The 121,677-nt window shown below is 39.1% G+C and overlaps 2 protein-coding genes and 2 long non-coding RNA genes across 10 annotated transcripts; 2 read left to right on the forward strand and 2 right to left on the reverse strand.

The window, feature by feature from the left end:
- Positions 1-12,124: 12,124 nt before the first annotated feature.
- LOC148848042 (heat stress transcription factor A-2b-like) lies at positions 12,125-14,842 on the reverse strand. Of its 5 annotated transcripts, none has more exons than XM_088948238.1 (5): positions 13,782-14,791; positions 13,537-13,590; positions 12,531-13,409; positions 12,400-12,432; positions 12,125-12,252 (listed from the first exon to the last, which is right to left on the reverse strand). In XM_088948238.1, exons 1-3 carry the CDS (start codon positions 14,076-14,078, stop codon positions 12,654-12,656), a joined length of 1,107 nt encoding a protein of 368 aa, XP_088804364.1. In that variant the 5' UTR covers positions 14,079-14,791; the 3' UTR covers positions 12,125-12,252; positions 12,400-12,432; positions 12,531-12,653. The 5 variants fall into 5 exon arrangements, with proteins under 5 accessions (XP_088804364.1, XP_088804363.1, XP_088804367.1 ...); XM_088948237.1 differs by having other exon boundaries at positions 12,125-12,432; positions 13,782-14,165; positions 14,321-14,612; XM_088948241.1 differs by lacking the exon at positions 13,537-13,590 and having other exon boundaries at positions 13,782-14,842.
- Positions 14,843-23,753: 8,911 nt separating this feature from the next.
- Positions 23,754-25,265, forward strand: LOC148848043 (uncharacterized). Its single transcript, XR_016101216.1, has 2 exons — positions 23,754-24,016; positions 24,447-25,265. It is a non-coding gene; the product is annotated as an uncharacterized LOC148848043 (long non-coding RNA).
- A 5,786-nt stretch (positions 25,266-31,051) lies between these two features.
- Positions 31,052-32,366, reverse strand: LOC148848044 (uncharacterized). Its single transcript, XR_016101349.1, has 2 exons — positions 31,513-32,366; positions 31,052-31,422 (listed from the first exon to the last, which is right to left on the reverse strand). It is a non-coding gene; the product is annotated as an uncharacterized LOC148848044 (long non-coding RNA).
- Positions 32,367-37,719: 5,353 nt separating this feature from the next.
- ATJ1 (DNAJ heat shock family protein) lies at positions 37,720-120,014 on the forward strand. 3 transcript variants are annotated; one of them, XM_088951983.1, is made up of 20 exons: positions 37,752-38,035; positions 38,137-38,233; positions 38,450-38,519; positions 45,229-45,321; positions 45,421-45,512; positions 62,690-62,773; positions 62,914-62,952; positions 77,411-77,521; positions 77,624-77,665; positions 77,768-77,855; positions 84,265-84,329; positions 84,472-84,534; positions 84,631-84,703; positions 85,074-85,165; positions 88,546-88,617; positions 94,935-94,991; positions 97,119-97,167; positions 97,271-97,340; positions 98,009-98,098; positions 119,502-120,014. In XM_088951983.1, the coding sequence occupies exons 4-20, from the start codon at positions 45,297-45,299 to the stop codon at positions 119,599-119,601; spliced, it is 1,212 nt and encodes a 403-aa protein (XP_088808109.1). In that variant the 5' UTR covers positions 37,752-38,035; positions 38,137-38,233; positions 38,450-38,519; positions 45,229-45,296; the 3' UTR covers positions 119,602-120,014. The 3 variants fall into 3 exon arrangements, with proteins under 3 accessions (XP_088808108.1, XP_088808107.1, XP_088808109.1); XM_088951982.1 differs by lacking the exon at positions 38,450-38,519 and having other exon boundaries at positions 37,720-38,035; positions 119,467-120,014; XM_088951981.1 differs by lacking the exon at positions 38,450-38,519 and having other exon boundaries at positions 37,720-38,035.
- The last annotated feature ends 1,663 nt before the right edge of the window (positions 120,015-121,677 follow it).

Consider the following 121,677-nt stretch of genomic DNA (forward strand, 5'->3'; position numbering starts at 1 on the left):
CTCTATAGAGTCGAATACCCAGTATATAGGAGGCTTCTCCAAGATCTTTCATGGAGAATTGCTGTGATAACCATACTTTCACCGTAGTTAACATACCGACATCATTCCCAATGAGTAGAATGTCATCTACATACAGAACCAAGAAGGTATCCTTATCTCCACTGTACTTCCTGTACACACAGGGTTCATCTGGATTCTGCTCGAAGTCAAACGATTTGACGGCAGAGTCAAAACGGATGTTCCAACTTCTAGAAGCTTGCTTAAGTCCATAAATGGATCTATTAAGTTTACATACCATGTTTTCCTGACCTGCAGCAATGAAGCTTTGCGGCTGCTGCATATATATATCTTCAGTAAGATCTCCATTCAGGAATGCAGTTTTGACATCCATTTGCCAAATCTCATAATCATGGTATGCTGCTACAGCTAACAGGATCCTAATGGATTTAAGCATGGCCACAGGCGAAAAGGTTTCCTCATAATCGATGCCCTCTTTCTGAGTGTACCCTTTCGCCACCAGACGAGCCTTGAAGGTCTCAACCTTACCATCGGGGCCCTTCTTTCTCTTGTAAATCCATTTGCAACCGATTGATTTTACCCCAAAGGGCAGATCTACTAGAGTCCAGACTCCATTGGTCTCCATTGAGTCCATCTCAGCTCTCATGGCCTCCACCCACTTCTGGGAATCTATGTCCAACATAGCTTCCGTGTAAGTCATGGGATCCTCCTCACTAGTCAAGGTTTCCACCAAGTAACTATCCTGGTCATAATCATAACGGACTGGTGGCCTGGATACCCGAGTGGATCTTCTAGGTTGGTCACTACCTGGAACTTGTGGGACATCTCCCACTGCTCCTGAGCTCTCCTCATCAAGAACAACTTCCTGACGATGGGTGTCCAGGATATAGTCGGTTTCCAAGAATTGCGCATTACGACTGCAGAACACTTTCTGCTCACTTGGGTCATAGAATAGGTAACCTACAGAGCCTTTTGGGTAGCCTACAAATAGGCAACGACTGGTCTTGGATTCCAACTTGTCTGCACTCGTTCTCTTAACGTGTGCTGGACAACCCCAAATCTTCAAGTGTCTGACACTTGGTTTCTTTCCGGTCCAAAGTTCATATGGAGTATTCGGAACCAATTTGGTTGGAACCCGATTCAGCACATAAATCGTAGTCTCTAATGCGTAACCCCAAAAGGATGTGGGTAACTCTGAGTGTATGAGAAGCGACCGGACCATATCCAATAAGGTTCTATTCCTCCTCTCCGAAACACCGTTAAGTTGTGGTGTAGCAGGAGGAGCTAATTGTGATACCATCCCATTGTCCTTTAAGTAGTCCCTGAATTCGTCAGAGAGATACTCGCCACCTCGATCTGATCGAAGGGCCTTAATTTCTCTCCCTAACTATTTCTCGACCTCTTGTCTAAACTCTTTGAACTTTTCAAAGGATTCAGACTTGTGTCTCATTAGGTACACGTAACCGTATCGTGAAAAATCATCTGTGAAGGTGATGAAATACACGTGTTGATTTCGTGTCCTAACACTCAGGGGACCACATACATCAGTATGTATTAGGTCAAATGTGACCGTACATCTTTCAGGCTTACCGTTAAATGGTCGTTTCGTCATCTTGCCTTGTAGGCAAGGCTCACAAGTGGGAAGATCTTCTACAGTTAGAAAATCCAAAAGACCATCCTTTACCAACCTTGTGATTCGGTCAACACCGATGTGGCCAAGTCGATAATGCCACAGACACGTGGGATTAACTGTATCACGAGCTCTCTTCTTAGGGATTTCAGCCGACGTAGTTTCGGTTATGTTAGTTTCTAGAGAAGGATGTAGAACATAGAGACTGTTCTCCAGTTCCCCGTATGCGATGAATCTGTTGTTTCTTTTAACAGTAATCGTATTACTAAAAAAGACAGAATAACCATCTGCACAGAGTTTTGAGACAGAAATCAAATTTCTCCTTAAATTTTGTACATAAAGACAGTCTTTCAGTACAATTATTCCTTCTCTAAAAATTAATTCCACTGCTCCTATGGCCGCGGATGCAACAGTTGCAGTAGTCCCCAAGAAGAGTGTGACTTCTCCTTCACTCAGACTTCTGCTTACCTTGAACCCCTACAGTGAGTTACAAGCATGAGTCGAAGCCCCAGAGTCAATACACCATGAAGCAGAAGCTACCAACAAATTGGTTTCTATAACACAAGTTTCGAATTTACCTTTCTTGGATTCCAGGTAGGTAGGACAATTCCTTTTCCAGTGGCCGGTCTTCTTGCAGAAGTGACAGGCATCCGATGCTTTGTCTTTCTTCTGCTTCTTGCTCTTAGTGGCTTTCTTCTGAGGCTTCTTTGCCTTCCTCTTTCTCTTGCCTGTCTTGCCAGCTTCGACAAGCATGGCTACAGGCTCATCCTTTCTAATCAGTTCCTCAGCTCTTTGCAACATATTGCTGAGCTCTTGTAAGCTGACATTCAGCTTGTTCATGTTATAGTTAATGATGAACGGATTAAAGGAAGAAGGCAAAGAGTTAAGGATAACATCTATCTGGGTAGCAAGGTTCAGCCCGGATCCACGAGCCTCCAGTTCGTTGATGTATCCCATCATCCGAAGACAATGGTCGTGAACTTGTTGACCCTTGGACATTTGTGCGGTCATGAACTGTTTCAAGACCTTTTGTCGAGTAGAACGATTCTGCTCTTCATACATTGTCCTGAGACTATCCAATATGTCTTTAGCAAGTTCGATCTGATCGAACTGCCTCTGTATCGGGTTGTCTAAGGAGGCAATGATGTAACACCGGGCAAGGGAGTTTTTCTCCTCCCATTCTTGATAGTCTCTCCTTCGGGCCTCAGAAGACCTATCACCCGGACGCTCCGGGGCAAGATTATTTGCCACTTTGTCCAGCTTTTCAGAAGCTAGGACCAGCATAAGGTTCCTGTACCAATCAGCATAGTTTGGGCCCTTCAACTTGTTGTCATCAAGTAGTTTTGCAAAAGATCCATTTGCCATTTTCTGATAAAAGAGCAAACATCAGTCCACAACCTAATTTGATTCATGTTCATTTCATAGATATGGATTTTAATCTATGATCCATTTCCATTTATTCGTCTCTGAGATTTCCCTCATCTCTCAGTGACGGAGACTACGGGTTGTCTCTGGAAATGTGGGAAATCACATAGGGTGCATGGAGCCAACTGTTTCACCTGCATAACCCCACCACCTTTCTGTGAAGGATCACATCCACTCATCATATGAGTTTTCCCTTTGGCCTCTGTCAGACAAGGTTCAAAGCCGTTTTCAGGTAAACCTTTCTGTCCAGTGAGTGCTTACCCATCATATTCGTGAACGCCAAGGTACCGTGAGAGAGTTCTCATTTTCTGGTGAAGCCCTCCCACATCGGTCTATGACGCCCCTATCATCTTATGAACAACTCAGACAATTCCAACAGCAAATGGATAGCCCATTTTCTGGTGCGTTTCCTCAATACTGAAGGATCCATCCTCATGCTAATGATGGAAGGCCTTTAGAGAGTTCATCATATGAATCTCCCTATCACACACACTCATATTAGCTGGAGGGAACAAAATTACGCCCTAGTTTGATTTAAGTCAAACCAAAGTGGCTCCCACTGACTTTCATAAAGCCAGATTTCGGTGGGCCTTAAATCAGTTAGGGTTCCGCACGCAACCTCTTGATGAGGTGTGGGGCCCACCACTGAGGGAAGTCATCCAATGACCAAAAGGGACACCATGGCAATGATGTGCATTCAGTCATGGTGTGCGCAAGAGCCACTATCGAATGAGCATGGGCCAAGTACTTATGGCCCATGTACGCAGCACATTACACATCCATACATCACATGCAGGGATAAATTGATCCAATCAATTAATTATCTGTAAGGCCCGTTGGAAGCCCGTTAAAATTCCATAATATTAACCATTAATATTATCTAGGTATATGGGCTGAATTAGGGCTACCCAGTTCGGCCCATATAGCTTTATCCTTTGAAATGGGCTTTTGCAGTTTAAACTATTTAAAACTGGGCCTTTACAGGTTGGGCCGAATTAACCATTTAATTAAATATCAATCCTTAGGCCCATTAGTGGAAAATTAGGGCTGACATTCAGCCTTGATTAAACCCTAGAATTGGTCCAAACAGTTTTGAACCAATCTTGGTTTGAATGGGTCTACTGTTTGATTTTTAATTAAATCCTTAATTCAAGAAAATAATCTGAAATTAAATACTGATAAAAGGAAAAACAATAATCAGTCAAACAGGGCTGTTCGCACAATCCTTCCTGCAAAACAGAGGTTAGATCACAGAATGCAGTTTCATAAACTGCAAATCGCAGATAGCATTTCTCTTATCTGCGAAATCTCCTTCTCTGCGCCGCCATCTTCGATCCAAAATAAAATAAATAGAAATCCTATTTCTATTAATAATTACATCAGATCGAATACCTATACATTGAGTCTAGAAGGAAAAAAAAATTAGTTACAGACCCAAAATAAGTCAAGAACTGCAAAATCGCAGATTCCCTGCGCAAACCAAGAATTCGATCTCCTCTTGTACAAACATCCCATAAATCAAGAAAATTATAAAGAATAATTCTAAATAATAATCAGATTTATTTAAAATTAATTTCAGATTATTTGCCCAACTGTTTTGGGAACAAATTTCCCAAAACCAAATCTGCGCAAATTGGGTAGAACGCCTTCTCCCTAATTGCGCAGGTTCAGATCTGAAACAGAATGGTTCAAGATTTGAACCTGTGGCTCTGATACCACTGAAGGGTTGAGAGATCCATCACATGGACGCCCAAAGATTGCGGAATAAGGGACGAATTTCAAAAATTTTTCTCTCCCTTCAACTGGAAATCACATTCCCTATTTAGAAAATCATATTTTCAAGGATCAATCTTGAACCTTAAACTGAACCAGATCTGAACCAAAAGGAATGGGAGAGAGTAATACCTGATACGGAGAAATAATATCTCCCAACGAAGGTGTTTACGCCCAAAGAAGGGTCCAAAAACTGCTCCCACTGAAAATGGCACAGTGCAGGATGGAGAAGAATCAGTAGTGTTCTTCCCAAGAACTCTGTACTTCACAAGAAACAGCAGGATGGAACGTGAGCACAGCTTCCCTTTTCAGTCCTTTCTCAAAGAACTGATGTCAAGATCCAATCTTGACTTCTCCCACAGCTGGAGATCGAACTGGCAAACAGGGCGGCAAGAGCAGGGAGGCGGCAAGAGAGTAATCGCAGGGTGCAGAATTCTCTCTTCTTGATTTCAGCACTAAAGAGGATCTGATGTGTTTCTTGGTCTCTCTCAAGGCTGCCGCCCCCTCCTTCCTTTTGTTAACTTGAAAAGATCAGCTCCTAATCCCATTAGGAGGTGCTTATCCAAATCATATTTGGATCAGCCTTCTCTTCTAATGATAAGGATAAACCCTTATCTTATCTACAGATTAGATTAACTTTATCCTAATCTTATTAGAAGGTTTTTAGATCTGAATCACATTCAGATCTAGACTCTCTGAGTGGATAGGATTAAGACCCTATCCTAACTACTAATCCATCTCAGAATTCGCCCCTTTAATTAACTAAATTAATAGCCCAATTCGAAATGGGCTTTAGGCCCATTAAGCTTATGTGCTCACTTAACCTTCCTAACTGCTGCCCAGTTGGGCTTCCTTGTATGGCGTGGGACCCAAGCATTGATCTACACATCAGCCACATGGGTTCGGCCCAGCCTTTGTTATAAGGCCTGGTCGAATACACTGTTAAAGACAGTGCACCCCCTGAAACCCATCAAATGGGCTCTATGGGCCCAACACTTACCCTAAGTGGTCCCTGGGCCAAGCCACCTTGTAACACCCAGGGACTGTGGGCAGATGCAAGATTAGCCCATCAGGTATTATCCTCAATGGTCTTACACTTAACCTCTCAGCCCATAATGATCATACACTGCCCGACAAGAGAGGACCTCTCCCTCGGCTGCAAGGAACAGTATTGCACTCTCCACTTATATGGATCCCAGGAATTAAAACATTTTGCAAACATTTTAGAAACCATAATGTATATACTTTTATATCTCATATAAAATATATTTTGCAAAACAAATTTCAACGGTTGAAATCGGCTGCCGGCAGTCTTGGTTTCCAACAGTGAGAGTGCATCCCCGATCATTACCTTTGTCCGACAAAGGGGCTGATCCTGTCACTATGATCACCAACTCAGATGAATTCTCAGATTGTCCCAACATACCTAGGTTTTGACCCCCGCTAAGGATCTCACTGATTGGTACATCAAAGGCAGCCCGATCCGACACCTAGTGTAGTATCATAACCGAGTTTAGGGGTCGGGTGTAATTTTCCAGTTTTGCCCATCAACCTCCAAGGTCCAGGGCAATACTAGAAATCTGGTCCAGTTCAAAGATTCAATTAATCCCACACTGTATGTGCCTAAGGTCTCACCCCGGTAGCTAAGACAAGCCACCCAACCGACTTGGTGGCACCACAGTGTCAGCCTTGTCAGGATAGGTCTCTTTAGACCGACCCACTGGCTGTGAACATTCAAAACTAACACGAGTCTCAATAAGTGTCCAGTTTAAGGGTAATACACAGAAACATACCAAGGGAACATGAATCAAATATGCACTTTTATTCATTTACAATAAACTCATAAAGTACATCAATTTTGATTGAAGCTAAGGGCATACAAAACTGTCTAACAGGTCTCATATCTAAGATGGCCTTTATTTTTTCCAGGTTGGTTTCGATGCCACGTTGGTTGACTATATAACCCAAAAATTTACCCGACGTGACCTTTAAGACACACTTGTTGGGATTTAATTTCTTATTATGTTTTCGTAAAATTTGAAAAACACTTTGCAAATCATCTAACAAAAAGTTTGAATATTGGATCTTCACGACCATGTCATAAACATAGCATTCGACTTTATTGCCGATTAACGGCTCAAAAATTTTGTTTACAAGTCTTTGAAAGATTGCCCTGACATTTTTTAGTCTGAAGGGCTTGACCTTGTAGCAATACAACCTGAGCTCAATTATAAAGTTAGTTTTTCGTCATTGGCGGGTGGTCCATCCTAATCTGGTTGTAACCAGAATAGGCGTCTAGGAAGCTCAACAACTCATGCCCTAAGGTTGCGTCCACTAGACGGTCGATCTTGGGCAGCGGGAAGCAGTCTTTCAAACTGGCTTTATTCAAGTCGGTGTAATCGACGCACATACACCACTTGTCGTTGGTCTTTTTTACCAGAACTGGATTAGCTACCCAGCTCGGGTAATGGACTTCCGTGATGAAGTCTGACGTTAGGAGCTTCCCGACCTCTTCATCGACTACCCTCCAGCGTTCTGGGGCGAGGTTGTGCTTTTTTTGTCTAACTGGCTTGACTAAGGGATCAGTATTAAATTTATGAGTTAGAATCTTGAAATCTATTCCGGGCATCTCTACCGCTAACCAAGCAAATATATCTAAATTTTGTAGTAAGAAGCTTGCCAGCTGAGAGTGAAGTGGCTCCTCGATTGAAGCGTCGATCTGGAGAGTCTTGGCTAGGTCATCGGTTGAGACCGCGATGTGGACCATCTCCTCTGTTGGGGCAACTCGATCGTCGGCATACTCTGTTGGTCGCTTGAGCTCGATGCCAGCCGCTAGTTTTTCTTTTCTCTTGAGGGTAGCTACTTAGAACTTGCGAGATTCGAGTTGGTCACCTCGCACAAATCCTACTCCATAGTCCGTTGGGAACTTCATTGCCAGGTAGTAGGTGGATACTATGCACGTAGGACGTGCGTAATGGGGCGACCTACTATGGCATTATAAGGAGAGAGAGTTGTGACCACCAGAAACATGGGCTCGAACCTTGCGATATTCGGCCACGTGCCGGCCTCTACCGGTACTGAGACTCGCCCGAGAGGTCTAACCTCCTCGCCGCTAAAGCCTACCAATGGAGTGTTTGTCGCCTTTAAGTCGTTATTCTGGAGTTGCAGCTTGTTGAAGGTGTCCTTGAACAGTATGTCTGCCGATCTACCCGAGTCCACCAGGATGTGCTTGACTTTGAAGTTGTAGAGCCTCAGTTTTATCACCAGAGCATCATCGTGAGGATACTAGATCTCACACGCATCGTCCTCCGTGATGTAAATTGGTTCTTCAAGTCGAGGTCGCTTTCGTCGGTTCTCCTCTTCGTTTTCTAGTTTGCGGATTGAGGTTCGTCTAGTTGCTGAAGTACACCCTGCAATGATGGACCCACCAGTATTCATATTGATTGCCCCACGGATCGGTCTCTCCTCGGGCAACTGCCGTGGCGGCTGCTCATTCTACCTGCTGCTGGTCTCGGGGGCAATCCTTCTCTAGTCCCCTATCAGTCTGATTTCCGATCTGCTTGGCTTCTTTCTTCTCGTTGTACAAAGTTTTTCAAGTACCCAGAGCGGATGAGCTCCTCAATCTCGTCGCGGAGGTTCCTACGGTTCTCCGTACTATGCCCATGGTCTCTATAGAAGTGACAGTAGACGTTTCGGTTTCTTGTTGTAGGATCTCCCCTCAACCTAGGAGGCCACTTGACAAAGGAGGAGCCCTTGATGGCCATTAGAATTTCTCCTCGCTTAGCGTTGAGGGGTGTGTAGTTCGTTCTTTCAACAAGTGGGGTCCTAGAGCGCCAACCTGACTTGCGAGATCGCGAAGTAGATCGACTTCCAAATTTGTTTCCTCCCCTGCTCGGGGACTTGCTCTTTCTTCTTTTATGTCCGTCATTACCTGTGTTGTCATTGTCTCTTTTTCTTTTTTTTGTCGGGTTGTCAGACTTTTGGTTCATTTCCTCTTCGGTTCTGATGAATTGGTTAGCTAGCTTAAGGAATTCTGTGATGTCTTTTGATTTATTGGCCACCACATGCCATTTGAACTCTCTGTGAGTTATTCCTTTCTTGGCTGCCGTGAGTCTTACCGTCGGGTCTAAGTCGGGGATCTGCAGGCAAGTGTCGTTGAAGCGCTTGATGTAGCTTATAATCGACTCCCCTTCTCTCTGAACCACGTTGAGGAGGCTCTCTTGCAACCTCAGGCACTTCTTGCTGATGATGAAATGCAAGGTAAACAACTCTGCAAACTGCGCCTAGCTCTTGACCGATCTCGGTGCGAGGTTCCGGTACCATGTTTGAACTACCCCCTTGAAAGTGGTGGAGAAAGCCACGCACATGCAAAACTCGTCAGCCCCAGTTAGGTGCATCTGGGACTGGAAGGAGTCCACATGATCATTAGGATCAAAAGACCCATCATACTTGTCCATGGGAGGCATCTTGAAATCTTTGGGCATTGGGGTCGCCAAGAGCTCAAGAGATAGGGGAGACGACCAGGAAAGTAGGGGAGGAGCGGCCTTTGTAGCTATCGAGCTTGCTTCCTCCTTACCTTTAACATGTCCTTCTTGGTTCGGTCTCGTTGGTTGGTTGTTCTAAACTGAAGTACGGCGTGCCTTGTGACACCTCCATTGTTGCTTCTTTATCAGCTCGGCATTGGTGTTGCTGATTTCGATATGCTCCGGTACCATTCTGTTGCGAGGTAGCTCCTAGTTCCTTGTGGGATCCTGGGGTTGGCTATCACAGACAGAGTGGCCCTGCCTTGAGTTCGCACCCAGAACCCTGAACTGGTTACCTGCAAGTGACCCGTCTTGCTGCGAACGCCGAGGAAGATTGGCCATGTTAGGCTGAGTATCCCCAAATTTGTTTCTGAGGTTCCCTTGCGAATAGGGCTGTTCATAAGAATGCCCAACCTGACCAAACCGACCAACCCGAGTCAGTCGGGTTTTCATCCGTACCAGTCGGTTTTGGGTTGGGCACATACATAAACCGAAATCTCGGGTCAGTTTCAGTTTTCTTGCATGAAAATGAAAACCAACCCGACCCGAACCAAACTAGTATTCTACTGGTTTGGTAGTTCCTACTTCCTAGTTTGAGTAGTTTCATAATTCCTAATAGTCTTCTACTTTTAGACTTCTACTAGAACTAGATCTCTAGAAGGTTTCTAAATTTTTATTTTATTGATTTACCTACCTAGATTTACCTAGTTTTTTACTCTAGAAGGCCCATTATTGACACTTGTTTTTACATGAAGAATTTATGGATTTTATCTTTTATCTGGATTAAATTTAGATTTATGTTGGACTCTTGAATATCAAATTATCAACTAATTCAGATTTTATTTGGCTTTGTACAGGAGCAAAACCGAAACCGACCCAAACTGACCCAACCTGACTCAAACTGACAAGGTCGATTTGGCCTATCAGTGAGTTGGTTTCGGTTCCCACCTTAGCTAACCCGAACAGGTCGGTCGGTTGGGAAAATCTCAAGAAACCAACCCAACCCGACCCGTGAACACCCCTACTTGCGAAGCAGGTGGAGTGATATGATCGTCTCTCCTCCCGTGGGGTGATACCTGACTCTTGGGAGGAACTAGGACTTGGGAAGTCTCTTCGCCTCGGTGGGGAGATTGAGTGATGTCTTGGTTCACGCGAGGTCGATTCTGTTTCTACTGGGCCCCTGGGTGCCAAGGTGGAACTGGTTGTTGGCTCTGCGGTAGTGGGGGGAACTGCTGCTGCTACTGATGGTAGGATAAGTACTGCTAGTACTGCTGGAATTGCTGAACCTACTGCATTTGGACATGAATGGCCCGCACACACTGCACCAGGTCGTCAAACTGGGACTATCCAACTCCGAGGGGAACCACAGAAAGCTTAGAAAAGGTTGCGCCTACCACTGGGGGAAATGGGGCGTTCACCTGTGTGGTGTTTGGTGGCATGGTCAGTGTTGGAACCCCAGCCGCAGTAAGTGGTGGTCGATGCTCACTGAAGGAAGTTGGGGTTGTCCCCCGGAGACATTCATCTCACTACTTTGTCTAGCGTGACTGGAAGATGCCATTGATTCGAAAGAAGATTGACTGTAAAGAATATGACTTTCGATCGCTTTCTCACAGACGGTGCCAATTGATGTAGTGCGATCTAACTACTCCCTGTTGGAGGATGATCTGGCTTCTAATCGAGCAGCGAGCTAGGTGAATCTGCAAGACAACGAATTAGAGAACCTGATGTGGCTAACTCGGCGAGGTCGCTCCGATGCTTAAGTCAGTAAACTATGATGCGAGCTGAAAAGTTTTGAGAGCTAGAGAGATAGAGAGTAGAAAAATCACGCGTACCTTGTGTCATTGGGGTTGGTGCCTTTATATAGTTGAGCCCTCGCGGGTTTTGCGGATCGGTTCTAGGATCTTCATCCTGATGGGTTCCGTTTCCGCTTTAATTGGGGGTAGCGTTATCAATTAATAAAGATTATCAATTCCGCCCGATCCAGGCGGGGAGAAGATTAGGCCTGCCATTATGCGGCGTGATCTCGTGAGTTTCAGAGTCTATTGGAGAGACTTTCGGGATCGTTACGTGGTGATCCAGGTTAGTATCCTCGATCTGATACTTCAATCTTTTAGTTTCGAATTGGACTGAATGCCGAGATGACCCTGTGCCGAGGTAATTGAATACCCGAGCTCAATGGTTGCAAACTAGACATGCCATACTAAGCTATCATCTCTTAGTCAGTTCGTGTCTACATGTCGGACCAAATCATGCTTCATCATTTTTATTTGTGATTTTGTATCTTCCCAACGTTGAATCGGATTGACTCGCTTAACGGGGGCATTAATCAAACTTAACATTAAAGGAATTGTTAGATTTGAAAAGGGCGGCATGCCTCCCATTGGTAGGTGCACGCACCCCGTGAACGGACGGGCTCACTGGATTCGAGCTCCTACATTATACATTGTAGAGATACACGATAAATAAATAAAGGTTTTTAAACCAATTCAAACAATGAACCGGTCAGGGGTCCGCTTTCTGGTTTGAATGGTTTGATCGTTTGATTCAAACGGATGGTCCGTTCTAACAAAAAATAAAGAAAAAAATGGTCAAAATCATTAAACGATTCAAATGGTTAAATCACCCAAACCAGCAATCTGCTGATCAAATCAATGTTTTTGGCAACATCCGGTTTTGGGGAAAACTGGAACTAATCACATGACCGGTTTTGTTTTTTCCGGTCCGGTCCGATTTTGAAACCATGATTAACAGTATGGACATTGAAGCAATCAGATTGCATGAAAAATAGGAATGGAGAAAAACATGGGACAACCTTTGTGGCAAATCAGGATGGTGCGAAAAAATCTTTCTGGTTCCCAATCAATGAGCCAATATCCCTGCAATCTGCTTAGAGGGGGAGGAGAAACAACAAAAGGAAATTTTAACAAAGATAATTATGATAAAGAGAACCCACACAGAAGAGTCCAACCCAAAAAACAAAAATGAAGAATCATGAGTAGGGCAAACGTTTCTTCCAAGAATATACACCACCTGCTTGAAGCCAATCCCTGTCGTGGTTTTCTCCTGTAGAAAGCAGGAAGGAGGCAATGTAAAAGACCAAAGTCATCGAAAGAAACCAACACTAAACATTTGAACAGCCATGAAGGATAAGGATCTCCTACCAGAAGGCTTTGATCATGGAAGCAATAAAATCGAATCCAAGAACCAATTGTTATCAGATCAGACATTTCAGCTTCCCTACTTTGGGCTGGAACCCAAGTAACCGAGTCGATTGGCGAGGACATTCACATCTCCATTCTCTCTTCTCTCGACCTAATGCGCCCTTGTTTGTTCAAAAGACTTTCACTAAACAATTCTTCCCAAAATCCATCGTCAAGTGATTTGCTTCCATTCTCAAATTCTTGTTCTCGCTCTGCATCCTCCTCTTCTTCAGGCTCCTCTCTAGCTTTATTAAATCCCCGCATCTCTAATGCAATTATCTCCAGCTCCGACCCTTCGTACCCATACAGCTCCCCATATTCTTTTTGTTCGGCTTTAATGGGGTTTTCTTCTTCACCACTTTGAATTGCCTCATGATCAGCAACTCCAACATCGCTGGGGCCTTGATCAATTCGCCGTCTCCTTTTCTTGGTAACCACTTCTTCTAGTTCCCTTCTCCTTTCTTTCTGTTGGATCAGCTGCTTGATAAAAGATGGGTTCTGTAGTGCTCTAGCTAAGAAAGTCATCATCTGTTGCTGCTTTAGCTCTGTTCTTTGTAGCCTGCTTTCCATAGCTTGAAGTTGGGTACGAGTATGCTGCTGTTGCTGTCTCAGCTTCACTAGTTCTAACAGTAGAACCTGCTTGTCACGCCTCAATCGATCGATTTCTCCATCTAATCCAAATCGTCCTACTTCGACACAAGGGCCTCCTGGGGATTGCTGCAGAGATGAAGGGTGTGGAGGTGCTTTCCTCCTCTTGATGTTCTTCAGGAGATGCTTCTGCCCTCTGAGAAATCCTTCATTTGCAAATTCCCATTTATCTGGATCAACTTTCCTAAATCCCTGTAAAAAAACATATTCCCCATTAAATATTCAAAGTTGAAGGACCGGACCCAGAGGATAAAAAAATAATTGAAAACATTTTCAATTATAAAGTCTTAAAAATCTTGAAAAAAAAGGAGAAATTTACCAAGAAAAGAGACTCGAGCCGACCCAGTATTCCAGTAGCACCGTTTGCATTTTTCTAATATAATATATAACATATTAATTGTTTTAAATCATTAAGAGTATATGACCGAGAGACACAAATCACCCACTTTCAGGAAAAAAAAATCATTGAATACAAAAATGAGAAAAAAAAACGATGTGCCATGGAAGAATTCAATCTGTTCAAAATTGTAGAGAAGTAAATAATTTACTTAAGAAGACACTTACGTAAGTGTTAAGCTGCCTAACAAAGCTTGAGAAGTTGTTGTGCTTGAAGTATCTAGGGAGGAGACTCATGGAGAAAGTATGAGAATCCCAGACAATAAAAGTGTTGCCGTCTCTGCTCCAAGAAACTATGCCGTCGGTGCTTGGATCGTCCACCATGTCGAAGGTTTTCGTCAGGAAAGGTGGAGGGCCTAACTCATGGAGGCCCTCCATTGGCTGTGGAGGAGCCATGGGCGGATCACTGGAGTAGGATGGAGTGGCTTCTGGAAACTCTTCCTTGACTGGGCTTATAGGATTCATGATTGGAAGTTGGAACTATCAAAATAACTCGTACCTTAATTTGGTTTTGCTCTTCTTCTTTTTTAGTATTTGGTTGAAGAATTCAATCTGATGATAGAATCAGAGAAATGGATCTATAATGAGTGTGCAGGAGTAACAAGAAAATGCAGCTAAATGAGTAATTGCTTTAACCAACTGGATAAAGAGAAATAAAAAAACTCAGGTTTTTATGGAAGCTGGGAAAATTGAGAGAAGATCCTTACAGAGTGGAACCTGAAGAAAAACTGAGTAATGGTGGAAATAAAAACAGAATAATTAATTACAGAAGGGGAAGAAAAAGTTAGATTAGACTACACAGAGAAAGGAAAAGATGAAAATTTTGCAGAAGAGATCAAGTGAGGAAAAAAAATGGAGGGGAATTAGGAGAGGGAGAAGTTGAGCGTACGGCAAATGGATTTCAGTCTTACAAACAAGTGAATGCAAAAGAAGGAAAATGGAATCTGAAAATCCTTCTTCCCCAAGAACTTGTTCTTTTGGAAAGGTTGTTTAGACTTTACAACCTTGCTGGTCACAGATGATGAAGCTTAGGTTGAAAATGGATCGGTTCATAACTGAAAGTTCTAGAGAGTAGAGACCATTGGCCATTTTTTGTCTTTGCAATGAATTCTCCTGTCTCCTGCCTTTCTGTTTTTGGCAATAGAGAGAGGGAAAGAGAGAGCAGAAAGTTCTGGAATTTGCATGGTAGAGGAGAAGATGAATTTTGGGTTTGGGAAGAAGGAAGGGAGGCCCAGGTGGTTACGGTTTAACCCAATTTGTCTACGGTAACCGGAGGATACTGGGCCAATTACGACGCATCACGTATCCTGATGCGTGGAATTCACGTGTACGCAGCAGACATAAACTGATATGTGGGACCCGCGTATAAGTTGCTGATGTGGGTTATTGTGATTGGTCAGGTGTCATAAATGAGACGACCTGTAGAGGATCCGAACGAATTGGGACCTACGCCTTACACCAACATCACTGGCACATCTCACCAATGCATGGTAAAATATAATTGTGAGATTGGTGGCGCCTTGTGTGAGAAGTAGATCCGGTATCAATTCGAACTCGTTGTTGGTACTTGGTGGCTTGGACGTGGGCGTGGGCGTGGTGTCGTATGAAATTAGCTGCGGTGGGTTCAAATGGTTCTGGATCCACTAAATTAATGCTTTTTATACCCTCGCACTAATTCAGGAGATCCGGACTGATGAAGGAAAAGTGGTATATGGTCAACATAGTTCCAAAATACAAGATCAATCATTGCACACCACGTCATATTTATAAGGCCCACGTGTTAACCTGACGTGGCGTATAATTGGCCAGTTTTGGGCAACAAAATACGTTTTCCCACCCTATTAATTTGATCTGACACCGTATAGTATATATCTCCTCTCCTCACCCTAATATCTCATCTTGATATCAGGACCCACTGACCCACTGTAAAATTAGTACTCGTCAATCGTCATGTATGATACGCGTGGTGTTCTTGATAGGGGTTTGAACGTGCTTTGTTGGCAGGAGTCTTAACTCGTTGAATGGTGTTCCGAGTTCACGTATAATTCGGATGGGGAAGATTTGGTGCAGCTGAGAATTTGTGAGGTGGTTGTGAGTTGTCCTCAATGATCTCAATTCTTAGATTTGCTTGGTAGGTGGGGAAGTACAAATACCTCCCCTCAAATTTCTGACAATTATAAAAATCTTCTATATAGTTTCATTTTAATAAATATCTTTTTTGAATTTTTGAGAAATTCAACAAAAAATTTCTGTTTAAATTAATGCATCATTTTTTCTAAATTATATATCAAAATACTGAAATAACCATGTTTTAACTTGATAAAAACCTCCTTTAATGATTATCTTTAATGTTTTTTGTTGAATTAAAGTAAGATTATTTCAATATTTTATATATAAAATAATTTATAAAAGAGTAAAATAGTTATTTAGAAAAACTAATACATTAATCTAATGTTTTTCGTTAAGGAAGATAATGAAAGAGAGGTTTTTATTGAGTTTCTCAAAAATTTAAATTCAGGAGAAGTATTTATTAAAATAAAACTACAAGAGAATTTTTTATGATTGTAAGGAACTTCACGATTATTACCAAAAAAAACAATGAGATGGGCCCCGCTCCCGCATGATGCCTTCGGGTTTCACCGTTTCAATTTTCACCTTTCAATGATGGAACCTAACCATTCAATCTACTGTGTACGTTTATCACCAAAAAAAAAAAAACTACTGTGCACGAAATCAATCAAAACTTCAGCTACGCAATTTGGGCCGAGTTCGCATCAGCCCCACAAGTGGGCGCTTCACAACGTTCTACGGCATATCCCAACGGTGTATTGCGAACATCTCTCTATGATACAAGTACAACAAATGATAAAACATTATCGGTAGATATTCTCGATACATAATTGAAATGTGGGATGCCCCTTGCAGGGGTTGATTTGAACTCATTTGGGACCTGCAAAATAAATAGTCACCAATACAATGATCAGAATGGATGAATTAGTGGGGCTTGGTGCGTACATCTTAAAATGGTATTCCACGGGGATTCTAATCCCAAAATTTTTAGTTAACAATACTTTTTGAAAATAAATTTATTTAAAATAAATAAAAATTTTATTCAAAAATTCAGATCGCATAGATTCTCGTGCCTTACTTTGATAACATTTCAGTATTTCATCCGCCATTGTATTTATGAGTAATGGGGCAATGTTTTCTTAGGAAGTAGGGAAATGCATTACTTGAGTAACACAAAATAAACGAGGCTAGTGTAGATATAGGTTCAATAATAATTATTCCCTTTAGCCTTTGTTTGCTTCTACATAAACTCAATTAAAAGCAGTATTTTCATTATAAAAGAATATATATATATTAAAATTGGGCCTCATGTAGGTAGACCTCTACATTCTCTCCTACCATTTATTTATTTTGTGATTTTTTGAATTTTTATTTTTAAAATTAAACGAAATAATTCAAGGTAACCAATCAACTTTAAGTCTACAACACTTTCATCTCTCCTCAATACACTCACCATAACCATTTCTTCTCTCTCATTAACTTCATTGATTATCTCTCCTCATTAATCATTCTATTAACTCTCTCCTCTAATAACTTAGGCTATGTTTGGGAGTGCTTTTATTAAAAATAAGTGTTTATTGAATAAGTGCTTATAAACAAGTGAATAAGCACTTTTTTGTATTTGGCACCCAACTTTTTCAAGTCCTTATATAAAAAATAAGCACTTATTTCATATTGGACATTTTGCAGCCTTTTTCTCCAATAAGTACTTAAATAAGCATTTGTGGCTATTTTGTTATTCATTTTCTTTCAAATTTTATAAAAATACTTTTATGAAAACACTTTTATAAAAATATTTTTACAAAAACACTTTTCCAAAAGTACTTTTATAAAATTCAATTAGGGATAGTTTTATAAGTGGTATTTTAAAATTCAACTAGGGATAATTTTGGAAGAAAATTTTTGAATAAGTGCTTATTGTATAAATACTTAAAAAAAACTAGAAATTTGAACTTAAAAAATAATCACTTATTTCAGGCTTATTTTTCAAACACCAATGAGTGGATAATGGTGTAGTCTTGACCTAAATAAGCACTTATTTTGAGCACTCCAAAATGTGGCCTTAGTCCACTAATTATCTCTCTTCTCAATTACTCCATTATATTACTTAAAATTTATTTAATCTTCTTTTCCTTCTTTTCATTTTATTTTATTCTCTCCTATCCTCATTCATCTAATAAACCAAAAGCAATAGTCTAACTTTGGTCCAAACCCACATTAGCTTGCAAATTTTAGGGGCAAGCTTAAGCCTAATACTTTAAGGCCAACGTTGGCCCAGCTTAGCCCGTGAACAAATATTGGTTTAAAAGTTAGCTAATAAAAATATCATAAATAATTAAATCACCTAAAAAAAATAATGAGAGAGGGGGGATTCCATTTATTTCTATAGGTGTCTTCCCTTATTAGACCATTTTAGCATATTTTTATAGGCCTCTTCCATAGTCCTATTATTAGCCTATTATATTCTACACACACACACAAAGAGAGAGAGGGAGAGAGAGAATTTTACTCTCATCCAAATTCCATTTATTTGTTTTATAATCAAATTTATTTAATTTGTTATTGGTTAATTGTTAGAAAATTACAATTTGAACCTAATAAAAAGTTAAAATATCAAATTTTAGCAAGTTTTTTATCTATCAACTATTAAAAATTAAGAAATTAATAAAAATTAGTAGTTCATAAATTATAAATTAAAATACATTTAAAATCTATTTAAAAATAACTAACATTAATAGGATAATTAAAGTTAACCAAACTATAACTACAAATTTTTGGGCTCAAACAACTATTTTCTTCCAAGCTAGGTTTGGCTCAAATATGCACCAAGCCTACACATAATGTGGATAGTATGACTATAAGTGGATTGAATTTAGATCGGACCTAGTTGCATCTGCATCCACATCCAATTATTATATTGGATTTCAGATCAAATACGAATTAATATGCAACCACCTTATTGTGTTTAAAATGACCAAATTTTAAAAAGTTTAAACAACTAATTATTTAAAGTATGTATGTATAATAAAAACGTATAAATATAAATGTTACTTTTATCAATTATAAATGTTATATAATTATACATAATATCTATATGTATACATAAGTTATATTACATATATACATAAAATAGTAATTTTTATTGGACTCAAATTTTAATCATGTTAAATAGGGTCAAATTCACATCTAATCTGATTATTAATCCGACGCAAGTTCTAACATCCAAGTCTAAGATAATCATATTTAGAGTTAACTTCGGTATTGGGCTTTTAGAGTTTATTGACGGTCTTAGTTGGTAGGGCCCAAATTTGCCTGTATTTTTTGCTGTCAGGACATGTCGTCTATTCAAACCAGACGATTGAACCATTGACCTGAAAACTAGTGGCAGATAAGATATATCATAGTTTTCAAAACTGGACCGAACTGAACACTCAGACTAAAAAACTGGGAACCGATCATCTGACCGGTTCCGTTTTTCTCCAAACCCTCTTTCCCCCTCAAAAACATTGATTTTGGTTAGCAAACCGTTGAACCGGCTAGTTAATCGTTCGAACCGTTTTTCAAATTTGTAAATTTTTGTTTTTTTTTTTGTCAGAACAGACCGAACGTTCGAGTGAACTGGTAACTGGACCCTTACCAGTTCGGTTATATATATATATATATAGAGAGAGAGATGATAACACTAAATTAATTTGCTTTATGTATCTATATGAATAAAATTATTAAATATATTGTTGTATAGTTATCAGTCCCTGCAACTCCGCTAGTATTAGGGAGAAACAATCAGTCAACGGATCACTAATCAACAAGAAGATAAACGGTGAAAGCGAAATGCTTGTGGTCAGAATCGTCCACGTATTTGGTGGTGGTCGGTTGAAGGAAAAAAAGCCTGCATCTGCAAGTGGGTGATTTTTGTGGCAACCAACCAACCACAAACAGTACCATCTTGATTCTTGACTTGACACGCCAAACCGACCAAAGCTGTAGTGAGAGGGTCCACACGCACCCCTCTCCTCCACGCCACAGCACAGGAAAATGAGAAATCTTAGTACATTTTATTTAATTTAAGGTTGTGTTTGGTGTTTGGACTTTCGATTAGACGAAACTTTGGGATGATTTGATTCCCCCTTTCCGGGCGGTGCCAAATATCTGCTTTATCTTATTGTTTCCATTTCTGTATGCTGATTCAAAATCCAAACACAACCTTATAACGTCAAGAAGACAGAACATTTGGTGCTGCAGAAGGATTGGGGAAAGCAAAAATGGCCACATTCCTGAATGACAAGGATGGGATTGGAATAAAAATAGAATGGAGTTGTGGCGTTGACAGATGATTCAATTGTTTGAGTGATTGATAAACACCCTTTCAATGGGGCAAAGGGGCAAAGGGTCAGTAGAGGAGGACCAAACAAGAACAAAGCAGGAGGGCTTGACTCAAATAACATTCTCACCCTTTACTTTTTCATTTGTCGAATAAATGCTTCGGGATTAAAAACATGCACCTTACTTTGTCCCTCCTTAATAAATAACATACTTTCCTACGTACAAAACAAATAAAGTTCGAATCATATATATTATAACTTATCGAGCCTCAAATTCTAAGTTAAAAGTTGAATGTATGAATTACTTATATAGTAAATTAAATGTTAAATGAATACTTACCATCTCATTAGATTTATGAATTTCAGAAACCCAAATCAAACCAGAAAATTACGATATGAGGACTTCTTATATCAAATTGGACCGTTTTTAAGGTTAGATAAGGCAAAACTTCCAATTTCAGTTTGGTGTTCTCAGTCATATAATGAACACCCCTATTGTTGATTGGAACAGATCTATAATGGTTTAGTTTCAGCCCTAACCATTTTTTTTCTCAAAACCATTGGGTTTTTCAATGTCCCATTAACTTAGGTTATGTTTGATTTGAATGAAAAGGTAGGGAAAGGTAAGAAAATGTATATAAAGTTTGTAAAGATTTTTTTTTATCTTTTCCTTCTGTTATCTACTTCTTTCTTCAAACCAAACACAGCCTTAGCTGGTTGAACTGTCAATCTGCTCAACTTAGAAAATGGTTTTGAGCAATTTTTATTTTTGAAATTTTTAAAACATCACTGGTTTGGACGTTAACTGCCCAATTCCGGATTGATTTTTTAAACATTGGTCTCAACTCGTCATTCGCCTATATTTTCGAATTATGTAATAACAAAAACAAATTAAAAGCCAAATAGGTAAATTTCAATTGAGGTCCATCAAAATTTCAATACAGCCTTTAATTAGCTTTATTTAAAAAAAGAAAAAGAAAGAAATAATGATAATGATAAAAAGTTAAAAACAAAACAATCTCTTGAGCTAATAATTACACTTAAGAGATTCCCCCCCCCCCCCTCTCCCACTCTTCCCTTGAACGTTCAGCCTCTTATTAATCATTTCTTCAGAGAAATTCTGATTTTAACAGATCTTTTACTTTATCCTATTTAGAGGCCCAGCTAATGTGTTCAGATCAACCAAGCTTGAAATACTTTTGGTTAATCGTTATGTTCTATGGACTACCATAAATACAATATCATGTAGGCAATTCGAATGAGTCTGATCTCTTGCCCACACAAATTCTGCCCACGCTGTCATATATACAGGCATGATATTCTGCAGAGGGAGATGTTTCTTATTTTTAAGGGTTGTGTGCTGTGGATAGACGTGGTCTGGAGATCCAGACCCGAATTCCACAAGGTCATTTGTCTTGTGGAAAGCTGAGATTCATCCTGCTGGTTATCTGTGTAGAAAAAACCTTACTCAGAATTTGTTGGGACCAAATAATAACTTTTGTCTCTTGTAATAATTTGAGGAGGCACATGTTTTGATGGTTTGTAAATAATATTATATTATATTTTAGAGTAAAAGATAAAAACCCCTTTAAAGTTTTTGACAATCATAAAAAGGTCCCATTTAGTTTTACTTTAATAAAAATCTCCCTTAATCTTCTAAAAAATTTGACAAAAACCTCTCTTTCGTCATTGGCCCAGTCAGAAAGTATTAAACCAATGCATCAATATTTTCAAATACCCATTTTACCCCTTTGTAATTCTCTCTCTCTAGGAGTCAAGTGATGTTTCTTTACGCTTTCATTCGTTCTCTCCCTAGCTTCAAAAGTCACGCTCCCTAGTCCCCCACTTCTCTCTCAAATGCCCCTTCTTCCTTACATTATGAAATCTCTGGTAAGCCTATGTATCAGCGTTACTTACGACCGATCCGGCATCTAGAAATTGCTCGATAGTGCCAAAAGTAGAGAAATTTTATTTGTTACAGTAGGTTTTGCACCAACCAGAGCGCCACTGATGACTTACAAATGCTTAAATCAGGGTTCAGCAGATGGGTTCCCATCGTTTCAGGGTTTCATTCACCCTCTACTGTTGCTGCCGCTGAAACAACCAAATGATCGCAGCGTTGAAGCAGAAAATAGAGGACCAATAGTCTTAAGTCAGGATTTTCAAATACTTGAACTGGTAGCACATAAAAATGGCTCTGGCAATCTTTTCTCCTTTTCAAAATAGAAATTCCCCCTCATGAGTGTGTCCCTATTCCCATCTGTTCCTCCCCTCTCTCCATTATTATTTTCTGGTTGAGATTTCAAAAATTAGAACAGAGAATCCTCCCGTTCTCCCTCCATGAAATTAAAAATGAAAATTATAAAAAACACAATTTCATTTTCTCCTCCAAAAAGAAGCCAAAAAAGTATCCAATATCCACCACTACATATATCTCTCCCTCCCTCCTTGTTTCATCATCTCTCCCGCTCTCTCGTTTTGCCCGCAATAGCAATGAATGCCATCTCCCTCCATGAATAAAACAACAAAGAGAACATTCCTCCTTCTTTGCCAACTAGATTAGCCCAATTCATACAATCAATCCCTTTTTCACCGATAAAAAATGAGGAGGATCGAAAGGCCTCTCGAGAACATTACTCATCTCATTTATCCATTAGTTTGATGCAATTCAGTTGTTGATGTTGATATTCTTTTCTGGGTAATACCGATGCTAAGGCTTACCGGAGATTTCATGATGGCGAGGGAGATGGGGCATTTGAAAGCTCAGAGAGAGAGAGGGGGGAAGGAGGGAGGGTGAAGTGGGGGGGATGGTTGTGGCTTTTGAAGCTGGAGCGTTGTCACTTGACTCCCAGAGAGATAGAGTAATTTACATGTATATAAACTAATTTATAAAAGGGTAAAATGAGTATTTGAAAAATATGGATGCATGAATCTTAACGTTTTTCGTCTGGATGAATGACGGAAGGGTGGTTTTTGTTAAAGTAAAACTAAATGAGAGATTTTTATGATTGTCAAAAATTTTAGGAGAGATTTTTGTATTTTACGACCCAATCCAAAGTCAAACCCGAGTTTCTAAACCCGGGCCCAACCTAACATAACTTGGCCGAACTCAGGCTTATGTTGGATTAAGTTGTTGGGTTGGGTAAGGGCAGGCTGGTCAGGTGAAAATGAATTTATGAATATATTTTTTAGATTTTTGGATATGATATTTTCTGAATTTTGCAAAAAAAGAAAAGATCAATTTCGACCCTAAAGAATTAAAATAGTTATTTTGGACACTAAAGGCTAACATTAGCCAAACACACACAAGAAATATTATTCATAAATCCGTTAAATAATAAATAAAATAATAAGAAATATTAATATGACATTATTCAACTCAAAAATAAATAAAAAATTAGAAGTGGTTAAATCTCACACATTATTAAGAATAAAATAAAAAGTATTTAATGTATAAATTAATAAATATTGAAAATAATATATAAATGAATCCCAGTTGAAATTTCCTGTTTTACCATAAAAAATAAGTGAGTATGTCTTGGGGTATAACCACAAACCTCTCACTGATCGTGAAGTCGTGCATCATGATGGGTCGCAGTCGGTGGTTACAGACGTGGGAACCTCTTCATCGAAGGACGATATGGCAGGTGGAGTGGCGGAAGCCAAGAGAAACAAGTTGGTATTTTTCGAGGGCGGGAAAGGAAGTGTCGGTACTTCATATAAAGCGGATGTAGAGGAAGGGAAGATCGTGGTAGTGAAGAGACTCAAGGATGTACTAGTTCAAAAGAATGAATTCGAGATGTAGATGGAGTTGTTGGGGAAGATTAAGCACGAAAATGCGGTTCCTCTGAGGGCTCTTTACTACTCAAAGGACAAGAAGTTACTTGTCTATGATTACATGCCGCCATAAGCTCATCTTCTCTTCTGCAGGATACAATTTTTTTTAAGTCGGATTCCTTCTATTTCTCTCGCTTATCTCTAGCGAACGGTGTGGAAGCTTGAGCTATTGCAGTAATGGAAATTCCTCTTTCATTTTTTAATTTGCAGCATTTTGAAGGTTGAAACTATAAAGAATCTCTCTAACCAGCGCAAAGTGCGTAGATATCATCCAAAACTTTTTTCCGAATAAAAGTCGAAGTATTCTTGCTTGATTCGAACCTCCGTACCATAGAATAGTGCCAAGAAAATTCGCACTCCGACGTACGCTTTGCAATGTGCCATTGTGCTCTCAATTTGGAGAAAGAATTGACCTGATTTCCTTGTTTTTACCTTTATACCTTTTTTGCAACTCACACACACCGCGACTTGAAAATCCACCGACGAACATACAAATGCTCTCTACTTGATTGTTTTTTATTGCTCATTTCCTGTTTTACCTCTAGAAAATGGCAATTCTGAAATTTTGTATTGTATTTGTCTATTTTGGTGATGATTTCACAAGAAATAGAGATTCGGGTCGTACGCCACTGGACTGGGACAACTGGATGAAGATAGCGCTAAATGCCGGGCGTGGGCTTGCTCACCTACACATGTCGGGAAAAATAGTGCATTGCAACATCAAGGCGTCCAACCTGGGCGCATGTGTCGGTGTCACCGACTTTGGACTGAATCTAGTATTCAGGGGTTCCACGACTCCTAACCGAGTGGCGGGCTACCGTGCGTCAGAGGTGGTGAAAACCCGAAAGGTGATGTTGTTTAAGTCGGATGTGAATAGCTTCGGTGTATTGTTACAAGAGTTGTTGACAGGGAAGGCCCTGAATCAGGCGTCGTTTAGGCAGGAAGGGATTGATTTGCTTAGGTGGGTCCAGTCGGTGCTGAAAGAGAGAGGAGAATGGATGGTTGAGGTATTCGATGTGGAGCTGACGAGATATCAGAATATAGAGGAAGAGATGGTGCAGTTGCTGCAAATAGCCATGGTGTGTGTCGATTGTGCCTGATCAACAGCCTGATATTCAAGTAGTAGTGCGAATGATAGAGGATATTGATGGGATGGAGATGAATGATGGTTTACGTTAATCATATGATGACCCGTCAAACGGATCAGACGCCAGACTCCTTCTATGGAGTCATGGAGTCCTCCGGTTGCAGCCACTGTAAGTTGAATGATCCGCCATGATTTTTTTTTTTTGTTTGTTTGTTTAGGCTGCATTTGGAGTCATTGTAAATCGAAAATGGTGTAAAACTTTACATCGTTTCGTTTTTGTTCGCGTTTGAAATGAGAGTGAAATCATCATCAATGTAAAATTTCACTTTGGTTCAATTTTGTGTAGGTTTGGATGTAAAACTTATCAAAGACACTCTTCACCCATCACATTTTTTAAAAAAACAACGGTCACTTTTACAGTTTAGTGTAAGTGTACTTTTAGACCGATGATGTTTTACACTTAAGTACAGAAATGATATTTTTACACCGACTCCAAACGTATGCTTAATTAATTGTTTTGTGATTTTCATAGAATTTGAATGAATTATATTCGTGGATGGGAGTTGACCAACTTGATGGAATTAAGTTTCTTTTATATAAAAGATTTTTCTTCGTAATAATGGGGATTTAAAATAAAAAATCTTTGTTATTTGTTAAATGTGCAGAGTTTAATCAAAATTTAAAATTGATATAACAGTTAGTGATTGGTGGGGTTCATTTCTCTCGAGACATAGACTGCTGATAGTGTCATTTCAATGAACCTCGATTGCATGCATACGAAATGTTTTTATTTGCTTATTTGTTATAAGTACTTAGATAATAAATGTCGATGTCTTTGACTCCGTTTTATCTAAACATTGAAATTTTTGTATCAGCTAATTGTTAGCCTTATTGGATTTGTAACATTTTGTAACCATGATTATGTTTCGAATTTGTTGGCTGTTTTTTTCATAAAAACCAACTCGGAGATCGAAGTGTTTACATGAAAATCGGACTGCATCGATTGGGTCAATAATCTGAATAATGTGTTTTCGTAATTGGATCAGATTACGAAATGTTACAAATTGAATTCGAATTTTACTCCGCCTGATTCGATTAAAACCTGAATGTGATTATATTATATTATAGTATTTATGGATTTTAACATATAAAATATATATATATATAATTATATTTAAAATAATAAAAAAAATTATATATTATATTATATGCTAAATATATACAAAATAAATTTTAATATACTATATCTAAATTAATTTATTATATATAAATATTATACTTGATGATTATCTCTTTAAATTTGCATGGGCATTGCTTATTACACCATTTCCAAATATTTAATTAATTTCTTTCTAAAACGTATTTCTGCAATCCTTGATTAATCGATCACTATTTCTGTGACACCCCTTACCATTGTCATCGTAAACTACGAAGGTGGGGTCTGGGGTGTCTTCATGATGGTCCAACAATTAACATAACTTTACCTTCAACCAACTCGTAGCCCCTCCAAAGCAGAAAATCACATACATTTTAAGAATTGTTTTTCTACACTCATTAGCCCCTACAAGTATGGGCCACCCTGCGAGTTTAGACAAAATTAATAAGTACATCCCATTTTAAACTATAAGTCTCTCTTCTTCTTCTTCTTCAACACCGGCATGTTCATTGTCGTTCTTGTTTAAATTCTGGAAAAAATGTTGGAAGGTCAATCCTGTCTAATTTCAAGGGCGTTTTCGAGCTTGTGTGAGCAAGAGAGTGAGTGGATTTACATGACTTATCGTCTAATTGAGATGTCAAATGTAAGCGCCATTTAGAAGATAATGGGGATGATGAAGTCATCCTAGCGACTTGATGTTCTTGACAAAAGAGTAATTGTAGGATCTTTCCTCGTCTCTCGCAGATGAATCCAGTAACAAGGGTAACCATTTGGATCAATCATATTTAAATTCCCTTATACAACCCATTGGACGAGATATATCAATCAATTGTTTGCTTCGCTGTTCAAGGTCTGATTATAGTCTCATTGCCTCTCTTAATCGGAGCTTCCGGTCTCTAGTTCGAACTTCGAAGTGGGGATCTCTATAGGCTGAAAGGTAGTGTGATCGAACGTTGGGTCTATTTTGCACGCCATATCCTTGAGTGGGAAGCCTTTATCCCATTTGCAATCGTTGGATGCATTTGCCAAGGATGCCTACAAATGAATGCTTCATGTGTTTTGATAAGGAATCCCTGGTCGTGGGAACGAAGCTTCACGTGTTTACGAAGGAGTAAACTATTTTGACAAATTCTTGGTTAGTCAGCATGAGAATGAACGTGCCTAGTAGACTTGTTCATGGGCCGGGCAGCCCAAGCCTGAATCCAGTTTGACCATTGGGCCTAGATCTTGAGTCTAAGCCCGACTCTTATATAAAGCCTGAAGTCCAGTGCCCGATTTGTATATAATATGTCTTATTTTTCAATGTATTTTTATAAATTAATATCATATTAATTTAGTAAGAATTTAATAAATTAATAAACTAATTTGTATTTCTAAATAGTAAATTAATATTTATTAATCACTTAAGAAATAAATATATATTATATATTTATTATATATAACATAAATATTTTTTTATTATATATAATAGTATCGGGTCGGGCTTATTTGAGAAAGCTTAAGGCCAGCCCGAAAATGATCGGGCCTGGTATTTAAAGCCTAAACTCGAGCCCGTGGGCCTGAAATTTTTTTCAAGCACGAAAGATAATAGGATGGGCTGTCAAGCTACCCGGCCCATGAACATGTCTAGTGCTTAGATGCTTGTTCAGGTCTGCCAGAGGTCTCTATTCTTGAAGGAGGTTGTGATTCAAAAGCAAACATCTTGAGTTCAGCTAAGCTTTATAATTCCGATATTGGAACTTAGGTAACTCTCCCAAGCATGAATAAGCCAAGGAAAGGTCTCAAAACTCTCAACCTTAAACAGCAATGAACATGACAACCTCTATGAAGAAGAATAAGATGGAGAAGGATAAGAGAGAGATGGGTACTAATAATTTCAAGTGGAATCCACTTATATATTTTTTTCAGTATTTATTAATTTGTAATTAAATAATTTTTTTTTTATTCTTGATTAAGTGTGGAATTTAACATGCTATAGTTTTAATGGGACCCACTTGTCATTTTTAATTTTTTTAGTTGAATAGTGCCACATTACACTTCTTATTATTTTATTCATTAATTAATGGATTTGTCAATAATATTTTTAACGTCCTGTGTTTTTTTGGCTAGTATTGGCCTTTTTTTAGTTTAATTTAAGGTCAAAATGGCTCTTTTAATTCTTTATGATCAAAATTGGCATTTTCTCCAAATTCATGGGTTGTTAGAGCCAAAATTTCATATTTTTTTCAATCATCTTTTACTGGACTTTGTAACCCAATTTAGGAGTAGAATGGATTGAAAATATGTATGAATTTCATTAACAAATGTACATATGCATATTTTATACATAGATATGTGTATGTATAATTGGAAAAAGATGTTCTTATATAAATAAAATTCATATTGTATGTATTTTTTTGGTCAGACTCTAGTTACCTAAGGCCTCAATCAAAGCCCAAAACTCACAGCCAGCCTAACCTACAAAAGCTTAGGTCTGATTGGGCCTATCTAATCGGGGTGCAAATGGATTGGTTCATGATCCAATCCGATCATATTTGGTTGAATTCGGATTATCCCTGGTCGGATCCTATGATTCAATCAGAAATAAGATCGGATTTGGATCACCTCCTATTCGATCCATGAAGATCTAATTCAATGTGTTATATATTTATAAATAAATAAATATATATATATATATTATTTATATATAATACATATATATGTTATTTATTTATGAATATATTATTTATATTGTATTTTTATAAATTTGTTATATTATTTATTTTTTTATAGAAACATGTATATATAATGAAAATAATTAAAAAATACTTATATTTTTTTGTTTTCTCTTTATTTAAATTGGTATATTTTATTTTTTCATTTAATAACTTATTATTTTTTAAAGAAAACAAGTCAGATCAAATCAGATCCAAAGATCCGATAGGATTCGAATTCATATCGAGCCCTATTAGATCCAGTTGGATGTTTGAATTGGATCAGATCCAACATGACGGGTTTGAATATATCCTAATTCAAATCTGATTCGATCCATTTGCATCCATACTACCCAAGTTGCAACCCTACCGTACAAGGCCACAACTAATTCCTTATGAATTCAGAATATAAATGAAATATTTTATTGTTGACCATTGTGATATACTGATAACTATTCAAAACTTATTTGACACATTACATTGATAATTATTCAAAATTTATTTGGCACCTTGTTATCCCTTAAAAGAATCAATGACTTTTTTGAACTTGTTATTCATTATTTAGTTATATTATTATTCTTATGTTAAATTCATTTTGTAAGGCTCGTGTGTGGATTGATGCATTTGTTATATTCTAATAATATATGACTACGTCATCATTGGGAATGAATACAATATCCTCATGGGCTAACCCATTTTGGATTTAGTTCCTTGTCACAAGGCATATACGCAATCCCTTATCACTGGTCATAGTCCATTGTGAAATTGCTATGTAACTCTGAATTTGAATATACTGGCATTAATCCGAGACATGGTTCCATTCAGCTTGTTCTTATGATTCTGTAAACTATTTGAAAGTTTGAGTATGTGATTATTCTTCTCAATGATGCATTAAGTAGTTTTGAAACTTATCTTCTAAGTAATATGTGGATTTTATGAATTATTATAATAATAATAATAATTATTATTATTATTATTCCTCATGCTTAGTCCAATTTGGGAGATAAAATGCTAATTACCGAGGGTTGTACTCATTATTCTTGATTCTCTTGCCTTTTAGATGCTAAAGAAGAATAACTATTGTACGGAATTGCTTGAGAGAGAATGCTAGTACAAATTTATTTACATTGGAACTTTGTAAGCCTTTATTCTTTAGATTTTGGATTTATTAGGTATTTGTAAACAATAATTTGGATTTTGACATTAAACAAGTAAAGCCTTACATAAGCATGTGGCATTGTCTCATGCCTAAACTTGGTTGGGGTGTGACAAAAACAACTACCACATCAGCTAGAAAATGTATCATTATTAGACAATGGTTTTTTAAGGGGTATTTGCCAATGTGTCTTTTTTGTTGAAATTCCAAATACAAAACAAAACTATGTGGTTTGAAAAAAATGAATTGGATGTTATAACATAAACATAGTAAACATGTTATTGATTAGACATGTATTTTTTCGTTTTCAAAACTAAAACAAAATACGTTATTGAATTTACAGTTTTTAGGGGGTATTTGCTAATGTGTCTTTTTTGTTGAAGTTTCAAATACAAAATAAAACCAGATGGTTTGAAAAAAAATTGAATTGGATGTTATAACATAAACATAGTATGAGTGTCGAGAAACCAGCTCACTTCAACTGAAATGGAATCACCACCATCAGTTAAGGAAATGAATGTGATGGGACCCTCAAAAATAACATCAAAATTATTTTTTTATCGAATAATGACTCCAATGGCCCAAAGCATTGATTAAACCAGTCTAGATAAGACTTGGATGGGAGAGAGAAAAGGTTAGACACCCCTCTCCTGGGTCCAATAGGTAGGGACCACATAGGATCCCAAATGAGCATAAATGAGAACAAAGCATAAGAATAAATCGAGTTCGGCTTCAGTCAGGGCAAAGCCCATCCAAACAGCCTTTGTTGCCTTGCATTGAGAATATCTCATGTTTTATTTCATGGGGAGATATTCCCAATGCAAGGTTAGGAAAGGTTGTTAGATTGGTGTGGGCACAGATTTGCCCTAACGGAAGCCGATCTCGAATAAATCAGCATAAAAATAAATCCTCCCTAACTACATATCATTATTTTTTATTTTATTATTTTTTAAGAGGATGTACTCATAGGTTCCGATGTGCTTAACTTACTCTGAACTACAAAAATTGAAAATCTCACACTACTCCACCATTCTATTTCATGGTCAATAACCCATGTGATTCAACCCATTAGAAACAAATACCATAACTGAACATCACTAGCTTAAGACAAAGGATATATTGTAATAAATAAATCTTAATCATATAGCAGCCAAAATGAATTATCAGAACTGAGAAGATCAAACTGGTATACAAGGATTTATTGGCTTTTTAAAGAACACCCTATTCAAGATAAGCCTAAATTTCAATCTATTAAAAAAAAAAACATAAGAGAAGAAATAACCAACACCAACTCATTATTCTAAGAAAAAGAAAAACCATGCAATCATTAAAACTAAGAGGAACTAATTCAACTTCTAAAACACCCAATCAACTCAAAATCTACACAATTATTTGAATCTTAAGATAACAACGATTTCATATTTGGATCGAGATGAGAGCTTACAAGAGCCAAACCAGCTTCGTTAGCTTTCTCCTCTCCCTCAAATCCTAGTCGTGACAAGCATTTAAGGGAGATGGATCTTAAGAAAATGAAACAACAAAGAAACAGACTGCAAGGGGAGAAATAATGGGACTTACCTGATACGATTTTGGCTCTAGGATCGAACGATGCTAAAGGGCAGGTTTCGGCTGGGGTTTTGATTTGGAGTAGAATGTTGTAGTAGGGGAAATGTGAGTCTTTAGTTTATTCCCAACTTTCTTCGTAAAGTATGATAGGGACTGGTGTTGTAACAAAGAGCTTTACCAAGAAGAACCAATATTCTAGGTGGGGTTTCATTTGATACCAAGAAGAAGACAGCAACAAGCTACGGATATCGCCACTGCTACAACTCCTTTCCTTTATTTCCATCAAGAGGATGATGAACATTGGGCAGAGATATGGTTTCGGTAGACTATAAAAGAAGGAAGATGGCAATAAAGGGTAAAAATGAAGGAGAAAATGATAATGAGAGAGAATAAGAGGAGAGATTAAGAGAAAGAGTAGATCGCATAAGAGACGGAGAAGACAACTGCCGGTGCTGAAAATTGCAACAGCGGTGGCGGGTAGGGGCGATAACAGGGGAAGGAGAAAGAGATGGATGGTCAAGAGAGGATGATAGAGTGAGTGATGAGGAGAGTGAGAGACCAAAGAAACAAGTGATAGAGGTCGGATCAGGTTTCCTCGCTCTGGTTCGCTTCGAACGCTAAGGAAGATGAACAGTAGCGGTGAAGTGAAAAATTGGAAGAAGAAGATGATGATGATGAGAGCGATAGCAAGATTGTAAGCGAAGGAAATTTGTTGCTGCAACTTTGTTTTTTTGTTCGAATGGGAAAGAAGACGAATAGTGTATCCGGGTGGAAAAAATTTAGAAGAAGAAGAAGAAGAATGAGGGAGAGAAGCCGGTGGTGGAGAACGGAGTAGGTTTCGTCGCTGTCGTTGCAAGAAGCGATTAACTGTTCTGAATAGTGAATTAGCCAGAATTAGGAACATTAAGTTATATTTATAGGTAGGGTGAATGACAATTTTGTAATTTTGGGGGGTTTCAAAATTTATTTATAGGTAGGGTCAAACCAGGTCTAAGGGTGGATAAACCGGAGTTATTTGATGGAAGGCTAGGATTTCTGGCCTTCTTGGTTAAAATGTGAAGGGTTGAGATGGGTTTGACTGCATAAAAGGGTTTTGTGCGCACGGGCTAGTAAGATTGAACGAAACAAGATCTTTTTAAGTTGATGGATAAACATGGGTGCTTTTTGGTTGAAGTTTCACGAGGTGGGTTTTTTGAGCATTTTGGGTTGAATGGTGGGGTCATATTGGGCCGAATAGACCAGGATTGGGCAGATCTAGAAAGGGCTTGATCTGATTAATCTAGAGCTTTGAAATTAAATCTTGTTGCGATAAAGGGGTAAACAAGGGTGTTTTGGGCTGAAATTTTACAGGTAGGTATTTTTAGGGCATCGGGGATCTAGTGATAATGTTTAGGCATGTGTTTTGGTGTGTCTAGGGGTCAACCTTATGGTCTTATTGGCTCATATGTGTTTGAATCAAAGGGATCTCGGTTGTGGGTGTTTTAGGCTAACGATAAGGGCCAAAATGGAATATTTGTTTGATAGGAGGGTAAACAGAAGAGTTTTGACTTGAGATTTGCTAGGTAGGTATTTTCAAAGGTCTTTAGTTTGATGGTTGTGTATGATCTAATGATTGAGGTGCAAATGGGGGTTGATCAGGGGCCATCGGATTGGTATCGGTAGGGGTGAGAAAAAATAAAAAAATCGAACCAATCAATTCGGTTTCAGCTCGATATTCTTAAAAAATGACAGTTAACCGAACCGATCGACATATATATATATATATATATATATATATATATATATATATATATATATATATATATATATATATATATTATTTTTTATTTTTCAAAAAGGTTTGACAGTCTGCTAGAGTGTCAGACTGCCACTACCAGTCTCACTCTCTTCGAAACTCTCAATCTTCCACTGCTAGACTCTCTTCGAAACTCGGAACGACTCAAGAGTCAAGCTTTTTTTCTCTTATTAGCTTCTCTCACTCTCTGTCTCTTCCAAGTCTCTCTAGTCTCTCCCTTCTCTTCTCATTTTCTCAGTCTCTTTAGTCTCTCCGTTCTTTTCTCAGATTGCCACACGGCCCACACCAATCACTGCCTCACCGGCAAGCAGGCACCAACACCATTCATTGTTGTTGGTAGTGTTGAAGGCTTGAAGCATTTGTCGACTACCGGTGGGTAGTGGTTTTGAAGCATCTGGGATCCTTTTCTCTCTCTCTCTCTCTCTCTCTCTCTCTCTCTCTCTCTCTCTCTCTCCTCTCCGCGACTTTGCCAGCAACCACCGACACCAACCAATTTGAGACGATGACAACCATTGACAATATTAGTTTTTTTTTATATACTTTAAGTGCATAAAAAACCGAACCGCAATTAACCGATTAACTAATTGCATTGGTTCGACTTCAATTTGAATATTTAAAAAACCAACTAGGTTAGTTTGGTTTGAAAAAATACCCCATGGTTGGGTTAACCCTAGGTATCGGGTAGATTTATCCGTGAATTTTAGGGATTTTGGGCTGAAATTCGGGTTCTTGGGTTTTTAGGTGTTTTAGAAGGATCATAAGGGTCTGATCAGGAATTTGGGGTGAATTGGGGGTTCAAACGACGGACCTAGCAAAAATCGGGTGCTAACACATAGTAAACATGTTCTTGATTAGACATGCATTTTTCTTTTCCAAAACTAAAACAAAATACATTATTGAATCTCTAGTTTTATGATCATTTTTTATCAACTATTTAAAATGAAATATTATTTTGATGGAAAGATTTAAAATGAAATATTGTTTGATGGAAGGGTAAACATGGGAATCTTGGATTGAAACTTTATAGGCATGTGTTTTGGTGTGTCTAGGGCTCAACCGTATGGTCTAATTGGCTCATATATGTATGAATCAAAGGGATCTAGGTTGTGGGTGTTTTAGTTTAATAATAAGGGCCAAAATGGAATCTTTGTTTGATGAGAGGGTAAACAGAGGAATTTTGAGTTGAGATTTGCTAGGTAGGTATTTTCGAAGGTCTTTAGTTTGATGGTGGTGTATGATCTAATGATTGAGGTGTAAATGGGGGTTGACCAGGGGCCATCGGATTGGTATCGGTAGGGGTGAGAAAAAATAAAAAAATCGAACCGAAAAATCGATTAACCGAACCAATCAGTTCGGTTTTGATTCGATATTCTTAAAAAAATGACAGTTTTGGTTAGGTTTTGGTTAACCATTTAAAAAACGAGTAGTTAACCAAACCGATCGATATATATATATATATATATATATATATATATATATATATATATATATATATATATATTTATAATATTATATGTATATATTATATTATATTTTTTATTTTTCAAAAAGGTTTGGCAGTCTGCCAAAGTGCCAGACTACCACTACTGACTCTCTTCGAAACTTGGAACAACTCAAGAGTCAAGCCTTTTTTCTCTTACCAGCTTCTCTCTCTCTATCTCTTCCAAGTCTCTCTAGTCTCTCCCTTATCTTCTCACTTTCTCAGTCTCTTTAGTCTCTCCATTCTATTCTAAGACTATCGCATGACCCACGCCAACCACCAGCACCAAGCGGCAACGCTAACCACTGCTTCACCGGCAAGCAGGCACCAATGCCATTCAGTGTCGTTGGTAGTGTTGAAGGCTTGAAGCATCTGTCGACTATTGGTGGGCAGTGGTTTTGAAGCATCTGGGATCCTTCTCTTTCTCTCTCTCTCTCTCTCACCTCTCCTCTCTGCGACTCCACCAGCAACCACCGACACCAACCAATTCAGCATGACAACCATTGACAATATTAGTTTTTTTTTTATATATTTTAAGTGCACAAAAAACCAAACCGCGGTTTAACCGATTAATTGATTGTGTCGGTTCAGTTTCAGTTTGAATATTTAAAAAACTAAATAGGTCAGTTCGGTTAAAAAAAAAAACCCATGGTTGGGTTAACCCTAGGTATCGGGTAGATTTATCCATGGATTTTAGGGATTTTGGGCTGAAATTCGGGTTTGTTGGGTTTTTAGGTGTTTTAGAAGGATCATAAGGGTCTGATAAGGAATTTGGGGTTTAAGTGACAGGCCAAGCAAAAATCGGGTGCTAACACATAGTAAACATGTTATTGAATAGACATGCATTTTTCTTTTCCAAAACTAAAACAAAATACATTATTGAATCTCTAGTTTCATGATCATTTTTTATCAACTATTTAAAACCATGTTCCACAATCCACATAGTTTCTATAATTTGAAATTTGTTTTAGCTTTGTCATCTTCCTAATAATAATGTAATCTAAGGATTTCTATCCACCAATAGTCATTTTTTTTCCTAAAATTCTCACATGCCTTATATCACTAGAGTCCTTGGTCTTAACATGAGTTTTAAACAAGTGTCTCATTTTGTTAACTTGCCTAGTAGTAATTAAAAGCGTCTCTTTTATTGTTTTTATGTGTGTGTGTGTGTGAGAAATTCTTCAATGGTTTTAGTTTTAATTTGTCACCCAACATTGGTTTTTGATTACTAATAAGTTGTTTTCTTTGGTTTTGATTTAGTAGGCATGAATTTTCTTTCATTTTTTTTATTTTTTTATTTTTTGGGTAAGTGGTTGGTCCAGACATATTATATAAGGATTTTTATGACAAAAGATGATTTATCATGCGCTCCATGTTTTGATCAATATAAGGCCCAATTGAATATTACTTTCCAATTAATAATGGAGAAAAACTTTTTTTTTAAAAAGAATTGAAGGAACAATCCTTTTACAAGTGGATAATATGCCACGGCTTCGATGTTTTGAAAATTTTTAAATGATAATATGGGATGGCATGGCTTTGACATCCATTGTGAAATAAAGAGCATTCCCTCTTTAAAAAAATAGTATAAAGAAAGTAGGAGATGAAAAGCCTTTTTGTTCTAGTTATTTTTTATGTAATCTCTCTATAATATCTTCCATAAGTAGTAAAACACCAAAGAATTGTTGGGGTCTTACAACATTCACTCACAGGATAAAACCCAAAGTATTTGAAATATCAATTAAGAAAAAATCTAATAGTAACAAAATAATGAAGTCCAAGTAAAGACAATTGAAAACAAGCACCACCAAGGACACAAAGGATTTATGTGGTTCGGCTTGGCCGTCTACGTTTATGGGAAAGATAAAACTTGTTATTTACTATGAAAAAAAAGAGAAACAATATAAGTACTATGTATTTTGCAACTCAAATTAACCCTTAACCCTCGTACACCCGTCATTCCTTTTCCTCTCTTAACTTGAATAATAAAAATAATACGAAACCCCACTCTTACACTAAGAGCACCCTCTTTATCTCTTACTCTGTTTTTTCCTCTCTAAGAATAAAAAGAACATTTTTTTTTTCACTTGTCTAAAACTTGGCATACAAATAAAAACTTTTATATGTAAAACCCTCTTTAACTTAAAGAAAGAGCACATCAAATGTTAGATTAAAAATAATCCAATTGTGGAAAAATAAGACAACCCCAAAAATCTTTATGTTAACTTATTTTTCAACCACCTTGGAGATATACCATTTGAGCCTTCATCTATTCGCAAATATCACAAACCTTTAATGGCCTTGTAAAACACCACTGGATAACATAACCTGAACCACTCAAGTCCTGACTCTACATGATTCAAACAAAATGGCCAATGCACTTGTGTAATTGCACCTAAGCTAACAGTACTAATTAGCCCTAGAGAGGGACTTCAATCGTTCTTTTCCTCCTACAGGAACATTCCTCTAACCATCATCTTCGTATGGTTACATCACCTTATGCATTCAATTTCTAGCATTCAATCGAGGTCTTAGGAACCATTGTACTCCTAATTAGATGATATAATCATTTGCATTTTTCTTCATTCATCAGAACTATATCATTAATGCGTGTAATTTTCATGACTCCACCTATAACAAAGACCTTATAATGCTTAGAATTCAACTGGGTAAATCATATTAAATTCCTACACATTTTTTGAATATACACAACACTACCCAAATTATGAACCATTATATCAAACATTTTGATTTTCATTATTAACACCTATAGAATTGCTCAAAAGTGTTTGAATGTTTGGCAAGAGTAATAGAATTGGCCTAGCCCATTAACCAACCAAAAAAAAAAGGAAAAAGAATAGGGCCGGAGGCCCAAAAATTTTAGGCCCTAGCCCATTGCCCTATTCCTCTATTTGGTATCTATTTTCCTATATCCACTATCCAAAAAACTGCCCTCGGCCCGGTCCAGCCCGTTCTGTCCAAGGCTTCTTGTCCATTGCGCGCCCCTTCCGATGATAGATCGATAGCTGATGGAATGTTCCTCTCATTTCTTGCGCATCACAGTTTATGTTTTGGTAGAGAGACACTCGACTCCTGGGAGCTCCGAACCAATTTTTTCCCGGGTCGATAGACCCTTCCTTGGTTTCCGATCACTGACGCAGAGGAATCCCGGTTGAGATCTACAGTGTTGAATAGGCTGCAGAATGAGCAGATTCAATCGGTTAGGTTTTGGCCAGAAATCCCTCTTCCGGGCTCGACGGGTAAATGTTCAAAACTTCAATGTCCATTCGTTTACGCCATATTGTTTCTCCACTACCGATTATTACCACTCACGTTATCTCCATTTCGTTGTTTTTTCTAGCATTTGCTTTCTTCGGCGTCCAATGCATCACCTGTCTATCACGGGGTTCGATTCGGCGGAGCTTCGGTTTTTCAACAAGTTCTATTTTTCGCTCGGAGTAAATTTTCTTCGCATATTTTGTTATACCTTGTTGTTCTGTAAGAGCCAATGATGCTATTTTAATTGGTTGAGGTCGTCTTCCTGATTTTATGTACTCGGTGACTTCATTCATTTGGATTTTGTGAATGCTGTTACACAAGAGAATTTCTATCTTATCATGTTCGTATTACGAATTATCTCGAGTTCTTGACTAGATTTCTTTGGCGAAAAAAAGGTCATCAACGATAAAAGGCATAGGAGCTTGAAGGAACGCCTCTTTTCTATACGAGGAACCATTTCTTGAGGTTGGGAGTGATACTCAACATGAAGAACTTTCACGCATTATGCTCATTGAATTTCACTCCAATCCGAGTTATTTTATATGCATAGTTGCATACTAACGTTATTTGGCGAGCCGAGCTTGAGCAACGTGCTTGCAGTTAGGCCCAGCTTAAGCTTGTTTATTGTCCAGACTCAGACTCACAATCTTCTACTTTAACTTAGTCCTGGCCATAACCATCTGGCCTATAAACTCGGTTATCTATCTTGCTCATTTTTTTTATCAGCAACACAGAAAATATTTCATTAATTATGAGAGAAACATGATTACAATACAACAAGAGGTTGCGAAATGAACCAGCTATAGAAGCTGTCCCAATTCAGTACTACATTTGAGATCAAAACATATGTGTTCTATGTACCCCTTGCTTGGCTAAGCTGTCTGCCAAGGTATTAACAGTCCTCCTCACCCATTTCACTTGGATTAACATATCCTGTCATCCCGTGACAGCCATTTGAATTTTCTGAAATCATTCCTCAAATGCCATGCCACCCCTCCCCTTTAATCAATCACTTAACCACAGTTTTAGAGTCTCCCTCAATAATCAACCAACTAATACCCTGTTCCTTTGCCTTCTCAACCCCAAAAACTGCAACCAAAATCTTTGATCTTGCCACATCACCTTGCTCCACAGGGTCAGAGTATAAAGTGTTGAAGATTAATTAGTTTTATGATGTTTTTCTGAGTAGATGTTTTATGTTAGTTGTTAAATAGGAGGTGGGGACCACAATAGTTATGTGAGTCCAAATTTTATTATAATTTTGAGTGTTATATATGCTGTTTTATGTTTTGCTACCATTCTTTGTACTGTTCTATTATTTTAGTATAAATAATAAGTGAAGGGGGCGGTTAGATTATTGCTCTCTTTTCTTTTCAACTTATCTTCTTCTCCTTCTCTCTTCAAGAAACTACTTTCTTTCATTATTTTTTAATTTAGCAGATTCATACTTGGTATTAGAGCATCGACTAGAGTTTCTTGAAGCATTCTCATGCATCCCTAGATCAGCCGACTGCATGTAGTAAAGGGCTGATCGATCTGCTATAAATTGCCCAGTTCTTGGAGTTTTTGGTGGGATCTAGACATCAGGAAGGTGACCTACTGTTCGACATCAAAATCAGGAAGAACTGGAGTACGGGGAATAGTCTTAGAAAAGTTGGACTCTTTGTTTTTGATCTGATCTTGGGCGCCCAGGTATTGCTAGTTTTCTTTTGATTTCCTAAAGAGGGCGGTTTGGTTTATGAAATTTTCTAGGCCTCCCGGAGTGATCAATTAACTTTTCTCTTTATTGGGAGGCGTGAGGAGAGAGATTTCCCTTCAACTAGGGTTTTCTTCTTCCGAAAGGGTTGGTTTTTGTGTTTGTGATATTAAAATTTTTTTGAAGGTTTCCAATCTATTTTTTTTCTTACTGTTGAACTGTTTGAAGTAAAATGGAGAGCTGGAATATCGAGATGAAATTTACTGGTACTGTGGGACTGGGTGTTAGAGGTAGTAGTGATATTTTTGGGTTTGGGATCATTACTCCAGTAAAACTTGATGGTACAAATTATTTGGAGTGGGTACAATAAGCTCAGATGGCTATTGGTGCCCGTGGAAAATTAGGGTATCTCACTGGAGAGGAGAAGAAACCTGATACAAACTCTTCTCGATGGGTGCAAGAGAATTACATAGTAATCTCTTGGTTGTGTAATTCTATGTTACCTCATATTATAAAAAATTTCTTATGGGCTAATACTGCTAAGGAGATTTGGGATGGAGAGACTGAAACTTACTCTTAGAAGCAAAATGAAGCCAAAGCCTATCAGTTAAGAAATCGGGTGATAAGTATGAAACAGGGAGAAAAACCTCTTGCTGTATATTTCTCCATGCTGAAAACCCTATGACAGGAAATAAATCACTTAGAAACTGTGGTATGGGAAAGTGTAAATGATGCAACAACTTATCACAGACTGGTAGATAGGAATAGAGTTTTTGAGATCTTGGCAGGGTTGAACCCTGAATTTGACATTGCTAGGCAGCATATTCTTTCTAGGGAGGGTGTGACACTCTCATAGGCCTATGCTTTTGTCTCCTGAGAGGAGAGTAGGAGGAATGTAATGCTGAGACAGCTTGGGATTGACCAGTCGGCTATGGTTGATACAACAAAACGTAAGCCGAATGGAGACAGGGAGAGTAGTGAGACTAAAAGGGAAGATAAAAATGATTTTGTGTGTGATTATTGCAAGAAGCCTAAGCATACCAGGAACACTTGTTGGAAGTTTCATCCAAATCTTATGCCTGCTCGGATAAGAAACAAGAAGGGAAATGCAAATGTAGCCACTACAGGAGACTCTTCAGCCCCTTTCTCCCAAACTGATTGGGAATCCATTATAGTAGTAGTAGTGAGAATAGAATTGGAGAGGTTTGGACAGTTTATGAATAAGAAAGATTCACCCAGCTCTAGCCTTTCAGATGGACAACAGAATGCAGGAGCCAACTACACCACATCCTTTGCACATATAGGTAGTTCATATGCAACTGCAAATCTTGCATCCACTTCAGGTAAGGAGGGACCTCCCTGGATTATAGACTTGGGAGCATTTGAGCATATGACTAATGCCCCTACTATTTTCAGTTCCTATCAGTTGTGCTTTGGCAGAGACAAAGTCTCTACAGCAGATGGTTCACATATGCCCATTGCTGGGAAGGGGAAAGTTAGAGTGACCAATGATATAAATCTATCTTTTGTTTTACATGTCCTTGGACTTCATACCAACCTACTGTCTGTTAGTTCTTTGATAAAAAAATTGAATTGTTTTGTGACCTTTCTTCTTGGTAATTGTGTTTTGCAGGATCTGGAGTCAAAGAAGATGATTGGGAGTGGTCGTGAGGTGAATGGAATCTACCTTATGGATGAGATTCCGAGACATCAGGGCCATCATGTTAGTAGCAGCAATAGTAGTGGGTCAGAGTCAGTGAACCAGATTATGCTTTGGCACAATCGCTTGGGACATATTTCTTTTAGTTTTTTGAAATGTCTTTTTCCAAAGTTGTTTGAGTCTGTTCAATTATCTACTTTGGAGTATGAGAGTTGTCAGTTAGGAAAGCGTTGTAGACAGTCTTTTAAACCAAATAATAAAATAAGTACTTTTGCTTTTAATATTGTTCACACTGATGTATGGGGGCCATATCAAATCCCTTCCATCGGAGGATTCCGTTACTTTCTCTTGTTTGTGGATAATTATACACGATATTCTTAGATATATTTGATTAGATCATGTGATGAGGTTCCTAACTTAGTACAACAATTTCACCAGATGGTTCTCACACAATTTGGAGTGAGAACTGAGGCTTTTAGATCAAATAATGCCAGAGAGTACTTTGAGAAGGACCTAACCACATATCTCTTAGAACATGGTGTAGTTCATCAGAGCAGTTGTGCATATACACTACAACAGAATGGAGTTGATGAGAGGAAAAATAGACACATTGTGGAGGTGGCAAGGAGTCTTATGGTGTGTGCTTCAGTTACTGTTTAGTTCTGGGGAGATGGAATTCTTACAGCCATACATGTGATTAACCACGTTCCTTCCCGGACTTTGGAGTTTAAGGTGCCATTTATCCTTCTTTTTCCAGATGGAGAGATATTTCATATACCTCCGAAGGTTTTTGGTTGTGTTTCTTTTGTTCACATTCTTGGTCGTCATCGCAAGAAATTGGATCCTAAGGCCAAGAAATGTGTTTTGATTGGGTATGCTCATAACCAAAAGGGGTATTGCCGTTATGACCTAGTGTTGAGGAGCAAATTTGTCACTATGGATGTTACCTTTTTTGAATCCACATTTTTCTTCTCGAGTGGTTCTCCTCAGGGAGAGAGTTTTGGGGAGAAGAACTCACAATCTGTTCCTCTTCCTATTTCTGTGGTGCTTCCATTAGTTCAACCAGCATCTACATCAGTTCAGCCACCACCTGCACCATCAGTTCAACCAACATCAGTTCCACCAGCACCTGCACCTCCAGTTTCATTACCTGAGCCACTACGGGCAACCTCACAGCAATATCAGCGCCAGCAGATGATGGTTGGCTCTACACATCCTCAACCCACACCACTCTCTATCAGTCCTTCTGAAACTCTAGATTCGGCAGATACAGTTCCAGGTATTCCTCTTGAGCCTGAGCCTGTTATGTTTTCTAATGATAATGTTTTTGTCCCTAACACCATTGTTGCAGTTGATCCCACTGACCTTGATCTTCCCATTGCACTTCGTAAGGGGAAGAGAAAGTGTACAACCCACTTCATTTCACACCATCTTTCCTACAGTGCCTTATCACCCTCCTACCATGTTTTTCTTTCTTCCTTGGATTTTGTGTCTATATCTAGGAATGTTACTGTGGCTCTCTCCAAACCTGAGTGGAAAACAACCATGCAATATGAGATGGATACTTTGGTCAAAAACCAAACTTGGGAAATAGTTGATCTCCCCCTAGACAAGGAGGTAGTCGGATGTCGATGGGTATTCACAATGAAGTATAAGGCCGATGGAAAGATAGAGAGGTAGAAGGCAATGTTGGTAGCAAAAGGGTATGCTCAGACCTATGGTGTTGATTATCTAGAAACCTTTGCACCAGTAGCTAAGATGAGTTCAGTTCATATTTTTTTAGCTCTAGCAGCCACCTATTCATGGCCCTTGTTCTAGCTTGATGTCAAAAATGCTTTCCTCAATGGTGATTTACAGGATAGGTTATATATGGACATTCCAATAGGTTTTTATGAAAATGTTGGTAAAGGAAAGGTGTGCAGACTTAGAAAATCTTTGTATGGACTGAAACTGTCACCTAGGGCTTGGTTTGACAGGTTCAGAGGGGCACTCATCCGTTTTGGATACACACAGACACAGTTTGATCACACCCTCTTTGTGAAGATGAGAGATGCTTTGGTGTCAATTCTGTTTGTGTATGTGGATGATATAATGGTGACAGGAAATGATTTGGAGGAGATTGATGATCTCAAAAAATCATTGCAGCAAGAATTTGAGATCAAAGATCGTGGTGAGCTCAAATACTTCTTAGGGATTGAAGTTGCAAGATTCAAGCCTGGGATCTTCATTTCATAGAGAAAGTATGTACTTGACCTACTGCGAGAGACTGGGAAGCTGGGGACCAAACCAATAGACACTCCTATTGATCCAAATCATAGAATTAATGGTGTGGATGGTGAATTGGTAAAGGATATGGGGAAATATCAAAGAATGGTGGGCCGACTGCTGTATTTGTGTATGACACGACCAGATATTTTTTATGCTGTCAGTGTTATGAGTCAGTACATGCATGCACCTCGGGTTCAAAACTGGGAAGCTATTGAGAGAATATTTGCATATTTGAAAAAGCACCATGGTGGAGGCATTCTTTTCTCAAATCATCAGAATTTGAAGCTAGAATCCTATACAGATGTAGACTAGGCATGATGCTTAGATGACAAGAGGTCTACATCAGGAGTGTGTACCTTTGTAGGTGGAAACTTGATCTCCTGTAAGAGTAAGAAGCAAGCAATTGTGGCAAGGTCAAGTGCAGAGGTTGAGTATAGATCCATGGCTCATGGTGTCTCAGACTTCTTTGGGTTAGATCTCTTTTGAGTGAGATTGGGGTGAAAGCAGAGGAACCTATGATGTTATACTGTGACAATCAGGCTGCAATCAATATTGCCCACAATCCAATTCAGCATGATAGGACAAAACACATTGAAGTTGATAGACACTTTGTAAGAGAAAGGGTAACAACTGAAGAAGTTTGTTTGCCTTATGTTTCTTCAGAGTTGCAGCTGGTAGATGTTCTCACTAAAGGGGTGGCAAGGAACAAGCTTGAACATGATCTATGCAAGTTGGGAATGTGTGACATTTACTCCCAACTTGAGGGGGAGTGTTGAAGATTAATTAGTTTTATGATGCTTTTCTGAGTAGATGTTTTATGTTAGTTGTTAGATAGGATGTGGGGACCACAGTAGTTATGTGAGTCCAAATTTTATTATGTTTTTGAGTGATATATATGTTGTTTTATGTTTTGTCGCCTTGTAAGGGGGCGGCCAGATTATTGCTTTCTTTTCTTTTCAACTTCTCTTCTTCTTCTTCTCTTCTTCTCCTTCTCTCTTCAAGAAACTACTTTCTTTCATATATATATATATATATTTTTAAATTCAGCAGATTCCTACTTAGAGCAATTTTGTTCCCCTCTTCATCCCTAATGACTTCCCCAATACTTGAGGGGCCTGGGTTACCCAAACAGCTTCCATCAAAATTTAGTTTCTTCCAACCATTTATTGGGGGAGACCAAACCTCAACATATCCTTATCTTGTAGTTGAGGATGCAGCAATGGTACCCAAAGCTCGGAAGAAGTCTTCAACCTTGAAATCTAGAAACAACTTCAAACTTTTTGCCCAATGTGCTACTCTGAATGTTATAGTTTCAACCAAGGCTTCCTTGCTTATTTACAACTATATTCTTAATCGTTTACTGTCTTGTGAACTCTTAAGAGAATATTACCCTTTTTTCTCCTTTTTGAATGATCTGCCCCTATCAAGATGCTTTTGTCTGGATGTTTTTGACTTTTTTCTATTGTTTATTTTCTAATGATGCTAATACTAATGAAGTTATGATATCATAAATACATATTGATTCTCCCGATCTTTTTTTTTGTTATCAGATATTTATAGTTGCAGTTTGGAGGTTAGTAGAAGACCTGATCGTTTCTCAACTGTAGAAATTCGTTTGATGAACAGAAATTTTCATGCTACAGGTACTTAACATAAAATAGTGTGTGTATGTATCTATATCTATCTATCGATGTTTGAACTTTCAACTACAATTTTGTTCCTTATTACTTGCCTTCTTCTAGGTGTATGCTACTCGATAGAACTAGACTTCTATGAAATCCTTGGTGTTCCTAAAGATGCTAGCCAAGATGAAATCAAGAAAGCTTTTCATGTGGTATGTCTTAGGCTGACCCTATATGGGGAATGACTCTTGCATATTGCATCTTTTAGTTTTTAAAAACCTTTGTAATTTTATCAGTACGTTGCAATGCTATTATACTTTTCAGCCTTATTTCTTTATTAGATTCTATTATTTGGTTTTATACTTCATTTTTACCATTTGCATGCTTATGCCAGCTTTGAGGATTAACATAATGTTTTGAAAATTGTAATTGTATTGTAAATTACAAGGGGTTTGAATTGAATTGTATTGCAAATTGTAAGCTTTTCTTATTCATAAAAAAAAATTGTAAGATTTTCTAGAGGTGGTTAAAAAAATGTTGGTCTGAAAAATAAGTGATTTTGCACTATACCAACTTTCATCCTATAGACATCATATAAGTAGGTATTAATGGCGATTATACCACTTGCACAATAACCAATATTCAATAGATAATATGATCAAGTTCAACTTTAATTTTTTGAAGCCAACTGAGGGGTGGCTTAGTTGGTATGTTAGCTGGTTTGCTCCAGCATAGACGTGGATTCGATTCCCACAACCACCGACTTTGGGGAAGGGTGGGGGGAGGAGTTATTAGTGGTGCATATCACCAAATGCCAAAAAAACTTTAATTATTTGAAGAGCTATAATTGCTAAATTATTGAAAGGCATACATATTATAGAGTTGTAGGCAACCAAGATAATATGCATGCAAGAGTTGAATAATTCAAAGTACACATTAGTACAGTACCAATTGTAGCTATAATTAAAAAAAAAATCAAATTCTGAGATCATGCATAGTTTTAAAATTTAAACATTGCAATTCATGTATGTTAGAGCTAGCTGAATAAGGGTAAATTAGTCATTTTATTTCTGTTAAGTTATGTGCTTATGTTGCAGTTTTAATAGAGACTTCCTGTCCCATACTTAAAGTGGAGGCAATTTAGTCTTTGTACTACTAATTAGAGGCTAATCCATATTAAGGGTCGACTGATAGGGTTTAGTCTATTAGGTTCGAATGTTATCTTCTTTTTCTTCTTCTTCTTCTGCTCTTCTCCTGGTTCGAACTACTGTCGCTACAAGACAAACATGGTATCAGAGCAGGACGTTGCTCTCTAAATTTCCTCACCTGCTCCTCCTGTTCGTGACCTCATTTTTTTTCTTTCTTCTTTATGGTTTGAAAAATGGAGAACACAGATTCGACCTATGTCTGAGAACACTTCAGTCCTTCCTCTACGCAGAACTTGGTTGTTTTTCAAGAAAAAAAAACAACCTCAGAAGTGGATGGTCGACTGAAGCTCTCCATCGAAGGTTGGTTACCTTTTTTTTGTACTGTTGGTATTTCTGGGTTGAAAGCCTTCAAAATCTCCTTGGACTGATCAGAACCTAGAGAACTAGGTTGTTTGTAGCCTTGGTTCTTGGAAAAAGGTCCAAGAACAGGCTTTGTTTACAGTGGCCGAATGGTGTAAGGGTATGCTTGCCCTTTATGTTGGTTTGTAGTTGTTTTGAAGGCTTTGTTGGTCACAAGTGACCTGAATTGAATGATAGGTTACTGTAGTTGCAGTAGTTGATGTTTTCTTTGGACTTGTAGTGCCCTCTGAAAAGGTCAGATAGATCTGTACCATGTGTGAAGCTATGGTTGTGTGATGGTGCTTGTGATGTTCAATCTCTATTGAGTAGCTTTAAGAGGGCTTGTATGTGGTCAGTGAGTTGCTGCATTAATGTCAATTTGATTCATGGTTTTGTGAAATCAGTAGTGGTGTGAACAAGAACAAAAGTTTGTGTACCTATCAACTGTGTTTGGGGACTGATTGATTGTGACTGGTTGTAAGCCTATCATCTGTATTTGGGGACTGTTGTAGTGTCTGGAACATCAAACTCCTGACAATAGTACTTAGTTGGCGACTAGGAATTCAGATTAGAAGTAGTATTGGAAGAGCATCATGGCAGCAATTGGAGATGGTTGTAGTGATAAGAAACCTAGTGTTGTGATTCCCTCTGACTATCTGGGTGTGCAGATGACTTCAATTAAACTTAATGGTGAGAACTATGTACCATGAGCCAAGTTAGTGGAAGTTTTTCTCAAGGCAAAGAGGAAAGTGAAGCATGTGAAGGAAGATAAACCACCAGCTGACTCTTCAGGGTTTGATGACTGGGAACAGGAAGATGCCCAAATCATGACATGGTTATGGAATAGTATGGAACCCAAAATAAGTGCCAACTTTATGTTCATAGATACAACTAAGGACATATGGGAACATGCCAAGAAGCTTTATTCTGGGCAGGATAATATTACAAGGGTATATCAACTCTATCAGGAGTATTTCGATCTACAGTAAGGGAATAAAACCCTAAAAGAGTACTATGCTAGTATGAAGAACCTCAGAAATGAATTCAATGTCTGTCATCCCTTCACTCCAGATGTTAAGGTTCAACAACAACAGGGGGAACAACTAGATGTCACTAGGTTCTTAGTGGGGTTGAAATCAGAATATGAACCAGTTAGGGCCCAAATATTGGGAGGCTCCACTCTTCCTACACTTAGGAAGTTTTTGCACGGCTTCGTAGGATTTCTTTGAGACATATAGAGAATCCCACACAGTCTGATAGATCAACATTTGTGATAGCTAGAGGAGGTGGATGTGGTACTAGAGGGGGAGGACATGCCTCCCGAGGAGGTCGTGGTGGTTCCGTATTTGGCCGTGGTAGTGGTCGTGACTTAGGGGGAGGCCGTGGTAAAGGAAAAAGTAACTCTACAAGGAAGTGTACCCATTGTGGCAGAGACAGACATTCGGTGAATTTCTTTTATGATCTCCATGGCCCTCCTACATGGGCCAATCATGCAGTAGCTAGTGGGGTTGATGTCAGTGATAACCAACAGGTAGATCTAACACCTTACACATCTACATCTATTTCCGGGAAGGAGATGGTGAGTGTACCGTGTGATGAGTATGAGAGATTCCTTCAGGTTACTTCACAACATACTACAACCACCCTTGTCCACTCAGATATAGTTTGTCTGGCATCCAAACCCTCTCCCTGAATTATTGACTCTAGAGCCTCTGATTACATGACTGGGACTTTAGGTGTGTTCTCCTCCCTCTTTGAAACTTTCACATCTCAAACTGTTACCCTTGCCAACGATTCCTCTTCTCCCGTCTGTGGTGTTGGTAATGTTGACACGGCTTCTCTTTCTTTATCATCTGTTCTATATGCCCTAAGTTTCTATTTAATCTTATGTCTGTTAGTAAATTAACCAAGATTCTTAATTGCTCTATTACATTTTCCCTTCCTTTTGTGTTTTTCAGGATCTCAAGACAGGGAAGAAGATTTGTGGGGGGCATGAGGCTGGTGGATTGTATTACCTTGATGGTGGTGGATCGTCAGTTGCACTTCAGACTTCACTCGCTCCTCTATAGTGGCATTGTCGACTGGGACATCCATCTCTCAAGGCACTCAAGGTACTAGTTCCGTCATTGAGTCATTTGTTGTCTTTACAGTGTGAGTCATGTCAGTATGGGAAACATTGTCGTGTTCCCTTCAGTCCTAGAGTTTCAGTTGCACTTCAGACTTCACTCACTCCTCTACAGTGGCATTGTCGACTGGGACATCCATCTCTCAAGGCACTCAAGGTACTAGTTCCGTCATTGAGTCATTTGTTGTCTTTACAGTGTGAGTCATGTCAGTATGGGAAACATTGTCGTGTTCCCTTCAGTCCTAGAGTTGATAGTCGTATGTTGAGTCCTTTTGCTTTAGTTCATTCTGATGTTTGGGGTTCGATTAAAATAAAGTCTTATAATTGTTGCAAGTATTTTGTCACTTTTATTAATGATTGTTGAAGGATGACATGGATTTATTTAATGAAAGAAAGGAGTGAATTATTTTCCAATTTTCAAAAATTCCATGCTAAATTACGTACACAATTTGGTGTTTCAATCAAAGTTCTTCGTTCAGATAATGGTCGTGAATACTTTCTTACTTCCTTTCAACAGTATTTAGAACAACATGGCATCATTCATCAAACTTCATGTGCATCCACTTCTCAACAAAATGGAGTGGCTGAGCGAAAGAACCGTCATTTCCTTGAAATTGCTCGGTCTATTCTTCATCATATGAGTGTTCCTAAACGATTTTGGAGTGATGCTGTACTTACAGCGTGTTTCCTTATTAATTGGATCCCCTTCATTCTTCATGATCGGTCTCCCTTCTCTATTTTGTTCCTCACCTTGTCTCCCTTTCCATTATCACCCCGTATATTTGGCTGTGCGTGTTTTGTTTACAATCTGAGTCATGGGATAGACAAGCTGGATGCACGCTCTATTAAGTGTGTCTTTCTTGGCTACTCTCGGACTCAAAAAGGGTACAAGTGTTATAATCCCATTACTTGAAAGTGCTATGTCTATCTTGATGTCACATTGTTTTATTTCTTTTCAACAGTATTTAGAACAACATGGCATCATTCATCAAATTTCATGTGCATCCACTCCTCAACAAAATGGGGTGGCTGAACGAAAGAACCGTCATCTCCTTGAAACTGCTCGGTCTATTCTTCATCATATGGGTGTTCCTAAACGATTTTGGAGTGATGCTGTACTTACAACGTGTTTCCTTATTAATTGGATGCCCTCCTTCATTTTTCATGATCGGTCTCCCTTCTCTATTTTGTTCCCCACCTTGTCTCCCTTTCCATTATCACCCCGTATCTTTGGCTGTGTGTGCTTTGTTTACAATTTGAGTTCTGGGATAGACAAGCTGGATGCACGCTCTATTAAGTGTGTCTTTTTTGGCTATTCTCGAACTCAAAAAGGGTACAAGTGTTACAATCCCATTACTCGGAAGTGCTATGTCTGTCTTGATGTCACATTTTTTGAGTCTGTCCCCTTCTTTTCGGGACCTGAAGCATCGGTGTTTCCACCTTTGCTTCCTCTTCCTCTTCCAGTCAGTGATCCCGTTCTGGGTGTTCTAGTTGGGGTTGACCCTTCACCTCCTTCAGTGTAGATCCCTACTGAACGACCACCGATCTGGCATGTGTATACTCATTGACAGACATCGGCTCCTCCTCCAGCTTTTACCTCGTCTGCGGATCTTGTTGTTGCTCCTATCCCAGAACCTTCAGGACTTGATCTTCTCATTGCTTTACGGAAAGGTAAATGTAGTTGTACCCTCCATTCAATTTCCAATTTTGTTTCAGTCTCTTGCCTTTCCGCTTCACATCGCCGGCTTGTTTCACTGTTGTCATCTATTTTTGTACCTAAGGATGTTCAATATGCTCTTAGCTCACCTGGATGGCGGCATGCGATGGAGGAGGAACTCTCTGCCCTTCGGCATGCTCAAACGTGGGAGCTCACTACTCTTTCTCCTGGTAAGCATGTTGTGGGTTGTAAATGGGTGTATGCTATTAAATACTTGTCGGATGGTAGTGTGGAGCATCTGAAGGCCAGACTTGTTGCTAAAGGTTATTCACAGTTGTATGGGGTGGACTATATGGAGACCTTCTCTCTAGTGGCTAAGATTGGCTCTGTCCGTGTCTTAATTTCCCTGGCAGTTATGTATGATTGGCCCTTGTTTCAACTTGACATTAAAAATGCCTTCCTTCATGGTGACCTTATGGAGGAGGTATATATGGAGCATCCACCTGAGTTTGTTGCTCAAAGGGAGGATGGTAAGGTGTGTAGATTGAAAAAGGCAATTTATGGGTTGAAACAATCACCTCTTGCTTGGTTTGGGAAGTTAGTGAAGTGGTGAAGAATTTTGGAATGAAACAATGCCAGGTTGACCATGTTGGTTCGGCTGCCTTAATTTGTTTGTTTTATCTTTGTTGTGTTTTAAGACATTAGTTATTGGGCCTAATCTTATTTAGTGTTTTATTTGACTAGGTGTCCCATCACTAATCAGGGGCATTCTAGTCTATTTATGTAACATTATGTAATGCTCTTATATATAATAGATTAGGGCTGGTTGAGAGTGATATTGCCGCCCTTCTCATATCTTCTCCTTCTTCTTCTTCTTCTTCTCTTCTCATTCAACAGCCTTATTCCAGCAAACATGGTATCAGAGCTCTAATCTTTCGCCTGGTTACAACAACCATTTCTTCTTCTACTTGCATATACCTGTCTCTCTTTTTCTTTTCTATCTTGGTTGCTGTAAAGAAGCCCTAGGGTTGGTCGTAGAACAAAGTAGGACCTACATCTAAGGTTTCCCTTGGTTGTAGGGCCCAAGGGGAGTTAGACCCAGAAGCTGATGCCCTAATAGGCACAATACAACAAATTGTAGCCATTCGGCTAAGAGGGATCTGTGTAGAACAGATCTAGGAGGGAGGACTGATCTCTGCAGTCCCTAGAACTGTTCGTGGGTGAGGTTATTGCCTGCGATAGCAGTGATTAGCACACAGTAGAAGCCAACACAGCAAGTTGCAGGCTGCGACAACAGTGATTAGAACACAACAGAGGGTCGCACAACAGATTATAGTCTGTGACAACAGTAATTAGGGCACAGTGCAGCAGCATAGTACTCGGTGTTTTAGCTCTGTGATGGGTTCTCAGGACTGAGTTTCAGTGCAACAGGTTCCGTAAGTTTGAAACAGTTCTCTATATATTGTGTTTACAGTCTTGACATTTACAAGTAGGAGAAGATGTCTTTCATATCCGGGGAAGTGTCTTCTAGAGATGTTAGGGCTTGTGGGAGGTCTCCTAATCTGGAGAATCCAAATCTGCACTGCTTATAGATCACAAATGTGTTGTTGGATGAGTACAACTTTAGAGAATAGTCTGTTTCAGCCATGCTCTTCATCACATCCCGGGAACTCATTGGTTACTTGGACGGGCAGAAGAAGGAACTCGAAGTGGGGAGTGCTGAATATGCAGCTTGGCGCAAGGAGAATGCTACAATTATGTCCTGGCTACTTGCTTCAATGACTCCAAGGGTAGCTAGGACTGTTCAACATTGCTGCCTTGAGGCAAGGAGATATGAGTGTGGCAACATATTTTGCTACACTAGAAGGACTATGGGAAGAGCTAGATCATCACCTTATTATTGATTGGGAGAATGCCAGAGACGAGGAAAAGCATGACAAACAGGTTGAAGATGGTAGAGCATTTAATTTTTGGCTGGCCTAGATCCAATATATGAGAGCATAAGGTCCCAAATTTTGGGAAGGGATGAAATGCCTGACTTACATCATGTCTACTACGTTGTGAGGAATGAAGAGGTGAGAAGAAAAGAGATGCAGGTTGATACTCAAACTAAACTAGCTGAACAGTCTGTGGAACATTTGGCCCTAATCTCTACAAATCAAAAAGGGAACAAGTACTCGGACAAGAGACATCTGAAGTGCACCCACTGTGGAGGAGAAAGGCATGTGAAAGAGAAATGTTGGGTTTTCTATCCGCATCTGGAGCCAGCTGCATTGAGGAAAGATAAGAAGCATCAGAAAGGTCAACCTACAAGTGGGAATCTGCCTGCGAGTCACAGTGATGAGGGTTCAAAACACTCATCCACAGTTACTTCCTCTTCCATGGGACAGACTACTAATTCCCCTGGAATCGGGTCCTTGGGTTTTACTGCTGATGAGGTAGAGGTACTTAGCTAGGCCCTAGCCTGTCTAAGGTCCAATTCTCTTGCTTCCACCTCCCTTGCCAGATCAGGTACTGTTGTCTTTGCCTCTAGTGCAACTAGTACTATTGATTCTACCTCTTGGATTATTGATTCTGGTGCAACTGACCACATGACACACATGTCTTCTCTATTTTCTTCCTATCATTTAATGTCTGGCCAAGATAAGATGAGGGTTGCTGATGGTTCTCTCTCTACCAATTTTGGGAAAGGAGTGGTTGACCTAAGCAAGGATCTCTCACTCAAATTTGTCTTGCATGTTCCCAATCTTTCTTTAAATCTTTTATCTGTTTCAAAGCTTACCAAAACTTTGAATTGTAGCATAATCTTTTTTCCTACTCATTGTGTCTTTCAGGACAGATTGACGAAGATAACAATTGGGAGCGGTCATGAATGTGGAGGTCTCTACTACCTTGATGCAGACATCAGTTCGGCCTTACAAACATTTACTACTAGTAGTCGGTCCAATGTGGAGTCAATAGCTAGGTTACATTTGTGGCATGCTAGGTTAGGTCATTTACCATTTTCATCATTGGAAGTGTTGTTTCCAAACTTATTCAAAGGTGTTTCAAGTCAAGAGTTAGTCTGTGAAGTTTGTCAACTATTAAAGCAATGTAGAACTGTTTATTCAACTTCTAATAATGAAATTCAAGCTTCTTTTGACTTAGTCCACTCTGATGTTTGGGGCCCCTCTCCCATTATTTCTGTTGATGGCTTTCGATACTTTATCAGTTTTATTGATCACTATTCTCGATGCACATGGATCTACTTATTAAAAGCACGAGATGAAGTGTCGTGGGTAACCATGACATTTTGCAAAATGATTGAAACACAATTCGGCAAGAAAATCAAACAATTCAGGTCAGATAATGCTGCTGAATATTTTGAAAGGTCTTTGAATCTGTTTATGGAGGATGTTGGAATGATACATCAGTCATCTTGTGCTAGTACTCCCTAACAGAATGGGGTTGTTGAATGCAAGAATAGACACCTATTGGAGACTGCTCGAGCCTTACTATTTCAGCACAAAGTTCCAAAAAACTATTGGTTTCAAGCAATCCTTACTGCATCATATTTGATAAATCGAATGCCGTCCAAGGTATTGGGGATGAAAACTCCTTTCTCTGTTCTTTGCCCTCACCTTCCCGACTTTTCTCTTCCATTGAGAGTCTTTGGTTGTGTTTGCTTTGTACATGTCAAGGATCCGCAGAAGACCAAATTGGATCCTAGGGCTACGAAAGGAATCTTTTTGGGGTACTCCCCTACTCAGATGGGGTACAAGTGTTGTGATCCAGTCACCAAGAAAAAATGTCACAAAGGATGTGGTATTCTTTGAGTCTCAATCCTATTTTCGTTCTTCCCAGAATCCTCTTCAGGGGGAGACTAGTGGGATGGAAGAGGATTCTTCTGTTCCCTCCTTTGTGCCTCTCTCTACCTCGAACCTTCCATCTTCTCTTCCTGATCCACCTAGTTGTGGTATTCCGGGTGATTCTAGTGAGGCTCCCATTGTTCCAGCTACTACTAGTGATGTTGCAGATGTTACTGAAGGCTTCAATAGGCAGCAAAGATATATCAGAATCACCTACAACAGAAGGAAGAAGGGTCCTCTAACTCATGACAACAACCAACTGGACCCGGATCAACTTGTCTCAGAAACTCAAGGTAATCCTATCAATTCCTTTGACTTGGATCTTCCTATTGCCCTTCGTAAGTCTACCCGTTCTTGTACTATCAGACACCCCATTGCTGATTTTGTGTCTTACTCACAATTGTCTCATCGTTATTGTTCTTTTGTGTCTACTCTCTCTTCTGTGCATGTCCTTACTAGGTATTTAGAGGCAATATCTGACCCAAAATGGAAAGAGGCTATGGACGAAGAAATGAATGCCTTAATGAAAGCAGGGACTTGGGAATTAGTGGATCTACCAGAAGGGAAAGGCGCTGTTGGTTGCAAGTGGGTGTTCACTATGAAGCATAGGGAGGATGTGTCCATTGAAAGGTATAAGGCTAGATTGGTAGCAAAAGGGTTTACTCAAAAAGAAGGGATTGACTACAAAGAAACCTTTGCTCCAGTAGCAAAACTCAACACAATCCGAGTTCTATTATCATTATCTGCAAATTTCTCATGGGAGCTACATCAGTTGGACGTGAAGAATGCTTTCTTAAATGGCGACTTACATGAAGAGGTATTCATGGATCCTCCACCAGGTTATGGGTTTGGCAAGAAGGTATGTAGATTGAGAAAAGCTCTATACGGTCTTAAGCAGTCTCCTCGTGGTTGGTTTGAGAAGCTATGTGGGGCCATGAAAAAAGGGGGTTACACTCAAAGTGGGGCAGATCATATCCTGTTCATAAGGAAGAGGAATGGCGAACTTACAACACTTATTGTCTATGTGGATGATATGGTAATTACAGGGGAAGAGGTTAAAAGACTAAAGGAGGTCTTGGCTGCTGAATTTGAGATCAAAGACCTGGGCCAACTGAGATATTTTCTTGGGATTGAAGTTGCTAGATCCAAAGAGGGCATCTATATATGTCAGTGGAAATACATCCTTGATCTTCTATAAGAGACATGCATGATGGGGTGTGGGCCAGCAGATACTCCAATAGAACATAACCATGGTCTACAGGAGCCTGTAGGAGAGGACTATCTTGATAAGGAAAGATACCAAAAGCTGGTGGGGAAGTTGATTTACCTGTCCCTCACTCGCCCTAACATTGCTTATGCTATACATGTTGTCAGTCAGTTCATGCACACACCTAAAATCCCTCACATGAAAGTTGTGGAAAGGATCCTCAGATATTTGAAGTTTTGCCCGGGGGAAGGAATTCTGTTTAGAAAAAAACAATAAAATTGAAGTTGAAGGATATACTAATGCAGATTGGGCTGGCTCTGTTGGGGACAAGAAGTCTACTTCCGGGTACTTCACCTTTGTTGGAGGAAATTTAGTTACATGGAGGAGTAAAAAACAAAATGTGGTGGCTAGACCTAGTGCATAGGCCGAATATCGAGCTATGGCTCATGGTATTGCTGAACTTCTATGGCTTAAGATCCTTCTTGGTGAACTTGGAATAAAGATCGAGTGCCCTCTCAAGTTGTACTGTGGCAACAAGGCTGCCATCAACATTGCAAATAACCAGTGCAACATGATAGAATGAAACATATTGAGATAGACCGCCACTTTGTCAGAGAAAGAATCGTCTTAGGAGAACTCTGCATTCCTTATACTCCCTCTGAGATGCAGATTGTAGATGTTCTACTAAATGGCTAGCTACAGTGAAATTCTTAGACTTACTTGGCAAACTAAACATGATTGACATCCATGCTTAGCTTGAGGGGGAGTGTTGGTTCGACTGTCTTAATTTGTTTGTTTTATCTTTGTTGTGTCTTAAGACATTAGTTATTGGGCCTACTCTTATTTAGTGTTTTATTTGACTAGGTGTCCCATCACTAATCAGGGGCATTCTAGTCTATTTATGTAACATTATGTAATGCTCTTATTAATAATAGATTAGGGCTGGCTGAGAGTGATATTGCCGCCCTTCTCATATCTTCTCCTTCTTCTTCTTCTCTTCTCATTCGACAGCCTTATTCCAGCAAACAGACCACTCGGTGTTCAGCTCTGATTCAGAGACCGGAAAGATTTTATTAGTGGTCTATGTGGATGATATTGTCATAACTGGTATTGACAAATTGGGGATCGGTAAACTAAAGGTCTTTCTGCAAAATCATTTTCAAACAAAAGACCTTGGGACATTGAAGTATTTATTGAGTATAGAAGTTGCTAGATCAGGACAAGGTGTAAACCTATGCCAAAGAAAATATGTTCTTGATCTGCTGGATGAAACATGACTATTAGGTGCAAAACTGGTTGAAACTCCCATGGAGCCAAATGCTAAGTTGAGCAGTGATACAGGGGAAATCTTTGATGATCTTGGAAGTTATAGACGGTTAGTGGGTAAGCTAAACTATTTGACTATCACGAGACTAGACATCTCCTTTGCAGTTAGTGTGGTGAGCCAATTTATGCAGAACCCTCGGATACCTCATTGGAATGCAGTTCTTAGAATTGTAAGGTACTTGAAGGGAGCTCTAGGCCGTGGGTTATCGTACAAACCAAGAGGAAGATTTGAAGTAATTGGGTATACAGATGCAGATTGGGTAGGCTCTGTGTCTGATAGAAGATCTACTTTAGGTTACTGCACATTTCTTGGAGGAAATCTTGTGACATGGAAGAGTAAGAAGTAGACGGTTGTGGAAAGGAGAAGTGCTGAAGCCGAATACAGAGCCATGGCACACACTACATGTGAATTAGTATGGCTGAGAAATCTCCTACAAGAAATCGGGTTCTCCATGGATAGACCTATGAAATTGTACTGTGACAATCAAGTTGCACTCCACATCTCATCTAACCTTGTTTTTCATGAGAGAACAAAGCACATAGAGATTGATTGCTACTTTGTGAGGGAGAAGGTCCTTACTGGAGAGAGAAGCACAGAACATGTGTGGGCTCAGGTGATCAATGGGCAGATTTGTTTACAAAAGGCTTAAGCTCAGGGAGAGTGAACTATATATGTAACAAGCTGGGATTATATGACATATATTCTCCATCTTGAGGGGGAGTGTTAGAGCTAGCCGAATAAGGGTAGATTAGTCATTTTATTTTTGTTAAGTTATGTGCTTATGTGGCAGTTTTAATAGAGACTTCCTATCCCATACTTAAGTGGGGGCAGTTTAGTCTTTGTACTACTAATTAGAGGCTAATCCATATTAAGGGTCGACTAATAGGGTTTAGTCTATTAGGTTCGACTGTTCTCTTCTTCTGCTCTTCTCCTGGTTCGAACTACTGTAGCTAAAGGACAAACAATGTAAAGTATGCATATATTTTATATATCATGCATGTTTTGCTTACATTTCATGAAGGATGAAGACATGGGTAGAACTCTTGTTCTCATGGCACAAAAGAGCATGTGGCAATCTCCTATGTTCATGGAAGAAAAGAATAATAAAAATATGGCAGACCCTTGTATCCATGTCAATTAAGGAAAAAATATGGGGAAGGAACTCCTATTTCGTGCTTACAGAGTGGGGGAGGTGTCCAAATAGAAGAAATAGAAGATGAAAGTAAAATTAGTGATGCATATCAATTACTATACATTGTAAAAATAATGTTAAGAGGTGGGTATCATGCATCTAAATGTGAAGAAGTGTCTGGCACATCAACCCTTCAAAGTTTTTTTCTTGATCAGTAACGCTATTATCAATCTCTCAAAATTCCATTAATGGGACACAACTATATAAATAATTTAAAACTATAAATTCTAAGTAAGAAAGTATGTAGCTGTTGTTAAAGTCATTTCCAATATTTTTTTTATTGCTTAATGTCCATTATTATTTCATAAAAAATCATGGCCACCAAGCAATTAAAAGGAAAATATTGGGATTAGCATTTTGCTTGTGTGTGAAAGGTTTAGAGTTTGACTCCTTCCTTTGGATATTAAAAATAAATAAGGAAACATTACCATTGTCATTCAAGTATAGTTAGTCCCTTAGTATGATTCTTTTTATGGAAAAAAGGACTATTCCATTGAACAATAAAATTGGTCTAGCTATTCATAAAAAAAAATGGTCTAGCTAGGACATGCAATTTCTCATTCTATGGTGGACCAAGTTGCCATATGAATGTTAGACAGTTTTGTATGCCCTTAGCTTCAATCTGATTTGATGTACTTTTGTTATTTAGTGGAAATAAATAAAGTGCATGTTTGATTCATATTGTTTGGTTTAATTCTGTGTAAAACCCTAAAACTGGACATTTATAGAGACTCGTGTTAGTTTTAAATGTTCACAGCCGTTGGATAAGTCTGGGGAGATTTATCCTGCCAAGGCTGATGCTGGTGTGCCACCAAGTGTTGGGATGGCTTGTCTCAGCCATCAGGGTAAGACCCGAGGCACATGCAGTATGGGATTACTTGAATCCTTGAACCGGACCAGATTTCCAGTATTGCCCTGGACCTTGGAGATAGATGGGCAAAACTGGAAAGTTACACCTGACCCCTAGACTTGATTTTGACATTTCACTAGGTGTTGGATCAGACTGCCTTTGATATGCCAATCAGTGAGATCCTTAGCGGGGATCAAAACCTGGGTATGTTGGGGCAGTTTGAGAATTCATCTGAGTGGGTGATCATAGTGACAGAATCAGCCACTTTGTCGGACAAAGGGTAATGATCGGGAATGCACTCTCTCTGATGGAAACCAAACTGCCGGCAGTTGATTTCAATCATTGGAATTTTGTTTTGCAAAATTAATATATTTATATATATATGTACGGTTTCGAATTGTTTGCAAATGGTTTTAATTCCCGGGATCCATCTGAGAGGAGAGTGCGGCACTGTTCCTTGCAGCCGAGGGAGAGGTCCTCTCTTGTCGGGCAGTGCTTGATCATTAAGGGCTGAGAGGTTAAGTGTAAGACCATTGAGGATAATACCTGATGGGCTAATCTTGCACCTGCCCACAGTCCCTGGGTTTTTATAAGATGGCTTGGCCCAGGGACCACTTAATGCAAGTGTTGGGCCCATAGGGTCCATATGATGGACTCAAGGGGTTCATTGAGTTTTTCAGTGAATTCGGCTGGGCCTTGTTTTAGAGGCTGGGCCGAACCCATGTGGCTGGTGTGTAGATCAATGCTTGGGTCCCACGCCATACAAAGAAGCCCAACTGGGCAGCAGATTGGAAAGTAATTAGACAGTGAACACTTAATGGGCCAGAAGCCCATTTCGAGGTGGGTTGATATGATCACCCATCCTTGGGGCGAATCTGAGATTAATGTTAGTAAAAGGATTGGGTCTTTAGCATTATCCACTCTTGGAGACCAAATTCAAATTAGATTTGAATCTGGTAACCTCCTGATAAGATCAGGAGTAAGCTAACTTTATCTGCAGATAGGATTAAGATTATCCCCTATCCAAATACTGATTTGGATTGGGATAACTCCTAATTAGGAGGATTCTTAATCAAGAAGAAAGGAGGAAAAACCCTAACCAAGAAAGAGAAAATATCAGATTTCGAACCACCTTGAAGAGATATGGGATATCTCCTGCGAATTGAGATAGGATCTCATTCATACTCCAGAAAAGAGAAAGGCAGTTCAGCCTTTTCGCCTTTAGAGTTCTCCTCCTACCGCCGCCATCTTTTTTGCAAGATTAGATCTTTGCAGAAAAAGAAAGTCAAGAAATCTGTTCTTGACATTAGTCTTGCAACAAAGACTAAAAGGATTTAGTGTTCAGTGTTTCCAGAGGATTCTTGTGAAGGATCCAGTGTGTAGGACGCACCCTGCTGGTTCTGTTCCATCCACAGCTGTGTCATCTTCAGCAGGAACGGATCTTGGAGCATTCTTTGGGCGTGAACACCAACTTTGGGAGATACTGCTTCTCCGAATCAGGTATATTCCTCCCATTTATCTTTTGGTACAGATCTGGTTTGATTATGGTTCAAGTGGGATCCTTGAATATTGTATTCTAAACTTAGGGAATATGATTCCCAGTTGGGAGAAGGTAGGAAATTTTTTGAAATTCGTCCACCCATTCCGCAACTTTTATGGCGTCCATTAGATGGATCCTACCATTCTTTCAATGAAAACAGTTTTCATCCCATAAACCTGATGTTCAAATAAATGTAAAAGAGTAAAAGATGCAAATGAGAGAGAAGGGGGAAGGAAGAGAGGGGCACCTCTGTGTTCCAAACAAATGCCAGAGGCAAGAAGGGGGGGCGGGGGGAGTGTTACCTGCAAAGTGCCCTGATGACATCGGGACCTTAGCTACTAGCAAAGTTCTATTCCAGACCATTAAATCAGTCCTAAATAGGCCAAAAAATGGATATTTATTTCAGCCTCTAGATGGGTTCAGAGTCCAGATCAAGCTTATAAAATCCAAGCCTAACTTCAGGCCTATGTTCGGGCCCATGCCAAAAGCCTAAGCCTGTACCTACGCCAAATCCAACATATCCAAATCCAAATTGATATCCATACCCATGTCCCATATTCAAAACCTTGTGCAAATCCATTTGGCAACCCATATATACCTATGGATGAAAAAAATTTCTAGGTTGACTAGTATTGGAATTAGTAATTTAGGCCTATCTGGAAAGCTATTAAATTATAGTTTTCTTCACTAGCAAGAAAGCCTATATGCCTGTTATATGCCTTTGCTTGTATGACTTCAATAAACTATTTTAAAGGTGTGACATCTCTGAATGCATAATGTGACTCCAAACCTAAATTAGAGCTCTAAGCTGCCAACCACTATAGTTCAGGGCACTATCCCTTTGTTTCTCTTTTTTTGGGTTTTGTTATCAGTTATCACTATATTTTTCTGCTGTTTTTTAAAAGAATTATGTATCTTACATATTTAATAGGTATGAATTTAAACTTCAAAGACTGCACATAATGGGTGTTTGGTTGGGGGAATTGATTTATCAAGATAATCTTTTCAATTGTAAATGATCTTGTGGGGTTTGGGAAATCACTGATTTCTCCAAGGAAAATGTGTTTAGTAGAAGCAGTGCTGACAGGGTAATTTCTCCAAAAAACATGCAACTCTCACAATCTTTTTGCTTTGCACATTATTAGCATGAACACATCACTGCAATGTCAGAAATCAATTTGAAAATCAGCCCTATGCCAATTTGCAAAACTATTTGGGCATTGCTCGAAATCATGGAAATCAGCACTAACTGGTTCCTCTACTGATTTTTGGGGAATCATTATCATCAAATGGGATTTTTCACATGATTTACAGTATCAGCTGGCAGGTTTATAAATTGGGATTCTCAAATTGATTCCTCCAATCAAACATTCCCATAGTTTTCCAAATTTCTTGAATCATGTGCATATAATAGGTTCTACATATTATAGACAAACTTTAATTGTTGTATGTGGCTATGTGCATTTGCATCATTAAGATAGCTAGTCTGTAGATTACTATTACTTAGAAGAAGAATTTCACAGATATCTTTAGAAAATACTTAACAATGGCCTGCTATTCTCTCTCAAATTTTATCCTATCTCTCTCTCTGACTTCTTTACATGAATTCCCAGTTCAAGGTGGTAGACCTGACGCCCTTGCAAATTCTGTGTAGAGGTCTAGAGATGTCAGCAAAGGGTTCTTCTATTATGTTTCTTCAATAATCTCCAAAGAGGAGTTCTGTCCTTGATGTTTTCTCTTATGGTTCAAAAGGAAACCTTGCATTTTTCCCTTTCTTTTCTCAGCCTTCCACCTTTTTGCATACATCTTGTATAGTTTCTTCTCTCATTGTTATATACTTTTTTATATCTTTCTTTACTTTTTTCCTCTGGTAAAACTTGTTTCTTTTTTCCTAAAAAAAAGAAAAATCTTTATTTCTGTGGCAGTATGGTTCACTACATTTAAGTTTATTAAGATGAGAAAACAATGGTCTGCTGGGTAGTACTGTGATATCAATGTAGACTTGTGGACTGTCTGGTTCGACTAATCTTCTGTGCCAGCATTTTTGTATATTATTTTGTCAACCATTAAACTGCTACAGTTGACACATTACGCAGCTTGCTAAAAAATACCATCCAGATGCAAATAAGAACAATCCTTCAGCAAAGAGGAAGTTTCAAGAAATAAGAGATGCCTATGAGGTTTGTGTTCAGGGTGTATTTGTATTTTTCTTTCCACTCCTGAATAGCATATTTATTGGTTTACAGTGGTGCTGGCATTTGTAATTTACTTTCTCTTTGATGGTTTAGCTGCATCCCTTTGTTGTTGAAGGTAATTCCAGACTCTGCGAGACTCTGAACGGAGAGCACAGTATGATAGGGTAATCACTGCATTTCTTGCTGTGTGTTTGCAAGTTCCATTGACTGCATCTTGTTTCTTCTTGTTTTGAGCCTCTTATCCATCATGTGCTCTATTTTTGCTGCCTAGGTGTAGTAGTAGTGGCCATTGGCCCATAGTTGTCAAGGTGTCACCTAGGTGCCTTGTCGTAATATTGTTAGTTTGTTTTTGTGGCTGCATATTATTACTATGTGTGTTAATACACTCTATCATATATTATATATTATTTTTGCTTTGTTTAAAGATTATACTATTAAGACATAAGTTGGATCAATTTAGGCCCATAAGTCTGTGCAATGTTATTTATAAATTAATTGCAAAAATTATTGCGAACAGATTAAAGCCAATTCTCGCCACATTAGCATCACCCTACCAATTGGCTTTTATCCGAAGTAGGCAAAGATCGGATAATATTTTAATAGCTATGAAATTTTCCACACTATTAGAAGGAAAAAAAAGGAAAAACTGGGCTAGTGGCATACAAAATTGATATGGGAAAGGCCTATGACAAACTCGATTGGAGCTATATAAGAGTGGTGTTGAACAAAACGAGTTTTCATGAAAAATGGATAAATAGGATTATGGAGTGTATAATAACGATCAACTTCCACCTATAAAAAAAGGGTCAGCTTCCAAGTACTTGTCAATGGTTCCCCAGGACAGATATTCAAACCAAACAGAGGAATAAGACAAGGTGACCCCCTATCCCCCTATACTTTTGCATTATGCTTAGAAGCTCTAACCAACAGATTGAGAATCTATCAAGGGGTGAAAATGCAAACCATGGGGTCAAAATTGCTAGGAGTGGCCCAACAATCCCAATTCTGCAATTTGTTTATGACTGCTTGATTTTTGCTGAAGTTAATATTAAAGCAAGCCATAGTGTCAAAATGTTTTTTCATAATTTTGCTATGCTTCAGGTCAAAGACCAATCTTTCAGAAATCTTCCATGATTTTTTCGAAAAATACCTCAAATAGATTCCAAAGGATTGGCAAGAGTGGCAGGTATTTTTTCGAAAAATACCTCAAATACATAATTTTTCTATTCTGATATAATAAACAAAGAGGAAAAATATTTAGGAACCCCTATCATTGAAAAGAGTAACAAAATCCAACTTGTGGAGGAAGATTTTTGCAAAAAAAATATGGTGATATGAGTAATGGTTTCGATGCAGAAGCTTCGGTTGTCCTATGGCTGTGGGGTGTGGAGGGGAATCTCAAAAATTTTCATTCATTTTTGTAAAGGTTTGAGTTACAAGTTAGAAGATGGCAGGAGGCTGCGGTTCTGGCTTGATCTTTGGTGTGGTGATAGAAGTCTAAAAGACTTGTTTCTGGCCCTTTTTAGTTTGGCGGAAACAGTGTTTTAAAAGGTGCCTAGGTGCTCATGCGAGGCACATACCTTAAAATGTGCCTCGCCTAGGCCCTAGGCGCAACACTTTCAAAAGGCATGCGATTGGTGCACCTCAATGTGTGCCTTTTTAAACTTTTGTGTTTTTTGTGTTTTTTTGAACCTAGTGGCTGGGCTTCGCTCGCTCACCGAAGCTTTGAGAACCTCATTTTTGGTAATGTTCATTCATTCATTCTAATAAAATATATTCTTAAAAGTAGGGGTGCAAATGGATTGGATCATGATCCAATCAGATCCTATTTGGTCGAATTTAGATCGCCCCTGTTTGGATCTTCGGATCTGATAATATGATCCGATTAGAAATCGGATCGGATTTGGATCACCCCTATCCGATCTAATGTATATTATATATTTAGAAATATATATATAATACATATATATGTTATTTATTTATTTATAAATATATTATTGTTATATTTTTATAAAATTATTATAGTATTTATTTTTTATAAAAAACATGTATATATGATGAAAATAATTAAAAAATACTTGGTATTTTTTGTTTTTACTTTATTTAAATTAGTATATTAGTATATTTTATTTAATTTTTTAATAATTTATTAATTTTTAAAGAAAGCAAGTTGGATCGGATCAGATCCGAAGATCCGACTTACTGATAGTATTCGAATTCAAATAGTGTCCTATCAGATCTGATTGGATCCGACATGAACAATGTCAAATCGGATTCAAATATATCCTGATTCGAATCCGATCTGATCCATTTGCATCCTTACTTAAAAGGCAATTAAAATTATAAAATCATTATTTTTTGTGAGAATTAAAAATTTAAGACCCTAATATGGACTTATTTGGGCTTGCCTCAAGGGGCTTGGTACAAAGGCGACTCATAGGGGTGCAAATGAAGTCCGATCCTATATATTTTTTTTGATGAATAATAATAAGTATCCTATATTTTTTTTTGATAAATGAAGATAATTTATTAAATCAGAATATAAGGTAATATAGGAAACCCATGAAGAGGCACGGGCTGTTACCTCTTCTAACAAAGTATTACATCAATTAAGAACGAGATAAGCAAAAATAAAATTACATACAACCCAAAACAAATGATCCCTTGAAATCCCTTGCCTAGCTAGTCTATCCGCCAAGGAATTTGCTGATCTTTCTACCCAAAGAGAGGTAACTGTCATATTTCTTGTGAGCCAATTGACTTTCCTCAATAAATCTCTATATCGCCACATAGCTGAAGCTGGCTTTGTCAGCCATCCCACAACAATTTTATAGTCTCCTTCAACTATCAAGTGTTGAACTCCTAACTGTTCAGCAATCTGGATGCCTTGTACAGCCGCTAAGATCTCTGCTCTATTTGAGTCTCCTATTCCCACAGGGCCTGAAAATAAAGCTAGGATGTTGCTCTCTCTATCTCTCAGCATCCCTCCTATCCCTGAAGGGCCTGGGTTTCCTTGGCTACTACCATCAAAATTCAGCTTTGCCCAACCTTCAGGCGGAGGCTTCCACACTGCAGCTGCCTTGTCCCTCGTATGACTAGTGGCTACTGCCTTCCAGTTACTCCAAATGTCATCAAAGGAAAACGTATGAAAGAAGTCCAAAGTTCTTATCCAATGAATGGCTCTAGTCAGTATACAATCCTCAACAGTTTGTAAGCTTCTTTCCTTTTCTTTGAACACCCTAGCATTCCTTTCTTCCCAAATTGTCCACAAGGCTGCTGCTCTAATACATCTCCACATTGTTTTTCTTTTTTTTTGTAGGCCACACAAAACAAGAAGGACCGAACAGCTGACTTAATTTTGAGGACAGATTCCACCTGCATCCGAACTCCAAATAGCACTAGAAAAGGAACACGATACAAATAAGTGGGAGCTATCCTTACCACTAGCCTTGCAAAGTACACACCAGTTAGGGGACACACATGAAAGGCCTTTTCTTCTGCAAGCAATCCAGAGTATTGATCTTCCTATAAAACACCTCCCAACAGAATATTATAATTTTAGGAGGAGCAGGTCTGAACCAAATCTCCTTAGTAGGGAAAACTGTCCTATGGAGGGGCAAAGGGACTTAAAAAAGGAAGCACAAGTGAAAAAACCTTTTGGATGAGGGGACCATGGTCTCACATCCGAGCGAAGAGGGTCCAGAAAGACACCGCCAAGAGGAGACAACAATTCTGAAGAACTACTAAGTTCAACATCCCTCAAACCTCTCCTAAAACCAAAGTCCCAGCTTAAGGAAGAGGGTGAAGTAATAGAAGGAAGAAAATGAGAAACAGTTTTTTCCTTGTAAAGGGAAAGAGAATGGAGATCCAGGAATTTGTCTTTAAGGGCAATGGTACCCACCCAAGTATCTTCCCAAAATAAAACAGAGTCGCCAGAGTTAACATCATACCTGACCATGTTGAGAAACTAAGGGAGGACACTCTGAATTGCTTTCCAAGGAGATGCCAACGTAGCTTGACATGATACACCCGCATCCCAACCATTTTCCTGTTCGCCATGTATACTAGCTATCACTTCATGCCACAATCTCTCCCTTTCTCTAGGTCACCTCCACAACCACTTCCCTAAGAGAGCTTTATTCCTTAGAGCTAACCTTCCTACTCCTGGTCCATCCTCTTATTTACTCCTACAAACTATTTCCCAATTGATTAAGATGATCTTTCTTTCCTTCCCAGGCTCCCACAGAAAAGATCTCATTATCCTCTCCAACTTCTTAGCTTCCCTAATAGGAATCCTAAAGATAGAGAGAAAATAAACCAGTAAATTTGCTAGGGTAGCTCTCAATAAAGTCACTCGATCCCCTATGAAAATGTAGTTCTTTTTCCAAGAAGCTAATCTTTTCTCAAACTTCTCCAGAATTGGGGTCCAAAATCTACTCTCCTTTGGGTTAGTCCCTAGAGGGAGACTGCAAAGTCTCCAAGGGCCAAGAAGAAATGGGACAACCTAGCAATCCACCATAGACTGCAAAGTCCTCTAATTCAAATTAACCCCTACCACATAACTCTTATCTAGGTTTATCTTCAAATTGGAGACATTCTCAAAGTGTTATAACAATGCTTTGAGATTCCTCACTTCCCGCCTGTCACCCCCTTCACAAAAAATTATGATATCATCGGCAAACTGCAGGTGGGTTACCCAGACATTTTTCCTTCCAATCCTCCAGTCTCCAACTTCCTCTTCCCTATCTGCTTTAGAGATTAATCTACTGTAGACATCTGCAACTAGGGTGAAAAGAAAAAGGGAGAGAGGGTCACCTTGTCTAAGGCCTCTACAAGCTGGGGAAAAGTCTTTCACCACCCCATTAACCAAAGTAGAGTAATGTCGGGAACTAATACAGCTCTTTTCCCAATTGCACCATCTAACTCCAAACCCATTGCACCCTAGGACCTCTAGTAAAAAACTCCAATCCACAAGATCATAAGCCTTCTCCAAATCTAGTTTATAAACGAAACCTTGGGTTCCTGACTTTCTCATGTCCTCCACGCACTCATTTGCTATTAGGATCTGATCCGTTATTTGCCTTCCTTGCACGAAAGCACCTTGTTCTTGACTGATGATGGAGGGTAGTACTACTCGGATTCTCAATGACAACACTTTAGCCCGGATTTTATAGATGCTTGTCACTAGATTGATTGGCCTATAGTCCTTAGGGTTCCTTGCATCTCTCTTCTTTGGGATTAGGGCTAGGAAAGTAGCATTGACTCCAGGGCTCACCGTTTTTTTATTTGCAAATTCTTGAGACACCCCAATAAGGTCTTCTTTGACCACATACCAACAATTCTGATAGAAAGCCATTGTAAAGTCATGTGGACCAGGTGCTTTGGATCTATCCATTGAAAACACCGCCTGTCTGATCTCTTCTTCGCTAAAGTCCCTTTCTAACCAGTTTGCTTGTTCTTCAAACAATCTAGTCCACTCCAAGTCTTCCAAGGTTGGCCTATTATTCAATGGTTTCCTATAGATTGATTTGAAATGATCCACAAAACATCTTGCTATCTCATCTTGATTTGTGAGTTCCTCCCAATTCACCTCTAACTTAGTCACAAAATTTTTTCTTCTCCTCCCATTAACTAGTGCATGGAAAAATTTAGTATTTCCATCCCCTTCCTTAATCCATTTATGTCGCGACTTTTGCCTCCGCGAGATTTCCTCTCTCAAAAGGACCTCTTCTAGGTCCTTCTTTAGGTTTCCTCTCAAAACCCGTTCTTGCTCACTCAACATCCTTTGAGCTTCCTAGGAATCAAGTTCACAATCCTAGACGTCAAGTCAATTTTTTGCTCCTTTATCCTTCCAAAGTGTTCCCTATTCCACTCCTTAATTTTGGATCTCAACCTTTTCAGTTTTTTTTTGTGGAATCTTACTCCCTTCCAATTCACTCCTCTTAATTCTTCTCTCCACCATTCCCCAATTAAGTGCACAAAATTCGGATGAGTTAACCACATATTCTTAAATCTAAAAGGCCGAGGACCAGAAGTTAAGGTTTGAGGACTTAGCTGGATAGGACAGTGATCAAAGGTGACTCTGGGTAAGGCTCTAGCCATCAAGTTCGTCCAATGGTTCTCCCACTCTTCAGTAAAGAGGAATCTGTCTAATTTCAAGCAAAGGGGCTTTTCTTGAAATTAGACCATGTAAAATTGGCTTGTAAGAGGGATAACTCCTTTAGACCACAATTAATAATGAAATCATTGAACTTCCTCATGCTGGTTGTAATTGTCCTTTGGGGGTTATTAGATTCGGTACAAAACCTAATTACATTAAAGTCCCCCCAAGACACCAAGGACCCTCCCACAGACCTCGTATGGCATACAACTCTTCCCACATCTCATTCCTCTCTCTATACGAGTTTGGCCCATAGACATTGGGTAAGACCTAGGTGAAGCCATCCCCCACATTCCTAACCTTTAAGGACACAAAAAATCTTCCTATTAGCTCATCCACTGATTCTACAGTATCCTCCCTCCATAAGGTTACTAGACCTCCAGAGGCTCCATAGGACGGCGCCGAAGTCCAACAAACTCCTCTTGATCTCCATACACGTCTAATCCATCTTCTATCCAATTCTGCCAGCTTGGTTTCCTACATCAAGACTATGTCCGGTTTCTCTCTCCTCAACAAATCTTTAATTGCCCTTCTCTTTCTTTCACTTCCCAAGCCTTTCAAATTCCAGCTAATGATCTTCATTAAGCACTTTTTCAAAAAAACCCCTTCTCAAAGACTCCACCTTACAACAAAGTCTTTCTTCTTTCTCCTCTCCCACTAAATTCAGTATCACCCTCAATATCTGAAATCAATCTCCACTTCAGATCTCTTTTTCTTTTTTCTCCTATTGTTACCCTCAGTCTTCCTCATTAAGGCACTAGCTTCATTTATCTCCCCCCCCCCCCCCCCCCCCCATTAGATCTCCTGTAATAGTCCTTTTCTTGAAAAGTTGTTACTCTCTCCCTTTGTTCTAATTTCTCCTCCCTCTCTTTATACTCCAACAACGCGCAGATTCTCTCCCAAATTATCTCTAGTTCCTCCTTCTGTCTCTCTTCCACTGCCATCTCACCTTCTCTCAGTTCGCACTCAGAGCTGCCAGTTTCTCTTCTCATCCCCCCCCACTGGAACTTCCGCTCGGGATGCTGGTGTATCTGTTTCAAGCACAGAAGGCACATTTGTAACCAAAACCGAATGGACAGCAGTACCTGTAATGTTTGGGACTGGGGGGATGACTTCCAAGGGAGAGGGATTCTCGTAAGGAGATGGGCCTAAAGCTGTTCCCTGTGATTGAGCTTGCGTGAGAGAGTTTACACTGTGAATCAAAACCCTGTCTACTTTAATAGGTGAAAGACTCTTCCATTTCGGTACTAATGGACTGACTTCCTTTGCAGGTACAAGCGGCACCTGAACCGTAGCCTTAGGCAGCTGATCTTTAACCTTCACAATGTCTTCCTTGAACTTTGGTGCTTCGTCTTCTTCCTTGTTCTCTTGAAAAAGTACCTCTGTTCCCAGACTGTCTTCATCAAACACATTTCTTGAGCTGCTTAGGTCGATACTCCCTAAACATAGCGTGTCATCTGAATCAGTGGCACTGAAATTTTCCTTAGAATGAGAAAACAACTCCAGCCTCTCTAAATCCCTTTGTCTGATACACCTATGGTTTCTTTTTTCCGGCGACACCGTGTTCTTCTTCTCCGGCGTGACCCATCGTAGTGAGTTCCCAGGTATAGGGAGATTTGAAGACCGCTGGTTTCGGCCTGTGGAGCTCAACGAAGATGATGATAGATGGTTGTTACCATCTATCGACACCATTCTCCTTCTCACGTGCCTACTTAAAGGTGCATTGGGTCCCTTAGATGGGCTTTTAATTTCGGCCCAAATCTCATTTTAATATGAGACTCCCCTTGTCCCACTTTAGACAGGCCCACAATGGGTGGCCCACTACGAGTTTCCCCCACTCTTCTATAAGTTGGCCTGATTTTCTTGGGCCCACTCCGATTTACCTGGACAAGATTGGGGAAAGACTGGGCCCTATTGATGAGGTCTGACTTTTCAACTCCCCTACTCCCTTTTTCCTTTGATTCCAGAAGTTTTATTTGCCCCTTTTCACCATCTGTCCTGCGACCAGGTGTGCTTAATGCAGAACCTTTACTGCCATTAGTTACAGCTAAAACATAAGATCTGTCAGACCTCCAGCTAATGTCTTGTGAAGCACGTCTCCGATTTTCCTTCTTCAGCAAGGCTTTTGAATTTCCAAAAGTTTGCTCTCCTTTTTTTGTGTTAGTGTCTAATTCTTGCAGATCTACCAATCCCCTTCTGCCACGTAATGCTTCTTCCTCAACCTCCCCATCTTCCTCACTTCGAGCTTCCCTCCACTTTCCGGCTTCAATGGAGGAAGCCAACCAGACCGCCATGAAGGCTCCTTCCACTCTCAAGTTTACCTTCTTGGGAATTTCCTCTGGCTTTACTCCGTTTAATAAGATAGCTGCAGACCTGAGGTCTCCCCAAAAGGCACCGGCCAGTCTTGCTCCACACAGTACTGCAATAGCTTCTGCAACTTCAACCTTCCAAAGATGGAAAGGTAGCCCAACCACACGCACTGTTACTCCATCCATTATCATGGATTCCTTTGAGTTTGACGAGGGAAACCATCTGAATATATTCACAGACCCCAGTTTATCTTGTAAACATACAGCCTCAAGATTTGGCTTGTTATTCAAAGGATCAAGTACCGCTTTGCACTCATTAAACGGGGTTAATACATATGTAGTCTTCATCTTCAGCTGTTTTGTCACCAAATCAGCAATCTCCTCCCAACTTCTCCCTGGTCTGTCAACTTCAACAATCAGTTTGTTCACCCAATCTCCTTTTTCCTCCGATACCATTATGGCCGCTCTATTTCCATCCTGCACCAAGGTAGGAACCATTCGGTTAGGGGGTTCAGGATTCACTGCTGTTTTCGAGTAAACCTTTTTTTCCACCTGATCCAAACCTTTCTCCTTTTCCATTTTCGTTCTTGATAGAAACTCTCTCAAGACTTTGATGATTTCAGTCCACCCTTGGCTCTTTCTTCATTCTGGTACACAGACCATTTGCTTCCTATTGTTACCAAAATGCTCTGTAAGTGCTATGAAACAACCCTTATGATTTTTCCTGCATTCCACCTCATACGTCCGTCCCATCTCTGTTATGAATTCTTTCCAACATCTCTCCTTTCCCTTTGCACTTGCTGCATCTACAAAGTTTAGGAACCATTCTACCATGTTTAGTCCTACCAACAACACCGTAGCCAGCTTAGCTTCCCTGATTTTCAAGCTAGTCTGCCCTCTTGAGTTTTAGTTCCTCTAGTAGAAAGTTCTTCGCCTCCACCTTGAGATACTTCCTCCATCTGTTGGCTTCCACAAACTTCTTCTCCTCCATCTTCTCCCCTTTGTCACCAAACAAAAGTGTGTTCTTCCACAATCCCAGCTTTCACGTCCTCCCGGTTTAAGTCCTATCCTATATTCTCGGGTTCAAATAACCGCATTTTGGATCTTTGGATCGGATAATAGGATCTGGTCAGAAATCAGCTTGAATTTGGATCACCCTTATCCGACTTGAGAAGATCTGATCCAATATATATATATATATTATTTATTTATTTATATAAATATATATAACACACACATATATATATGTGTTATTTATTTATTTATAAATATATTATTTATATTGAATTTTTGTAAATTTGTTATATGATTTTTTTTATAAAAAACATGTATTTATACGATCAAAATGGTTGAAAAGATACTTTTATCTTTTTGCTTTTCTTTATTTAAATTGCTATATTTTATTTTTTCTTTTAATAATTTATTATTATTTTTTAAAAAATAAATTGGACCGGATCAAATCCGAATATCCGATTGCCTCATTGGATTCAAATTCAAATCCATGTTTATGAGATCCGATCGGATCAGTTCTGCAATTAAAAGTGTTGGATCGGATTTGGATATACCCTGATTCGAATCCGATCTGATCCATTTGCATCCCTAGCTGCTTGTAGAATCAAGAATGCAAGATGTTTTACTCACATTAGCCATTTGAAGTAATGCAATTAAGGAAAAAAGATATTGTGGGTTTTACATGCTTGAAAATGTTTTATATGTTTGATTTTATATTCTTAAAATTTCATTTGAGTGCACTTTACATGTTATGTTTATGTATTTTAATTTTAGATAATTGTTTTTTTTGGGATTTTTTGTATTTCTGCACTTTGCTTCATAAAGGTGCACATCTTACCTTGCGCTTTGCGCCTCAGGCTCAAATTGTCCCTTGCGCTTTTTTGTCCTTGCACTTTTAAAACACTCCGCGGAAAATAAAGAGGCCACAGTGGCCGAGTTTTTTGTGGTGGAAGGTAATAGTTTCAGCTGGTGTTCTTCTTTTAGAAGGAATTTTAATGACTGGGAGCTAGGAATGATTTCAGATTTGTTGGCCTTGCACCAGAATCATCTCCCAAATCTGGAGTCCCAGGATTCAAGAGTTGGAGCTGGAACCATTCAGGTGTTTTCACTGTTAAATTCTTCTATTTAGTCCTAGTGGGTGAACCCAGGAAGTCTTTTCCTAGCAAAGTAATCTGGAGGTCTGCAAATCCATCAAATATAAAGTTTTTTTTTTCCTTGGGTTACTTCCTTGGAGAAGTGCCTCACTAAAGATATGCTTCGGGAGAAGGGTTTTAGCATTACAAGAGAAGGAAAGTCGTCAAGAGAAAGTATCCAGGGCTTAGCAGACCAAATTTTAAAAGGAGTGGATTAACAGAAAGAAGAATTTCGAATGTGGCCAGAGAAAGAAAATGAGAAAGATGGATTTGGATGATCACCAAGTTTGACAAGAATGGTAGGAAGGGGATAGTGGGTGGAACAGGAATGACTTTTGATGAGCACCCATATACTCCTGTGACTGGTGAGCCCGGGCATTTTCCTCAGCCCAGTAGGGATCTTGATGGGATTTGTGGTTCCTCCAAGTCCTGGGTTACTGTTGTGATGCCCCTAGAGGCTAGATGTGAATCTGGAAAATCAGATTCTACGACATCAAAAACTCTTGTCTCTGTGGAATCAGAGAGGCTGAAAGTGCTGATGCCGAGCTGGAAAATGAAGGTGAGGTTACAGGAAAGGAAGTGTCAACTGGTGAAGAATCCCTTGAAGGACAAGGTCAAAACCTTGTAGAGGATAGTCAGCTTTACGAGGAGGTAAAGGTTGGAAGGGTGGGTGTCGACTTGGGTAGAGAGAGCAATCTTGAGGAGGAGGAGGAACAAACTAATGAGAAGACCAATAAGAAGCTACGCAATTTGAGAAACCATAACATCGTTCATGTGATGAAGATTTTTTTCAAGGCTAAAACTCGGCTTGGCAGGGGCAGGACCTTCAAAAAAATACAAATGGGTGTACAAGAGGAAAAGAGTGAGAGACAATGGGTCATCTGATACAGTTCATAGGGAGGCAATACAGCAAATTAAGTCTTTGGTCCTCCAGACGAAGGAACATCAGGAAAGTGAGCTGAGTGGGGTCAAGCATAACTCTGGTGTGAACAGACTGCTGCAAAGTAGTGGTATTATTGACAGAGATTCAGGTGGCGTAGCTCTCCAGAAATTAGTGGAGAGAGAGGTTACGATCGGGAAATGTCTGGGTCTGTGTTTCTGGGGTGGGGGTGAGGGGTTTGCTAGGAGGGCCTTTGAAGAATTTGAAAAAAGAAAAAAAGGAAGAGAAATCGAAGAAAAAAATTCACTCGGCAAGAAGCGAAGGATGGGATGAGGATGTATCAGACCAGGAAGATATTCTCACGGATGAAGATTGAAGGGGGCCGATTCAGGGAGAGGTTTTTGATGTGGGTGAGTTGTCGGTTTGGTGATTCTTGTTGTTCTTTTTTGAGGATCTGTTTTGGGTATGTTCAGGGCATTTGCTTGGCTTTAGTTGGGTGTTCTTGTTTGTAAGCTGTGGGTTCTTTGGTTTATTTTGGGTACATGAGGGTGTTTTTGCTCCTTGGTGATATCTTATCACCTCTGTTGTATTTCATCTCTTTTTTATTTTAATAAAGTTTTTTTTTCTTTTTTCTTCGGAATAAACTTACAGAGCTGCTGTGCTCCCTTCGCAACCAAGAGGTTGAGACCTCAAATTATCTTTTCTTGCACTGTAAATTCAGTGGAGCTGCGTCCATTTTCTTTAGGCAGTAAATCTAAAATGGTGCTTCCCCAATTCAGCGAAGGCATTGTTAGATGAATGGCAGGTTGTCAGTATGACTAATAAAGGGAAGGTTTGTTGGTTGCCCATTCCCTTGGCAATCTGGTTTGAGAGAAACTACAGATTTTTTGAGCAGAAAATCTCATAGGAAGGAGGAAGCAAAAGTCATCAACAGGGCAGTTGGACTTCTCAGAGATTGGTTGTCTATTCAAAACACTTTTAGGGATGACACTTTGGATGTTTCTTTTCTGAGAGTGAATTTATTTTGAGGTCTTTTTTTTGGCTTTTACATGTATCGATACTCTTTGTACAGCAGACCTTTTCATCAAGTTAACACATTATACTTTTTCTCCAAAAAAAAATCCTTATCATTGGGCGGAAGAGTTACCTTACTAAAAGCGGTAATAGGTAATATTGCCCAATATCAAATGAGTATGTTTGGAATCCCGAAGTAAACCACAAAGGAACTGGATAAATTACAAAGGGGATTTTTGTGGGGCACAAAATAAAATATTAAAACTTTTGCTCTTAGAACTGGGATACTGTCTGTACTGATAAAAGAGAAGGTGGGTTGGGAGTTAGGAAAATATACCAAGTTAATCAGGAAAATTTAATGAAATTAGGATAGAAAACTTTAAATGAAAATGATAATCTGTGGGTCCAAGTAATCCAGGGAAAATATCTAAAACAAGAGGAATTCCTAGACAATGAAGCTCCAAAGTCAGCTTCTTGGTCATGGAAAAAAAATCAATCAACAAAAAAGTCCTGTTAAAAAAGGGATGTTGGTAATGGGAGAAAATGCAACTTTTGGTTGGATAACTGGATTGGCCCATGAAACTTTAATCAAAAAGTCATTGGCTACATAAACAAACAAACAAAAAAAAATTGACCCCAAGATATATTAGACAAAATAATGGCAAATCATATCCCAATGGAGGAGAGGGAAGATAGGAAAGTTTGAGGCGATTGTACAAACAGAAATGTCACAGTTAAATTGGCCTGCAACAGTTTAAGAGAGGAAGGAAGAATTGACTATTAATTCTATCAAGAAAGCCAGGACAAACGTTTGTCAAGAAACTATTAAAATTTTCCCCTGGCTGTTACTGTTGAATAGAATTCCATCAAAGAAACTCTCATCAGAAAAAGAGGATTAAATGTTAATAGTGACTGCCTGTTTTGTGGTGAAGAAGAAGGTCCAGACCACATATAAGAAATTGTCAATTGGCTAGGCAAGTGTGAAGCTTATTGGATCAGCAAGCAGAAAAAGCTTTGTACAGATTATTGGAGTTTTAGTGGCTGGTGGTACCAATGATGGAAGAAAGAGTTGAAGGAGCTATTCCATGGTTCTGGGAAAAAATAACTTACACCTGATATTTATGGAAAAACAGAAATGAAAAAATTTTCAAAATGGAAACTTGATTGGTTTGGTAGTACTACAATCACTATAGCAGAGATGAGAGCTGCCCTCAAAGCGCACAAAATTACGACGTTCTTCCCATCCTCGCACATCATAATGGAAGGTGACTCTCTACTCTCTTGTAACAATTAGGGCACTCAATGGTGACCTTCTTCCTTCTTGGAGATGCAATCAGATCATTCAGGATTGCAGAAGACTTGTTTGAGTCTTGCACATGCCAACAAGGTACAACCACATGTACAGAGGACATTTTGCTGCGGACTGACTCCCTAACAAAGGACTAGAGCAAGAAAGTACTTTTTCTCATAATTTTCCTTGGGATCTTAATTTATTACTTTTCTTGACTCAGCGGGGAGGGTTATCCCTCACCTCCTGTAGTTGCTTTCCTCTTGTATAAAAAAAATGATCCAAGGGTAAAGAGTTTTAACATTACAGACCTGTTATCTTTCTCTCTCTCTCATTAAATAGAAAAAGAGATGTCTTTCTCCCTCGCTTCCTGTAGTTGCTAATGGTTTTCTATGCTCTATTGAATAATTATTATGTTATAATGTTGTGTTTGAAATTTCAAATTTAATTGATTTGAAACACCATTGCCTTTTGCATATGATGATTTGTTATTTTTTTGAGAGGAAAACTAATATTATCAGTAAAGAGCATTGCTGCCTTTTCAGTTTATTTAAATGTATACTGATTGGTATGTATAATTGGGAAACTAACCTAGGATTTAGTTTTTGCATTGTAAAATTGTATTGCCTAGGCAACAAAGCACTCCACTGTTGCCTAGAATCATCAAGATGCCTTGACAACTATCTATGGCAGACTGGTAGTGACAATATTGTATTTAACTAATAATATGAACCTTTATTAATTCTGTTATCAGAATTTTTTTCTTCATTCAATAAAAATATATACAAATTTGAGATATTTTCTCTTTATTCCATTATCTTTTGAAGGTGCGCACTAGAGGTTCAAGGAAAGGTGAATATGCTGCTGCAGATGCAGAGGACACGAACTATTCTTATCAAGGCCATTTCTCTGATTCTTTCCATAAAATTTTCTCTGAGGTATCTCCTGTTTATCTGGTTTTCGTACTTCATTTCAATAGTCTCCCTCTTTTCTGTTTTACTGGGAATGGAATCTGTAATAACCCTACTGTTGATATTCAGTTCTTTAAAGATGAAGCTGAAAACTTTGCCACAGACATACAGGTTGACTCCCTCCCTGCCAGATTGAGTGTAAAAAGGTTATTTAAATTTTCTCTATGTTTGTTTGGAAGCTAAGCTCATTTTTTCTTTCCTGGATTTTTATAGGTGGATCTGCATCTCTCTTTTTCTGAAGCTGCTAAAGGCTGCATAAAAGATCTGTCTTTTAACGCATGTGTCCCCTGTGATTCCTGCAGTGAGTAAAATCTGATGCCATGGAAGTAGATGCACTTCTTTCTTTTGTTTGATTTTTACCCTATATTCTTTTACTTTAGCTTGGCTTTTCAAGGAGAATTTATTTGGTCAGCTGTTACTGGTAGTATTGCATGAGCTTAGTTATGCAGATGTTGAATCAGGGGGAAACCATTGATGAAGAAATAAAGTTTCTTTAGATTCCTGCATCAATGTAATTTTATAATTTGGGTATTTCACATTTTGATACATGTACATATATGTGTATAGGTATGTATAAACATGTATTTTATCAAAAAATAATGTATAATTATGTTTTACATGTAATATATGAAATATTTTATATCTAATTTATGTTTTTATTTTCAGTTTTAAAATTTTATTTGTAAAAAAATTAAAATTTGCAATTTGAGGCCAAAAAAGTTTTTTATTTGGAAAAAAATAACGGGGCAAGGCGCCTATGCAACCTGCGACCCGGTCACCGAGTTGAATGGGTCAACGACCCAACTGTTCGGGTCAGATGAGTTTTGACCAAGTCAACATTTTTTTAACCTTCTCTGGGTTTTACTCAAACCGGACCCAGAATCTTGATTGGGTGACGGTTTGAGCGGTTCAACTGGTTGGGTCAACAACGGGTTGAAAACACTGCTCTAGTGTATTGGTATCTTAGGGGTAGGGTTAATGTTTTAAAGGGCCATTATAATTAAAGGAGTCTTATGATAGAGTTTTAGTATTTTGAAATGTTGAAGTTGCAATTACTACCAAAAAAAAAGAAGTTGCAATGATGTTACTTTTCTTTCAGCTCTTACTTTCAGGGATCAAAGCCTGTCAATTTTGTGTGATTTGGTGTCATTAGATAGGTCTATTGAGTTTTCTATTTTTTGGATCTATCTTTGACTTGTTTTTGATTTGCCAATTTTGGGCTTGTTTTCCTATGCTCTATGCACTCTCCAACTACAGGGCCGAACCCATCACTAAGTTTGTGGTTTTCTCCTCATTGGGGGTTAAATTGTGACTTTGGGTTCCAAAGGGGCCATCGGGAGATGGAGTATGAATCTCTCATCCTTCTTTTGGCCAAGGCTTGATTCGGTCTTTTTGGACCAAAATATAGAGGACACTAAGGGCCCGTTTGGCAAGTCTTTTTGAGAAGATCTTCTTGTGGCTCTAACAGTCAATAGACGCATTGAGCTTTTGACATAAGATTTGGGCAGCCCGAAGACCGTTTGGCAGACGCGCATCTTTCCGTGTGTCGTTTCGGGTCTTTCTGCTCGAGATTAAAACGTGGAAGATGCGGGAAGCTTCATTTAGAGCTTCCCGAAATCAGCCCAAAATGGACTTCCCGCGCCTTTTCGGTGCCCCGTCTTTTGGTGGCGAGATCTTCCGCATGCCAAACGGGAATAGACTGATTTTCGGTCTTCCTGGCTTGTAAGCAGCTGAAAGACCACGTAGAAAGACACACCAAACGGGGCCTAAAGTTTGGTCAATCACTCCAGATGGATTGTTTACTTGTGCCGCTTTCTTTAATAGGTTAGTACAACCTATTACTTTGGAGGTGAACTTCCCCGGTGAAAGAAATTTGGAGTAGCGAATAAAATTCAGGCCCTCTGTTAGGAGGTTTTCCTTAAAAAGATAAACACCTGTGACTTTTTTCAGAAAAGGAGGCCAAACAGATGCCTTTCATCCTTTGCAAAGGAAGTGGTAAATCTATTTCCCATATCTTTGTTTCCTGCTCTTTTGTGCTTTGTATTTGGGAGCATCTTTGTTCTCTCTTTGGGTGTAGATGGATTCCCCCCTAGGATGTGGTTGGCCTCTTAGATTGAAACTTCTTGAGACAGCCAAAGAAAAGAGGAAGGATGTTGTAGAGAGCACTAAGGGTGGCTTTGATTTGGACCATATGGGAAGAAAGGAATGGAAGGATATTCAATCAGGTGTCAGAAGAGTAGATCTGAAATGGAAGCTTACACGGTTCTAGGGAAAGGGATTAGGATTGGCAAGCTAATAGAATCTGGTGACAAGGAGGAGTGGCAGAAGAAATTTGTGATTGAAACTTATAACCAACCAAAGGATTGGAAAAAGGTTGCAGAAGGTATATTACGAGGGCTGAAATTGAAGGGGGTGATAGTCATTACTTCCTTTGCAAGTTGTAAGGCCTTGGTAGCAATGGTAGAGGATAAAGTCGAAATATCGGCAATGAATATTCAGGTGGAGGATGGTGCAGTCACAGTCTTGAATTGATGTGCAAATGCAAACATCAAAGAGGTAGGAGTGGAGGATGAAGTTATTGTAAGATTACTTAGGTTGCCATTTCACCTCTAGAGGGAAGTCTTTGACCTGCATATGTAATGCTTACTTAGATGGGGTGTTTGCCTTTGAACTCCAATCAGCAATGGTGAAGCTTGGTGGGGCGAAACCTGAAGACATTCCTAGAAGAGTTGACACCTTTTCAAACAGGAGGTCCTGCCCTATTTGGATTTCATCACTAAGATGGGATGTTTTCCTTTGACCTAAAAATGCTTTTTGGGTAGGTTTTTTATATATATTTTTTTTATTAAAGAAAGAGGCTTCAAACCCAAAAGATACGATACGATATGCTCGACACGGGGTGTGTTGTATCGGAATTTTGATCCTTGCCTCCAATCGACAATGGTGAAGCTTGGTGGGGTGAAACCTGAAGACATTCCCAGAAGAGTTGATGCCTTTGCAAACGGGAGACCCTGTCCTATTTGGATTGCAACCTCCATGGAAGCTTCTTTGTGGAAGGAAGCTTGCATGGAGGAAGATGAAAGGACAAAAAGTGGTTGCTTATGTGGCATTCAAGAAGCCATTGGGCCAAAAGGTAATGAGACATACTTGAAAGTGGCTAAACAAAGGCTAGAGGATGGAAAAGGAAAGGAACAGATAGAAGGTTACATTGAAAGGGGTAGAAGTCGAGAAGGACCTATTGTTAAGCACTAACAGGTGGAGTTAATGCACCTAAGCGCATGCAAGAGGTCCAAGTTTTAAAGGAGAAGTTTAAAAGAGCGTATGAGGAGAAGGGGCTGGGTCAGGCCACTGGTTCAAGTCAGGATGTTGAATTGGACCAAGCTAATCTGCATGTTGGCTCAAGTGGTCATGTGGGAGGAAGTTTGAATGGCTTGATTGGGCCCATTGCGGTGAACCCAATTACCCAAAGATGATGGGCTGGGTAACGAACTTGGGTCAGCTGCTAGTAACCCATCAGATAAAGATGAGGCACATAGGTTTTTTAGGTAAGCACATGACTGGCAAGGGATGGGCATTACTTTTTTTTTTTTTTTTTGATGGGAAACAATAACTTTCATTAATAATAATAATAAGATTGATGAAATATAACTTACTACATTATTCTTCCTCTTCCTTCCATTTGCCGGGCTATGAAAAAAACCTGTATTACCATCTCCTTTCTTCAACCATTTACTTCTTGATTTTTGTCTCCAACTTATTTCTTCTTTTCTAAGGATTTCCTCCAGTTCATGTTTCAATCTCCATCTCCCTTCCCTTTCTGCTGCCCTCAATCTTCCCCTTGCTTCATCTATCTAATTCTTGAACCCTTTTGGTGACAGTTTTCTTTTTTCTTCAACTCTACCGAATTCCTCTTTATTCCACTCTTTGATCCTAGCTTTCAACTTTTGTAGCTTCTTATAGAATCTGTAGCCTTTCCATCTAAAAGCTACTTGGTCCTCATCCCTCCATTCTTTTACTTTCCTTTTAAATTCCGGGTCTAGCAGCCACATGCTCGCAAATTTGAACAGGCAAAGTCCTCCTCCCAACCTTTCTTGGGATGGTTAGCAGCCACATGATGGATGTTACTTCTGGTCCATCATCTTCCTTTTCGATCAGAGCTTGGTGAGCGGATTTGAGACTGTTTGCAAATAAGAACTTGTCAGTTGGTCTTCAGGGAGCTGAGGAAGATAGGAACAAGGGGTTAGCAACTGAGGTTTTGGGTGAGCTACAGGTTTCTCTAGTAGGCAGTGGGTTGCAACAGGTTGGTGAAGAAAACAGGAAAGGATTTGATTCAGTTGTCACAGGTGGAAGGGAAAAAGTTATGGAGTGGTTGGAAGGAAAGGGAAGAGGTGGAGAGGGCTTTAAGGAAGGGTGTAAGTTTTGTTGAGGATAGCTCAGGGAAGTAGTAGGAAAAGGATGGTTTAGTAAAGGAGTGGATGGAAGGGAAGAAATTGAAGATATTGGGATTAAAGGAACAAAGGTCTACCAAAAAAAAAGGATCTATAGAATGAAACCTCTTGATGAAGATTTGGAGGCTGAAAATGACGAGGAGGAAGATGTGATTATGCTGGATGAAACACATGAAGCTGAATGGAAGTTGATCTGGAAACAGTTGTTAACAGAGGTAAAACACTGAGCTTATTTTTCTTGGATGGAGAGGAATTTTCCAGGAAAGCCTTTAAAAAGTGGAAGAAAATCCTGGTGGGCTTTTGTAGAATAGCAAGAAGGACATTTCAAATCTTGTTGGAGGACTGAGGGCTGCGGTATGCTGGTCTTTTTGGGAAGAAAGAAACTCCAGGATTTTCTCAGAAGTAGAGAGAGGTGCTGAAGAACTGAGGGCTCTAATCCATATAAGGGTTGTACAGTGGCTGAAATCCTTAGAGCTATTCAAAGATTACACAGTGGATGACATGTTGAGGAAGTGGGGTGAGGTTACTAACTGTACCCAGACCAAAACAGTAATGAGTGTGTCTTGGACCCTCCACCTGCTGGATTCCTAAAACTAAACTTTGATGGGAGTAGTAGAGTGAATCCTGGACACTCAGGGACTGGGGGTGTTTTTAGGGATGAGAATGGGGTTGTTTCTGCCTTGTTCTCAGGCCCAATTGGAGTGGGTGACTCCCTCAGAGCTGAGATCTGTGCAGTTATGGAAGGAGTCCAGAAAGATACGGAGATGGATATCAGAAAACTCATAGATGAAGTGGACTCGGAGGTGGTGGTAGGGTGGTTGAATAAAGAAAACAGTGGCTTATGGAATTACAGCAATGTGAGGAGGAAATTCAAGTGGCTGGTTCGAGAGATGGAAGTTAAGATTAGTTGGGTTAAAAGATCAGCTAATTCTTTTGCTGATGGGTTAACTAAACAAGGGGTGGAGAGGGAATCAATGTTTTGGGCTCAGATGTAATTTTATTTTTTCTCTTTTCTTTTCTTGGGGGCTCAAGCTGTAATTGGAAGATAAGAAAGTTTGTCTTCCTCTTTGTAATTATTCTTATGATTAATTAATGAACCTGTTATTGATCAATTTTTTTTTTCTACAGCTGTAGAGGTGAAGGAAGATAGATCTCCGAGTGAAGCAAGGCTTGTGCAAAAGAAGAGCGTCGAATTGACAGCGGAGCAAATATTTGAGAAGGACACAGTCTTAGAGTTAGAAAGAATTAATTATAAATCATGGGGAGAGGAAGAATAGTAAGGTCCTTCCTAACAGAGTTAAAAGATTTAGACACCAAAAAAATAAACTTACTATGCCAGTTTGAAAGATGCTTGCTAGATTGAAGGGAGCTTATCTTGGGTTGGAATTAACAAGAGGGTAAAGAAGACAAGAAAAGCTTTCAAGAAAAAAAAAGAGGTTATTAACTCAATCGTTGAAGGTTTGGAGTGTGTTTGGTTTCTTTATTTGTGAATGGGGCTATGTTTGGGTGGAATTCTAGGTTCTGTTTTTGGGGAAGGTGAGATGGGGTGGCTTCGGTTGTGTTCTAACTTGTATACTTTTGGTCTCGGTTGTGGATAGCTTCAGTTTTTTTTTTTTCTTTTTTTTTCCCCCCAGTTGGGTGTTGGTTTGTGGCTGATGGTGGCTCTTTTGGTTGTTTGTGGGTGATACCTTATCAGTTATCACCTTCTTGTACTCCTTTTGTCTTTCTCAATATTTTTTTCTTTATTTATCTTCAAAGAAAAAAGAAACTAAAAAAATAAAACAATAGTGTATCGGTCACCTGAAAGCTCAATACACATGTTCAGGTGTATTGGGTGTATCGATACTTAGAACCATGGTTGTATACAGTTGTACACAAAATGGTTGTACATGGTCTTTAGTAGTATCCACTCTGTTTTTATACTAATAGAATAGTAATTCAAAAAAAAGTGGCAACTCTCAAACTAGAATCCTTTTTCTCAGACTTGTCAGCTGGGGTTTTTACCAGCATACCAAGCAATGGGCCTTCATACCATGTATCTTTTCAGTTGGAACTTCCAAAATCTGATTGTCAAATAATGTCAACTTTTCAAGTCTAAAACATGGTGTTCATTTTTTTGGTAATGGATTTCATCTGGCCTTTCCTTTATCTTACACATGCTTATATCGGACTAGGTATGTTGTCATGCTTGACAGAGTTTGTGATCTCTTCTGTTAGAGCTATTATTGTTTTTTTCACATCCTCGTTTATCTTGTGATGTAGATGGACATGGTTACCCAATTGGTGCCAAGCTCAGAGTATGCCCAACCTGTAAAGGCATTGGAAGAGTAAGTGTTCAGATATCCTTGCTGGAAGTTCTTATCAATTGAAAAGTTAAATCTTTCTAGAGAGGTCCATTTTATGAGGACACTGTTTCTTTTCCCAATATGTAATGGAAGCATTTTATCTCTTTCAATTATTGTCATTCAGGTTACCCTTCCTCCATTCACATCAACATGCGATTCTTGTAAAGGATCAGGTCAAATTATCAAGGTTAGCTACAAGCTTTGCTAATTCCAAGACACTTGATTTCTTTAAGGAAAAATAGTATTTTTAATGTTTCTTTTTATTTTTTCTTCTTTGCTTCAGGAATATTGTACCACATGCAGAGGATCTGGGGTGGTTGAAGGTGTAAAGGAAGTTAAAGTAACAATCCCAGCAGGTTAGTTTCTATTTTTATTGTTTTCTTTGAAATGGGAATCAAAGCAGATTAATCCTTAAGCTGCAATCTGGTATCATTGACACTGTTTCTTTTTTGGTTTTTTGGGAGAAGGTATCATTGATAATAATGTTACAGCATTTGAAAGTGTACTCAGTAATTACGTTGTATATTTGGTGCATGCCTTTTATTCTGGTTTATTCATTTGTGAGACATTGAGTTTCTTTTTTTGTTGACTTTGTTTTCTCAACCTCCTTTTCTACTATGGAAAACTTGACATCCAGAAAAGGAACCATATACATAATAAGATTGATGCAGGCGAACAAGACTTAAGTGATTCCTCGTTTTTTCTCCAATTTCTTTGATGGTGTAGGTGTGGACTATGGGGATACAATTCATGTACCAAAGGCCGGAAATAGTGGTGGACGGGGAGTTCAACCTGGAAGTCTATACATAAGATTAAAGGTGCAAGCTTCTCCTTATTTTTCATCTTATTTACTTTTTAGCTTTTATAGGGTAGTTATCTATTTCATTAAATCTTGATATTGGTTCCTTATTACAGATGAGGCATTAGATTGAACATAGTCCTCTGTATTGGAGCAAGGTTTAACTGAATGCTTTAGCTGTTCAGCGGGCTGTGGAACCAATGATAAGGTTCAACGCCATTATTTAAATACATGGGGCCCACATCTTTACAGTGGGGCCCATGAATTTATCACTAGCATAGTGATGGAACCTCATCATTGGTTCCACAGCCCGCTGAACAGTTAAAGTGTTCAGCTAATCCGAATTCTCTGTATTGATGTTCTTGTGACCAAAGGCAATATTCTTGTCAGATAAACAACATTATGTGCCAGTGTACACAATCCTAGTAAGGAATTAAGGGGGCAGTTATGATTTTAAAGATGATAATAAGTTTGCAATTGATAAAACAAAATTGTATATATTATTTTTTGTAATTTGAACATAAATTAGATTTCACAGTATGTTTAAATATCAATGGCCTATTTGGGTGAGTCCGGATGCCCAGCCCAGCTCACATAGAAGTGGGTCCAGGAAGCTCAAAATGCTCTTATGCCTTATCAGAACCTGGCCTGGACTGGTTCATGATTATCCTCAATCCCCATCCATTTGAATACTCTTAACAAATTAACTTCTAGGCAAGGTTTGGTGGTATTTCATTCTTTGTGTAAGTTTCAGTCCATGTGCAGTGGAATTAATTCATGGAAGTTCATAGAAATACTGTAAAGTTATGGAAAATGTGAAAAGCTATAAAATGTTGGAAATCTATGATAAACCTTTAGAAGAAGATAGAGTAAACATCATCAATACACACTTAAGATTCATTGTAAAACAAAAACAACTATTGGAATAAGAAATATGGAACATAAATTTTGATGCATGTGATAATTTTGATGACACGCCACTCACATGTCTTATCTTATATTCTTGGAGTCTTCTTTTTTGGTAAAATATTTTCTTGGAATCCAGATCATAAATAAAAAAATAGTTAATAGTCATTATTTTATGGTAATTCATCTTCTATTACAAATAAACACAAACATTGATTTATGCTCTATTTAGATTTTAAATATCTTAGTTTTAGTTTGTAGGGTTTTATAAATTTTTGAGAGAATTTGTCCCTTCTTAATATTTTTTTTAGTAAAGACCCTTGTTTCTCAATTGATTTCATTAATTTACTTAAAAAATATTACAAATTAATGGTGGTGCAGAATAATCCAGCCCTTTTACAATTTTATAGCAAACCCGATAACGATTCTGCCCAAAAAAGTTGTTTCCTATACACTCCTTGCTTAGCTGATGAGTCAGCCATCCCATTTGCAGTTCTTTTTACCCATTTGAATGTGTCCTCCATGGCCCCATCTCCCTTGCTAAACTCTTGATCACTTTTATGATTTGCCTGTGGATCCACACCCCTGGATTGTTGTCACTCCTCCAAGAGATTATCAGTTTCCCCCCTCTACCTCCACATGTTGAAGGCCAAGTTGTCAAATATTTTTTATGCTACAAGTGTAATATTTTGGTTGGGACAAGGAAAACTTATTGAATTTGAGACAAGGTTTTGTTTTCGTTGTCATTGGAAGTGAGCTTTTACATGGAATTAATTCAAATTTTGTGAAGGTTCAAAACCATGCTCATATGAAAAGGCTTTCTTTCTTATTAATGGAATTTACCTGTTATTGATAAAAAAAGGCTTTGAGTCTAAGAAGGTTATATTCTTAATATATTTTTTTATTGCTAGAAAAAGGAAAACATAAGTATTTGAAAAGAAAATGTAGAGGTTTACAAGTAGTAAGAAGGATAGAAAATGAACATATCATTTTGTTTTTGATGAGCAACACTCCATAATAATGTTTCACCAACTCTTGTGTTATCCCCTCAAAATTTCCCCAATCTATGATGCCCAAATATGGATACCAAAATTGACATGCATATTGGGAAGTGAGGCTACATTTCTCCATTTCTTTTGGTCCCAGACATCGATATGGGTATGGATATCGCATTTAATATGCTAATGTCATGCTTTTGTATCTAGGTTTTGAATCTAAGCGTCATTTCTTTATACTTTATCTTGTCAAATTTTAAATAAATTTCTAGCATAAACAGATTTCTAGTATTATTTGTCCATTTTTGTATTTTAGAAGCCATGATTCCAAAAAATATACTCTGCAATTATCAACGCAAATATCTAGAATTGTAATTGGGTACATATCATTGTCAAATACTGGTATTCTAGGCATGCACTTGTATTTGCGTACAACATAGTTGTCAAGGTGACTAGGCGAGGCTAGGCGATCATGGGGCTCCCAGGCGATGGAATCTGAACTAAACTATTTTATAAGTTTGGGAACTAGGAAGGGAGTAGAGTAGGTTCGGCTGTTAAAAATAATAAGTGCAGGAAGCCAGTAACTAGGAAGGGAGGAGAATAGGGGAGAAGAAGGAGGAAGAGGAGGAGTACTGAAGCTGAAGCTGGGCTGGAAGAGAAGAAGCCCCTGTTTTTTCGAAAATAAAGAGCACTGAAGCTGGATTTAGGCACCCGCCTAAGTCTCTGGGCGGTCGCCTAGTATACAAAACATAGGCGTTTTGGCAAGGCGACACTGTAAAACCGCCTAGTCGTCGCCTTGACAATTATGGCGTACAATAGGACCTATTAGCAAAGAGACACCATTTCCTTAAGATAGGAAGACAACGTCATCCCATTTAACAAGGAGCCCACAAAACAAAAACCTTCATTTTCCTAAAGACAACAATTTCTCAGTTGAAGAGATGTTCTATTTTGGTATCTGAACTCTCATAGGAGGCCAATCTCAAGCCTCACACTTGAGTATCCTAGCATACTCAGCAACTGCATTCTTATCAATGTTAATCCCTTATAAACTGCTCTTACTTGGATTGACTTTCATCCCTGAGATCCACTTGAATAACCAGTCCTGGGTATGCAAACTCGTCACTACCTTGACACAAACTGTAAGTGGGAGCTTTCTGCTTAGAAGCTAAGAATTGTTGTTCGTGTGATCTTGGTCTTTGCTGAAGTTCTGGTCTAGACCATGATCTTGAATAAATTAATTATGAGGTAAGGTGCATTTTATAAAGAGAATGCTGCGCAAACCCTCATTTCTAGGTGGTATGGTCTGTAATTTGGAATTAATCATTGTCCACTTTAGAAGATTTTGAACTAATGATAGAATTTGACTGTATGTCTAGTTACTTGAGAAATGGAAGTTACAATCTAATGTCTCCATGTCCTAGAAGTTGTATTTTTATGGAGTCTGTGGTTCTTAATCATTTTATTTTATTAACTTCACATTTCTATTGATTGGCAGGTTGAAAAAGATCCTGTTTTTGAAAGAGATGGAGCTGATATATATGTGGATTCTCATATCAGCTTTACACAAGTGAGTGATTCATGAATAATTTATACTTATCTCAGACTTAAAGTTGAAAACGTAACCAACTTGTATTCAATTTTCTTACTCATGGTGGAATTAAACCAATCTCCTTTCATCTTTTCTGCATTAGCCTAAGTAGATTTTGTAAACCATGAGGCCATTAATGGTGAAGAAGCTTCTAGTTTGTTTTTGTTAATTGTTTTAGTAAGTAGTGTAATGCATTAATAAAAGGAATAGCCTGTGGGTTCTTTTCCACAATGTTAAAAGATTGCATCGGTATGCTACTTTAATACTCTTATAAATCTTATAAAGGATCTATGTATCAGTAAGTTTTGAAGGCCTGTTGAAGGTAAATAATGCCCATGTCCACCTTTTTTGTTTGGAATGTTGGGCATTATGTACCTTTGTATCCGATAATGCAATCAATCTATTTGTTATCCATAATGTTGGTTTGGCTGGTTTAGTGTTTATGTTAGCCATATTTGTGTCTTAAGTCCTTCGTTATTGGGCCCAAACTTGTTTAGTGTTTTATTTGTCTAGGTGTCCCATCACTAATCAGGGGCATTGTAGTCCATTCATGTAACATTATTTTGTAAACATCTATATAAGATTGTTGGGCCGGCTGAAGTGTGCAAGCCACCATTCTCAAATCTTCTTCTCTTCTTCTTCTTCTTCTTCTTCTTCTTCTTCTTCTTCTTCTTCGGCTGCTGTATTCCAGCAAACATGGTATCAGAGCACTAATCCATCTGTCTGGTTACAGCCGCCACTTTCCTACTCTTCTCTATTCCTTTTTTTTCCTCTCTCTTTCTCTCCTATCTTGGCCACTGTGAAGAAACCCTAGGGCTGACCGTAGAACACAGCAAGGTCTGTATCTAGGGTTTCCCTTGGTTGTAGGGCCCAAGGGGAGTTTGTTCCAGAAGCCGATGCCCTACTAGACACCTTGCAGCAGGTAGTAGCCATTCAACTGCTAAGAGAGATCTATGTAGAACAGATCTAGGTGGAAGGACTGACTTCGACAGTCCTAGTACAGATCATAAGGGTGATCACAGTCTACGACAGCAGAAGTCAAAGTCCAGCCTAGTCCAAAAGAGTTCAGCACAGTACAGAGATGGTTGGTTTTTGGTTTCAGACCTGTTACAAGGGGTTCTCAGACTTGTAATAGCCTCGGTGAGTCTGAAATAGTGTTCTTTGTACTGAGTTTTCAATTGTGATCACTGTAAGAGGAAGGAGATGTCTTCAATATTGGGAGAAGTGTCTTCTAGGGATGATAGAACTAGTGGGAGGTTTCCTAATCTGGAAAATCCAAATCTGCATAGCTTGCAGATCACCAGTGTATTGTTGGATGAGTATAAATTTAGAGAATGGTCTGGGACAATAGAACTAGTGGGAGGTTTCCTAATCTGGAAAATCCAAATCTGCACAGCTTGTAGATCACTAGTGTATTGTTGGATGAATATAACTTTAGAGAATGGTCTGTTTCAGCCATGCTCTTCATTACTTCCCGAGAACTTACGGGTTATTTAGATGGACAGAAGAAGGAACCTGAAGTGGGTAGTGTGGAGTACGCAGTATGGCGTAAGGAAAATGCTACTGTTATGTCCTGACTGCTTGCTTCGATGACTCCAAGAATGGCCGGGACTATTCAACACTTTCCCACTGCTGCTAAGATTTGGGAGAAAGTGTCTAAAACTTATGGACAGAGAAAAAACAATACCAGAATTTATAGGCTAAACCAAGACATTGCTGCCTTGAGACAAGGAGATATGACAGTTGCAACATATTTTGCAACCCTAGAAGGACTATGGGAAGAGCTTTGTCACCATCCTATTCTCGATTGGGAGAATGCAAAAGACAAGGAGAGGCATGATAAACAAATTGAAGAGGGTAGAGCCTTTAAGTTCTTGGTTGGTTTAGACCCAATGTATGAGAGCATAAGGTCTCAAATTTTGGGAAGGGATGAAATGCCAGATTTACTCCATGTCTATTATCTAGTAAGGAATGAAGAGGTTAGGAGGAAAAAGATGCAAGTTGACACTCAAATGCAAGTTGAACATTTAGCCCTGATTTCTTCAAACCAAAAGGGGAGCAAGCATTCAGACAAGAAGCATCTTAAGTGCACTCATTGTGGAGGTGAAAGGCATGTAAAAGAGACTTGTTGGGTTCTTTATCCTCATCTGAAACCAGTTGCGTTAAGGAAAGACAAGAAGCCCCAAAAGAATCAAAAGCAAATGGGAACCTTATTACTAGTCATAGTGGTGATAGCTCGAAGAACACATCTACAGTTGCATCTTCTCTCATGGGACATACTGCTAATTCCTCCACATCCGGGTCCTTGGGTTTCACTGCTGATGAGGTAGAGGTCCTTAGCTGTGCCTTAACCCGTTTAAGGACTAATTCCCTCGCTTCCACCTCTCTTGCCAGATCAGGTATTGTCTCTGCTTATAGTGCAACTAGTTCTATAGACTCTATTTCTTGGATTATTGATTCTGGTGCAACTGACCACATGACACACATGTCCTCTTTATTTTCTTTTTACCAATTGATGTCTGGCCAAGATAAGATGAGAGTTGTTGACGGTTCTCTCTCCACCATCTCTGGGAGGGGGGGGAGTTGACCTAAGCAAGGGCCTCTCTCTTATATCTGTTATACATGTTCCCAATCTTACTTCCAATCTCTTATTTGTTTCGAAGCTTTCTAAGAATTTAAACTGTAGCATAACTTTCTTTCCTACTCATTGTATCTTTCAGGATAGATTGGCGAAGAGAACAATTGGGAGCGGTCATGAGTGTGGAGGTCTCTACTATTTTGATGCATACGTCAGTTCGACTTTACAATCAACTGTTGCCAGTAGTCAGAATAATGAGGAGTCTATAGCTAGGTTATACTTGTGGCATGCTAGGCTAGGTCATTTACCTTTTTCATCATTGCAAGGGTTGTTTCCTAAATTATTCAAGGGTAATTCAAGTCAAAGTTTAGTTTGTGAAGTGTGTCAGTTATCAAAACAATGTAGAACTCTTTATCCAATTTCTAGTAATGAAATTCAAGCTCCTTTTGTTTTGGTCCATTCTGATGTTTGGGGCCCTTCACCTCTTGTTTCTGTAGATGACTTTCGTTACTTTATCAGTTTTATTGATCACTACTCACGATGCACATGGATCTACTTGTTAAAAGGACGTGATGAAGTGCCACGATAACCATGGCATTTTGTAAAATGATTGGAACTTTGACAAGAAGATTAAGCAATTCTGTTCAGACAATGATGCTGAATATTTTGAAAGATCCTTGAACTTGTTCATGGAGGATGCTGGCATGCTACACCAGTCATCTTGTGCTAGTACCCCTCAACAGAATGGGGTTACTGAGCGCAAAAATAGACACTTATTGGAGACTACTCAAGCTTTACTATTTTAGCACAAGGTTCCCAAGCACTATTGGTCTCAAGTAGTCCTTACTGCATCATATCTGATAAATCGGATGCCATCCAAGGTGTTGGGTATGAAAACTCCTTTCTCTGTCCTTTGTCCTAATCTTCCAGACTTTCTTCTTTCACCCAGAGTCTTTGGTTGCATATGTTTTATACATGTAAAGGATCCAAAGAAGACCAAGTTGGATCCTAGGGCTATGAAAGGAATCTTTCTAGGGTACTTTCCTACACAGAAGGGTTACAAGTGTTATGATCTCGTCACCAAGAAGAAATACTTCATAAAAGGCGTGGTATTTTTTCAGTCTCAAACCTATTTTCATTATTCCCAGAATCCTCTTCAGGGGGAGACTAGTGGGATGGAAGAGGATTCTTCTTCCCCCTCCTTTTTTGTGCCTCTTTTTGCCTCGGGCCTTCCATTTTCTCCTCCTGATCCTCCTAGTTGTAGCATCCCGGGTGAACCTAGTGAGGCTCCCATTGCACCTGTTACCACTCGTGATGTTGCAGATGTAACTGAGGACACCAGTAGGCAACAAAAAGATATAAGAATCACCTACAACAGAAGGAAAAAGAACCCTCAAACTCATGGAAACAATCAATCGGACTCGAATATTTGTCTCAACAACTCTAGGTAACCTTATTACTCATACTTCTGATTTGGATCTCCCTATTGCTCTTCGTAAGTCTACCCGTTCTTGTACTTTCCGACACCCCATTGCTGAATTTGTTTCTTACTCATGTTTATCTCATTATTATTCCTTTGTGTCTGCTTTGTCCTCCGTGCATGACCCTACTAGGTACTCAGAGGCAGTGTTTGACCCAAGATGGAGAGAGGCTATGAATGAAGAAATGAAAGCCTTAATGAAAGCAAGGACTTGGGAATTAGTGGATCTACAATAAGGGAAGTGCACTGTGGGATGCAAGTGTGTGTTCATTATAAAGCATAGGGAGGATGAGTCCATTGAAAGATACAAGTTCAGACTTGTGGCAAAGGGGTTTACTTAAAAGGAAGGGATTGACTACAAAGAGACCTTTGCTCCAGTTGCGAAGCTCAACACAATCCGGGTTTTATTGTCATTAACTACAAACTTCTCATGGGAGCTACATTAGTTGGATGTGAAGAACGCTTTCCTAAATGGCGATCTATGTGAAGAGGTATTCATGGATCCTCCACCAGGTTATGGCTTTGATGGGAAAGTGTATAAACTGAGGAAAGCATTATATGGTCTTAAGCAGTCTCCTCGGGCTTGGTTTGAGAAGCTTTGTGGGGCCATGAAGAGAGTGGGATACACTCAAAGTGGTGCAAATCATACCTTGTTCACAAGGAAACAGAATAACAGACTTACGACACTCATCGTCTATGTGGATGATATGGTGATTACAGGGAATGGTCTGGAAGAGATGATAAGATTAAAGGAGTTATTGGCTTCTGAGTTTGAGATCAAAGACTTGGATCATCTGAGATACTTCATTGGAATTGAAGTTGTTAGGTCACAAGAGGGCATCTATATATGTCAACGGAAGTATGTCCTTGATCTTCTAGAGGAGACAGGTATGATGGGGTGTAGACCAAAAGATACTCCAATAGAATAGAACCATGGTCTATAGGAATCAGTAGGAGAGTACTACCTTGATAAAGAGAGATACCAAAAACTGGTAGGGAAGTTGATATATCTGTCTCTCACTCGACCAGATATTGCTTATGCTGTACATGTTGTCAGCTAGCTCATGCACTTTCCAAAGATTCCTCATATGAGAGCAGCGGAAAGGATTCTTAGGTACTTGAAGACTTGCCAGGAAAAGGAATTATGTTCAAAAAACACAATAAAATTGAAATTGAAGCATATACTGATGCAGATTGGGCTGGTTCTGTTGGAGACAGGAACTCTACTTCTGGGTATTGCACGTTTGTTGGAGGGAATTTGGTTACATGGCCAAATAAAAAGCAGAATGTGGTTGCTAGATCAAGTGCAGAGGCTGAATATCGAGCTATGGCTCATGGTGTTTTTGAACTACTGTGGCTTAGGACCCTTCTTGGTGAGCTCGGGATAAAGGTCGAGTGTCCTCTCAGGCTGTATTGTGACAACAAGGCTGCCATCAACATTGCAAATAACCCAGTGCAACATGATAGGACAAAGCACATTGAGATTGACCGACACTTTGTTAGAGAAAGAATAGTCTCAGGGGAACTCTGCATTCCTTATACTCCTTCCGAGATGTAGATTGCAGATGTGCTAATAAAAGGACTAGCTTCACCGAAATTCTTAGACTTACTTGGCAAGCTAAACATGACTGACATCCATGCTTAGCTTGAGGGGGAGTGTTGGTTCGGCTGGTTTAGTGTTTATGTTAGTCATATTTGTGTCTTAAGTCCTTAGTTATTGGGCCTAAACTTGTTTAATGTTTTATTTGTCTAGGTGTCCCATCACTAATCAGGGGCATTCTAGTCCATTCATGTAACATTATTTTGTAAACATCTATATAAGATTGTTGGGCCGGCTGAAGTGTGTAAGCCGCCATTCTCAAATCTTCTTCTTCTCTTCTTCTTCTTCTTCTTCTTCTTCTTCTTCTTCTTCGGCTGCTGTATTCCAGCAAACACATAAAATAAAATGTAAAAATGCCCCATGAGATAACAATTAATAAATTCTTTCTGTGACCACTGGATTGCATGATCTCTACATTTCTTCTTACACATATTCTAGATGTTAGTTGCTCCTTCTATCTTACACTTATATCTTGTAATTCACTTAATTTGCGAGCTGTTTTTGCAATTTATTTGGATTTGAGGGTGGGTAAACTAATAGGAATATTCCATTTCTCTTGGTAATTATGTTTATAAACAAGTGCTTCTGAATTTTCTCATCTACTGTTTTGATGGTTCTATTATAATTCCTTTGTACAGGCTATTCTTGGTGGGAAAGTTGATGTACCAACTTTGTCTGGGAAGATGCAAGTTGAAGTATTGTCTTTTTATTTCTTTCCCTATTATTATTTTTCTGCTCTTTATATTTTTGCATATGATGCATTCAAATGCTTCACAATCATATGGCATATGCTATATCTCATGTTGTGTTGTCAAAAAATCTATCTGGGATGGTCATCTGTAGTACTGTAGTATCAAAAACCAGATACAATGGCTTTCAAGGCTCCAAGGGTTGAGCTGACATGTTGGCATGTTAAACCACCATATATAGTAAAATCACAACTAAAATAAGGGTGTTACCGTGTTGACATATTCTGTTTATGAAGTAAGCAGACCTGTGTTGAAGGCAACGGGTATTCCTACGAAAAACTTGAAAAGGAAAAAAAAAGAATACCCTTCTAGGTGGTAAGACCATGGTTCATGATATTGGCGATATTTGGCAAAATTTCCCCGAATATCCATATTTTTCTAGGTGGATATGAAAGCTTACAGGCTATATGTTTAAGGTTTAAAGTTTTAGAATATTATTAAAAGCATTTCGATATTTCATTGAAATCATCCTAATTTTTAGAAGTATTTTCCTAAAAGATTCAGTGGAGAATTAGTGATTAGATAATTGGTTTGCTATTTTGATATGATTCACCTACTAGGTAACTGCAATTCACCTACTAAGTCACCATGATTCACCTATAAGTCACTATAATTCAAAAGAAAAAGAAAAATGCATATAACTACACAAGAGTTTCTCAATCTAATGAAAACATATAGCAACAAAAAAGACAAAAAGTCAAAATGGCAAGTAATTAACATATTTAATGAAAGAGAAGATGGCTAGAAGATTAAAAGGGAGACAAAGAGAAAGATACATGTTAAAGTCTTTTTATTTTCTCCTTTTTAATGTATATAGTTCTTTCTTTGACTCTTGAGCCTCAAATTTGCAATTATGTTTCTGCTAATTTGAAGGTTTATCATCTAATTCCTTGTTTTTAGAAAGCTTTCCTAATTGTTTTTAGACTTTCCAAATATACTAGCGAAATTAGCGAAATATCTCCAAAATTTCTTCATCTCTACATGTCAAAATGTCCATAGATATAGTAATTGTGAACCATGGTTAAAACAAAACTGTCCAATTCCATGGAAGCTGAGATGTGAAGAGAAGCAAAGAACATAGAAAAGGAACTGAGCACCACAGTGGTTTGGACAAAATTGGCTGATAATATAGCAAAACAAACACCAGTAGAAACCAACTATTTTGGGGAACAATCGACATTGACAGGAGAGTTAAAGCATTGTAAAGGGATTAAACAATTGGGGGGGGGGGAGTGGAAGGTTCAGGTAGTGGGTAGTGCTGGGCACTGTTTGTATAAACTCTTCTGTACATACTTTCAATTATTTTCATATCTTACCTATCAAAATAAAAAAAGGAAACCCTGGTATTATGAATTTAGAATTGGGGATGGTGTGCTTTCAGGATAGCTTGGGAGAATTCTTCCTATATTCATTGGCCCTGTTTGAATTGCACACTTAAATAAGGTGATATTCTTTAACCTTTCACTTCACTACAGAAGTATTCCTCTATTAAAAAAAAGAAAAGAAAAGGGCAAAATAAGATGTAATTTTGTCAATAATTGAAATAGTACTTGGTGGGTTTGCTATTTTTTGTTCTTTATAATAGGAAAGCAAAACTTTTTTTTTTTTTTTATAGGAAACGGTAACTTTCATTAGATAAAACCAGAGGAACAACTGTCACCTTCTAAAGTAAAAGGTGACCCCTGTATAATAAATAACTTACAACACTGCACAAAACAAAACCTCCCGGTTCACCCTTTGCTTTGCTAGGTTGTCAGCTAATGCATTTGCTGACCTCCTAGACCAATACACTTGTGCACCCAGTTCCCTTGTGGGGCTCAATAATTCCCTTACATGTTGTCTAAGGGACCACGTTACTAAACTGTTTGATTGCAGCTAACCTACTACTAGTAGGAAAGCAAAGCATTGTTAATTGATATGTTGCTTAGATCAGGTGTTCTTTTCTTAGAGAGATACAATATCATCAATTCCTGGTGATTTATATACTGGAGACTCCTTTGCTTGATGTATTTGCCTATCTATTTTGTTTTCCCCCTATTTTCATTGTATATTGTTTTCTTATGCTACTCTCAGATACCAAAAGGAGTTCAGCCTGGACAGCTTTTGGTATTAAGAGGCAGAGGTGGGTTTCTGTATGCCATATTTTCGGCGTTAAGTTGCTAAGGCAGTTTCTTCTTTTCTTGCCTTTTTGTTCATACAGTTGATCAATTTTGTATGAAATGCAGGATTGCCAAAGCAAGGTGGTTTTATCAATCAGGGTGATCAATATGTGCGGTTCCGTATAAACTTCCCTACGTAAGTTATTCTATTTTGTACTGAACAGCCTTAAGTCTTAACACACCAAATTTTCATCTTGATTCTTAAGTTCTTTAAATGATAATTTCACATGGGAATATTTCTTTACCTTCTACTTCTATTTACAGTTGATGTCCAGTTTCCTCACTTCCTGTATCAATATCCCACTCATTTTCTGTTCAGGCATAACTTCACAAGAGAAGGCATTTTCTTTTTTCTTTTTTTTTTTGATCAATAGGGCATATTTTCTTTCATCAATCTGAACTCTTAAATGTCTGGGCTAGCCCTTGTGTTGGCCACAATCCATTCTCAGTGGTCAATATCTCATTTTGACCAGTCAGATCATCAGTCTTGATAAATGATAACTATGTTTCTGGACCTGGCTAACCCAAAAAACAGCCCTGCATACGATCATCTGGACTAATATAATATAATTGGATTCAATCTTTAGAAAAAAGCTACTTTTCCCACCCCCAGCTTCATTTATTTCACCTGAAGGGTACAAAAGATTCTGAGACCTAAATATTTCACCTATTATTTCCATCAGATAGCTGGAAGTTTCTGCCTGAAAAATGTTTCACCTAATGCTCCTTTTCCACTCCTACTAAAGTTTCCGAAAGGCCCGAAACACACTAAAAGGTGAAGTCTTCTGTTTTTCCCCTTTGCAGTTCCTTGAATGAACGTCAACGTGAGCTGATAGAAGAGTATTCTAGGGATGAATGTAATTCTGGGAATAACACATCTGCTGAAGGAAACTGGTGAGCATGTTGATTTTACGTGCACCTCAAATTTACAGATTACTTGGATATTTGTTTCTTTTTGAGAGCAATTGACTATTTCTGATTCTTGATAAGCTTCTAGTAGACTCATCTCTAACTCCAGTTAATTTAGATATTATAAATGATCCTTAACTTGTCCATCCCTTCTAGTAGGCTCATCCTTCACTTATCCATATTTAGTGTTGAATGCCAAACATGAGTGTTTAAAGCAATCAAAGTTGTAAGTTGGTTACCAAAAATTTATACCTTCAGCAGTGTAAAGTCATTAGACAAAGCAGATAACCTTTTCCAGTTTTTCATAATAAGTAGTTCGACTCTTTTTATATTGTCATCTGAAAGGGAGAAAGAAGGTAACCGCAGACCTGATTTTTCATAAAATTTGATCTGCTTAATCGAAGCATCTCTTCACAAGAGTCGCATCCCTTGCCTAAATATGTTTTCCCATGAAAATTCCTTTGGGATTAGATCAATTGATTGGCCAAAACTAAATCATTCCTTAGAAACAAAGTTCCCACAAGTGCATAAGCCCATTTATGGTGTTCACACCCAAAACCTGCCGAAATTCTTCAGTCAACCCGAGTTGTAGGTGGCACAATTCGTTCTCTTGGGTTAAAAGTTGAAGCTCCAACGATGAGATTAGGGTTCCTATTGGTTAGGAACTAGGGTTTTTGGACTTGATTTTCTATGTTAGGGTTAAGGCTTGATTCAATTTATCTCATCAACCTCTCCTCGTAGTGGAGCAAACCAAAGCCCTATATAATATGGCATCCATCCAGTGCCAAATTGAGTAGAGATCTACTAGGATTGGAATATCTCCTAAATCTCTGCTCAATCCCAAATAGGAGACAAATGCAAATAAATTGGAAACAATCCAAGTATAAAGGGGCATAGGATAGGCAAATCTCGGTCAGCGTGAGACCCATAGGGTTCCTTGTTTGAACCAACAATTATTTGATTTGAAATCAGACTGAAGTAGAGTCCCAGTCGAAGTGGGAGATTCTGCAGTGTCGTGTGACACTAGACCAAGCCCAACTTGGTCCAGACCCAATTTAGAGTCGGGCTATGTTGGGCCTAGCCACCCGCAAGGCCCAACAATGTAAGTTTGAGTTGGATGGTATCCAACAGGCATAGTTGTCAAGGCGACAAGGCACCCTTGGAGGCTCACCTTGCCTAATCGTCAAGCAGTTTTGTACTTTCTATTGTAAAATACTTTTTTATTCTTTATTTTTTGAGATTAGAATTATAAAATAGACATGATTAAACTAAAATATTCATTGTGTGTTTATTTACTAATTTCTTTTATTATTTTCTTATTTGTTAGGGTTTAATCAACACAAACTTTGCTAAATGCTGTATTGAACCCTCAAATAAGTAAGGTAGAACTTAAAATTTTGTCTAATCAACACAAACATTTCTAGAATATCTTCTTTTCTGTTCTTCTAGCTTTTCTTCCACGTCTTCCATATCTTCTTTTTATTTTCTTCTTTTTCTATAACAAAAGTAAGGGTTCAGCCCTTGCTGTCAATACTCAACGTTGGGAACAATGGGGAAGGACTTGTTCCCTCACAAACATCCAATGGTTGTCTTCTACAATGATGAATTTCCATAGAAAACATTTTGCAAACTAGATGATAAGACCATTTTGGAATCACCTGCCGATAGGATTTATTTGGGAATCCATCAAAGAGGACATAACAGAGTATTTCCTTTGATAACGAAGCAATAGAACTTGTCATAATGATCATTTGTCTCCATTCTTTTCTTGAATGTACCAACACACCTTGTCTTGAGTGGTTGACAGTTGTACTCTGTTTATATTCTCATTTCATCATTTCCAATAAAAAATGTACCAACACACCCAAGTATACTTCTCAATTGAGCCTCACTGGTCAGTGATGTTAATTGTCAAATACAACCAAGTCCAAAGCAAGACAAACATTGTTATCAAGTTCGAGGATCACTAGCAACGACCCTGATACTCCGACTATAAGTCCAGGATTCATCTGAAAGCGAGTCTAGTTCAATGTTTCATAAATATCCATGCTCATATTTAGAGCCATAACTTCAGCAATAGAGATGTATTGTCCCTTCTCACAAGGCAATATTTATATGCCAACCTTGTTAAGCTAAATGGGCCCTAAGTCTAGCCACTAGTTGAGAACATTTTAGTCTGCATGCCTGATTATGTCATATCTCTAAGTCATGGTTCAAACCAATAACTGATTATACAAATTAACTTTTACTCATGATAAAAGAAGTTCATAGCAATTATTGGATTTTGTGTTAGACAGTGTATGCCCTTAGCTCCAATCAGAATGATGCACATTATGACATTTATTGTAAATGAATAAAGTACATATTTGATTCCTGTTATTGTGGTATGTTTCTGTGTAATACCCTTAAACTGGACACATATGAGACTCGTGTTAGTTTAGAACCTTCAGCCATTGAATAGATCTGGGGAGATTTATCCTGCCAAGGCTGACACTGTTGTGCCGCCAAGTTTGTTGGGGTGGCTTGTCTCAGATGCCAGGGTGAGACCTGAGGTACATGCAGTGTGAGTTTTCTTGAAACCCTAAACCGAACCAAAATTCCAGTATTGACCTGGACCTTGGAGATTGATGGGCAAAACTGGAATGTTACACATGACCCCTAAACTCGATTATGATTCTGCACTAGGTGTCGGATTGGGCTGTCTTTGATATGCCAATCAGTGAGATCCTTAGAGGGGATCAAAACCTGGGTATGTTGGGACAGTCTGATAATTCATCTTGAGTGGGTGATCATAGTGATAGGATTAGCCCCTTTGTCGGACAAAGTGAATGATCAGAGATAATATGTATATCTCTATATTACGGTTTCAAAATGTTTGCAAAAGGTTTTAATTCCCAAGATCCATGTGAGTAGAGAGTGCAATACTATTCCTTGCAGCTGAAGGAGAGGTCCTCTCTTATCGGGCAATGTTTGATCATTATGGGCTGAGAGGTTAAGTGTAAGACCATTGAGGGTAGTATCTGATGGGCTAATCTTGCATTTGCCCACAGTCCTTGGGTTTTTATGAGGTGGCTTGACCTAGGGACCATTTAGTGTAAATGTTGGGCCCATTAAGAGCCCATGGTGATGGGCTCAGGGGTTTACTGTTTCCTACAATGAATTCGGCCAGCCTTGTAACAGAGGCTGGGCTGAACCCATGTGGCTGATGTGTAGATCAATGTTTGGGTCCCACGCCATACAAGGATACCCAACTGGGCAGCAGTTTGGAGGATATGTGAGCACATGAACTTAATGGGCCTAAAACCCAATTCGAATTGGTAAAATATGATTATTTAAAGAGGGGCTGTTCTGGGATTTAGATTAGTAGATAGGATAGGGAGTTATCCCTATCTACTCAAAGAGTCCAGATCCAAATAAAGATTTGGATTAGGAAACTCCTAATAAGATTAGGAGGGCTGATCTTTATCTGCAGATAAGATAAGGGTTTATCCTTATCTCTTAAAGATAGTCCAGACCCAAATGAGATTTGGATTAGGAAATTCCTAATGGGATTGGGTGAAGCTTTCTTTAAGGCTATAAATAGAGGAGGAGGGCGAACCCTACTACACCCAGAATCATATTACATATTCAAGAGAGAAGACAACTCCAGTCAGACTGATGCCATCTTCTGCTCTTGCCTCCTTCTATTGTTGTTGCCATAGCCAATTTGATCTCCACCTGTACAAGCGTTCTTGATATCAGTTTTTGGTGAAAAACTTATCTGAAGTCGTGCTCACTCACCCTCCATCGAATTCTTGCCGAAGAGTTCGGTTCTTGTTGAAGAACCACCTGTTGATTCTGCTCCACCCTACGTTGTGTCATCTTCAGTGAGAGCAATCTTTGGCGTTTTCCTTGGGCGTGAAAACTTTCATTAGGAGTTACTGTTACTCCGTTTCAGGTACATCCCTCCCCTACCTTTTGGTTTCAGATCTGGTCCGATTTAGGTTCAAGATTGTTCATTGAAAATGCAATTTTTTAAAATAGGGAATGTGATTCCCACATAGGAGAGAGAAATTTTTGAAATTTCGCCCAACCTACCTGCAAGGTTCAGCCATCCATATGATGGATCTCTCATCCCTTCATTTTGAGGGCATTATGTCATGCCTCTAAGTCAGTGGTTCCAAGCAATAACTGATTACAATCCAAAAATGCAGATCAAGGGCATTCGCAGAAACATGTGTCCATGACACATGTGATTGTACAAATACATACAAATAAACTTTTGTTCATGATAAAAGAATTCTGCAGCAACTATTGGATTTTGAGGGTATTACCGTTTGGCATCAACAACTTTCCCGGTGGTCACCAAAAATAATATTAGCTTCTAAAAAAACAAGCTGTCTATGAAATGATTTAAATGATGTCCATCTTGAACAATAACTTTGTGTTTTGTCATCTTAGAGAAGAACTTAGTTCAGTTATGGAAATCCCCATAAAAGTTCATGACCTTGATAGTCATTCTGGGATGAGTGTTAGCATTATTCTATGGAATTGCTAGCTTCTTGGCATTCCCATACAATATCTACTTTTCTTCTTTGTCACATATACAAAACTCTTGCATGTACGTATCCCTTGATCCTCATGTATACTTAGGATTCCATAAATTTCCTAAGAACCAAGTGTTCCTCAGACAAATATACTCTCCATGTCATAGGCATTTGGTTCAGGAGCTGTTCAAAAATCCCTCATCATGCTTTCTCTAATTCAGACCTGTTGTTATCTTGAGCTTGCTTTTGGATAGCATTATGTAGATATCATTTTGTATAGTGAATCATTGTATATCATCATACTTGTACATGATTATACAGTCAATTGAATACAATACTTTTTTTTTCTCAAAAAAAAAAAAAAAGAAAAACTCTTCATACTTCAATCATTCCCTGTGCTTTTGAAGACTTTTACCTTTGCTAGCATCCTTACTCTTGCAGAATTATCCCACTTCCTACTCTTCATAGTTCAATCGTTCCAATGTGCTTGTGTACATCCAGCTCAAATTTCACAGAGCTCCTCATACACATTGGGCTCCATGAGCATCATTTTCACTTCTCTTGCCTCTTGCATTACTATATTTATGTGGTCATTGTATTGTTCTTCTCAATTTGTTACAATCAAGGATCAAAATTTCGTCACGTATCAGCCCGTATCGGCCGATACATATTGTATCGGAGCCTTCCTGATACGCCCCTACAGGGGGTGTTTCAGGTTGGCAAGTGGTTCAGAGGGTAGAACGGCCTTAAACCAGCCCCTCTGGACCAGTTTCGAAAAATAATAAAAAAACACAAAAAATAGTACCGATACGCCCTACCGGCATATTGACCTGTATCGATATTTTGAACCTTGGTTAGAATATAAAGAGCAGTTTTGTTAAACCCTTGTTCTACAATAGTAAGGGCTGAGAATATACTATTTGAGGGGACTAATGAGTCAAGTCGACTCATGTTTGAGACTTTGACTCTCCAAAATATGTATTGGACTCAGTTACAGTGCAAATCAGGCAGATTTACCAAAATGACCACCATGTTTTTTTTAGAAAAGGTTATATTATAAAAACAAAGAGTACACGAGAAGATGTACAATCTGCAGGGAAAGACCAATCGTCTGGAATTAACATAGGCAGAAACCTTTCACTATACAGATTTTACCTAAAGATGCCCAATTTAGCCAAACCGTCAGCTGTTGAGTTCTGGGGACCCAGGCTAGATTTACACAACCTAAGTGTCCAAAATATCTCTGGTCTCTGTCAGATAGTGTGCTAGCCTCCAAGGACCTCCATCCTTCTCCCCTAACCATTTTAAATTATTTGCAGAAATTACCTTCATTGGTTAGAGGAGACCTGCCTTTATCTTTTTCTATTTGAAAACCTGTGTGCAGCCAAGATTTCTGCTTTCTTAGACTCAGCAACCCCAATTGGGCAACTGATAACCCACTCAATGCTTGTGTCCCTTCTCCTGAACATTCCACCTATCCCTGTGACTCCAAGGTTGGTGAAATCTGTTTCACAGATTTCTCACTGGCTGACTTGATGAGAAGCTGGAAAGAGATAGATAGCACTGCCCAATTTAAGAGGTCTTCTAGCCCCTTTTTGACGTCCCCACCTTATGGATTCATAAAACTGAATTTTGAATCTTTGATGGCTGTCGCATGGGGAATCCAGGGCCTTTCTGGAATTGGGGGTGTGTTCAGGAATGAGGAGGGGATTATTTTAGCTTTGTTTTCAGGCCCTATTGGAGGAGACTCACTTAGAGCTGAGATCTTTGCGTGAAGGTAGCCAAAAAGCTAGGGACCTGAACATCAGGAGGTTGATTCTTGAAGGTGATTAGATGGCTAAAGGAAGATAACCGCAGCATGTGGAGGTTTAGCAATGAAAGGAAGAAATTCAAATGGCTTACTAGGGGTATTGAGGTGAAGTACAGCTGGGTGAAAAGGAGTGCCAACTCACTTGCTGATGGTCTAGCCAAACAAGGGGTGAATAGGGGTTCTTTATTTTGGGCTAATTTCTAAGTCTTTTCTTGTATTCTAATGCTGATGGTCTCCCCCTTTCTTGTACTTAAATTTCTATTCTTTAATAAAAGTTTTTAGTTATTGATAAAAAAAAGCTTTAGAAGGCAATCCCAATCAATTTTGTCTTACACTCTCTATAACTAATACAGCCTTTTTGTCTTCTATCTTACAAGCTTTCATTAGCCACTAGAATACTATTAGTTATTTGCCTCCCTTTCACAAATGCAAATTGATTACCAGAAATTAGATCCCCAATACTTCTCTCATCCTGCTTGCCAAGACATTAGCCAAAATTTTGTAAATGCTACCGAGTACCAATCAAACTTATGGGTTGAAGTCCTTAATTTCCAAAATGCCTCTTTTTTTTGGAATTAAACTAATAAAGGTCAAGTTGTTGTTACCTTTATTCACGATAGCTGAACGATAAAAAACAATAAACACCTTCACTAAATCCAATTTGATTGTGTGCTAGCAAGTTTGGAATAACAACAAAGGGAAACCATCCAGCCCAAGAGCTCGGTCTCCATCCATTTTAAATATGGCCTCCTTAATCTCCTGCTCGTCAAATTCCCTCTCTAGTAATCTTCGTCCATCCTACCATGTTGACTCTCCAAAATTACGAATTCTCACTTAAGAAACAAAGATCCAGTCATTTAACTGCTCAATAGGGGAGTCTAGTATTTGTATTTTCCCACTTTACACATAACTTATGGTCCATTGAAATTAGGAAAACAATGAAGAACAACTATGTGGCCACATGACCAATCGACAAAAGCTGTTAGTTTAACATGTCAGTTGTAAATCGAAATTTAATTATTTAAGTTGTTATACTTGTATGGTTCTTGTGAGAATTTGAGAGAAAAAATGAATTGATTGTATTGTCTTACAAGGAGCATATACACAGCTTTATATAGAATTACAAAGCTAACTTACAGGGTGATAAAATAGGAAACTAACTTTTCCTAGAAAACTAATTTCTATATCAGTGGGATTCTCCAATTAATATCCCATGATTCTAGGATATCCCATGATTCTACTTTCCAATACTCTCTCTCAAGCTGGTGAATATGCATCTTTCACTCCCAGCTTGGAGATAAGTCCTTGGAATGCCACACTACAAAGCCCTTTTGTCAGCACATTTGCCAGTTGACTATTCGTTGAGATGTATAGCCATAGTAATTCACATACTCCCTGAGCCATTGCCCTGAATTCTGCCTCCGCACTTGATCTAGCTACCACGTTTTGCTTCTTACTCCTCCATGTCACAAGATTTCCTCCAAGGAACGTACAATAACCTGTAGTGGACTGCCTATCCACGGGAGAGCCTGTATAATCTGCACCGGTGTATGCCTCTAGGGCTAATCCAGTATTTCTTTTAAACAAGATTCCTTTGCCAGGATTAGCCTTTAGGTAATGTAGTATCCTATAGACCGCCTGTAGGTGAACCTCTTTTAGGTTGTGCATAAACTGGCTAACCACGCTCACAGCATATGCTATGTTTGGCCTTGTGTGAGCAAGATATATAAGTTTTCCTACTAATCTTTGGTACATTTCCCTATTCATGGCTGGATCTTCATTTGCTTCTCCCGATTTTAATTTGGCTTAATCGGTGTGGAGGATGGTTTGCATTGCTAGCTTTCCTGTCTCTCTTAAAAGATCTGTTACATATTTCGGTTGTGAGATAAAGATGCCTTCTCTGGAATGAGCTACTTCAATCCCTAGAAAATTCTTCAATCTCCTAAGTTCTTTTATTTTGAATTCTCTGACTAGGCATCTTCTCAAGGCTTCCTTCTCCTTTTCATCATTTCCTGTCACAATTATGTCATCGACATATACCAAAAGAGCCATGACTCCCCCTGCATCTGAATGCTTTATAAAGAGTGTATATATCCTTGACTTTTGTTTGTATCTGATGGCAAGCATAACTTTAGTAAATCTTCCAAACCACGCCCTAGGTGATTGGTTGAGACCATATAGTGCTTTCTTCAACCTGCAAACTTTATTTCCTTTTAGATTTCCTTTGAAGCCCAGAGGAATATCCATGTATATCTCCTCCTCTAAATTACCATGAAGAAAAGCATTCTTGACATCAAATTGCTCCAAGTACTAGTCGAAGTTAGCTGCTAGTGACAACAAAGTTCTTACTGTATTTATCTTAGCCACTGGAGTGAATGTCTTCTAATTGTCAACACCATAGGTTTGTGTATATCCCTTTGCCACAAGTCTTGCCTTGCATCTTTCTAGAGAGCCTTCTGACTTGTACTTTATTGTGAAAACCCACTTGCAGCCCACGGGTTTCTTTCCTGGTGGTAGGTCAACAATTTCCCATGTTTGATTCTTATCTAGAGCCTGCATCTCTTCTCTCATAGCATCTTTCCATTTCTCATCAGATAATGCCTCAGATAAAGTATTAGGAATATGAATGGTGTTTAGACTAACTAGGAAACTTCAATGTGATGGTGAGAATTTTTTAAAGGATACAAAATTTGCTAAGGGATATAAGGGATGTTTAGTGCATTCTCTTATACCCTTCCTAAGGGCAATAGGAAGATATTGGTCAGATGCTAATTCAAAAGAAATTTCTGGAACTGTATTTACTTCATTCTCAGGATTAGGAGTTGAATCTTGAACCTGCACAAGATTAGGATCCCGATCTCTTCTTCTTGAATATACCTGCAATCTCACAGAGTCACAAAGTTCATCATTCTCTGTCATGGATTTGGTATGAATGGGTGAAGAAGTTCGTTTGGCTTGAGGTGGTTTGATAGGTGCAGATATGGATTGAACTAGTATAGATGCTGATTGGGTGTTGAGAAACTGTAGGTAGACCAAGCGGGAACAAATCTCTGTCCTTATCTTCAATGAATGACAAGGACTCCCCCTGAAGATAAGGTTGAGTGAAATATGGTGTTTTTTCTCCAAAAGTGACATCAATAGAGACAAAGGATTTTTTGGTAGGTGGGTGGTAACACTTATACCCCTTTTGGGTGGATGAATAACCCACAAAAATACACTTGACGGCTCTTGGATCTAACTTCCCTCTATTATGGCTATGGACATGGACAAAAGCATTGCATCCAAAGATTCTTGGGGTGAGATTATTTGTTGTACGTAGACCGGGATAAAATTGAGAAAGTGTTTCCATTGGTGTTTTAAATCCTAGTGCCCTCGAAGGTAATCGAATTATAATGTATGCGGCTGTAAGCTCAGCTTCCCCCCAATAGGTTTTTGGAACATGTTGGTGGAAAAGTAAGGCTCAGGTTGCAGCTAGTAGATGACCATACTCCGTTTTGTTGTGGAGTATTAATGTAGGAGGGTTCATGGATAATCCCTTCTTTTTGAAAATATGGGGATAAAGTTTGGGTGAAATAATCTCGTGCATTATCCGATCTAAATCTTTTGATTTTGACCCCAAATTGATTTTGAATCATGTTATGGAAATTTGGGAGTACACTACTTACATCTGATTTTGATTTAAGAAGAAAGATCCAAGAGACCCTAGTGCAATCATCAATAAAAGAGACAAACCATCGTGAGCCAGACACATTTGGAACTGTGGAGGGTCCCCATATATCACTATGGATCAAAAAGAATGGGACTGAACTTCTCTTGTTGCTGATTGTAAAGGGCACACACTTGTGTTTTGCAAATTTACACTCAATCCTTTAAACAATGAGGGAAACATAGTTTTCAGAATTCCAAAAGATGGATATCCTAGTCTAAAGTGATGAAGCCAAATGGTGTCTTTGTCGGATGATGAAAGGAATGACAGAGATAAGTTATCCTGGACAATATTTCATTTGCATGATTCTTCAAGATAGTAGAGTCCATTCTTCTCCTTAGCAAGTCCAATCCTCTTCCCCGAATCCTGGTCCCGAAATATACAGTAAGAAGGATAGAAAAGCGCATTGCAGTTCATGTCATGGGTGAGTTTTTGGATGGATACTAGGTTAGTGGACAATTTGGGAACATGATGGACATTTTTTAGTGTAAGTGATGGATTAATATGGATATCCCCAAGGCCAGCTACGGTAGTAAGGGAACCGTCTGTAGTGGCTATTTTTCGATTGCTTGGCAGGGGGTATACGTGCTAAAATGTAGTGAGGAGTGAGTCATGTAATCTGTGGCTCCTAAGTCAATAACCCATAAATCCCTAATAGGTTCATCTAAGACATTTAGTCCGTGAGGAATACAAAACCTACCTGAGATTGCAAGTGAGCCTGCACCACTAGGTTTCTCTAACGGTCCTAGAAGCCCCCTTAACTTTTTGATCTCCTCCTTATTGAACTCGGTCTTGTCTGGAGGCTTTTCTTGGCTCGGCTGATTTGTGGTGAAGTTAGCTTGATTTCGACTCTTTTGTTGTCCTCCTCGGTAGCCCCATTCCTTGTTCGATGGTTTACCATTCAGCTTCCAACACTTCTCTTTGGTGTGCCTTGGTTTCTTGCAATAGGTACACCAAAGAGACTCCTTGTTGTCCCGTGCAGAGGACAAATCTGTCTTCATTCCTTCCAGTATTTTCGGTTGTTCCATCCTTGTAGCCATGGCTGAACCTTCTAGTACTTGGGGTTCAAGCATAACCCCCCTACGGCGTTCTTCAGCACGAATCAGAGAAATAGTCTCATTTAGAGATGGTACCTCTTCTTTGCCGAGAATCTAGACCCTAACTTGATCAAATTCTGCATTGAGTCCTACAAGAAAGTCATAAACGCGATCTTTTTTGATAAAATCTTTAGGATTGCTGCATCCGCTGCAGATTTAGTCTCAATGCACCCATAATGATCGAGTTCTTGCCACAGGTTCTGCAGTAAATTTGCGTACTCGGTAACTGTCTTGCTGCCTTGTTTAGTCGCTCCAGTCTTGACTTTAATTTCGTACACTTATGCTGCATCACGTGCCTTTGAATATGTTTGTTGGACGGCATCCCAGATCTCTTTAGCCGTGGATAAAAACATACACGTATCGCTGATTTCAGGGTTCATTGAATTCCATAACCATGACATGATCATGGAGTCGGCTTCGTCCCATGCATCAAATCTTGGATCTCCTTCCTTCGGTCCCGTCCCTAAGAGATGGCTAAGCTTTCCTTTTCCCTTTAAATATGTTTGAACAAACTGAGACCACTTCAAATAATTTTTCCCGTTCAACCTACATGCTGCCTGAATGTTTTGCAGGTCGCCAGATAATTGATGGGAGGAAACTTCTTCTGATTGTGCAGTGGTATTTGATACGGTGGCTTCTGACATATTGGGTGGGCTTCAAGAAAGAGAGAAAAACAGAAAATGTAGTTCTGAAAAATTTAGTAAGGGTTGGCGATGAAGGCCTAAAGAATCTTTCAGCCAATGTCCAAAAAAGTAACTGTAATGCTCTGCCAAACTGAAGAGTGGATCGAAACCTCTCAAAATCAAAACTGATCCAAACCAAACTAAAAGGATTCAGTAAATCTGCTCTGGGCAACACCAGATCTAAGATTTCAGACTGATCCGATGTCTCTACAAAGAGATTCAAGAAAAAGGATGAATCCGATGGCGCAGTAGTCCAGAAGAAGAAAAAAAATGTAGAGTTCAGATCTGTAGCCGATTTCGAAGAAGAAGAATCAAGGACACTCAAGAACCTCCCAAATACTGTTAGAGAGTTCTTGAACCAGCAGCAACAGAGATGACCCGAAGAGATACTATGTGTAGATTAGGTCGTGACCAGCACTGATACCATCTCAAAGAACCATTCAACCTAAAAGCTTAAGTTGTTAGGTGAGGTCCTTGAATAGGTTGATATTATCTAACATGCCCCCTCACACGAAAGCCCATTGGGCTTGAAGTGTTTACAAACATAGGCCCACCCATACCTTGTGCTGAAACTTAAATTAATTATAATGGGGTTAATGAGGATCGAACACTAGACCACTTGGTCAAAGTTGCTCTAATACCATGTGAAAATTTGAGAGAAAAAATGAATTGATTGTATTGTCTTACAAGGAGCATATACACAGCTTTATATAGAACTACAGAGCTAACTTACAGGGTAATAAAATAGGAAACTAACTTTTCATAGAAAACTAATTTTTATATCAGTGGGATTCTCCAATTAATATCCCATGGTTCTAGGATATCCCATGATTCTAGGAAACTAACTTTATGTATGTTTCCTAAACTGATGGACCTAAAATTATGGAGAATCAATCAGAGAGTCAATCTTCTACTTTCCAACAGTTCTATGAATCTTAAGAATAATGTTAAAAAAGTAATAATGTGTAGTGAATATAATAAAATATATTGTTATATTTATATGAGATATGCCCACAAATCCTAATTTTGTGGCTTCATCAAGTCAAACTACAGAACATTTGTCAGATTCCAATTCCTGTTTCATGTCAATGAAACATTAGTCTCTGCTCATATGGTATTTCTTGTTACATCGCACTTAGTCATCATTAACAAATTGGCTATAATACATGAATAGAGATTGACTTACTCAGTATCCAGGATGGTCCACACTGTTTCAACTAGTATACTTACCTGGGTCAACCCTGTGACCTACCTGACCCAAGAAAATAATATAGGAAATTATTATTTTAGTTTGGTTTAAAGGTTCTGACAGTAGGTTTGGGTAGATGAATTCTTTGGTCTAGTTCTGAGACATCTTGAACCTGACCAAAAGATCTAGACCTGTGTCATTTAGCCCAACTGACCAGTCATGTATGGACTTTCAAGATGTTGCTCTGGCTATAGATCATAGTTGGACTTTTGGGTTGGCTAGTTGAATTTGATCTAGTTTTGAGATATCTGGAACCTGACCAAAAGTTTTTTGGAGCTAGACGTGTGTTATTCAGCCAAACTGACCAGTCATGAGTAGACTTTCAGGATGTTGCTCTAGCTATAGACCATAGTTGGACTTTTTGTTGGTTTCTATCCATATGATTGTGTTTCTTTCAAATGAAATGCATATGAAAAACTCTCCAAAATCTTTGAGGCCTCTTATGAAAGACAGTGACCCTCTTTTTGGAGAATGTAATTGAGCACCTAGTGGATTAGCCACCCAAGGTTATTTGCAACCTTTTTTTTTATCAATAACAATTTCATTAATTCACCAAAGAGGTTACATAAGGAAGACAAACACACTTATGTCAAGACTGCTGGAATAGACCGACAGAAGGCAGTTAAGCGGTTTTACAATTGCCATTCACTTGTAACAACTTCCTTGTAACAACTATAACAATCAAGGTTGTAAAACTATAAGTAGTAGAGCAGGAAAGGGAATAGGACATTGATTCTTTCAGCATTAAACTCTCCCTCTCTCTCTCTCTCTCTCCCCCTCCCTCTCTCTTCTTCCAAGAATTCAGGAGGTTGGCCCCTCGATTTGGTATAAGATCTAGCATGACCAACACAAGAAACACGTTAGTAGACACCTGAATGGATCAGATGGAGGTAGAGATCCATCGAATGTCTTTAGATCTCAAAGAAATGAAGGAAGGCTTCACTTCTCTCTTCCTTCGACTGGAGCAGGGGGCAACAAACATTGACAGAGGAAGCCAAGAAGAGTGCAGCAATGAAAATAGCCGCAGAACAGGGGTGGCAACAAGAATAGCCAAAATCGACTTCCCCATCTTCTCAAGCGGCGACCCAACTCCCTGGATTCTTAGAGCTGAAAGGTATTTCGATTACCATGAAACATCGGGGCAAGATAGGGTAGCTCTAGCTTCTGCGCATCTTGAAGGGGAAGCTATCCTCTGGTTTCAATGGTACAAAAGGGGGCACCCTCGTCAAACATGGGCAGACTTCACGGATGCCATGATTGTCCGTTTTGAATCATCTGGGTTCGAAGATCTTGATGAAAATTTGGCAAAGCTGCGGCATGTGAGATCAGTAAAAGAATACCAAATGGAGTTTGAAAGGCTAGCCGTGAGAGTCCAAGGGTGGACGGAGAAGGCATTGGTGGGAAGCTTCGTCGACGGCCTAAAAGAAGAACTGTGATTGGAAGTGAAAGCGATGCAGCCCACTTCGGTCATCAGTGCGACAACACTAGCCAAATTGTATGAGGACAAGTTCATTTGAGCAAGAAAGGTGCAGTGACCATGGGGTCTCGGAGTAAGAAGGGAGCAAGAAAGGACGACAGCACCAGACAAGGAGGGAGTACTGGGCCCAAGCCCATTGGTTCCTTTCAAACAGTTGACCTGGGCAGAGACAAAGGTCTCTGTTACAACTGCAAAGAGAAATTTGGGTCGGGACATCGCTGCAAGAAACAATAAGCGTTTCTCCTCCAAACAGATGTCGAAGAGGAAGACAACATCACCGGTTGCGGAGAGTCCAACCTAGGGTGGGAAATACAACCCAATGGCACGCCTGAAATATCCTTACAAGCCCTTACGAGACAATTAGAGTTGTAGGGCTGATCCTAGGACGCTAAGTGTCAATCCTCATAGACAGTGGCAGCTCCCTTAACTTCATAGCTCAAGTCTTGGTGTATAAAATGGGACTTCCAGTTCAACCCACAACGGCCTTTACGGTTCATGTGGCCAACGGTAACAGCCTATCTTGCAATAGCATTTGCATGGGCCTACCACTAAAGATTCAAGGTCATCGGTTTGCGGTGGACCTATATCCTCTCCATCTCAGTGGAGCGGACATGGTGCTAGGCATTCAATGGTTAAGACAGCTAGGGCCCATGGTCTGCGACTGGGCCCGTCTCACCATGGACTTTACATCAAGAAACTCTACAGTCCATCTACAAGGGTAAACATGCAAGGGCCCAAGGCCCATCAGTCTTGCAACACTGACAAAGCAAAGAGGAGATCCAGATCAGCCCATATTCATGCACATGGACTCAAATTGGACCAGGCCATCCTTAGCTAACAGCAGCCCAGATGGGCCTAGAGACTTGCAAAGCCGCCTACAACAACTCCTTCAGCACTATGGCAATGTGTTCAAAGAACCCCATGGACTGCCACCACGATGGGAACATGACCACTGCATCCCCCTCATGCCGGGATCAGCCCCGACCAATGTAAGACCCTACCGATACCCTTACTTTCAAAAATCTGAAATCGAGAAGCAAGTTCAAGATATGCTTAAGCAAGAGATAATACAGCCCAATCACAGCCCATTCTTGTCACCGGTACTATTAGTTAAGAAAAAGGATGGGACGTGGCGGTTTTGTATTGATTACAGAGCCCTTAACAACATCACCATTAAAGACTGATTCCCGATACCGGTCATTGATGAGCTGCTTGATGAACTCGGTCAAGCCACCATATTCTCAAAACTGAATTTACGAGCTGGGTTTCATCAAATAAGGGTACATAGGGAGGATGTTCACAAAATGGCTTTCAGGACACATGATGGCCACTATGAATTTTGGGTCATGCCATTTGGGCTGACCAATGCTCCAGCCACATTTCAAGCCTTGATGAATGACATATTCCAACCATATTTCCGTAAGTTCATCCTTGTTTTCTTTGACGACATATTGGTCTACAACCCCAATTGGGAGGAACGTCTGAACCATCTACAGGTCACCCTTGCAACACTTGAGGCCCACCAACTGTTCGCTAAAGAGTCCAAGTGCTCCTTTGGACAAAACCAAGTTCACTACCTGGGACATGTTGTAGAAAAGGGGACTGTAGTGGCTGACCCAGATAAAATCTCCAGTATACTGGGCTGGCCGCAACCCAAATGTGTGAAAGAATTGAGGGCCTTCTTGGGACTGTTCGGGTTCTACAGCCACTTCATCAAAAACTACGGCCTAATAGCTACCCCATTGACCCAATTGTTGAAACAAGACACTTTTAACTGGTCAAACCAGGCCCAACAAGCTTTTGAGCAATTGAAACAAGCAGTTGTGTGCCCTCCAACATTAGCACTGCCCGATTTCACAAAAGATTTCATCATTGAGTGTGATGCCTCGGGTCAAGGCGTTGGGGCTGTTCTCATGCAAGAGGAGCGACCACTAGCCTTTTTCAGCAAGGCCTTAACATCACAAAAGCAGGCCAAATTAGTTTATGAACGAGAATTAATAGCAATAGTCTTAGCAGTCCAACGTTGGCGATCCTACTTGATAGGTAGACGGTTCACAATTCGAACCGACCATTAAAGTCTGAAGTTCTTATTGGATCAATCAGTTCTATCCCCGGAACAGCAACGCTGGATATCCAAGCTACTGGGGTACGACTACAGAATTGAATACAAAGCAGGGACTACTAACCCGAGTGGCGGATGCCCTCTCACGGCACCCACAGTCATTTCAGTTAATAGTATCTTCCCTAACTTCTCCACTCCTGGATCTACTGCGAAAAGAAGCCCAATCCCATAAGGAGTTACAGCAGTTGAAGGCCCAAGTATTGGCAAATCCCTCACTGCACCCTGGGTACACAATTAAGAATGATCTACTCTTCTTCAAAGGACGCTTGGAAATCCTGGCAACCTTTGCTCGTCTTAGAAAACTCCTAGAATTATTCCATACCTCACCCACGGGTGGCCACTCCGGCATCCTACGAACACAAAAGCGCATCGCCACACAATTTCATTGGAAAGGCATGCGTACATCTAACCAGAACTTCATAGCCGAGTGTGCAGTATGCCAACAAAACAAGTCAGCCACTACAACACCAGCAGGCTTCTTGCAACCACTCCCAATACCAACCCAAGTCTGGGATGATATATCAATGGATTTCATCACGGGATTGCTCGTTTCTGCCGGAAAAACAGTTATCCTTGTGGTAGCAGATAGACTGACAAAATACTGTCATTTCCTACCTCTATCACACCCATTTACAACAGCCACAGTTGTTGAATTATTCCTCTGGGAAATTGTGCACACCTACATGGGCTCCCCAGCTCAACTGTATAAGACAGGGACCCTATCTTTATGAGTCGTTTCTGGGCTGAGCTTTTCCGCCTACATGGGGTTAAACTATTCAAGTCAACTAGCTACCACCCCCAATCTGATGGACAGATAGAGGCGGTTAACAAGAGTCTCGAAACATATCTGAGATGCTTCGCAGGAGATCGACCAAGACAATGGGTGAAGTGGATCCACTGGGCCGAATGGTGGTACAACACCACTTTCCATAGCGCCGCGGGGATGACACCCTTCAGAGCTTTATATGGTCGGGACCCTCCCCCTCTACTTCCTTATGTAAAAGGAACCACCACAGTAGCGGCCGTTGAAGAACAGCTAACGCAATGGAATGAGGTGCTAAGGGAACTGAGACATCATCTCTTACAGGCACAGCAATGGATGAAGCACACCTATGATAAACACCACAAGAATGTCCAATATGAAGTAGGTGATTGGGTGTTTCTCAAATTACAACCCTTCAGGCAGATTTCGGTTGCAAGCCGACAGTGGAACAAACTCAGCCCGTGCTATTTTGGCCCATTTAAAATCCTGGAGAGGATAGGATCAATGGCCTACAAACTGGACCTTCCGGCAACATCCAAACTGCACCCTTTATTCCATATCTCCTTACTGAAGAAGGAGCCGAAGTCAGGAGTCATTACAAGTGCGACCCTTCCCATGTTTTCATAAGAAGGACAAGTGCAGACTGAGCCAGCCCGCATCATTGATTTCAGATGGGTGTGCCGGGGAGGCAGAGTCATACCAGAGGCATTAGTTGTTTGGTCTAACCTTTCGGAAGAGGATGCAACCTGGGAATCCTACTTAGATCTGCAATCTAATTTTCCTACATTAGACCTTGAGGGCAAGGTCACTCTAAAGGAAGGGGGGATTGTCAAGACTGCTGGAACAGACCAACAGAAGGCAGTTAAGCAGTTTTACAAGAGGAGGCCACGTCAGCACAACTAACATCCACTTGTAACAAGTGCCATCCACTTGTAACAACTGTAACAATCAAGGTTGTAAAACTATAAGTAGTAGAGCAGGAAAGGGAATAGGACATTGATTCTTTCAGCATTAAACTCTCTCCCTCTCTCTCTCTCTCTCTTTCTTTTTCCTCTCTCTTCCAAGAATTCAGGAGGTTGGCCCCTCAAAGAGCCCTGAGTTAGGCAGGTTCCTAACAACTTATCTTCCAAGTACAATCAAGAAAACAAAAGAATAGGTAGAGACAAAAATTACAACTTAGCCCAAAACATTGAATCCCTTTCTGCCCCTTGTTTAGCTAAACCATCAGCTAGAGAATTGGCTGATCTTTCGACCCAACACATTTTAACTTCCATCTCCCGCACCAGCCACGCAAATTTCCTCCTCTGATTACTGTACCTTCATAAAACATTGCTGTCTGCATTCAGCCACCCTATCACCACCTCTGAATCCCCTTCGATTAAGAATTTTCTGATGTTCATCTCCTTGGCTTTCTGGACTCCTTCCATAACTGCAAAGATCTCAGCTCTAAGGTTGTCACCCACTCCGATTGGGCCTGAGAACAAGGCAAAAATGACCCCATTCTCATCTCTAAAGACACCCCCAATCCCTGATTGTTCAGGGTTCCCCCTACTACTCCCATCAAAATTTAATTTCATGAACCCAGCAGGTGGAGGTGTCCAAGACACACTCATTACTGACTTGGTCTGTGTGCACTTTGCTATTTCACCCCACTTCCTCAACATGTCATCCACTGTGTAACCTGTGAATAGTTCCAAAGATTTCAGCCACTGTACAGCCCTGAAATGAATGATAACCTTTAGTTCTTTCACCCCTCTCTCTGCCACTGAGAATATCCTGAAGTTTCTTTCTTCCCATATTGTCCAACATACTGCAGCCCTCAAACCTCTCCACATAGTCCTTCCCCTTTTCCTATGCCACCTGAATATTTGCAACACCATTTTGGCTTTTCTTTTCTTTGGTTGTTGTACCTAGAGATTCTGCTAAAATCAAGCCAATATTGAAAAAGTGGAGAATATAGATGAATACATTGGATAAATAATTCATCAAAAAATACATTGGATAAATACTGCCGAGGAGAATCATATAAATGAATGCATGGTCACATAAACAATGGATTTGAGACTATTAGGGGCTTTAAAGAAAGCCATTGCATTCTTACAAGATATTCAGTAATCATTTAGAAGTTTATATGTTGAATAATACCTCAAAATGGCTTTAAATATATTAGATCAGAGAGACAAACATACACATACGCTCAAAGGAGTTGACATCCTCAAGGTGGAATATACTTGGTAATTTCTGGGGTGAGCATCAAGGTGTTTCCCTTGAGCCTTGTCTCCAAGGAGTTCACATCCTCTACACCGTTCTGCACCAACCAATAGCAATCTGCCACACCATTTAGAAAAAATAACTCTCATTTTGAAAATGGAAAGACAGGCTGGCATGGCAAGTTGCTAACTTGCTATTGATCCGGTGCAGAAAACACTGAAATAAGCTTGTCTAAATCCAGATTAAGCATATGTCGGCTAGAGAATGAAAAGGCTTGCTTGCAGACATGCCCAATATTTTTACATGCTAGAAGCTCTGTCGGAGAGAAAATCTGATGGTCCAGTGTCACTATTATCCTTTATTTTCCCCATGTTAGAAGCTCTATCCTTGAACAGTGAGAAACCAAATGGTTTGATGTCACTATTTCAATTCATTTTTTACACGTTTCTTTTTGGATGATATAATGCTTTCAGAAGTACTAAATGATGTTTGTCACAGTGTAAGAAAAGTACTGAATATTGATTAATGAATATGATGCCCGGACCAGTGTTAATCAAGGTGTAAACTAGTTGATTGGCCAATTAAGAGCCAGATTACTGAATCCCTAACTAGTTGGTCAATATTCTTAGTGTGGTCACCTTGGATGGCAAGTTGATGCTTTGCAGTTGAGAGCCCAATGACTGCATCACTAACTAGTTGTCAATATTGGGATGACTAAAGTATCTGACTAAAATATCGGATAAAGAAATTAATGACTAGTCAACCTGGTCAACCACAATTATATGCATGCAGTTGCTTTAAGTTCTTGTGATGAACATGATTCGCTGATGGTATAAAATAGAAACAAGACAAATAAAAGAATAAAGTGGAAAATTCTTTCAAGTTTTTTTCCGATCAGTAGTGTGCTTCATATGAAGTTGCGAACTCTTCTTTGGAAAACAAAGGCTGTAACTTCCTATCCTAGGTTTTGTAGTCTGGCTTTATTTATGCTTGCAAAAACAGGGTCTGTATACTAAATCCATAAAAAAGGATTGCAAATTAAATGTTCACTGTCATTCTTTTATTGCATATTTGCAGTCTATATTAATTTATTTATGTATAGCATCAATATTTTAAATTTAGAACACATCTGTTTTGGTCAACTAGTCAGTGCATGGGCTAGAAAGGATTAGTCATTGCCCCACTTGATTGGAAACATTAGCGCATTTATGGATACCGACGTAGAAACAGATACCAAAGATGGGGATACTACTATCCTTTTTACATAGTTTAAAAAGTGTTGGTGCTATAAAATATAGTCTAGAAATTTTCTATGGAGTATCCAATGCCGGATCCAGTACATATCTTCTCTGTCAGTATGGCATGTACATGTATCTGGTTATCATAGATTAGCATTGGTGGTATAGATTCAGTAAATGTTGCTCAAGTGACCAATTATTGTCATGGGTTGTTTACTTTCAGCTTTTAAATTGAGCTATGAAACACAAAGTACTACATATTTGCATGGTTCAATTCCTTGAATTGGACAGTGAAAATTGGCTTCGGTAACCAGTATATTGTAATTCCTGGGGTTGAATTTGTATTGGGATCGTCATTTTCTTTGTTTTCACAAAATATGACTCCTCTGGTTGAATCTTAATTCCATCTTAGTAATTCATCATTTCTCTACTCTTCCGATTATGATGGAGACCTTGGAAATGGGTTAACAGGCTTTATCAGCAGCTATCTACTGGTTAACTTACAGGTGGCAACAAATTGTAGATCAACTGGCGGGTTCTAGGTTTATGGTTCAGGTTACTTTGATTCTGCTGATCTTCTTGTTCCTGAACAAAACCACGAGCTGAAGACACTTGTGGTGTAGCTGATGAATTGTTGCTGCATATACAAGGAAGGGTTGCTCTGATCTTTGACGCTGCCCTTGAAATATCTCAAAGGTATAGGGCTTATTTCACTCTGAAATTTTACTCTTGCTCATTTATGATCTATACAAAGGCATTCCAAAAGGGTATGCCTACAAATTGTTCATGTGCGGAACTGGCCCTTTCCAATTATAGTAATAAAGTTCCCTTACACCCAGTCCATCTGCTATTCTTTATGTTCTTTAACTTGTACTTTTCCTTTTTTAACCTAGCATCTGTATACATAATTACTTGAAAAGACAATTTGATTATTTTTGTTGAACTCTTTGGGTTAACCCTGTATTATATTATTTAATATGAAATATAAGATATTTGCCTTTTGAGTGTTTGATGGATTAGGAGATATCAAAGTGAACCTTAGATACTCTTTCGTCATTCAATCTCATTATCAAAGTCGAGAATATTTGCTCTGTATATCATCTTTTTGCTTGGACTGCCAGTGGTTTAGGCTTCATAGATAGTCTCAAAGGAATGCGATCATCCAGATTATAGCTTCTCTCCGCTAGATACGCTGTGAAGGCGATGCAAAATGACAGACTGGTAGTGAACGTGAGAAAAAAAACACTCAACAATCTGTTTATGATATACTACAAAAGACAATGACCATTTAATATTATCCTTTTTAACCTAAATTCACAAACAGTTGGACTTGGAATACCCTAACTTGGGATGTAGTCTCGGAGCATGCGATCAAGCCTCGATAAAACTGAAAGCCGAACCCCAGAGCCAATACATTGACGGCGCTACTTGGTTCCACATGGATGAACCCTGGTAAGGTCAATCAATTATATGGGATGATGTATAGGTTCATTAAAATGTTTAAACACTATGTCATTCAATCTCTAATTAATTTAGTGGGAGTCTCAACAATACAGGGAATCGAACTTCACCAGTTGAATATAGCATCAATGGAGTTACTTATTTTTTAGTTTTTTACTAGTGGACCACTGGACCTTAACCATTAATGATGGACAACACTATCATGAGTTTAAATTCCGTTAATCAGAGGATTGAAAGCAAGGTTCAAAGTATTGACACGTATCGGTTGATATGTATTGTGTAGGTGATTTCCCGATATGCCCTTACAGGGATTGTATTGGGTCAGCCACTGAGTTATACCCTTGCCCTTGCCTAGTATTTCAGTTGGAAACGTAAACTGTCAAGGGTAAAGCGATGATAAATACCATATGTGATCGTGACCTTGATCCAGATTCTAATCCTACTATTCTCATGTTCATCACTTCATCAAAGCAAGGTTTTAAAAACTGTCCGGAGATGCAACTGCTTTGACCACCAGTTTCTGGGTCAGCAGTTAGATCGTTTGGGTTGACCAGTTCAGACGGTTTAATTTATTTGACTCAAGGTTTAAAGTATTGACATGTATTGACCCATATTGGTCGATGTGTATTGTATCAGAAGCACTCCAGTATGTCCCTACAGAGGGTTGGAGGAACCTTCAATCGTCCCTCCTGAATCAGTTTTTAAAAAAATATAAAAACAAAAAGTAAGAAAAGGCCCAATATTTAGAACCTTGATTTGACTTATTAGGGTAATGAGAATGATATATCTATTTAAGTGGGGGTGGCTGTAGGCTGCGAAAGGAAAGAATAGAAAGAGAAGGGAAAAAAAATAAAAGAAGAAAGAAAACCCTGTAATAGATTCCTCATTGACACTGTTTTTAACTGTACAGATCTATAAAAATTTGAAGTCGAAGAATCTATAAAAACCCTTAAGATAAAATAAGAGATAGAAGGTAAAGAAAAATGAAATCAAGAGGACATCAATCCAAACAAACCATGTAGTAACGCCTCGCTTGGGTTCAAATGCCAGTGCCAGTACAAAACTCCCAACCCTGTAATATCATTTCATGCAGAGTCTAAAAACAAGAACTAAAAGAAATCAACCTGCAAATTTGTTTATACTTTTCAATATCTTTCTCCATTTTATTTAGTCTTCTCTTTCACTAGTCTATAATGCCATACCTGCTTTAGGTGGTAGGCA

Source organism: Nelumbo lutea, chromosome 6, assembly GCF_056320005.1.
Source record: "Nelumbo lutea isolate HS-2025 chromosome 6, American lotus-T2T, whole genome shotgun sequence".
NCBI lineage: Eukaryota > Viridiplantae > Streptophyta > Magnoliopsida > Proteales > Nelumbonaceae > Nelumbo > Nelumbo lutea.

Bases quoted from the DNA above. Each gene is read 5' to 3' on its own strand.
- ATJ1 (XM_088951981.1), top strand. From the start codon at position 37,979: ATGAGCAGATTCAATCGGTTAGGTTTTGGCCAGAAATCCCTCTTCCGG. The intron at 84,330-84,471 runs GTAAGTGTTCAG...ATTGTCATTCAG, and splicing joins CCTGTAAAGGCATTGGAAGA to GTTACCCTTCCTCCATTCAC. The intron at 97,341-98,008 runs GTAAGTTATTCT...TCCCCTTTGCAG, and splicing joins TTCCGTATAAACTTCCCTAC to TTCCTTGAATGAACGTCAAC.
- LOC148848042 (XM_088948238.1), bottom strand. From the start codon at position 14,078: ATGAATCCTATAAGCCCAGTCAAGGAAGAGTTTCCAGAAGCCACTCCA. The intron at 13,591-13,781 runs GTAAGTGTCTTC...ATATTATATTAG, and splicing joins TTAGGCAGCTTAACACTTAC to AAAAATGCAAACGGTGCTAC. The intron at 13,410-13,536 runs GTAAATTTCTCC...GTTTTTTTACAG, and splicing joins GGCTCGAGTCTCTTTTCTTG to GGATTTAGGAAAGTTGATCC.